The 135,874-nt window shown below is 42.0% G+C and overlaps 3 protein-coding genes across 4 annotated transcripts; 2 read left to right on the top strand and 1 right to left on the bottom strand.

Moving 5' to 3' along the window:
• Positions 1 to 8,989: 8,989 nt before the first annotated feature.
• On the top strand, positions 8,990 to 33,234 carry CCDC22 (CCC complex scaffolding subunit CCDC22). Of its 2 annotated transcripts, none has more exons than XM_034434260.3 (18): positions 8,990 to 10,001; positions 16,464 to 16,543; positions 18,275 to 18,452; positions 18,799 to 18,931; positions 19,028 to 19,134; positions 19,727 to 19,811; positions 20,575 to 20,744; positions 22,258 to 22,467; positions 22,692 to 22,748; positions 23,805 to 23,924; positions 24,287 to 24,406; positions 25,102 to 25,218; positions 25,326 to 25,427; positions 25,917 to 26,024; positions 29,962 to 30,057; positions 30,142 to 30,201; positions 31,235 to 31,309; positions 32,860 to 33,234. In XM_034434260.3, the coding sequence occupies exons 2-18, from the start codon at positions 16,494 to 16,496 to the stop codon at positions 32,971 to 32,973; spliced, it is 1,902 nt and encodes a 633-aa protein (XP_034290151.2). In that variant the 5' UTR covers positions 8,990 to 10,001; positions 16,464 to 16,493; the 3' UTR covers positions 32,974 to 33,234. The 2 variants fall into 2 exon arrangements, with proteins under 2 accessions (XP_034290151.2, XP_034290152.2); XM_034434261.2 differs by lacking the exon at positions 8,990 to 10,001 and adding an exon at positions 11,582 to 11,650.
• FOXP3 (forkhead box P3) lies at positions 32,175 to 49,972 on the bottom strand. Its single transcript, XM_060683486.2, has 9 exons — positions 49,803 to 49,972; positions 43,712 to 43,847; positions 41,461 to 41,569; positions 41,249 to 41,375; positions 37,294 to 37,372; positions 36,511 to 36,685; positions 35,788 to 35,864; positions 35,062 to 35,160; positions 32,175 to 33,668 (listed from the first exon to the last, which is right to left on the bottom strand). The coding sequence occupies exons 2-9, from the start codon at positions 43,829 to 43,831 to the stop codon at positions 33,429 to 33,431; spliced, it is 1,026 nt and encodes a 341-aa protein (XP_060539469.2). The 5' UTR covers positions 43,832 to 43,847; positions 49,803 to 49,972; the 3' UTR covers positions 32,175 to 33,428.
• Positions 49,973 to 67,321: 17,349 nt separating this feature from the next.
• PPP1R3F (protein phosphatase 1 regulatory subunit 3F) lies at positions 67,322 to 132,177 on the top strand. Its single transcript, XM_034434263.3, has 4 exons — positions 67,322 to 68,600; positions 109,794 to 109,849; positions 120,212 to 120,288; positions 126,539 to 132,177. The coding sequence occupies exons 1-4, from the start codon at positions 67,495 to 67,497 to the stop codon at positions 127,640 to 127,642; spliced, it is 2,343 nt and encodes a 780-aa protein (XP_034290154.2). The 5' UTR covers positions 67,322 to 67,494; the 3' UTR covers positions 127,643 to 132,177.
• The last annotated feature ends 3,697 nt before the right edge of the window (positions 132,178 to 135,874 follow it).

The raw sequence follows: 135,874 nt of genomic DNA, 5'->3' as shown, positions 1-135,874 counted from the left end.
TCTGTCCCAGTGTATATCCCCTATTGATTTTACTATCAAATCTATATACTTCTGTTATTCTGGTACGGTTCCAAATTCCAATCTTAAACTATATCACAAATGCCTTACTTTAACTTCTTTTCTAGAGTGACAGGATTTTATTTCAAACAGCCATTTTAACATTAAAGTTCTGTCCAATCTTCTAACAGTAGGACTGCAAATTGCCCCATCCTTTATTAAGTCCAACAAACCTGTTCATTTGAACACCCACTACTAATCAGTTCTCATTTTTGGAACAAGCCCCAGAGGATACAGTCCAATACATGCTTCTAATTCGATATGCGTAGGCTGCCCTATAAAATCTCCATCTGTCCATACTCTTACTCCTATCACCAAACATATTAACGTGGGGTTACTCACGTCCTCCATTGCACTCCGACTTAGACATCTTGCAGGTTGGTTGTGTAAAGGGGAAGGAGAAGATGTGTAAATTTCCAAAAGAAATCTAGCAGTTCAGATCGATTATCTCTCCACTGTGCAAGGAGGGATCTCCATTATTTTAGTATTTCTCTCCAGATGGGGAGGGAGGGCCAAGTTAAAAGCTAATGGCCTCATGAAAAGGGAGTACCAGTCCCCAGATGCACCTCTTGCTTTCACTATGGGGCTTTTCAGAAAGTAACCAGATTTCCCCCTTGTGTCTGCTTCATGCTCATTTGCTCTCTCTCCGTCATTCTCCCTCCTTTCCCTTACTGGGTTGAGGATTAAGGCAGATTGCCTACTTTAAAGGGCAGCACAGGAGGAAGGGAGGAGGGAGCTCACAGCTGGTTAGGTCACAGTTTGTGGAGAGGTGGGGACATCGCAATCAACCAACAGGATGTGGCCCAGAGAGTAGTCATGATCCTCTGTGACATTAGAAAAAGGGATACAGCCTTATCCCAATGCAAGATAGAACAATTGAGTATGTTGAGGACAGAATAGTTGAGCTTTTGCATATAAAATTCTTCCATGACCAAAAATTGAACAGATGGCTTAGCTGTGCTCACACACCATAGTTTATCAATTAATTCACTTTTTTAGGTTTGTACAACACACTGAACTAATCACATAGACTGAATTCACCCCAGTACACACTGGCCTAAAATATAGTTGGCCAATTTGTGGGTCAGCACATGGACAAACACAGCTCAAGTCTATTATATTAGTCCGGTGCACTTACCCTTCCTTTTCCACGTAGCTTTGCATGAACTTATCTGCTTCGCTGATTTTCTAGAACAGTGCATTCTGGAATTCTAACTCAAAGGTTGCATCTGTATGACCTGCTTACCCATAGCTTACTGAATGGATTTGCATAATATCCTAAATTTTCTATAATATGTTAGGTTAAAGGGCATTTAGCTAGTTTATATTTCCATACGTGGTACAAACACCGTCCAAACCTTGTTTATCTATTTCAGGGTTCATTTACCTGGAAGACCATCTTGCCTATATCTAAATCTTGCGATTGGAGGCCTTCTCCAAGTGCCCCTGAAAAAATGAAGGTAGATGAATGCTTGCCAGGAAGATGGCATTTTATAGAGGAAACTGTTACAAAAATACTTACAAAGATTTAGTCAACCAATTTCACCTTTACCCAAATATCTACAAAAGGCTTAGACACAATAAAATAAAAATAAAAATTAACTAGAAGTTAGAATTACATAACATCAATGACGCATTTACAGTCCCAATAAAAGTAACACTAAGCAATTAGAAAATTCTAAATGTATCTACAGTACCTAGTATTTGCAAATTCAAGCTACAACCCTTTTGTTCCTCAAAGCCTTTAAAATTTAAGTTTTTAATTAGTTGTAGTTGGTTCTGTTTACTTTAACAATTATAGTGTAACTATTTTAACTACCAGAGAACATCTCAAAAAGATGGGTGGTTAGGAAATAGTAAATATAAACAAACAAACAAAATACTTCATCAACCTGCCATAAAAATATAGTTAATTTATAGTTAAAATTTAGTTCTTCTTAGGATTCTTCCAGATAAAGTTGCAGCAGCCAGAAATACTGTACTGTGCACCCACTCAGGCAAGAAAATAATCAGGGGTTCTGTGTGCTCCCAGCCAATAAAATGCTGCAAAGGTTTGTATGAAAAACTTTAGGAGAAACCCTCCCGTACTACCACTTCTTACAATACTAGACAACACAGTATCAACAGTAGAGACCTTCAAATTTCTAGGTTCTACCATATCTCAAGACCTAAAATGGACACCTAACATCAAAAATGTCATCAAAAAAGCACAACAAAGAATGTTCTTTCTGCACCAACTCAGAAAGCTCAAACTGTCCAAGGAGCTGCAGATACAGTTCTACAGAGGAATTATTGAGTCTGTTAGATCGGTGCACAACAACAGGCACAACAACAGTCGTTAGTGAATTCAGCACCTTTTTATTTCCAGCAAAATGTGACTGTGCTCTGCCAGCTAGGCTGCCGGAGCTCGCCTTTTTAAGGAGCTCCAGGCAGACCAGCCGGCCAATTACAGCAGGTTAAATCTCCCACGGTCTGGACAGCCAATCAGCGGTGAGCATGAAACCTTATGCAGATTCTAGCCAATCCGGGGTGAGCATGAAACCTTATATAGATTCTAGGCAATCCATACATAACATCCCTCCCCTCCTAGAATGAACAGTGTCCAATCAAATTTCTAGGTTCTACCATATCTCAAGACCTAAAATGGACACCTAACATCAAAAATGTCGTCAAAAAAGCACAACAAAGAGTGTTCTTTCTGCACCAACTCAGAAAGCTCAAACTGCCCAAGGAGCTGCAGATACAGTTCTACAGAGGAATAATTGAGTCTGTTAGATCGGCGCACAACAACAGGCAAGAGTCGTTAGTGAATTCAGCACCTTTTTATTTCCAGCAAAATGTGATTGTGCTCTGCTGGCTAGGCTGCCAGAGCTCGCCTTTTTAAGGAGCTCCAGGCAGACCAGCCGGCCAATTACAGCAGGTTAAATCTCCCACGGTCTGGACAGCCAATCAGCGATGAGCATGAAACCTTATGTAAATTCTAGCCAATCCGTACATAACACCCCTCCCCTCCTAGAATGAACAGTGTCCAATCCCCTGCCTACGTATGTGACGTAGTCCTCTAGGTAGGCGGGGCGCGCTGGCTTCCTACTGGACCTGTGTAGTCCACTTGTCCCCGGGATCGTGGCTGCAGCGGTCGAGTCTGGTGATCCTCCGGCTGCCTGGGAAGGAACCTTCTGGAGCTCCTTGGCCCGCGAGTCGATTTCCGGCCTGGTTCCTTCGGCTTCTGAAACCGTCGCTTCCTGCTGGACACCCTCGATCCCAAAGAACCATGGTTGGCGAGTAGTCCCCCTGTTGGGCCACCGGGTAGGCCTGGTTCCTGCTCGTCTGCTTCCCGGCCGGCGGTTGAGTGTGCTCCTCGGGGCGACCCTTTCTCCCCACAGCAAACAGCCCTTAATGGTTGACAGTTCAGTTTGCTTGCTGTGGTAACTCTTGAACTCCTCCCCCAGGTTCTCCTGTGGCCACCCCCTCAACACACAGTTCAGAACCTTTCTTAACGTTTTGTCTTTTTGGGTGTGTTCAGCGATGTCTCTGGTGGTCACTGGGCTGGCCAGGTCGATGTCGATCAACAGCACTTGGGCGGTGGGTGCGGGGTCTTCCACCAATTCTGGCAGCGGGCAGCGGCTGAGAGCGTTGGCGTGGGTGATGTCTTTGCCAGGGTAGCAAATCAACTTATAGTCGTATGCTGTGAGAAAAATGGCCCATCTGGTCATCCTTGGGGACATGTATGGCGGGGTTTGTTGGTTCCCGGCAAGGAGTCCTAATAGGGGCTTATGGTCAGTTACAATCTCGAAATGCCTACCGTATACATACTCATGGAACCGCTTGACCCCTGCCAGCATGGCCAAGGCCTCCTTATCAATTTGGCTGTAGTTGCGCTCGGCCAATGACAGGGTCTTGGAGTAGTATGCTATCGGTGCTTCCATTCCATCTGGTAGGCAGTGGCTGAGGACTGCCCCAACTCCGAAAGGAGAGGTGTCACAGGTGATCCAAACTGGCAATGTTAGGTTAAATTGGATCAGGATGCTGTCGGACGAGAGGAGGTCTTTCACTGCTGCAAAAGCTTGGTCTTCCCTCCGTCCCCAGGTCCACGGTGTCGTCTTCCCCAGGAGTTTGTGGAGCGGTTCAGCAATGGTGGCCTTCTGTTGTAAAAATGTGCTGTAAAAGTTTATGTTCTGTCCCCATCTCACACACACATACAAACAGTCAGCTAGGAGTTAAAATAAACTTGCAGACAACAATTTCCTTCGATAACAGAATTGGCAGCAACCCAGTAACTGCTTGCCAAAAACTTTACTCACAGAGGGAGGTGTTCCTCCTCCGTCAGATAAACCAAAATAAATTCACAAAGCCAAAGAATTGTCAAGTCCAGTCCATAATAAATCCAAGGAAGGCAGATAACGAAGTTCCAGAGACACAGTATGACTTGCTAGCTGTTCAGTTTTGTCCGTCACAAAGCTTGAATGGCCACCACACCCCCTTTTATCCCCTGTGGGGTGTGGTCCAGTGACTCAGCTTAATCTCTGGCACACCTCCTTCTCTGCTGCGTGCGCTTGTCTTTCCGACGCTGGCGGGGATCCAGCCAAGACTTATCTCTGTCGCTGTCTAACTGCGGCTGCTCGGAGATGCCTGTCTCCTGGCCTATCTCTTCTCCTTCGGGAGACACCTGAGGCATTGCCAGAGGGGAGGGTCCTGGAGAGGGAGGCCTTGCCAACTCCTCTCCTTCACTTTCGGAGTCTTCTCCCTCCGATAAGACAGGCTCGGGGTCAGAGTCACAACAGTTTAACAGTCCCAAGAAGGCTTGCAGTTCTGCCTTATTCTTCGGGGTGGGGGCGCTCTTAATGGCTTTCATCTTGCTGTCAGTCGGATGGATGCTCGACCCATCTATTAGGTAGTCCAGGAACTCTACCTGCCTTATGCCAATTTTGCATTTCTTAGGGTTCACTTTGAGTCCTTTTTTCTGGAACCTCCCCAAGGTTTCACGCACACATTCCATCAACTGGCCTTTTGACTCCCCTAATATAAAAACGTCATCAAAGTATGACACCACTCCTGGGATCCCGTGCAGTAGCCGCTCCATTAGGCACTGGAAAAGTCCTGGGGCTACGCTGACCCCAAACTGCAACCTGGTACATTTAAATGCCCCCGTGAGTCACTATGATTTGTGCTTCAGCAGTGGCTTCGTCTACTGGCAGCTGCTGCTAGGCCTGGGCAAGGTCCAGCTTGGCGAATATCTTCCCGCTTCCTAGGGAATGCAACAGATGTTGCACCACGGGCACTGGGTACGCACTCTGCTGGAGGGCCTTGTTCAGTGTACACTTGTAATCCGTGCAGATGCGGATGGACCCATCTGGCTTCACGGGAGTGACTATGGGTGTCTCCTACACCGCATGGTCGGTTGGCATGAGGATTCCCTGGGCAATGAGCTTGTCTAATTGTTCCTCGACCTTGGACCGCAAAGCAAATGGTACCCTACGGGGTTTGAGCCTGATGGGGGTTACATGGGGGTCTAGGTTATATGAAATGGGTTTCCCCATATATTTACCTAGGCCCTCGTCGAAGACATCCGCGAACTCTGCCAACAGCTGGTCCAGTTCGTGAGTGGTTACGTTGTGCAGTCCGGTGATGTCCAGGCCCAGGGGTTTAAACCATTCTACTCCCAGCAGTGATGGCCGGTGGCTGCCAAAGACTGTGAGCGGCAGCCGGCCCTGGAACTCGTGGAACGTTACTTTGACCTCCATTCTGCCTAGTACCTCTATCCGGTTCCCTTGATAGTCATTCAGGCGGACATTTGGCGGTTTCAGGAACTTCCTGCTTGCGGCTGGGTTCAACTTCTTGATTGTTTGCCAGGATACTATTGTAAAATATGACCCTGTGTCCAGCTCCATTTTGCATGGTTCCCCTTCAATGGTCACAACTGTGTGGTATTTCTCCTGCTCATATGCATCTGTGTGTCCCACGGTTGTGTGATGGATTTCTCTGGGAACTTGATATTGGTCCTCTCTTCGTCTGCTCCGTTGTTGGCCAGCTCTAGGGTTCCCTGGTCTTTCTGATGGTGCTATAGGCTTTGGCTGAAAGGGAATGGGTTGGGGCACTATGCAGGCTTCTGCAATGTAGCCCTTTCTTTGGCATCGGCGGCATGTTGCGTCCTGGAAATGGCAAGCCGCCCTTGTGTGAAACCCGGGCAACGTGGCTGCCTGCTCTCCGCATCGCTGGGGTTCTGCCGCTTTTCTGGGTACATGCGGTGGATGGTGTCATCAGTGTCGTCCCAGTTGTCATCGTACTCAGGGACTTCAGTTGACCAGTCGGGCTCCCGGTATGTGTGGTGCACCCCGCTGGTCTTCCTTACATTTGCTGCCGAGTTGTCTGATGATTCTGCAGCCCTGGCCTCCTCGACAACGTCCTTGAATGAGACCCCTCTTCTTATCAACAGTTTCTTTTGTAGAGCAAGGTCCCTCATTCCCAGGATGATCCGGTCCTTCATCATTTATTCGGGATTTATGAACTCGCATCTGGTAGCGATCTCCCGGAGGCTGGCTACAAAATCATTGACGGTTTCTCCCTCTCATTGGTGCCGGAGGTAAAACTCATTTCAGCTGACCATGGGGGTGGCGGATGGTGCATAGTGGTCCTCCAGGGCACGTTGCAGGGTGGCCTAGGTGACGGTCTCAACATCTGCTGGGGCGATCAGCGTCTGTGCCATTTTGTAGATCTTGGTGCCGCAGTAGGTCAGGAATAATGCTCGCTTCCTGTTGTCCAGCCTGTCCTGGTAATCATTGGCCTCCAGGAACATTCTGAAACGGCCCATGTATGTATGCCAGTCTTCTGCCTGCGGGTCGAAGATCGCTGGGGCCAGTGATACTTGCAATGCCATTCATGCAGGTGGTCGGAGGTCCTTTTTTCAAAACAGCTGTGTGGTTCATGAGCAGGTTCTCAGGTCCCTTTTGTCCTTCGTCACCAGTGTTAGATCGGCACACAACAGGCAAGAGTCGTTAGTGAATTCAGCACCTTTTTATTTCCAACAAAATGTGACTGTGCTCTGCTGGCTAGGCTGCCGGAGCTCACCTTTTTAAGGAGCTCCAGGCAGACCAGCCAGCCAATTACAGCAGGTTAAATCTCCCACGGTCCGGACAGCCAATCAGCGGTGAGCATGAAACCTTATGCAGATTCTAGCCAATCCGTGGTGAGCATGAAACCTTATGTAGATTCTAGCCAATCCATACATAACATCCCTCCCCTCCTAGAATGAACAGTGTCCAATCAAATTTCTAGGTTCTCAAGACCATATCTCAAGACCTAAAATGGACACCTAACATCAAAAATGTCGTCAAAAAAGCACAACAAAGAATGTTCTTTCTGCACCAAGTCAGAAAGCTCAAACTGCCCAAGGAGCTGCAGATATAGTTCTACAGAGGAATTACTGAGTCTGTTAGATTGGCGCACAACAACAGGCAAGAGTCGTTAGTGAATTCAGCACCTTTTTATTTCTAGCAAAATGTGACTGTGCTCTGCTGGCTGGGCTGCCGGAGCTCGCCTTTTTAAGGAGCTCCAGGCAGACCAGTCAGCCAATAACAGCAGGTTAAATCTCCCACAGTCCGGACAGCCAATCAGCGGTGAGCATGAAACCTTATATAGATTCCAGCCAATCCGTACATAACAGAGTCTGTCATCTACACCTCTATAGCTGTCTGGTTTGGCTCTGCAACCCAACAAGACAGACACAGACTTCAGAGGATAATTAGAACTGCAGAAAAAACAATTACTACCAACCTGCCTTCCATTGAGGACCTGTATACTGCACGAGTCAAAAAGAGGGCTGTGAAAATATTTACAGACCCCTCACATCCTGGACATAAACTGTTTCAACTCCTACTCTCAAAACAACGCTATAGACCACTGCACACCAGAACAACTAGCCACAAGAAGTTTTTTCCCGAATGCCATCACTCTGCTAAACAAATAATTCCCACAATACTGTCAAACTAGTTACTAAGTCTGCATTACTATTAATCTTCTCATCGTTCCTATCACCCATCTCCTTCCACTTATGACTGTATGACTGTAATTTTGTTGCTTGTATCCTTACGATTTATATTGATATTGTTTCCTGATTGCTTATTTGTACCCTATGACTATCATTAAGTGTTGTACCTTATGATTCTTGATGAATGTATCTTTTCTTTTATGTACACCGAAAGTGTATGTATGCACCAAGACAAATTCCTTGTGTGTCCAATCACACTTGGCCAATAAAAAATTCTAATCTAATCTAATCCAAAACAAACTTCACCTTGAAATATTCTTATAAGTATTGTATGATTAAAAAAAAATAAAGGAGAGAAATGTCCAATACTTTGCAAGTGAAGAATGAGATTCCTCCAAGAACTTTTCTCTAACAAGAAAAGATTGGTTGGTTGGCTTAATGGAGGCTTGCTATTCCATTAAAGGAGCAAGAGAAACTCCATGTTAAAATGCCTACCTTCAGCAGTTTATTTTCCAGCTTGAGGCATCAACATATTTCAAGAGGGTTGTTTTAAACTGCCTTGGCTTTCATTCTCCATCCCAGTCTGTTATGTATGTGTTTGGCTGCCAGGTTTGATAGCTGGCCAATATTTGCATTTTTAATTAAACTGCAATACTGTCCAATCACATATCTTAACAGGAAGCGATCATGGCCTTTTTAGCAATCAGTTAGGCCGCGTTTAATTTACTTCTCATAAGTGGTGGAAGGTTAACCTGATGCAGTTGAGGGAAAATGTTTCAGCCTAAGGCAGATTTGGCTGACATTACGAGGTTTCAGTTGCTAGGAGACAGCTGCTCCTAATTGCCCGCTTTCTAGTTGCCCGTCCTCCTCCCCTTGCTTGCTAATAGCACAGAAAGACTACAACCCCCGGCATGCCCTGCGGAACGCTTGCTTTGCAAAGGGCGCGGCATAGCAGAACCATAAATATCAGGTAGAGAGACCAATGCTTCTAACTTCTGCGTTCATTGACATATTCCTTTGTTTCCCCCCACAAATGAAAGTGAGGTATTAATAAGAATCATTGCAGAAATTTCAATGCAGCCGCAAACGCGGGTGCTCGCACTGTTTCGTGGGAGTATAACTTGGAAAGAGCGCGTTTTTAACCTTGAGATATCGGGCTGGGACAATAGCACCCAGATGCAAGTCACTATTTGACCATAAAAGCTCAGGCGGTGACCTTAAGAGAGCATCCAAGCTACTTTGTGAGGTTGCCGTGAGGATACATTGAGGATTTCTCTCACGTTTTGTTCCTAGAAGAAAGCCTTCTGAATGAATGAAATGCACCTGAATTGGGAAGTAAATTTAACAGGAAATGCACAGGGATCGTTGTGGGAGTGTCTATCCGAGAGCGTTTATCAGTGGGAGCGTTTGGCTGTGGAAAGCCAAAAAGAACATTTGTTAATTCGTTTAATCCGTAATAATGGATTATATTGCACGTAAATTAATGTCTCCAACACAACAGCCCTCAATCAGAGATAAATAAATTGGTATTTGTAGGACAATTCTTAAAAGCTGCAGGAGCAGCAGCACTACCCGCAAATCACACTTTTCACATGAAATAAAATCAGCATAAAAAAGAGACAGAAAAAAAAATGTCTGCTGGCAAAACTGCTTTGAAAAGAAAGTTACCGCTCGCCCACCATAGGCTCTCTAAAGAGCTTGTATTTCTCCGCGGGCTTTAATGACTCCTTCGGAACAAAGACATTCGTAGCGAGCGCGGAAATTTCCTCTCAGACCGTGTTACTCTATCTATAGTATCTCTGCTCCACGGCTGGGATTACAAAACGCTTTTGCCGCCAGGCCCGCACTACAAGTCCCAACGTGCAAGGCGCAGGAGGAGGCCAGTAGGAGATTTGCACTACAGTTCCCATCGTACTCTGTGGTGGGTCCTGTGACTGAGTGCCTGGCCCACCTCGGAGCGGTGAGTATTCGATCTTTTCCCCCGCAGCCTCTTTCGTTTCCTTTCCTTGCAGAACCTTCTGAAATGCCTGCTAGGTTTTATTTCAGCCCTTCTAAAAACTGTAGCAACCTCTGGGGCTGAATGCCTCCGCTTCCTCTTCCTTTTCGAAGACTTCGGACGCCTTTTAGGAGTGGACTTGGTGCTCTAGGTTGCTTACTGGAGCCTTTGGAGAGCAGTAGGCGAATGCCTTACTGGCTGGCAGCTGAGCCCAAAACGTCTGGGTGTGCACACAGGTTGGAAAAGCTATTCCGCAGCGTAGGATGCTTTCTGATATATTTATTTTAATCGGTTTTCTGCGACCGCCCAACCCACTGAAGTGACTCGAGGATGCTGACAAAAGACTAAAAGATACAATATAAATACAGTATAGAAAATAAATTTCACAACCAGCTGAAACACAAAGCAGCTGCCGTAGTGCATACACCATACACTAAGAGCGTGGGTTCAGTTACTCTCCCAATCCCCATGCCTGGGAAAATAACCTGGTCTTCAGAGCTTTCTGAAAGGTGAGCAGACCGAGGCCCAATGTAACCTCAGTTATATGGTGCTTTAGAGGGCAGGCTTAGTCATAGAGAATGCACATTTCCTGGGTCCTCTTAGATGACAATCCTTGATCAACAGGGTCTAGAGCATGCTCCTTCTGCCCAACCTAATGGGATGAGTAGAAAGAGTGAGAATAAGGCACACCCATAATTGACGAGGCCACTGCATTTTGGACCAACTGAAATCTCTGGATGTTCTTCAAGGGCAGCTCGATGTAGGCAGGGGTGTCAAACTGGTGGCCTGCAGGCTGGATGTGTCACGTGCAGGCCACAACCCCCCCACCCCCCGGCTCCGCAAAAGCAAAAAGCATCGCAATGTATTGTGATAAGACACGTGACACGATCGAGTTTGACACCCGTGATGTGGAGTATATTGCAGTAATCTACTTGGGAGGTAATCAAAACATGAGTGACTGTGCAGTACTTCCTGATCCACAATTGAGGCACAACACAAAACTGCAACTATTCCCCATCCCTGGTCATGACTGCCACCTGCTTGTTGCACAGGAGCTAGGATTCAAAGAGAACTCCTAAATTGCGCACATTGTTCTATCTGAAGCAGTACAACCCCATCCAGAACTAAAAATGAAAAATCACCAGATCCAGGAAGCATAAAACTAAATGTGACTCCATCTTGTTAGGGTCTGTTCTTCCCCATCCATTGCCTCATGGCCTCCAGGCATTGAGACAGAAGCTCCAAAGCATCACTCGGCCAGCCAGGGGTGGAGATATGCAGCTGAGTATTGTTAGTGTATTGATGATATCTTACTCTACACCTTCAAATGACATTACCCAATAGCTTCATGTAGATGTTAAACAAGAATGGAGAGAGCCCTGAGCCAGACTATACTAGAGAGGCCATTAAACAGATTTCTCTCCTCCCCCCAACAGTGACTACAACTGATTTTGGATGGATAACCAACATAACACTATTCCCCCAACTCCTAACTCCTGGAGCCAGTTCAGAAGGATACCATGGTTGATGGTATCCAAAGCCATTGAGAGATCAAAGACAGCAAGGATGGATGCACTATCTCCATCCCACTCTCTCCAGAGATAATCACAAATGTGAGCAATGTTGTTTCAGTCCCATACCTCATCCCTATGCTCCACTGGACAGGATACAGATGTTGGCTTACTGTACTGTGGTATTGGTCTGCAAGGACAAAAAAAAACCTCTCTATGCCAAAATGTATTTTTCCTATCTCTAAAAAAATTTGCTACATATTTTTGGGAGTGGGAATAATGTGGTATCAGAGAGCAACCCAGAAAATTTTTACCAAGCAGCAGAATAGGAGTGTTGCCCACTCCAAGTTTGACTGCTGTTGACCTGATTGCAAAACCATCATCATGTTTGCAAACCAAAGTGGCTGGGTTCCTGCATTGTGATAGCCAAAACTAAATAAGCCACTTTATGGGTATACATACTGTGAGAATTACATTATGTTGTTCCTGGGTCCCATTGCTTGTTTTATAGCTTTTATACCAGTGGTGAAATGCAAAATTTTTTACTATCGGTTCAGTAGGCGTGGCTTGGTGGGCATGGCTTAGGGTGTGAGTCATGTGGCTGGGTGGGCGTGGCCAACTTTTTTTTTTATAAAAAACTTTTTAAAGCATTTTTTTCTCCACTGGTTCACCCAAACGGATAGTTTTTATCACTACCGCTTTATTAGTGATGCCACGGCTGAAAGAAGAGGGGAATTTTTAAAAAAATCATAACCCTTGAGCCAGTTTAGTCTAGTGCAGTGATGGCTAACCTTTTTGCTGTCACGTGCCAAAAGCGGGGGGAGAGCGGAGAGATCGTGCATGTGCGTGCCCACACCCATAATTCAATGCCCACCCGTGCTCCACCCTCCCGCGCACGTGTGCGTGCTCCCCCCGCTTTTGACATGTGATGACACAGTGGGCCTGTTTTTCACTCTCCCCCAGCTCCAGAGGCTTTCTAGGAGCCTGGGGAGGGCAAAAACGGTCTTCCTCAATCCCCCTGGAGGCCCTCTGGAGGCTGGAAATAGCTCATTTCCTGACTTCAGGTGGGTCTGGAAGGCCCGAAAATCAGCTGGTCAGTGGGCACATGTGTGCTGGAGCTGAGCTAGGGCAACGCTCGTGTGTCCTCAGATATGGCTCCGCATGCCATCGCGTGCCACCTGTGGCACCCGTGCCATAGGTTTGCCATCACAGGTCTTAAGGCACAGACTAGAAACTGGCCTTGCCTTATGCATGAAAAATGTCTAGTAACCAGCTCTAATCACAGTAACAATGCAGGAAGGTTTACAAAGCTTTGGCAGCTTTATGCATCAGACTTTCCTTTCTGGTAACTTCTAAGCTATATTGGATTTGCAGCTCTCAAAATTTTCAGCCAGCCTGGCCATCAAGAATATACTAAATCGGGGAAGATCTCTTTCCATCTATATGTCTTGTAATGTAGTTGTGCAATTTGAAATTGCAATTTTTAAAAATTTTAAAATATTTCTTCCCTTTTAAAAAAATGACTTACTCAGAACTCTTACCAAAAATGTAACAAAAAGACCAGCCAAAAGCAGCAATCTTCCCCCGATACATCTCACTATTTGTGAATAAGTTAAGCAAAACTCAAATGTCTAAAAGGAAATTGCTTTACTTCCTGATGGATCATAAATAAAATCAAATGTGGCCACGGGCCTAGGATAGAGAACTCTGTATAATCTGAGAAGGCCATTTTTTACATAGCCGGCCATTGTTTCTCTGGAGGCAGCAACAGATGCATTTGGAACAGGAGTGTCATGTTTCTTGACACGTTAAGGCACGTTTCTACCCTTAACTTAGAAGAGGACTCCTGTCTCAAACTAGATTTTGAACATCGCATGAAAAAAGAGAACAAGGTGGGCTGCCTGTCATGAGCACCTTTTTCTGAGTTTCTCCCCTTTTGCATTCTTCTGGCCCTTTGGGTTGACCAGGATTTCCATCTCTTGAGCACAGTCTATCATGATAGTTGAAGGTTGTGGTATTTACCAGCCTAATTCACAAAATACTCAAATATGGTTTGTTTTTGCTATAACATTAGGTATAAACTCACCCCTATTATGCAAAGACGATTAAACAATGGTTTATTCAATAAATCATATTTATTAACTGTATGTTTGAAAGGTCTTACATTGGTGAAGACTGCCCTAGGGAATCAGACTACCAATAAGGGGAAAGATTATCATATGATATAGCCCAGGCTTTTAGTCTATTTCACCTATAATGTCTTTTATCCTCAGTTGCTAAGGTTTCGGTAGCTTCATCCATTCCACATGCAGTTGAACAATTATCTGAAGATTTTTTCATCCATCCAAACTTACCATTGTCTGCCCCTTTTTCTTTCACATGCAGATATTGGCTGAGTATATGCACTACATTTTGTTTAACCATGATTTGTAGAACAAGCCAGGGATGTGGTTTACACATTGCATGTTAAAGGGTACATATTGTACATTAAGACTGCAGATAGTCTTCGACTTACAAGCATTCATTTAGTGACTGTTCAAAGTTACAACAGCACTGAAAAAAGTGACTTACGACTATTTTCACACTGATAACTCTTGCACTATTCAATCACTCAATCAGAGTACAGCTGGAAGGGACCTTGGAAGTCTTCTAGTCCAACCCCCTACTCAAGCAGGAGACCCTATAGCCGTGATGGCGAACCTATGGCACGCATGCCAGAGGTGGCACACAGAGCCCTCTCTGTGGGCATGCGCACCATTGCCAGCTGCTCTCCTGGTTTCCGGCGCACACATGCACACTGGCCAGCTGGTCTTCACGGGTACCGGAGCTCCGGAAAACAGCCTGAAAAAAGCCCGAAAACTGGCCAAAAAACAGGCATGCGTGCGTCAGTCAGTTGGTCTTTGGATTTCTGGTGCTCCGGCACACGCACCTGTGTTTGGGCACTCAGTGCCGAAAACGTTCGCCATCACTGTCCTATACCATTTCAGATAGGTTGTTGTCCAGTCTTGTCTTAAAAACCTCCAGTGATGAAGCACCTACAACTTCTGAAGACAGGCTGTTCCATTGTCCTCACTGTTAGGAAGTTTCTCCTTAATTCCAAGTTGAAACTTCCTAACAGTGAGGACAATTAACCGGTGGAACAGCTTCCCTTCAGAAGTTGTGGGTGCTTCATCATTTTTAAGAAAAGACTGGACAACCACCTATCTGAAATGGTATATAGGGTTATACCATTATTCCCATGGCAACTGTTATGCATTTATGAGAGTTTTACTGTCCCGGGGTCATGTGATCACCATTGTAAACTTCCCAGCTGGCTTCCAATAAGCAAAGTTAATGTGGGAGTCCAGATTCACTTAATGACTGCATGATTCACTTAACAACTTCAGTGATTTACTGAACTGTGGCAAAAAAATGTTGTAAAATGGGGCAAAACTCACCTAACAACTGACTTACTTAGCAACAAAAAATTTGGGCTCAATTGTCATAAACCAAAGTCTACCTATATGGATTAGTGCAGTGTTTCTCAGCCTTGGAAGCTTGAAGATGGGTGGACTTCAACTCCCAGAATCCCCCAGCCAGCAGCGCTGGCTGGGGGATTCTGGGAGTTGAAGTCCACCCATCTTCAAGCTTCCAAGGTTGAGAAACACTGGATTAGTGTGACATGTGAACTAGACCACTGTTCAGAGCTGGTTGTATTATTATTTTTCTTTCAAGTCAATATGAACCCCTGGCAACTGCTTGGACTATTCTCTGCAATTTTCTTGACACAATTTTTGGAAATGACTTGCCATTGCCTTTGAGGGCTGAGGCAAAAGAATGACTGACCCAAAGTTACCCAGCTGGCTTTCTGGCTTAAACAGGACTAGAAATCATGGTCTCTAATTTTCTAGACTTCTACCTTAGCTACCCTACCAAGCTGGCTTTTTTGGGTTTGTATAGTTTGGCATTTGGGGGGGGGGGAGGAGGAAGACAGCAAAGAAGAGGTGAGAATGAAAGCTCAATAAAATTATAAGTGGTATGGCACTTCTACTAGGTCAGTCAATAAAATGTTACGAATAATAAAATGGGAGAAACAAATATTTCAGGTAACACATACAATATGGAACTCACTGCTACTAGGGTTTGTAGTTGCTATTGTCTTAGATGTTTTAAAAGAGCAAATAGGGGAGGATATTAGCAGGAAAGCTGTATAGACATTCATTAAAAAAAAGCTTAATACTGAATTTAAGACTCTAGCAACAAACCTTGAGAGCCACAATCACCTGTGAATCCTGTTTTTGGTTTTTTGAAAGATCTATTGGACATTATTGTAACAAAGGAGGCTCTTTACATTTCTTGAGCTGATTCAGGGTGGCAGCTCTTATATATTCTTGTGTGTATTAGAGAACCAGAAATCATTGTCCTAAATCACAGGTGTCAAACTCTATCATGTGACTTGATTATTGCGATATTTTTTGCCTTTGCGGAGCTGGGGTGGGTGTAGCCTGTGCGTAATGCATTTGGCCCACGGGCTGCCAGTTTGACACCTCTGTAAATTTGGGCTACAATCTAGGCTGGCTCACCATAGCAAGAATTAACTGAATTAACTGAGCAGTGACGTTTTTTTCAATTAGAAATGCTTTGTTCTTAGTTTTTCTTTTTTTTTTTTAGGTATTTGAGTACCATAAATTATGTAAAAGGTTATGTGTAGAGCACCAGAGAAGTAAACACACTTGGTAGATGAGTAACATTTGAGAATTTACTCATGGGTTCTTAATCTGCTAGCTGAAATGCAGTTGAGAAATAGAGCAGGGAGGAATAAAGAATTCTCCCTATCCCCAAGGACATGAAGTGGTTGCTTGAAAACTCCTTGTTTGAGTTTTGCTGCTGTAAATTGTTGGTTGTCTTGTAACACTGGGTCATCTTATTCTACTAGGCATTCCTTTGTCCTAGATGTCCCGGCATCATGGAAGAAGTGGACAAGATTCTGATACATTCCCTCCGCCTCTCTGGAACGTAAGGCCATCTTAAGTGTTCCGTGTTATGTATGCAGGAGGTTTGTTGGATGGGAATAGCAAGGAAGTGATTTGATATGCAAGGAAGAGCTTTGTTTTTGCTTAAATGCAAAGACGCCTTTAAGCTTTGCTTGATGGATGATGACTTCATGGACACATTAAGCGTTTTCTTGGCCACAATGAAGATATGGTTTGCCATTGCGTCTTACTAATCTACAGTCTTTCTGTCGCCCATCTAAAGACAAACTCCATCTTAACTTTTACGCAATGAGATGACATGCTGCTCCCTATTTCAATTTTACTTTCTGTTACAGAACACAAAAAAATCTGCAGGTGCCTAGAAAATTGAACTAGAGCTTTAATATAGTGAGCTGTAATAAAATCAAGCCCATGGAACAAAGAACTGATTGAAATTATCCAGGAGATCAGATCTACCACTGCCTTTAAGGAAAAGTTTTCTCAGCTCTGGCAAATATAAGCAATCAAGGTTGCATATCCAAGGTGTTTACTCTGTCACTCTGGTTTCTAGCCTTAGCTTGGAGAACTTGGCTGTCTTGCAGATATCCTGGCTATGTACCCAACTAGGTATTTCACTGCTTCTGAATGCTGTGTAGGAGGAAGCAACTGACAGTTGCTTAGCAACTATGAATAGCTTAATCATTGGAGTGCAAACCTTTATTGGCAATCCCATGATTCCCTTTGAATAGCAATAATAATTAGCATTAAAGAGCAGATCCATAAGATTAATAACCCCACTGATTGAAGGTAAACCCCAGTCAGGTATAGTGTTCCACTAAGGGTTTGGACACCATCTTATCTTTGCAGTTCCAAGATTGATGTTCAGTTCTTCATAAATTGTCCTTATGTGCCTACATACAGCATTTGGCTGCTGAGTCATGAGTTGTGCAAGCCTGCTAGAAAGCAATAAATCCAGCAAAATATGAAATGGGCATGCAGACTTTTAAAAGACGCGGAACCACAGTAGTCCTCAAAACAACCAGCATTTTTTGCAGAATCCCAGTGCTGTCATTATATTCTCTTTCAAACGAGAATCCATATTGATCTTTCATTTAGCACTCAGTATTTCTGGAGCTCTAATGAGGGTCCAGGAGCCTGAGAAAAGTAGCAGCTTGGCTCACAGCTGTGGACCCCACTGTTTAATTGGTAAAGGCATGTCTGGGATTGTAACCTGACTCACCACACTGAATAAGCAGTGGCACTCTGAAGAAGTTGTTAGCTATAGAAGGTTACTCCTGTTCAGTTGCAGTGGAGCTCTGGAGATGTGAAAACCAGGAGCTAGGAAAATGCTTAAACATACATAAAAGCATAAAAAGCAATTATTAAATTAAATTATTAACTTAAAAAACATAAAAGCAATTATTCCTAATTTTCCAGTTTTTCTTCCCTTAGTTTTCTCCCTATTACCTTTATCCAGCATCCTCCACAACTGGGCATCTTGGACAGATAACTGACTGAGTGAAATCCTATTGAGATTCAACAGTACTAAAGCATAAGCAGTCCGTTAACTTATGCACATTTCATTTTTTAGCTCGGAGGCCACCTTTGCTTGTGATACTGAACAGACATGTGCTGTCTAGTGTATTTTCTGTTGCAGTTTAATAATTGAGAGTGAGAAAAAGTGCAGGCTTTCCTCTCCCAGGATAGGAGAAGTATAGGTGAGTTCATACAGAGTATAATCCTTGCTCTACCATTCTCTTCCCTTCCCACCTAGGGATATTCCAGAGGAAGTTCAGAGCATCCGTGAGTTCACTACCGAATTGATCGTTGAATCTGTGGTACGCTGCCTGCGGGTCATCAATCCTTCTGTGGGAGCAAATCTGAGCCATGTTCTCCCTCCAGGAATGTCGGCCCGTTTTCGGATAGGCATGAGCCTGGCCCAGGCATGTCAGGTAAGTGGATCCTAATGCATGAAGGATGAAATGTTGTCTCTTGAAGTAGTTTTATTCTGGAAAAATATCCTGGTCTCTAGTACAATAGGTTTCTCTTTTTAAACTTGAGGTCCTTGCTGTGTGGAACTGGTATAAACTAGTCCTTCCTCTAATATTAGTTCCCATCAGATGTGTGAGGTAACAAACAAATATGCTAAAATCAGACCTTACAGATCTGGAACCAACAGTAATTAGTTCTCTTGTTCTTCAAATCCATGTATTTTCAGTGGCTGGTACTTCAAAGCTGTTACACAAAGAACCTTATTTCTCATCCTAGCTCATCCTGCTTCACTTTTCTGCCATCTAGGACTTGGGATATCAAGGGGAAGTGGGCTATCAAACATTCTTGTACAGCAATGAGCCTGAAATCCGACGCCTTCTCCTCTTCCTGGTAGAGAAGTTTCCACGAGATGCCTCAGAAGATGCCAACCAGCCTGTGGGTATGGAGGACTCGGGGGGTTTTAAAGAAAAGTCAGGACACATCAAGGCCGAATCTACAAATTGTAATTGTGTGTTTAAACTGCTGTTCCTTGCAGGCAAGTCTGCCACTCTTCACAGAGCCATTGCTGCTACTATCAAGGGGCAACTGGCCATTCCATGGGTACCCCCTGCCTGCCGTACTCCTGGCTTGCAGCTTTTGCAGGTTTGTTTCCCCCTCAACTTAAGCCGATAGCTTGATAAGCAAAATCTGGCACAGCACTTTTACTCCCAAGAACCAAAATATTTGAAAGAAGTTTCTAATCCTTGTGAATCGTAAAGCTCCTTTGAAGAAATGCAGGAAGATTTTGCAGAAGCCCATGGTGACTCTTGAGTCTTTTCCTTAACTCCCAGATCAGCCATCTTCTTTTCCCAGTATTTTTTCATTAATTTTTGCTTCACAACAATATTTCTTTTCTTGTTTGATAATAGTTCCTCAAAGTCTACAGCCACCCAGCTATAGCATTCTGAACAAAACATGCTGAGAGATATTAAATTAAGCAAACATATATTCATTGATTTGCAAATGCAAGCAAAAAAGACAGGGATACTCTCTCCTGGTGTGCACACTCCACTGGGTAATTTGTTTTCCTCTCTCCCTCTGCTTTGATGCTTTATTTATGCATTTTTGTTTCCAGCCTTAATTCTTACATTTATCCTTACACAACCCTTTTCTCTCTATGGTGTTCTTGGGTTTTTCTCTGTTTAAAGACAATAATTTGTTCTTCAGACCTTTTTTCTCCTTTCATTCTTGCCAGGGTTCATGCTTAATGAAACAATTCCAGGCGCAACGATTAATCCTGCCACAGGAGTCAGACCCATTTATTGGGAAAGTATCACCAGGTGGGTTCTGCTTCTTGACGCAGGAAAAAGGAATACTGTTCTTGAGATTGAATTGTTCTCTTTGGTGTAGCCTGTAGATTTCATATCCTTGAAAACAACAGACAGCCAGGGAGAGGGGTTGTTTACGAAGTTCCCTATATGATGCTATACAAATGAGAGGGAAAGGGTACACCTTAAGGCATTTACAATTTTCAGACATAGGAGACAACAGAAGAAGAGCAGGAAGATGGTTAACAAAGTGAAATATTATGCATTCTCTATAGTTACACAAACTTGGATTTAGTGTGCAGTAAGTGCTGGATTATGGAACTGAGAATTGTGGAAATTCCACGTGTTTAAAAACAAACCCAGAACATAACCTGGATATTGTGTTCCTGCTCAGACAGCTTGTAGTTTTATCTGAGATTTTCAGTTTTCTGGGGTTCTTTGCTTAGCAGGCACTGAATGTGTCTTACATGTATGTAGGTGATATTTTTGTCTTGCTTTTCTCAGTTATTAAAAAAGAGAGAGAGAGAAATTTCTAGAATATTCACACAGGCAATTACTCTTGAGCCTCTCACACTGAAATATGACAAAGGTGTTTTCTTTTTTAAAAAAACCCTCATCTCCCAGGAGGTGGTCATGTATGCAAAACTGCAGGATTTTCACAATGTTGTGGAAACTTCTCATTGATGTACTTAATAGCCATCTGCCCACTTGGGATTTTGGAAGAAATACTAACCAGTTTGAGTAGATGTGACTGGTGTTGTTTTCTTCTCCCTAGAGAGGAGAGAATTCTTTGTCAAATTCCTGCCTCCTGTGTCAGCCCAACTTCCTCAGCCTGCATCCTTGGTGCCATCCCTGTTGGAGCTTAATATGGCTGAGCTGAGTGCAGCACAAGAGTGGGACAGTGAGTGGAAGAGCCAGGGGCTTGGTTCCCGCATGACCCCAGAGGTGGGCAGTAAGGAGTGAATGGAAGCTACCTACCTACCACTTCATGGCCACTGGTGATAGGGTTAAGAGCAACTAGTAGTGATTTTCACATTTTTGCCTCACAAAACCTCAATGTCCTTATGGATAGTCTTATATGGAAGGAGGAACTGAGGCTGGAAGAAGGATTTACCCAATTCAGCTTAATGTATTAAACTTATTTAGTAAACTTGTGTGCTGCCTAACTTTCAATAACTTTGGATTGTTCACAACAATGAAACACAAGGGAGAATCAATAAAATATGACAAGTGGTGCAGGCCCAGATTGAGTGAAGCAAGGGCTGTCCTTCTCCCTTGCCAAAGGCCTGGGTAAAGGACCAGGTCTTCACTGCTCTTCTGAACAGTAGCAGAGTGAGGACCATCCAGCTCTCGGGGAGTACTTCATTCCAGAGTACCCTGTTTCCCTGAAAATAAGACATCCCCTGATAATAAGCCCAATTGGGCTTTTGAGCACCTGCTCAATACCCCCCCCCCGAAAATAAGCCCTCCCCAAAAATATTTAAACGCACAGCCGGTCCCCATCATTTCCTCTGGTTAGGGTTAGGGAGACAGAGCTGGAAATCAGATAAGACGGCAAGAGGAGCCCCGTCTTGCTCAACGCACCCCAAAATAATAAGACCTCCCCAAAAATAAGGCCAAGCGCTTATTTCGGGGTTCAAAAAAATATAAGACGGTCTTATTTTCAGGGAAACACGGTATAATGTAGGGGCTTGTGGAGAGAAGGCACCCTTCCAAGCTCCGAATAGATAAAATTGTTTAATCAAATGTACTAGGAGCATGCCAACCCTGCAAGGTTGAATCGACTGGGCAGATACTATGGGAGACAAGTGGTCCCTCAAGTAACCAGGCCATGTGCTATGTAGGGTTTTAAAGGTAATGACCAATACCTGGAATTGCACCCAGAAGCAAACTGACAAGTAGTGCAGCTTGCAAAGTTTACCTGGGCATACTTAATATCCTTGGCTTACTGCCCTTCCAATGTGCGGAAGTCCAAATTCTCTTTTTCCTACCTGCTTTCAGAGGTTTCCCAAGCAGAAGAGAGGCCAATCTCCTCTCTTTTTTTTTTCTCAGATTGCACCAGAAGTTCTTAATAATGCCTTTTCAGAGTATGCAGAATACCTTGCTAGATGTTGGGTTTTCTATGCAGATAAATCTTAAATGTTTTCTGTCATTTGATTTCCAAAACTCTGAATCTAACCAAAGTTTGAATCTTTGGGCTGGGAACCACCATCCATCAAATATTATTGAAGTGAATACTTCGGCAGCTTTCTTAATTGACTTTGCTGGCAAAGACTGCCAGGTGTTGCAGTTCAGCAATATTTGAAGGACGTAGCTACTCTGCTACTGCAATAAAGGAATAAAATTAACTTGCAGCAAACACAGTGTGGGTGGTTGCTATTTCCAGGATGTTGCTCATAACTTCCCACTCTTATACCTTGGCACACACACCTGTCCCCCCATATTGCCCCTTTCTCAGGAATACCGCCATTGGAAGCATCAACGACTGCACCATCGACTCTTGGACCAGCTACGACAAGCGTCTCCTCGTGCTGGCCCCTCTCAACAAGGGACAGCCAGCCGAGAGCTGGTACAGCTTTTGGAGACATTCGGTGCTGGCCACGAGCAGGCTGGTGCACTAGCCAAGGGCTCTCGCTTCACCCACACTCAACATTTGGCCTACAAGCAGGTATGAGGGAAAATATTTGATTTTAATTTGAGACGGGGAAATTAGGGTTTTAAACAAGGCTACTTGTGACAGAGCTGCTGCTTTGCTCTGGGTAGATCAGTGTGATTAGAATTCTTCAGTAGACATCAGTTGGAGAAGTCTATTGCTCAAAGTAATGTTGGTGGGAAGGACGGAAGAAGTAAAATACCTGAAGTCAACCTTCCATTTCCATTGTCCCTCAACAGGATGCAGAAATCCCAACACAGGTGGAGACTTTGCCAAACTCTCGGACATCGGAACAGGTAAACATTGGCAGTTTAAGATGTAGGAGAGGTGGGTTCAACCCATTTTCTTTAGCTCATTCTATGCATACTTTGGAAAAGGATTGCTTATGTATTGTAGGATGTTTCAGAAGAGCAAGTTGGAGAGCAAATTTTAATTGGGTGGCCTGCTGTGACTTTTTGGCTTCTACCATTCACTGCATAGAATTTTAGTACATATCCTTCACTATTGACCACAATCGTGAGGCATCTTATTTTGCATCTTAATATTCTATTCAAAAGTGCCCCATTTTCAGGTTTGTATACTGCTTGCCTTAAATTGCTGATTTAACACTTAGCTACCAAACTCAGGGAGTGTCCTTCCTCTTCAGAAGCTTTGATTTATGCATACTTCAAATACAAAACAGAAACCCTTCTGCAGAATTTTAAAATGGTGGTGGTAGGGGGGGTGCTTAGTCCTGAAAGCAAATGTATAACATTGTGGCTGCAAGAAAGGCTCCCTAATAACACAAAGAGAGATCCTGCTAAATGCTTTGAAGCGCTGTTCCTAATGCATATGACTTTTAATTTACTCTTGGCTTTCCTTATCCCAAAGGTTTGGAGCACAAATACATGAAATCATGAAGCTTTCAGCAAAAGTGAATAAAAGATCTGACCACATTAAGTTAACAGTACTGCCCTGCTCCTCTGCTGACTGTACCCTATAAGCCAATCTGAACTCTGAACGATAGACTGCAGCTAAAGATAGTTACAAAATCAGGAGAGGGAGAACTAAGAAATGTGTTGGAAGACATTGGTTGCAATCGCGAAAGCTTATTGAGCCCAAGCTGACTTATTTCCTGAGCCTCTAATTGCTTGCTGTCCTATGAAACCTAGTTTCCTTTTGGGTAGTTTATGTCCAAAGGAAAAATAGGGAGCCCAGTTACACAAAATCAATTTCTTACATAAAGAACACAAGAAAGAATAAGAATAGAATGTCTGAACAGAAAATTCCAGCACTTCGAAATCACTGTTTTCAATGAATATCTTTTTGATTTCTCTCCTCTTTTTTTTTTTTTTTTTTGTTCTTGCTCTCAGGAGTTCCGGGAAAACCAGGCAGCAGAACTAGAAAATTTGGAAAGTGAACTGAGCCATCTCATAGCACAGATTGAGGAATTGGAGGGCCAGATGTCCACACTGGGGTTGACCCTTACACAGGTGAGAGTTTAGCAATGTTATTGTCACCTGGGTGGACCATACTAACTCAAAGGAAGAATTGTCAAATGTCCTTTGTACCCCATGGCCTTGTTGCAGGGAAAAGGCTGGTGGATGAGTGCTGGATTTAAGTAAAACCTGTGGTGCAGGACGGCAATGGAATGCTCAATGTCTCTCAATGGAGACTGTGGGGAGATGTGGGAGACAGCAGTGATCCACATCACTAAAAAAAATTTCTATGGAAATCCCTCTGAAATAAATGGAACATAGCGGGATTTTCCAGGGGTTTGTAGTCATATTACTGTGAGAGTGCTATCTGGGCTTCCTTCAGAGTTTGTTTTGAGAGGAATCCATTCCTTCCTCAGGTGGAAGGGGAAGTACGGCAGCAGCAGATGGGAGTGACAGAGCAGGAACAGGTCCTGCGTGTTAAAGGACGTACCGTGGAACTATTGCCTGATGCTGAGAACAACATGGCCAAGCTACAGGTAACAAAAGGAGGTGGGGAAGTGATGGAGGAGCTGGACAGAAAAGGGAAAACAGATGTTTTCTGTTGGAAGTACAGATAATCAGGAATGGAAAATACAATGAAAAGTGGAAATGGTTCTAAAACAGGGGTGAAATGCTCCCGGTTCAGACCGGTTCGGGCGAGTAGGTAGCGATAATGGCTGGTGGTTTGGAGAACCGGTAGCAATGGCAACCCAAGGCTCCGCTCACCCGCCCAGTCATCGTTACTTCCTGCTTTTACTTCCAGAGAGCCGGTAGTAAAAAAATGCTTAAAAAGTTAAAAAAAAAAGTTCTGACGATCACTGAGCGATGCGTGATCGTGGGAACTTTTTTTTTTTTACTTTTTAAGCATTTTTTTCTACCGGTTCTGGAGAAACAAAGCGCTCGGCTGCTCCTCCTTTTCACTCACCCCAAGCTTCCCGCTGTGGATTTTCATGCATTGCTTCACACACCCGAGATTGCCGCTCTCATCTTCTTCTTCCTCCTCGTCCTCTCCAAGTGGAAAAATGCCAGGAGCGCAAAAAGAAGTGCTTGCTTGCTCCTGGCGTTTTTGCAGCCTATCTCTATTTCTTTTCCTGCTCTTCAATGAATGGAAGAGAACATTGTGTAGCAAATATCTGGATGGGAGGAGAGCTGGGTGATACTATGGATCCCAACAACTTGTTTCGTCCTTCAGGTGCTGGTTGAGAGCAGTGCGCAAAGAGTCATCCAGCTGGCGGCCCAATGGGAGAAACACCGGGTGCCACTCATCCAGGAGTTCCGAGAACTGAAGGCTCTCCATGATTCCAAGGAGGTGATGCAAGCAAAGGGGTGTGAGGGAAACCCTTCTTCAGAAGAGAGACTTGGTGGTGGTGATGATGCCGACCTTCTGATGATACTGACCCTCTCCTCCCCTTTCAGCTGGAATCATCACAGCGCTTGTTGGAGATTAGAGAGCTGCATGAGCGGATCCGGTTGGCCGCTGATGAGACTAAGCGCAAGGATGACCTCTACAAACAACTGGTTGGTGATATGTCTGACTGGTTTGCTGCAGTTGGATCCTTGCAAAAACATAGTTTGCCATACATAGGAGAGTGATTGGAACAATAGTGCCTTCCATGACTGATGGTAGCTAGATGATAGCTAGAATCCTTCCACCTAGCTTACTGCTTCCATGTCCTTTCTAATTAGGGCATATTAGCTAATGATTGCTCTAATTTTTCTAATTGGGAAATTACAAAGTATTTGGTATGGGGTGAAAATTTTTTACATAGAGCCTTTCTAGAAGTGTTGTAGGTCCTATAAATGTTATTAACTATAAAAAGAATGATTTCCTGGGATACAATACTATTCCTATCTGATAACTCTGCTTGCCAATATAGCTAAATTTTAAATATTCCAAGGTTCAATTTCTGCTCAGCGAAATTGTGATACTGTGTGAGGAATACTTAATTCCTTCAGAACAACAAACAAACCCTTGTGTTCCTCTGCCCATTTTCTCTCCATGTGCAGCTTGTAGAGGTGGAATCTCTTCCCAAAGATATCTCTCGCTCTGCCTATACCCAGCGCATCCTGGAGATAGTTGGAAATATCTGTAAGCAGAAGGAAGAGATCACGAAGGTAAAGCACTCGAGCGCCTGTACCCGGGAAGTGTTTCCTCCAGTGTCAAATGTGTGTCCTGTAAATCCGCTGTACAGGTAGTTCTTGACTTACAACCAGAATTAGGATCAGAATTTCCATTGCTAACCAAGGGGGTTGTTAAGTGAGTTGTGCCTGATTTTACAACCTTTTTTTGCCATATTGTTCAGTAAATCACTGCAGCTGTTAAATGAACCTGGCTTTCCCCCATTGACTTTCCTGGTTGAAAGCCAGCTGGGAAGGTTGCAGATGACAGTCATGTAACCCCAGGATGCTGCAACCGTTGTAAATACATGCCAATTGCCAAGTGCCTGTATTTTGACCACGTGACCATGGGGATGTTGTGACGCTCGTAAGTGGGAGGATCATTTGTAAGTCACTTCCTTCAGCACTGTTGTAACTTCAGACAGTTGCTAAACCAATAGTCGTAAGTCGAGGACTAACTATAATATGTTCAGGGTTGGTAGCAATTGGGAGTACATATTGGCAACTAAGTGATCTTCCTGTCCTTTGGATCCTTGAGCACTATATTGTAAATCCCACATCTATCTCCCATGCTGCCTGGGGAATTCTGGGAGTTGAAGTCCACTCATCTTAAAAGGTTGAGAAACGCTGGTCTAAGCAGTACTGTTGTGGACTAAGATCAGGAGACAGAGAGAGGAATCAGAAATTCCTGCCAAGAGATTATTACAGTAATCTAAGCATAAAACAATCAAAAGCGTGAACCAAGAAGACCAATCTTGCAGCATGTTTTATTCTGCATTTACTATGCCAACAACTATGTTCTTCTGGTTGGTCACTCACTGTTTGGTTAGTCACCTATTGGCCAGCCCAATCTAGAAACAAGGATGATGTAAAGGTAAAATGAGTCCTTAGTAACTTCCTGCTTCCTGTACACTGCTATAAATTTTACTGCCTAAACTAACGAACATTTTAGGAATGCTATATAGAAGTCTTTCGGGAATAATAGCATTTGGATGCAAGTGGAAATTGTGTTATACCAACAGAGAGGGAAATACTGGATCTTAAAAGGTTTTTATAGGGGTACACTATTTTCTTAGATTTAAGAGCCATGCTGAGGTCTGCTCTTAACAGTGGATGACAATAGGACACCCACTTTATTTTTTTTTTTTGTTTTAAAATTGCCCTCTAAAATTACCCCAGTTTTAAAACAAAACATATTATTGGAAACATTTACTCTTGGGGGCTTTGGAGTCTTCAATGGATGTGCTGATGAATTGCAGACATGGATTGTTGGGGTTTGTTTTTTTTTACCCTCTAGCATGTCTTTATTCAACATATGACTTCAGATGCTGAAGTGCTGAGCTGCCATGAGAACAGCATATTTGACACAGTGAAAGGGCCCAGCAAGGGAGGGTACAGAATCTGTTCAGACTTCCTGCAATGCCATCCCTCTGCATTTTGACACGGGGGTGATTTTAAAAGGCGATCTTTATCCTCTCCACATGCACCGCCCCCAAATCTTAATCATGTCAAATCTACAGATACACTTGACTACAGTGTCAAATTCTTTCTCTGCCAGGTTTGACTTGGCACCAATTTTCTTCAATGATTGAAGACGTACCTATTCACCCAGAGGGTTTTTTTCCCCTGCATTGTCATTTTGTGTGTTGCTGTCATTTGTATTAAGCTGTTTCAACAGTTATGACTTCTTCCATTGAATATGGTTTTATTTGCTCGGTTTACTATATTCACTTTGGCATTACTAAAGTGAGTAACAATACTGTATAAAGCATATCTGCCTCCCTCAGAGGTAACAGGCAAAGAAGCAGGCTTATGCATACAAGGATAATGCCCAGCTATGTACAGGTGGTTTCCAATTCCTTCTGTGCAAAAACTCATTGTGGTCTGACTCTCCTTCACTTTGGCTGAGTCCAGTGTATATGATTTTCTGATTATCTTTCATTTCACCTGGCTGGGTTCCAAGAGGAATGTATGAAAATCTTTGTCAATTTTAATTAATTTAATTTAATTTAATTAATTCAATTTATATGCCGCCCCTCTCCGAAGACTCAGGGCGGCTCACAATACATTTTAAAAAATCATTATAAAAAACATTTAAAAATTAAAAACATTAAAAACTTTAAAACCTCATTCATGCCATTCATGGCCAGATCTCGCCAGATCACAAGAGCAAGATCAACGGCCCCTGGCCTGCCAGAAAAGCCTGGTCTTCACCGCTTTTCGGAAGGCCAATAGGGTGGGGATGGTCCAGACCTCAGGAGGTAACTGGTTCCAGAGAGCTGGGGCAATTTTACAAGTACTCCATCATTTCCATTGGCAAAAAGTATAGAACCTTTTAAAGTGCCAGGCGTAAGTATCCACTCTCGGTGATTTGGATCTGATCACATTCTCACAACCCAAAAGAGCTCACAGGAGTGGTAAAACATCAGGATAAATCAGGCAAGGAATCCAATATCATGTAGACCCATGCTATTTTTTAATTGTAAAGCTGTAGTAATATCAGACTCCAGCCCCCCCCCCCCCCCCAAAAAAAAAAAAAAAAAAACCACACTGAGCTGCTTCTAACCATTTCCTGCCTATGGACAAAAATCTTGCCAAACTCAAGTAAACTACTTGCATCATTAAATATATACTCTGAGAACTTCTAGGGAATTAACTCTCTTCCTTCCAGCCAAACTATCTAAACTTCACTGTCTTTTGCTCCTCTGCAATGCCCACCCTTCCTCCTGGGAATCTGGATTATATTCCATCACAAGCAATAGAATTGTGCAAATCTAAATGCACTTCCACCTCCCTCTCTATCTTTGTGGAAACTAGAGTCTTGCTTGTTTACTAAGGTTACATTCCAGTCCTGGTCTCAGTATTTTATCTGACCGTTATCTTGGTCACAGCTCTTCTTCCTGTCCCTCAAGGCCATCTGCCCACTATGTAAAATGGGGGGAGATTCCCCATAGATGCATTCTCAGAGCAAAAACGGAATTTGAAGTGCAATAAATAAATTAGTTGCCTATCTTCCTGGAAGTCTGGACTCTTCTTGTGCCAGAATCTTTGAACTCTGGTTACCATTTCTGTCTAACCAAACACATGGCATCAATCAAAGATGGTGGCACTGAGCAAGCTTCATAAGTCTCTTTCAATAATGGTCCCTCTCTTCTCTTTTTTTTTTAATGAAAAGTTTTAAAAAGTTTTACAAACATTTCCCCTTCCCCCTCCCTCTTCCCCTTTCAACCCTCCCCTTCCCCTCCCTCCCCCCCTGCTTCCCAGAGCAAAATACAGAGTATAACATTTGACAATCATAAGCTAATTATCTATAGCCTCCTATCCCCCTCTTGAACTTTTAACTCCCCTTTTACTAAACTAAATTTAAGTACTTTATAAAATCTTTGATCATTCGTAAGCTATTTGAAATTTTTTAGTCCGATATTTGCCTTGAATATAATCAATCCATCTTCTCCATTCTAACATATATTTCTCATTTGAATGGTCCTTTAGATATGCTGAAATTTTCGCCATTTCTGCTAAATTTACTACTTTTAATGTCCATTCTTGAATAGTAGGTAAATCTTCCTTCTTCCAGTACTGCACCACCAAGAGTCTTGCTGCAGTTATTAAGTTCAGAATCAAATTAGTCTCTATAGCCGTACAATCTGTAATTATACCTAACAAAAACAACTGTGGAGTAAACTTTATCGGTCCCTCTCTTCTCAACAGGGCCCTCAACTTGCGCCTGTCTATATTCAACAAAGGCTATTCCTCTCACTACTGAGCTTTAATGATTAGGAAGGCTCTTCACTTAACAGTGTTTACAATAATTGCTGCTATTATTTTAGTGTTGTTCAAAAATTTCTTATTGGCAATTACGAAATCTATTAAATTCTCCTTTGCAAAACTTTGCTGCTGTTTTATGTGTGGCTACTTGCTTTTCCTTCCCAAGATCTTACATGACACCAAGGAGCTCCAAAAGGAGATTAATAGCCTTGCTGGGAAGCTGGACCGGACTTTTGCTGTCACTGATGAGCTGGTTTTTAAGGTAATGGCTGGGGATCAGAAGAGGGTAGAGCACTGAAGGGGCACATTGAAGAAGCTAACTTCTTCCCCTTGTCTCTTTCCACAGGATGCCAAGCGGGATGAGGCTGTGAGGAAGGCATATAAGTATTTGGCAGCTTTGCATGAGGTGAGAGGTTTCCTATCACAATAATACGCAGTAGATGTTTGCAAGTGCGCGCGCGAAAGAAATAGATTATTTTTATGCTGCCTTTTAAAGGGAAATAATCAGAAGCCAAAAAACAATACAAGGCTAACTTTAGAATATTAGAACTATAGTGGAAACATTAGAAGGAAAGGAGATGAGTCTCAATGCCTTTTGACATTGACCCTGGAGAAGAGAAATTCCTGCAAGAGAACAGCAGCTTTTTTTTGGTTAAGGGCTACATTTCTTATAGATAGGGCATAATCTGTTGGGAGGCACAAAGGGAGAACAATGTGCATAATGAATAGAGGTATCTTTCCACTCTGATACTCTTCTTTTCCTTTTCCCTGCACTCCTTTTTTCCCTTCCCTGTTATCTTTCAAACTCCCCCTTTAGTTTTCCTCCAGGAGGCTGCTAGGGAAGGGTATGATATCTTTTAGAGATGGCTTGCTTTTAAAAGGCACTTGAAAATAAGCCAAGGGCCACAGGTTGCCATGCCCATGCCATTCCTCCAGGAAAGTCCTGCCACTATTTGAAGACAATGCAGAAGAGGTGTCTTGGCTATGGACTGTACAAGTGAGCCTGAACTGCCCATCTGGAAGGGTTGAACAATGAGGCAGGCAGTCCCTAGCGAAGTCTAGTGACAACCATTAAGGCTTAAAACCAGGATCTTGATTTGAGCCCGGTAAATACTTCGCAACTGAGTATTTCAGGACCGACATATTGGACTTTTTACACTGAGTACTGCTTAGCATCCTAGTGGGGATGGTTTGCATCAGTCATATTTCTGGACAGCTTGAAAGATAGGCCTACGAAACACAACATAATATGGCATGAGGGCAGGTATGTGATGTGGGTATATAATCTTATTTAGGATACTTCATATAAGTGCCCTTGTAAATGTAATCCTACCTTTGTTAAGAGTTAACTTGTTACTGTATATACCCAAGATGGTCCACGCTGCATTATATCTACTTGGGACCTTTCCCAGTAGCTGCCATTTCTGCCTCTCCCTTAGAATTGCAGTCAACTGATCCAGACTATTGAGGACACAGGTACCATTTTGCGAGAAATCCGGGATCTTGAGGAGCAGGTGAGTCTGACTTGAAATACAGGTGGCAGAAGGAAACTATTATGGCTTTCACACAGTTATCACTATTTGTATGTATTTGAAATTTGTTAGTTTCAGTCCATTGGCAGCTGTTCATTTCATTTCTTGAAATAAAATAGCTCTTGAACAGTTGCTCTTCTGTGTAGAGATACCTGCCTCTCTGCTTTTCTGATAGCTTTCTCATGATGCTCTATCCCTCCTTCTTCATTATTTTGTGAGAATATGTGTGAAAGCCCCTCTAAACTCTGTATAAAATATGATGGAGTTCGCTAATAATTTCTGATTCTGCAATCTCCTAATATATTCAGCTGAAATTGGGAATAACGTTTAATATCCTTGGTTATTTTTAATGAAAAGCCCAGTCTCCTGTTATAGAGGCAGCTATTAAAAAGCCAGAATCCCTCTAGACCTGAAGTACGGCCTCAACTGCCTGCTCAGTTTCCCTTTTCTCTCCTATATATATCTTGTAGTGTATATTGTCTGCTTCTTGAGTAATAAAGTTTCCTGTGCAGTGTTATACACCAATGCCTATTAATTCTTTTATGTTTGTTTAGGGCAGACAGTCTCAGGCATTTTTTGGTTCATGGCATCCTTAGCAGTTCCAAATTGGGTGCTGCAGTGCCCCAGGGCATCACAGCAAATTCATTAATAGGTCCTTTATTAAGTAGTAAAACATCTCACAGCGCCCTGTGAGTTTGCTTTGTGGCCTGGTGATGCCATGGGGCACAGTTTGGGAACCTCAAATGTAATGTTTTGGTATGGGTTCTTAACATAACCTGATTTAGCAAAAAAAAAAAAAAAACACACCCAACCCTAGGAATAAAAGGGAAATCAGTTTTTTTAATAATTTTGTTCACCCTTGATTAGAAAAGCAGAAGTGAGGTTTTTTTTTTCCTGATAAGCATTTGCAATTTTAGATACATGATTAGCCTGGCAGTATCAAAGCGGACCTTCCAAGATAGGCGTAAGCAAATCACAGTATCCTTTAACACCCCTCCCCTCAAAAAATTCTGACCACTGAATTTTGATGGCAAACGACCAAAAGGTTTTTGACGCTGGTGTCAAAGTTATATTGAAAAGCTATGGAAATCACCTTTCGGCTATAAGATCACCTAAACCTACAACAACACCCCCCTCAATAGTTTGGAAATGCTGGCGCTGCCATTGGATAGTTAACCATTCTGTTATGGCAGCACTTGATAGCTGAAGATAATCATGCCATAAAAATAAAGTTTAAATGACGTTCCCCCCATCAACTAAAAGGTTTCCCACCTCCTATTGGAAAATGGTTCGAAATCTTTTCCAGATATCCTGTCTCTCTTACAGTTTTACTGTAATAAATAAGGATAAGAGTATAATTTTAAAAAAGGTGTGTGCTGGTGTGAAAGTGATAATTTGGGAACCGAATGCCATTATTTTCAATTTTTTTTAAAAATTTTTGACAGATTAATTCAGCATGATGGATTGCAGAGAGAGCAAGCGTGCCTCCTGTCTAAAATAACAGCCCCCATTTGTTTGTTTCCCCTTTCCAGATTGAGACTGAAACTAGCAAGAAAACCCTGAGCAATTTGGAGAGGATCCTTGGAGATTATCGGGCCATAAAGCAGGAAAATACATCACTGCTCAGCCGTTCCCGAGAGACATGAAGATCCCATTTTGATACACAGTTCTAGATGGTTCAAGGGGAGAGTGAGCAGGGCTCATTCTTCCAGGCTCTGCCTAGATTGCAAAAACTAGTCAAAGTGCAGCACATTTCGGGCACAATGTGAAGCCTTTGTGTCTATACTGGAGAAACAGATATGCAATGGGGACATTCTTTCCTCCATTTATTATTTCAAACAAGGCCCTTGTTCCTTTTCTCCTGAAAACACAATAAAATTCCCCTTTTCCCTTTTCTTTATTCAGAATGCTAGGACTGCTGCTATGAATTAAGAGAATACTGCAGCGTGGCCAGTTTAAGCTGCCTCTGCTTCAAAATGTTTTGCCTCCAAATTCGATGCTTCTGCATCCATAGCTTGGAAACAGGATCTTGAGCACTGCTGTCTTTGTGTATGATGGGGGAAGAGTCAGCTCAACTCACAGGGGTTCCTGGGAAACCCCCTCACAGGGGTTCCTGGGAAACCAGAAAAGTGGGGAGACGTGTTCTTGGCTGGGCAGTGGATTCCAATGGGGCAACAGAACCACCTACTCCTTGGTTGAACAGAACTGGGTATGGATATGTAGCACAACGCTGGCTTCTTTTCTTCTGGTACTCAAGTTCATCCACTGTCCAAACAGCTCCCTTGACGTTCTCCACTCGCACAAAGCATTTGTGCAAGCTCAGGTTGTGTCGAATAGCATTCTGTGGATCGAAGAAAGACAATGATGGTTAAATTTGCATTCTTCATAGCCAGTCTTCGTTCAGGTTGCCTTCCAAAATCTCTCACCTTTCTCATGCTTTCAACAGGCAGATATACCAATGCTCTTTTTATAGTCTGGTCTTAATGCTCCTTTATTTGCTCTTCAACCCCTTAACTTTGGTCTGTTCTGAAGTTAACTTCTAAAGCAAATAATCTATAAATTGTTAGCAAGAATATGTTGAGGGACTATTATAGAACTAGGTAACATTCTATAACAGCTGCTGCCCCTTATCAAATCAGATCACTGGTCTCCCTATCCCAGTATGTTCCATTTGGATTGCTTTCCAGGGATGTTGTCCAAGATTTTGGTATCTAGAACCATCTGCATGCAAATGAGATATTTCACTCTTACACAGGGTGGAATCAATTATCTTCAGTATTTCTGACATTTTTTCTGTATAGTTTTGCCCAATTATTTTGGAGTATTATTCCTTCCTCTCATGTTTTCATAGTCGATTTCCAACTATTTTTTATTTTATTTTATTTTATTTTATTTTATTTTATTTTATTTTATTTTATTTTATTTTATTTTATTTTATTTCATGTATGTATGTATGTATGTATGTATGTATGTATGTATGTATGTATGTATTTATTACTCTTGTATGCCGCCCATCTTGCCTAGGTAACTTACCATATTTTTCGGAGTATAAGACGCACCTTTTCCCCCCCTAAAAGAAGGTGGAAATGCATCTTATACACCGAACACAGTCATCTTTGGCCTCCTGCAGCCCCCCCCCCCCCGCTTGTTCCATTTTTGCGAAAAACAGGCCTGTTTTGTACCCGATTTTCACAAAAATGGGGGTGTTTTTGCTCTCCCTGGCCCTCAGGAGCACTCTGTAGGCCTCCCAAACCCTCTGTACGCCCTGTATTTTGCAAAAATGGTGTTTTTGCCCTCCCCCAGACCCCAGGAGCACTCTGCAGGCCTCCCAAACCCTCTGGGTGCCTCGTTTTTCGCAAAAACGGGGCACGCAGAGGGTTTAGGAGGCCTGTAGAGTGCTCCTGAGGGCCAGGGAGGGCAAAACCTTTTTTTTCCTTACTTACCTCTTCGAAATCTTGGTGCGTCTTATACACCGGTACGTCTTATAGTCCAAAAAATACAGTACTCTGATCGTAACTAGGTATGTTTCTCTGATTTGTTTACATTTTGAACTGAAATACTTAAGAGAGGCCTATTTCCAAATTCACGCACATTTTCTTAACTATAATCCACCTATTTCTTTCTCCATTCTGTTACTTTGGTTTTTCCTGCCAATTTCATATGGAAGCACCTCTTTTCCCACCAACTTCAATTTCATCTTTCCTCTTTTGAATTCAAATCTGAGTTCAGCTCACCTTCCAGGTAGGAGTGTTGTGTCTGAAGTAGCCAAAATTGTTGAACCAACGGTAAATTTCACTCAGGCTGAGTTGTTTCTTGGGAGATTCTAGGATGGCCTGCAAATCATAGCATCAGTACTTCATAGCATGGCTGTTTATTGAAAGGGATATTGGTCTGTTTGTGTATAAAGGAAAACTAGCAGCTGCTTTGCCCCAATATTATTTTTACCATCCCCAAACATTTGAAGTGGCTGCTTACAAAAATAACTATTGGTAAAATGTGACTTTTTTAAATATAGAGAATAAGTATTTGTGGACATGGGATAGTGCTGTAGCTAGGAAGAGAAAATGTATATGGCAAGAGCATGGGAAACATAGCATCATTTGCAAGTGCATTCAGTACTCTAAGAAAGTAGGATTGGAGATGGGTGAAATCTATTTACCTTCCCAACTGGTTTGGAAGTGCACATGCCGCGCACGCGCGCTCATTTCACGTGCACACTTGGACTCTCTGCGCATGCGCAAACCCTTCTGTGCATGCACAGAGGGTAAAAAACAGGTTACTTCCTGGTTAAAACCAGGCGGGTGGGTGGGCGGAGCCTTGTGTCACCATCGCTACCAGTTCTCCGAACCAGGAGCATTTTACCCCTGATTGGAGGAGAATGAGTTTGCAAAAGTATGCATCCTGTTTTAAAATAATCTCTTGCTATTTGTGTGAAGTTGGCATATTTTGCAATAACTTACCCAACAAATCAGGGCAGCATATGTGAAGGGTGGGCGGGTTGTGGTATGCCGGTAATAGTCAATGCTGGGGGTTTTCACTGTGGTGACAAAAGTAATTAGTCAGGCAATTTTCTACTTTCTGGAGTCTTCCGGTCCTATTTCCTTTCTGCTTTCTTGAAGGCATTTGCTTTCTAAATATTAGAAACCTGATACTGCTTCTATAGATGTAAAACCTGACCAACGACTTGTAGCAAGCCTTCAAGTACAGCAAATAAAAATTCCCTACTGTATACATTCAGAAGCTGGTTAGCTCCCTATTGGCTCTAACCATCGTGCAGTCTCATAAAGCACAGAAACTTGTTTATCGATGGACTTAAGCTGTTAAGTGGCACTGCCTCTATATTAAGCAAATAAATTGTTCTTATTTGTATAGAGTAAAAACCTAGAATGCAGATTGCATTCCAGTTTGCCACAGTATTGCTGAAACTAGAATTCTGAAGCAGAACTTAGAATGTAGGTCTAGCTGTTCCCACTCAAAATGGCTCAACATCCACTCACACCATTCTGCTTTTTTTATGCTTACTCTTCAGCCTTACACATCCCAAATGGGTTTTTGCAATTGCCGTCCTGTTCTAGACAAATGGCAGAACTTGATCCTTCATCCGGATGAAAACTCCTGTAATCTTAACATTTGAAATTTAGAAATTGAGTTCTGCCTCCAGTCTCCCACAATGCACTTCTCACCTGAATTGCTGTAGAACCCGTGATGATTGGAAAAACAGATCCCGTTCACAAATTCACTCCTTGGCCCTTTGGTATGCTGTGAGAAGATGAGCCCTGACCCATATGAAAGCGGTGAATGGGAGGTCAATGCTAGCTCTGCCCTCATAACAGCCAGTTTCTGCTTTTCTTGTGCCAGCTGCATCACAGAACAAAGATGGGAAAACTATGGTCAGTTTCTAGATGAACCATTCAACTTTATTGAAAATATGCAGGAAATATCATGCATATTCCTACTTATCATGTTATCTAACCTCATATTAAAGGAAAATTCTTCATATAGTTAATGATGGAGCCCAGAGTTTTGGAATATAAGGGTGTCTTTAAATTGTACCTGTGTCTTTATTTGTATTTGCAGTAACTAGTCTATTCTTCTTTTCAACTTTTTAGAGATTGAACAATAAGTGTAAACACATTTAAACTATATTTGGCTATTTGGGGGGTTCCTGCTTTGAGGTTTTTCCCCATTTGGAAGTGCTAGGTTTGCTAACTTAAGGGTTGCCCTGAAATTGTTCATAATACTTCTTGTTACTATGTTTGGTTATGGAAGTGACATAACTTGGAGAATTCAATTTGATTTAGATCATCTTGGGTACTTTAGTTTTATGGGCTTTATCTTCCAGAATCCCCCAACTAGCATAGCCATAACTAAGAATTGTGGAAGATGGTCTAGGCTAGGTGCAGTTAGATTAGTCAAAGGAATGTGATTTCCTTAAGCATGTTCCCTTCTTTCAAGATTGCACTCACCCGATCTTCTAATTTGCGCACCAAATCCTCTTGACTTTGCCACTCAGTATTATCTGCTCTGCATTCCCTGTATGTGACTCTGCAAACGACAATAGCCACAGGCCATTTTAGTCATATCACCCAGCTACCATTTTGATCAAACCATATTGATCACTGACACTCAGAGGAGTTTTTTTGGGGGGGGAGGGGGAGTCATTCTCTGGTGGTGTTTCACTGTTGAGTCACCAGTGCACATTAGGCAAGATGGAGCACCGTAATAACTACTTTGTGCAGAATATAGACAGCTTGATTGCGTTCATCCAGGCAGATGAAACTGAAACTACTATCCTATGATTGCTTCTAATCAGGACCAACTTCAAGACAGAATCCTAAAGAAGCAATAAGGCAACATTTTGTTTTGCTTGGTGGGTGTAAATGATTGCATTCAACCTAGAACCCTCCTTCCATCCACCGAATACAGAAACAGGAGTTGCCAGAGTCATCAATCATAGGCTTTCCCTTCAAAGTTGATAGTACAAGGCATTTCAAGAAGAAGCTAAGAAATTCAGAAGCAAGTCTGAAAGAGTTGGGCTCTCGTTTTGTGGTGATGGTTCATCTGAACTGGGATTAGAGCTCTGTGTCTTAACCTGTGTCTTAAATTCATAAGATTGCAATTATGATTTAGAGGTGGAATCTAACTAAAAGAACATGATTTGAGGTTGGAAACAGAAGAAAGCTTGCTTTCATCTTTCCCAATTAAATGTATGTGCTCCAAATCTGTGTAGCTATTAAAATAATAGAGCAGAAATGCAGAGGTGTGAAAGTCTAATAGAGGGATGGATAAGATGGTCAGCACCTGCTAAGAACTGCTTTTGGTACTGTACAGATTAGATTGCAAAAAGAAAATGCATTATAAAAATAGCCACTCTGTGCATTTAAAATTGATACTACAGGTAGTCCTCAACTTATGACCACAATTGAGCCCAGAATTTTTGTCGCTAAGCAAGACAACTGTTAATTTTGCTCTATATTTTGACCTTTCTTGCCATAGTTGTTAATAGAATCACTATAGCTGTTAAGTTAGGAACACGATTGTTAAGTGAATCTGGCTTCCCCATTAACTTTGCTTGTCAAAAGGTTGCAAAAGGTGATCACATGACCCTGGGACACTGCAACCATCATAAATATGTCAATTGCCAAGCATCTGAATTTTAATCACGACTATGGAGATGCTGCAATGGTCGTTAACTGTGAAAAATTGTCATAAGTCTCTTTTCAGTGCCATTGTAACTTTGAATGGCCTCTAAATGAAGTCTTGTACATCGAGAACTATCTGTATCAATGTTGCTAGTTCCTAATGTTCTGTCCCTGATCCTGAAATTAGAGGCTAATACTTGGAAGTTCTGGTAATGGAGCTTTGGGTGGGGCACCATGGTAACAATGTTTGCTTGGCTCAAAGAGGGACCTGGCTGAATATGGCAGTTTAGGAATTGAGCCTATTTGGACTCAGAGCAGAGTGAAAAGCCACCCAAGCCAAGGAAAATGCCCTATTCACTGCACAATTATTTTGGTCAATCTGTAAACAGCCCATAATTTGCACCCTAAGGCCAACTTTTTCATTTAAAAGGCTGTCCTTGTTGTCCATGAGCGGAGGAGAGGGGCCACACCAGGCTGGCAGAATCTGATGGGAGAAGAATGGAACTAGGGCAGAATCCAGCAAATAATAACAGCCAAATACCATCCAGATAGTTTTCAGACATCAGTATCTCTTATCTCAGGTTGTCTCAACATAATTTCATTTCTTCAACCATACTGGCTGGTTAGCATCCTAAAAATGTTTGGAATTCATCCACAGCAACTTTTTTAAACAAGCAATGCATGTCTTTGTTGTATTTGTGGTATGGGGCCCACATAGTGCCATGTTACTAATGAATGAGGACACATGAAGCAGTAAACTCAGCTCTCAAATCAGGTTATCTATACAGGAAAAATTTTGCATATTCTTGTTTATGCAGCTGTCTAGCCTACATGTGCAACATTTTCATTTTTTTTAAATTAAATTATAAAGTCCTAACTTGTTCTGACCTAGGCTTCACCAAATCACGAAACAGACTCCTTGTCCTGAAAAAACTCTTTTTATTTGGCTAATGTGAATAATTCCTAGCATTCCAACCAGCAAAGTCCAGGCAAACGGTCTTTCATGGGTGAATTGCAACAGCAGACCTTATCAGTCCTTGGATAGTTGCCAAGCTGATAGCTTCCAGGCATAACGATGTACAATGAAATACTTGGCAAGGAGTCTCTGTGAGGCACGAACTCAGATAAGCAAATCTTCACACTAATAAACAAACTAATTGTCTCCTACAAACACCACTCCCCTTTTCCTCCTATTTATTCCCTATGGGAGGGGCCATTCAGCGTTCCCTTGTGCCTTTACTCCCAAGTCGACCCCTGTTCCTTAATTGTTCCCTTCTCCTGACAGCTCTGCGCATGCACACATTGGGAACAGGCTCCAGCTGTTCTTCTGCCCCACTTATCTCTGACTCTGAAGGTAGCTGATAACTGTCAGACGGCCCTGGCCCCATCTCTGCGTCCTACAGAGAGCACTCCTTCCCCAGATTCCAGGACAGGCCCATATTCCTCCTCAACCTCTTCACTGTCCGAGTCTGCTACCAGCTCCGCTGGCCGCTGGCAGGCCACAACACAACTCTTCAAAAGCTTCAATGATATAAAATACCATTTAAAAATCTTAACACTGAGGGGAAAAAAACACAAATTTTAAAAAACAATGAAGGACAATTGGTACCCAATACACATTCTAATCCAAGTCTTGGGAAAAGCTTGGTTTTCAGAAGCATGGCTGGGGACGGCCAGTCATATCTTGGGGAAAGGGCGGGGATATTGCTCTAGAGGGAGGTGCTATGAGAAAGAAAGCACGCTTCCTATGTCCAATTGGGTGGTACTCCTTAATGGATGGGACCTGGAGCATTCCAACTCTGCCTGATCCTAGAGTCCAAACAGAAGCTCCTGAAGACTGATGGCCCTTTAGTTTTCCATTCAGACAAGGATTGTGCAGATAATGTTTGAGTCACTTGCTCCTTTCTAGCCTCTTTCAAATGTGTTGGATCACATCTCTCAGAATTCCCTCCCTGTATTTTGGATGAGAAATCTGAAAGCTGTAGTGGAACTGCAAATGTGGGCTTGGTAGCAGGGCTAGTTGCCTTAACTAGCTAGTTGTTAGTTGAACCAGTATCCTGCCTCTACAACATGTTATTGTACATTAAGTGATTCTGTGATATGTGAATGAACAGGAAGACCTACTATATGAATACCAGTGTAGAAGTTGCTATTAAGTAAGCTGAATGCAGACATGGTCAAACATTTTTTTTTCCTGCCAGAAGACAAAATAAAATCACCACTTTCCCTGTATAGAAGCAAGTAGACTGACAAATGAATATTGAGTACTGACAATGGGCCTTTCAGTTTTGACTCCTGACAACTGCCTGGACTAATACCTGCAGCTTTCTTAGCAAGGTTTTTTGGAAGTGGTTTGCCATTGTCTATGTCCTAGAACTGAGAGAGAGTGACTTGCCTGAGGCCTACCAACTAATTTTGTGCCTAAGGCAGGACTGGAACTAATGGTCTCCCAGTTTCTAGCTTGATGCCTTAACCACTACCCCAAACTGGCTTTTGCCCAGAACATATGGAGCAACTCAAATGGTACATCCAACCAGCTTGATTCCCCAGGAATCATTTCACCTTGTTGGCAGAGTCAGCCTATAATTCCATCTGTAGCATTCATTTTCTGCTATTCAAAGGATTAGCAAAACTTTCTGAACACTGAGAAGAATTGCAGCAGAGGATCAAATTGTAATGGGAAATAGCAAAACCTGTGCTTTAATATTTGTAGAGATATCTGTGAGGGATGTTTTTGGTGGAAGAAGTAGGCAGAGGTAGTAAAGATGGACTGGCTCACCTTTCCTGGTACTGGTGCAAGCAAGAGGTGGCATCTGTGCGAAGCTGCTTTCCTTGAGCGTTTTCTCTGGTGGGAGATGTAGTAAGAGCAGCCTGGTGAGCCCAGTCCTTTTTTCCCGTGTTAATCCCTGAAACAAAACTGGTTAGAAAGAAGAGGAAGGCAGGGAAGGAGCTCCAGGCTACATGCGTCCTGTTTTCCCAGCTTCTACTTACGAGATGCTAAGTCATGGTTTGAGCTTGTTGGCTGAAGATTTGGTGGCAAGACTGAGCCAGAAAACGGCAGGGGGAGTTGCAACTGCTGACTGCTATCCGCATGGGTGTTCTGAGGAAAGTAAAACATGTGTGGAGTAAAAACTGAATACTGGAACACCAAGCCCCAAATCCTGAAACGCTTCTATTTTCTAATGGCAAACCAGTGCCTACCCAATTGGCAGTCAGAGCCCCAACACATGTGGATTTGTGAAGGATGTCCAATGAGCATAAGGCAGAACTGTCTTGAACCTTTTTCCTTATATCCAGGACACATGCTCAGCATTCATTTTTAAACCATGCCCTTTACTGCTGGATCCAGACAGCTCTATGATTCTCAACATTTCACAAGGCAAATATCTGCCACTTGATGTCCCCAAATGTATAGAATTGGTTCACATGTCACTCTAAAGGCTAAGGAGCATATAGATAATCCACTAGTTTGTATAGCAGTTCAGTGGATTGTGTGGAAAATTTTGTGACTTGCTAATGAGCTAGAAGTGCAAAGATGTAGAAATACAAAGTTATCTTTTGATCCTGTATTATCTTGTAAGCTAACATTCTGCATATATTTATGTTCAGTGTGTTAACAACTGGTGCTTTTACATTCATATCTCAGTTATTTATTAGAAAATGAATATTGCCAGGAAAGGTAGTATTAAAAATATTTTTGATAATTTACATGCATACCCAAGATCAAGCTACTATCTCTGGAGAATCAGAATTCAAATCTAAATATTTAGAGAGCCAGTTTGGTATAGCAATTAAAGCATCAGGCTAAAAATTGGGAGACTGTTCTGCCTTAGGCACAAAACCAGTGGATGTCTCAGTGGTGGGATTCAAATAATTTAACAACCGGTTCTCTGCCCTAATGACCAGTTGGGTAGGCGTAGTTGGGTGGTCATGTGACTGGGTGGGCGTGGGCGGGGTGGGCGTGACACGGATCTCGTGTGATGCTAAGGACTTCCCTGAGACCCTCCCTCACTCTTATTATGCAGGGAATCTTCCAGTTACAAATGTAATAGAGCCTGCAAATTACATTTGTAACCTGGGGATTCATTTGATTGAATCATGTTAAATGAATGTGATCACTCCCTGCTTTCCATAATGCATTTGTTAATCGAATGCGCAGGTCATTAAATGCACATGAGGTATCTCAGGCTGGGGAATAGCATGTGGGGCCTAGTGCTAGAGCAGGCCATCCAAGGCTTCCCCCAATCCACTGAGACACCTCATGCTCCCCTGTGGTCCCCACAATTGCTCCCCTCCCATCCTGCCCCGCTGGGCCTCCACAGACTGGGCCTGCTTTGCTAGCATCACAGGTTCCACTTACTCCTACCCACCCCATTTCCCATGGATAACTTACTTTTTGAAGATCTCCAGAGGTCCAGAACAGGCTGACCCACTGGCAGTGAAGCCAAAGTATTTTATTCAGCTGATGGCAAAGCTGTGACAACGTGAAATCTAAGGAAAACATTTTCACCAGCTTCTGAGTAAAAGACTTTCACTTAGGACCATGTGCTTTAGGACAGCTTCAGGGATTGAGGTAGCAATAGCAGCCAATCAACGAGCAGCTTGCTTCCTTTGTCTCATTGGGCTGAACTGCAAGCCCCTTGTTGATTGACTGCCATACCCCAATCCCTGAAGCTGCTCATTTGAACTAGCCAGTCAGTAGCAAGCAGGAGGCTGCTCCATGCCGGCCAACTGGGCCCAAACTAAGCCTGAAGGCCCTCATGGCAGAGAAACCAGTCTTTTATTCAGATGGGGAAAGCTGTTTTCCTTACATCTCACTTCTTACAGCTTCACCAGCTTCTGAATAAAAGACTTTGGCTTCTCTGCCATGTGGGTCAGCCTCTTCTGCAGTGAAAAGTAAGTACAGTAAAGCCATTGGAAATGGGGTGGGGAGGAAAAAGTAGGCCCACAGAGGCTCTATTTTGGCCTGTAACAGCCAGGCAAGGACTCCAGAGGCCTGAATGGGGCGAGGCTTCAGCTGGTTCGGTGAACTGACCAAGCAGATAACAACCGGTTCTAGTGAACTGGTCTGAACCAGTTGAATCCCACCACTGGATGGTCTCCCTCAGCTCTAGGAGGCAGGCAAGGGAAAACCACTGCCACAAAAACCTTGTCTAAAAGCAAAACAGAAACGGATGATTTCTCAAGAAGCCTCATCAGCTACATGACAGGCCCACCTTCATTGTCACATACAATGACTTACTGGTTGCTTATATGATGCAGTCCGTATCACCACAGATGGCCGATTCTGGTTAGTTATTCTCAGGCTAGGCTGAAATACTATCTTGGAACTTTGCGAACAGGGTGCCTTGGGACCAGGCATTGAGAATTGGTAATATCTGGAATAAAATTTAATCAAATTAACATACACTTCAACCATCTTTTTTCTATATGGTCAAGACCCAAGTCTTAAAAGTCCCTGAAAAAAAAGCAATGTCAGTAACTGCCATGGACTGACATAAAAATACACTTGATGCTATTCTAGCAGAGAAACAAAGAGAAGGGCAAATGTATTTCCATTTTTCTAAAAATAATATACATATACTTTCAACATATGTGGTGCTTCACAACCTCTCAATTCCATTATTGTTATTATTCCCAAGGAAATCTTATGGTATTACCTGAAATATTTGCAAAAACAGAGGGTAGTTCCATTATAGTCTACTATCTACATACAATCTAGTATCTACATACAATCTAAAACTCTCCTCAAACTGGAAAGCAGTGTTTCCCATTGATTTATAAGGAATACTGTACTGTACAACTTAATTGTGTAAGCTCCCCAGAGCCACTTGACAGTGAGAGGGTGGCATATAAAAGTACAGTACAATTTTACTTTTCCAGAAAGGGGGCAGGTCAAAGAAGCTGTGGCTCTTTTCTGCATAGCCTTCTGGGAATTGTAGGCAGTTTCTCGTTTGCTGTGTCTCCTCTTCCACAAAGGAAATGGTAGCTTAGCCTAATATAGAAGACTGTGAGGCTAGAAATTGTAGTTTTATTCTAGTTTCTACATGCATTGTTTTGTTAAGCAGTCTCGATCTTTCGAAAATAACTCATTTTAACTGTAGAATAATTATTTTCCCTATTTTAAACCAACTGTGCAATACCGTATAAATTTCAGCTAAATTTGCAATTTCTTAGGCAACCATGCTACTTCTTTTTGCTATTATCAAACTTCGAAAACTCCGAAATAGATGAAATCTTAATTTATTACAAGAAAAAAAAAATCTTGACGTGGAATTAGATGCTACCTCTTTGAGATTTCCAAATTAAGTCTTGTTAAATTAGCATTTTAAACTGCATCATAAACTATTGTTTTTCAATTTTTTAAAATTATGATTTATTTTTCTTTGCCATCCAAAGTTTTTTCTGATAGATCCATACCCATATAATTTTGTTTAATAAATAAAACAAATTAGTTGTCTTATTTCTTTATATTTTTGTCTACAACATAAAATATTCAAGAGACTCTTAAAACATACCATAGTCCTTACTGATAGCCGAATGTGGCTTAAAAGTCCATCCTACGTGAGTCTTGCTATTGTTATTAATATGATTTTGAGACGTGCTACACTTCCTTTTTTTGAAGAATTCTGCAATCTGCATTTCATTACTAGGATTATAGATCTGTATAAAGAATATACTGTGCCACAACAGAGAAAAACAGACAGTTTCTAGAAAATAACATCAATAAATAGGAAGCTTGGCAAGTAAAATACCCAAGTACACATGCTTTTAAACATCCTTGTGTATTCATTGAGAAGCTTGCTTCGCTTGGATTTTATAAATGGGTGTGCATATTTGCTTATAACATATGTTTGTGTACATTTTCCCCAACCTTGCATATTTGCTACAGAAAAAATATTTTTTTCTCCAAATATACATTAACCACAGGGAATTGATGGTCAGTGGCATATGAATGTGTTTTGCCTTGTCAGGTGATAAAATAGAACTAAAAAGGATCACAGTGCAACCTTCATTTTTAACATAAAGTTAAATTCTTTTGAAATAATAAACATCAATCATTAAAATAAACTCCTCCTATAAATAATACAGTTATTTGAAAATACAAATTGTTCACAGGCATACCCCCTGAATGTGTATACCTGAATTTCTGAATGAAATAGACTTTATAAAAAAAATTATTGCACCTAAATACAGTTTCCCAAAAAATTGGAATTGGTTTATTCGTAGGAAACAAATCCTTTTGAAAAATGAATATATAATGTTCTTGAAAAAGAAATTATCATGGGAAAGACAACTCTCCCTCAATAATCAGATCTACCAAAGTGGGTTTATACAAAGATAAATAGGGAAGGAGGAAAAAATAATTTCAAAATAACGAAGTATTCATGGATAAAATCTATTTATGCATCACTAAGAGTCATCACTGACTTGATGCACATAATCAATCAAATGTAGAAGTATCAGGTCATACTAAATATAATCCTGTCCTATATGTAGTTCCATATGCCTCAAGCAGACATGTAGGCCATAAAATGTATATTCATCTTACTAGGTTTACCATTATTTTATGAATTATGACTTGTTTCTCGATCTCAAAAAAAATAACTGAAATTACAAAAGCCTTTGTTAGGAACCTCACAAACTATAGTACGGAACTATAGTAGATCCTAGAACTGATTCAGTAACAAATGCAATGATTTAAAAAATGTCTATTAAATTCGTTTGTTTCAAGAAGTGTCTCTTTTGAATATTTGCTTGGCAGGTTACGATTTGGAATTTACATAGTCGTGACTTGCATACTTTCTAAGGACTACATGGAAAAAAAGTAGTGCATTAGTTAGCAGTGGAAAGTATTGCACACCGGAAACTAAAGGGAGTCATCTAAATGTAAAATCTATCCCCTCCTATAATCCCAAACTTGAAATATTTCTGTTCCTGGCCCATAACTTCATCCTAAGTAATACTCATTTGCCTCCCAAAATGTTGAAGTCATCTTGTTTCTTACCACCGTGCAAAACACGGTGATAATGTTTATTTTGTAGAAATGAGAAGAAAATGCTTTCACATAATGGGTTGCAAACCGCTGATCCACATTCCCCGAAAATGTATGTCACAAGCGGCTGGTACCGTATGTAAAAACTTTCCTATACGTCAAACCAAGTATCGAACAACTTCTCTGGGGTTAAAAATTCCCCTCTTGGCAAACGGATGAGCCAGAAATGCCTAACTTACACCATGTGTTCTCAAGTTCACCTAACATGGAACAGCGTCTGTAGTTTTACAGATTAGGATTATCTATAAACATTGTTAAATTTATTTACTAGATTGTGTATGCCACTCAGTCAAAGGGATTCTAAGCAACTTACATTCCCCTCTTACAGTAAAAAGGCTAAAACACCAAAATAAACAACAAATCAGTTATAATTGCAATTACAAAAATGTTGATACCTGAAGAACAAAACAAAAACCTGTTATTTATAGGAGTTCCACTTCTTGACTTCTCTTTAAGACACATTAGAATGGCTGTCCTAAAATTAATAGGCTGGAAGTTATCTGCTAAATGTTGAATGTTATTACAAAAAGAGACAAAGAGAAACCTGGATTTTGTGAGAATGACAATCCGTAAATGAACTTTCCCTTCTGATTTTCTTGGATAAGTGGCAGCAGAAAGCCTTGGAAGGTCCATGAAAATCCATTTTAATCATCTGTTTTTCAAACTCTTTAATTCCAAAGGTGTAAAATGTCCCCATTAAAAAGATACTTAAATGCATGATGTCCATATTAATTATTATATAATAGAATAATAAATTGAAATTCTGTGGGGAGCCATTTTGTACATGAGATTTCAATAAAACAACTAATACTTTTTTTTATTTTGGGGAAGTTCTGTTCATGGGAAATTGAACAACTAATTTTGCATTGTTGTGTCATATGCAATGCTGTTTACCTTATAAGTCCAAACATGATCCAGAAATTATAACTCACTGACCATTAAATTTATAGATTAAGCCCAGGGATGGATTACTTTGCATAAATGCATGTATCCAAAACTTTACATAGTGTAAATATTACATACAGTGATTTTAACAGCTTTGGTGGTGTACAACCACTCAAAAAAAACAGAAGTACCATCTATACCTCCTCTGAAATTTTTCCCATCCGTAAAACAGGGAAGTACAGAATCTGAAACTCACTGGGGAAAAAATAAGAGTAGAAACGTATTAAGCAGAAGAGCAAAGGAAAAGACAAAAGTTAAAGTCCTGCCTCTCGCCTTTATTTCTGCTCAAAAATTATCCTAATTTTTATGTAATATGCGATACTGCTTTCAACCTCTCAGTTACAGTTGTAAAACTGCAAAATATATTGTCACAGCATTGATCTCCAAAAGTTTAAGGGACCCTGCAAATATTACTTAATTACAAAATAGATCCTGAACTGATTTAGTATATGAGTTCTGAAAACCCATTTGTGATTTGTGAACCATACGGTTACTAAATTATCTGATATAATTTAAATTAAGTCAAATTTATTTATTGCATAAATTGAAACGTTAACTACCGCCCATCACATAAATTGCTCCAAGTTCATGAAATAGAAGTTTTCTTGTATCCATAACTGACAGATGAACCCAAAGTCAAAACATGAAATTGGAAGATTTATTTTATTTTCTTTCTTGCAAACTGTTTATATATCCTAGTTTTACCTTTTTAGATTGCAATGATTCAGAGAGATAAAGTCTTGGCTAACTGGTCCTTATCTGAGAAACTTTCTATATTTTTAATGCAAATAAATAAGACACTTTTAAAATTTCAAAAACAAAAAAATGTTTTCCATATATTACATATGTAATTTTATCTATATTGGCACATATATTTGAACAAGAATGTTGGCCTACCATTAGAGGTAGGACTTTAAATAATACATAAACAGAAAAGCATGTTTAGATTTTATGGCAAGTAATAATTCAGAATTTAAACATTCATAGAGTGTGAATTGCTTCAGTGATAATTCAGATTCACACATACACCTCAAACTGCTACTTGTATATATTGAGTTTTTCATCACGTGGAACTTTCTCTGGTATTTTCAGTGGAAGGCCAAATACTGCATTCTCTTTCTTTTATAGAAGAGATACCTCCATCTGTTACTGTTATGAAGACTTTTTTTATGAGAATCCACAAAAAGTTCTGGTTTCCAATTTTTTCAACCATTGGTTTTACCACTGTCCAGCCAGAGGCTTTTATGAAACAAACAGGCCCAACATAAAAGTAACAGCCATTATGATATGTGATATCATATGATTTATGTCCAGCATCTAATCTTTAAGCATGCTGTCTCCAAGTACAAAAATTCCACATAGCCAAACTAATAGGTTATAATAACTCTGTCCAATTATTTTAAGTAGCTGTTTGAATTAATCACTGCATTATCACTGTATTGCATTGACAATGGCTTTTCCCAGATTAAACCCATCTTGTTAGAAGAAATTCTTTCTTTCTTGACCCTAAACCTAAATAGATAAGTAATTTAATTGGAGGAGCCCATGCTCCTATGGCACAAACAAAAAAAGAATAGTTATGTCTGCTTTAGAAATCTGGTAGCATCTTTTCTAACTACTTTCTAATTTCATAAACTGCATAAGCTTTTGTGAACTGTAGCTCATTTCACCAGATGCATAGAGTCCTGGAAGTTCTGTATTCTTTAAAACCGCTACAACTTTATAACAAATACAGGAATGCCTGAGACAAAATACAGTCTCTGGATCTAACATTTTTTAACAATTAATTTTAAAATACGACCCAGCATATCTCAGTTAAAATAAATGAATTTAAGAGGGCATATATCATATATCAAGACATTGAGTTTATTCAGAAAATCTGAATATATTTTAAATACATTGAAATCCCTCCCAATACATATTTCCTACTACAGTATCTAAGAAGCCAGGATTTAGATAATTAATACTACAAGTCAATTCCTTTGCAATGTTCATTGTATTCCTGTTGCAAAATACGATTTCAAGTTGGTATTGGTATCAAAAATGTCAGTATTAATACCTTCTCAATTTGCACATCTAATTGGCATGTACATCCTGAATTTTGGACCAAACATTGTATCAAATTTATATTGGTTTATATAAAATCCATGGAATAGGTTGAGTAAAGCATGTTTTGTGAAAATCTAAATGTCCCTTCAAGTATTGTGAGATACTATTTTGAATTGGACAGAATACAGTTGGTGATGTAGATAATCCAATTGTTTTTTTTTAATGGTATAAAATCTTCGATAGTCTGATTTTTCAGAATAATTGGAAAGCCAAATAAACTTACCGCCTGGGGCTTTGCTTTTCAGATCAGATGAGGTCAGTGGATGGATATATAGTGAAGAATCCTCAAAAACAAATCAGTATTTATATTGTGAGGAAGCCACCTGCCAAAGCCACAGGAGTTGTCATAGCCCAATCTGCTTATCAGGGGTATTTTTCTTCTTCTTTTTCTGACTATAAAGTAGTATATGGAAAATGTGAAAATTGTAATCTTTTTTCTTTGTTTTGTCAACCTGCCCTTTTACATGTAATGACTTAATTTTTTCTTTCCTCTTTTGAGACATAAAAACATGTCATAGTATATCAGACTGACTTTTATGTTAAACCACATAAAGTATATTTCATGTATATTCATGCCATCCAAGCACTTATATCTACACGTGTAGAAATTTTCCAAATATATTTCAAATTCTTTCACATTTTCTGATATTTCTTAGATATATATTTCTAAAACTCATCTACGTGCATTAATCAGTAAAAGCTGTCCTCTGTCTCCATTTCTTTTGCAGTTCTGATCAACTGAAAGCAGAGAAAGCATTTTAACAGCACAATCCTACCACTTTTTAATCAAAAATAAGTCCTACTGACTTTAGTGAATTAATTTCCTCCTATGTGAGTTACAACCATGGACTACGCAGAAAAAAATTCCATTAAGTTCTATGAAGTTTACTCCATAATTAATCGGTATAAAGCCCAACTCACCTCACAGGGTTGTTGTGGAGAAGTATTAATAGGTTTGCTGCCTTGAGTTGTAAATGAAAGAAAAGGCAGGATAATTAAAAAAATAAACCAAAACCTGTCCTGCAATATTTGACAAGCTGTTCAAAATGAAATTCTCATATGTAGTGAGTACCAATCAGTCCATACAGGTTTAATGTTCAATTGTTTATATGCAGCACACTATCTCCATGAAACACCCATCTTAGAAACATCTCCGTCTTAGTATTTTATTCTAGAGAATTTTAGTTTTGGTAGCATGTCTAACAAATAAAAATAAAGTCCCTTATTGAAAGTTAAAGTGAAATACGTATTAACTTTGTTTTTGCATTTATTCAGAAGAAAAACAATTAACAATAGAACCATTACACTTATAAAAATAAGAGGAAAATAAATTCCAGGATCTTTTTTCCACATAACTTAATATAGTTATTGGCATCCCCTTTTCTTAAATTAGTACTTGAATGGGAAATCACCTTTTACACAACCTACCTAATTCAAATTACTGAATTAAATATGTTTATTTTTTAAGTATTTATGCAGGTGTTCTCAGGCAGATTTCACAATGAGAAAATCTATTTTTTCCCCCTAATATATTCTTAAATTACTTTTCCTGTTTTTGTTGACATTCTGAGATGGCAATTCAGAAATGGTAAGCACACCCTTGAGTCAAGCTCAGATCCTGAAATCACCATGGGTGCATTCCTGTAGTTTTCTCGTCAGCAGTATGGAATTAATTTATTATTGTGTTATTTGGATTTCCCAGTTTTCCCTGGTGGTTTCCCATTTGAATCTAAATTTAAGAAAAGGAGATGCCAATAAATGCTAGGACACATGGAGTTTTCTTTCATCACAACAAAGTTTGTATCTTTTTGAATGCACTTTTTTTCAGTGTCTTGTTTATTTGTCTTTTGTTTTTGTGAAAAAAATCCCTTTTTAAAGTTTTTGAATAAAAATATAACATTGATTAAAAAAAGAACAAGAGTCTCCAGCCTTCCCTGAACAGCCTAAGCAGTTAGAAATTTATTTATTTAATTAGTTTTATATGGTAGTTAACCTCACAAAGCCAACTCTGAACAGCCAAGAAGGATTTTAAAAAATACAATATAAAGGTCATCTCACAGGAACCATGAGGTTCTTTCAGGAAAAAGGTTTCTTTTACATATTTTACATATTGTTTTCTCTTCCACATTTTATTGCTTGTTAAACTGAATACACAATCCACACAATTTGCACCTGTAGTATAATAATTAGGGGAAAAAATAGAATATATTGCTTGTTGTGAACACATACACAAATATTTTATACAGCTTTATCCACATTTGATCAGAAACCCATACATACATACAATGTCTAGATAAGCTATCAAATTTCTGAAATTAGCTGCATTGAATGGAAAGAAACCTCAAACACCTTGTCCTGGAAAGTAAGTTTCGTTTCATATTCACGGACACCAACTCTTTGCCCCCGTGTTGGACTACCCCGAACGTCAGCTCCAGACAAATGCAAAATATCTCAGAGACCAAAATGACTGACTCATCATCACTCTAGAATTTTCCTTTATCCAACCCAGCATTATACCGTTTCAGTCATAAAGATCCAAATGCAAATATTTCAGATGTTATCAATGTACTGTTTTTCAGTGTAAAGAGCAAGTCACACAATGTAGAGAACCCAGATAAGAAACAAAGAGAAGGAATTCAACTGTTAGTCTAGCCAGCTTGTATACATAAGATGAAGAAGTGGGTCCATCTTACTTTTCGTTTCAGGCTGCAAAATCTCATAACCCATCCTTCTTTAATTATTCTGACTCTATCTTTTTGTTTTCAAGTGCCTCACAAGCAAAGATCAAAGCCCTTCACTGGTCTTCAGCTGTATAGTATATTGGGTGTGGGTGTATTAAGAAGAGGCTGTTGTCATCATGCCATGTCATTTATTTGATTGTTTTTCCCTAGATCATAGGTATTCGCCTTCCACTTATAATCCATACAAGTTTTATATTTGGAGGAGGACCCATTTTTCTCCTCATAGAGTGAGAATTACGAAGCCCCATACAGTGATGAAGAAGATAGAATGCTAGGGAAGTCAGGGAATTAAAGAATCTGAGTTTCAGTCATGTTAATCCTACAAAGTAAGGATTACAGAAAAACTCAAGATGACTTCATAAAATACCAGTTTTCTTAGAAAAACGAATTGTTCTTTCCAACTACCGGTAACTTTGGAAACATAGTCATACAATCATATTGTTTCTTTTCATAGAATCTGGTGAGGTTTCAGACTGTAATCTTCCACTTGTAATTATCCCATATTTTCTTACTGTTTGTTCTATGATTTCTCTTCTTCGGGTTTTTTTTTTTAAATGAATGGGCAATGAACTCATGTGCTGGAAGGCTCCAAAAGTGTCCCTCACAGCTATCTGCCAGCATTGTCTCATACACACACACAGTGAATTCTGGATCATTGTGAATGAGCTGTATGTAGTTCTCCACTGCTTAATCACTCTTTCTTCTGCTTGGGGAATTCTGGGAGGTTGAAGTCTACATATCTTAAAGTTGTCAAATTTTAGAAATACTAATTTAGTGTAACATATAAATTGGAAATTTCTTGCTAGGCAATCAAATATTTTTTAAAAATATCTTGGTTCTTGGTTTCAACTCAGATATCATAGAAGTACAAGCCAGAAGTCTACTTTCATGAATCTCATTGAATCAGGTTTGTGGGAACTAAGTTACCAAGGAAGCATGGACTGTCCTCAGAATGCCCCTTCATTCGATTGTTTGCAGTCCTTCACCTGCCACAATTAACAAAGATTGATGGTAAAATTTCAGGCCAATATGAGACAGAAAATTGACAAAAGCCAAAATCCATACTTTAAGTTCCAAAAAAAGGCCAACATTGTTTGAAAAACAAATAGTGGGATATAATTTCATACTATTTTGTGGCAGAAAACAGACATGATATAAACTGTGGTGAAAGCCATCAATATACCTAAAAATCAGGCATGTATCTGAACTGCAAAATTCCAGAAGACCCTTAAAAAGTAGCAAAGAGGTACACAAAACTGTGTTCTATTGAGTGATCATACAGATTTCTGAATCCCAGATATGGTAGTTCTTCTTACCAGAGTTTTTAAAGAATTGTATTTTTTGAAATTGATGCAGAACCCAGGGAACAAACATACAATTATGCCCTGCTCACATGAGCTACCCATGTCATTTTTCATCTTACCCGCTTGGCCTTGGGCTATCATAAAATGAGTTGCCCAGCCCTAAATAAACTATTAAAATAACTCCTCTGGTTTGTTGAGTTCATTGACACTGAGTGAAATATGCAAACTTAGCTATGCATACTCAAAATGTATTAGCCTAAGACATTTTGCTTCCTGAAATGAAAATATTAAATAGCACCACTCCCTTCCCAGACAACTGACATCGGTAGTTGAATTATTTTGGCACCTGAGGCAGAAAATCCTGCAAGTGTTTTCCCTCCCTTCCAATAATAAAAATATAGAGAAAACAAATTGCCAATCCCTGACATCCAAATCAGCCAGCCATAAATTCATGCTTCAGTCTAATTCAAGGGGTGACCTTTGGAAAAATGAAGTCAAGACCAAAGAATATAAGCTTCCTCAATATGAAATTAAGTACTAGCTCTGATACTAATGATAAAGGGTTATATGAACGGTCTGAATATCATTCTGACTTCAGTGAAACATCTTTCACTGAAGTAATGGTAATTTTTCCACAAAAAAAATCTTCAGTGAACGCAGTTATGATTAGAAAAGTACCAATAAAGGAGAATATTTGTACAGAATATTTACATCATCTGAGCACGGATGTTGTTACCTAATTTGGGTAATGAAATGTCTGCAAGAAAACAACCAAGCTCAGAAAGCACCAAGGATCAGAAAAGTAAAATGAGAAAGAGGAGTTTAACTTTCTCTTCAGACTTAAGGGACTTTCAGTTCAGCCTCTCTGAAAATACCGTGTGCTTTTGTAATTATTATTACACACCAAGAAAGTCAGAAAGTAAATAATGATTTTCAGCAGAAAAAAATGATACACAGAAGAAAAGATCACCTCTTTCACTGTTTGTTCACTCCTCTTCCAAAAAATAGCTTCATTAAAAAAAAAAGTTCATATTTCATTACAATCAATTACCAAACATCTAATTTTCTGTTAATCTGTTATGGATTCTGAAAGATACAAATTCCCAACAAAATTTGAAAAGGAAGTCACTTTAATAATTGAATTCACTTTATCTATCTTCCTGCCTAGCTGTGAAATTTTCTCTTTTATAATGTAATTATTATTTTTGATAATTTTTCCACTAACTACTAGTAGCTCTTTGTTTAATGGCATTGTGGACTCATGTAATTGATATCTGCCAGAAAGGTTGCAACTATTTCAGTTATGAAGTATTTATCTTGGTTTCCTGGCCTAAATATATTTCAAACACATTGCAGGTTCTTCTTAATTTGTACCTGAAGTTGCATGGAAAACAGAATGAGGGAGATGGGCAAATAAAAATACAGCTGTTTTTGTTGTTCTTAATGAATTGAGTCCATTACTTGTTTGTCTATACGGTTTAAATATGTGTCTCATAACAGTCATACACATTGACAATAACTGACACAATTATTGCAGGCATTTTTATTTTCTCTGGGAAATCTGAATTAACACATTAATGCATGACTGATTGTGCGTGCAAATGGATAGGTATAAAAACCATATCATCAAGTTGTGCTCTATTGTACCTAGCGGTTAAGGGTTTGTCCTTCCTAGTTTCTAATCCACTGCTTACATAAACACACAAAAATATATCTCCCAAGGGCATTTTGAATATGTACTACTTTAGGCTGTTTGTGTGTGTCTGTGTGTCTCTGTGTGTGAAAGTTGATTCTTAGGTGTGGCCCTATCCAGTGGTGGGATTCAAGTAATTTAACAACCGGTTCTCTGCCCTAATGATTTCTTCCAACAACTAGTTTGCCAAACTGCTCAGAAAGTTAACAACTGGTTCTCCCGAAGTGGTGTGAACTGGCTGAATCCCACCACTGGCCCTACCACACCTGAGACAACTTAAGAAGTGAACAACTAATAATTTCCTCCCACTACCATTTTTTAAATATCCAATTCATATTTTGAGTGAGAAACACTCCAGTCTTTCCTACCTTCCTCACCTTAGGATATTTTGGTGGCCTCATCCTCTTGGGATCTCCAGCAGATATACTGGTGACTTGATAGATGCTTATAGACATGGAACCTTGCTCTGAACTAGCACACCTATGCCTATTTCTTTTTATTGATGTTGCTTCTTGCGTCATCCTCCAAAGTCCCTCCCCAGACATCTGGGGCACCCCCTCCTTAGAGGAAGGGGGGATGCTGTAAGGAGAGGGAAAGTCCTAGACTCCTCAGTTTTTCTTTTTCTATGGGGCAATTTCCAGTCTGACATTGAAGATAAACAAATACAAATACCTGAGGTAAGCAACCCTCCCTCAATAAGCTTTCACTAATTCTTTTTTTCTTTCTTTTGCCTATAACCCTGTCTGAGAAAGTGAAATTGGCCTGCCACTTGCACTACAGGAACTGACAGAGCAACTGGGCTGGTAGATCCTTTGGTATTTTAATTAAGAGACTGTTCTCTCTACAGAATATGGACTCTAGATAAAGGGCTAAATTACGGTAAGAATGAATTATGGCTTTAAGATCACTTGGGTGGGTAATGGATTAATAGCTATCATACTAATCTCCACAACAAATCCTATGATATCATCAAGATTAACAATGTTCTGCTGGTAATGGTATAATTTTTGTAGACTAGAGATAGTTAATTTAGATGTCTGATTCAATAAAATTGTTAAATTTGTAAGTATTGTTTTCTTGTAACTGATTAACATGAATAGGTATCCCTCTGGAATCTTGAGTTCCACTGAAAACACAACAAAAAAGGAAATTAATAGGAACAACATATTAGCATCCTAAGGCACAGTGAAATAATATTGAAATAAATATAATGGTTGGCACGTTAATGTGTGTCACACATTACTTTCTAACCACTCCAGATGTGTAAATTTTCAATTTCAATAATCTTCAGACAGTGTGCAGATTATAAATAAAGATGGTCAGCATAAGAATAAATGAGACTGAAACTTTAGAGTTATCAACCATGTTTCCATTTCTTAAAAAGGTAAAATTAGTGTATAAGAAATATTCAACCCGAAATGAAGCAAGACTGGCAGCAACCTATGTTAGAGAAAGATAAGAGAAAGTTTTATGCTAGATAAAGCTATGTTGTGGAGAAGATGAGAGAAAGATTTATGCTAAATGAAGCAGGGTATGAGCAAAGCACCAAGAGTCCTAATCACCACTGGACAAACATATTTTGTGAGGCCTGTGACCTTCTAAATCTCATTAATGAATATGATGTTATTAAATATTCTTCTAATGGGCTTTTTGAAATCTGGATGTATGTGGGGTCTTTTTCTATAAATAGGAACTTCTGTACAATTGAGCATTACCCATATTCATTAGACTAAAACCCAATGTTGCTTAGGTATAAATATATACCACCCTTTGTTAAAATATTTCTCCTTTGACAACTCAGTAGTGCTTCTTTAAAAAAAACACATAGTAAGTATCCTCCACCTTACATATTGTGCTTCATGGCCCCAAATGATACAGTGGAGGCATTCCTATTCAAAACAAAGCAATGTTATCTAGTACTTAGACATACAACATGTAGCCATTATAATTTCTCTTACTTTATTTAGAATTTTCTTATTAAAACTTGGTAAGTATGGCATTTGCTTACATTATAAACACAAAGATTACAATACAGTATGCTTAATATATGACCAAAGAAGAGTAATTCTCATTGAAAATGAATATTAGATCAGGGGAAGGGCTCAGTAATTAAATGGATTCCTGTATAAACTTGTGGATATTTTTGACATTCCATCCATCAAAGAAGGACGTTGTTCATTTCCTAAACTCTGCATTTTCAATCTCACAAATATAGTATCAAGGAATATACTTAAGTCAGCAATAAGATTAAAATCTTAGGTAGTGATCATGGGTAAATCCATAAAAAGAAAAAAAACCAGAATTAAAAGGACTTACATCCCAATGAAAATTACAAAATAATATATATGTGACTATATATGCATATATGTCCCTGAAGTTTCCTTGGCATAGTTTTTTAGAAGTGGCATGCCCTTGCCTCATGTCTAGGCCTGAGAGAGAGGGACTGACTCAAGTCACCCAGCTGGCTTTATACCTAAGATTTGGCTAGGACTCATGGTCTCTAGCCTGATGTTTTAATCGCTACACCAAACTGGTGTACTATGAAAAAAAGTTGCTTAAGAAAAATATTTGCAGCAAATTACAGCTTGCAATGCTAAATACACAGAACTGCATCACTGTATTTTTTAAAAAACTTAAGTTTGAGTAATGACATTCCACAAGGTCCAAGCTAAATTTACAACCCCAAACTTGCAAAAGAATCTCCACTTTACATAAATACTGTGTGTATTAAAAAGCACAGTATAACTTATAATGCGGTAGCCCCCACCTGAAGTTCTCTCTCTGTTTATCTAGAAGTTTCATACAATCAAATTCACTGCGTTGGCTATATCTTACTTAACAGTAAACTTGAATCTGCTCTGTTAGAAAGGAAAAAACACTGAATCCCCAAATCTAATAAAATGATCAGAAGTGCTATGTGAGAGTGGGGAGTCAGCAACTTTTATCTGGTATTTTCCAGTCTTGGCCTTTGATTTTCATTAACTAAAAATCAATATGTACCATCAAGTGGTCTCTAAAAGGTAAATGTTCTCAATGTCAAACCTGTTCCTTCAGGTTTCCGAATAAAGCACTCATTACAACTGTAACTGGGTCCCTCCACTTTGCTACTGGCCTTCCTATTCCTCTTTTCTTTAACCTTTCTTGGCATCAAAGCCTCCTTCAGAGAACTAGGTCTTCCCATAATGAGTCCAAAATATGATAATTTGATAGTGGCAATGTGTGCTTTAAATGGGAATTCTGAGTTGATTTGTTCAATGATCCATTTGCTTTCTCAGCTATGTTATTCTGACAGTTCAAAAGTGTCAATACTCTTCTTATTCAGTTTCTTCCAACTTTCACTTCCATAAAGGTCACAGGGAATACTATTGCCTGCATGATTCTGATCTCTGTAAATCTAGATGCATCACAACACCTGAAAATCTCTTCCATGGCTTTCATGGCTAATTTACAAAGTGCTATTCTGCAGCATATTTCTTGATTGCTTGTTCTACAGCTTGTTCTTTATTGTTGATGGTTTATTATTTATTTATTAAATTTATTGGCTGCCCATCTTTCCACAGGTTAACTCTGGGTGGCTTACAATATTACTATTGATGGTTAATGTTGAAGCTACCTACCACTTCAATATCTTCATTGTCAAGTCTAAGAGTGGAACTGAATCAGTTGTCATTAGTTAGTTTCTTTATACATAATCTTAGTCTCATTTTGTCATTGTTTCCCTTGACTGTTTTAACTAGAGTTTACAGATTTTTGCCTTTTTGGCCAACAGCACAGGTTATTAATTAATTAATTTATTATTTATTAGTTTGATTTTATACGCCGCTCTTCTCCGGAGACTCAGGGCAGCTTACAATGCTTTTAAGCAATAGCCTTCATACTTTTGTATATACCTGCTTAGTAGGGCTTTTGCCCCCCCCCCAAGCGGTGTTCTATTTTATACAAAGTCAGCTTATTGCCCACACAAACCGGGTCCTCATTTTATCTACCTCGGAAGGATGGAAGGCTGTGTCAACCTTGAGCCTGGTGAGAATTGAATTCGCAGTAATTGCAGGCAGCTGGCCTTAATGTCCTTCTCTAGTTTTAAATCCCCATTCATCTTCTTCCAATCCAGTTTCCCTTAATATATTCAGCATATAAGTGGGGAAAGTATATAACCGTGTCTCTGCCAACATAGTGTCATCTGTTTTACCAAGTTCTATCTGTACTGTGGCTTCCTGACCTGTTATATGTTTCCCCTGAAGACAAAAGATATATTGGGATTGGATTCCCATTTTTCTAAGCACATTCCACATCAAGATATGATCCATATAATTAAAGGCCTTCCTATAATGACACTGACTTGTTTTGGGTATTGTTTTTTTTTTTAAATTATCCAGCATTTATCAGGAATAATATTTCATGTTCCTCAACTTTTCTTAAACCAGCTTGAACATCTGGCATCTTCTTTTCTATACAGAACATCCTTTGCTGCATTGGATGATCCTATGCATTATTTTGCTGACATATGAAATTAAGGATATTGTATAATAGTTTCCACACTCTGTTGAGTCTCCTTTTATGGTATTGGAATATAGATTGATCTCTTCCAATCTTTCGACCACAGTATTATTTTCCAGATTTGCTGTCATAATTTGGTTAGAACTTTTACTGATTTTTTTCCTGTTGCTTATTTTGTGGGTATTCTATCAGTTCCTGAAGCTTTCTGACTTTGTAACGACTGGAGTACAGATTTAATTTCATCTTCTGGAGTGCTAGAGATAATTGTAAAAAGGGAATTATCTTTTAAATTATCTTGAATGTTGGCACCTCTACTGTACAGTATTTCAATATACTTCTTCCATCTTCATTTGATCTTGTTTGAATCACTAACTATCCATCTATTGGCTTACCAATTTGAGGTTGGAACCTCCTTTTGAATTCAGAGATCATTTTGAAGATTTTCTTTGGTTTTTTTTTATTTGATATATATATGCTGCCCTTCTCCGAAGACTCAGGGCGGCTTACAATGCATTAAGCAATAGCCTTCATAGTTTTGTATATTTATACGAAGTCAGCTTATTGCCCCCACAATCTGGGTCCTCATTTTACCTACCTTAGAAAGGATGGAAGGCTGAGTCAACCTTGAGCCTGGTGAGATTTGAAGTTGCAGTAATTGTAGGCTGCTGATGTTAATAACAGTGCTTTAGTCTGCCGCGCCACCAGGGCTCCTGGTTTTTGCCTCTTCAGTGTCTATATAGATGTTATCATATTGCTTCTTGTGTCTTCTAACAACTCTCTGAAATTCTTTGTTGGTTTCCTTCCTGAGGACTTTGTCTTTCTTGGCTTTGGCTTCACTTCTCTTACCAATTTCCATGGCTTGTACTGACATCCAGTTTGCTTTCTTCAGTTTCATCTTTGGCAGTTTCCTCTCACATTCACCCTTAACAGCTTCTTTAATTTTGTAATTCCTCGTTTGCTTATCAGTGAGTTTCAGGACTTCAAAGCTATTTCTACTATTCTCCTTGAAAATGATGGGTATATGCAGGGGTGAAATGCTCCCGGTTCGGACCAGATCACCCAATCCAGTAGCGATGGAGGCGGGTGGTTCGAGGAACCTGTAGCAAAAATCCCCGCTCCCCCCCATGCCCAGCTGAGCCGCACAATCATCAGAGGCTTTTTTTTTTTTACTTTTAAAAGCATTTTTCTACAACTTCCGCCGAAAAAATGCTTTTAAAAGTAAAAAAAAAAAGCTTTTTAAAAGTAAAAAAAAAAAAGCCTCTGATGATCATGAGGCTCGTCAAAGGCATTTAAAAGAAAAAAACCTTTTTTTTCTTTTAAATGCTCTGACGATCCCAGCTGAGTTGATTGGCAGATCGTCAGAGCATTTAAAAGAAAAAAAGGGTTTTTTTTCTTTTAAATGCTCTGACGATCCAAGCCGAGTTCCTTTTAAAAAAGCCTCTGCCAATCAGGGAACTCGGCTTGGCTCGTCAGAGCCTTTTGAAAGCATTTTTTTACAACCTCTTCGCTGAAGAGGTTGTAGAAAAAATGGTTTTAAAAGTTTTTAAAAATGGCCACGCCCACCCAGTCACATTAACCTCCCCCCACCAAGCTACGCCCACAGAACTGGTAGTAACAAATTTTAGATTTCACCCCTGGCTACATGCTTAAGATGTTGTGGAAACTGAGTCTTCTCCTTCTCTTTCTCCTTCCTCCTCCTCCTCCTCCTTCCTCCTCCTCCTCTTCTTAAATTAATCAGAATAGCTATTTATTCCTGAAAATCATTGGTAGGATTGTTTCAGCATTTCTGTCCTCTGGAGTAAACTCACCCCCCCCCCCCCCCCCCCAAGATCCAGATAGCTTCCACTTCGATGGTATTTCAGAACTTGAAGACCTAGCTCTTCACCCAGATCTTTGGCTAGGGTGACTGAAGCCACCTTCTGGCTATTGCAGGTTTGCTTCGGTTGTTATCTGGTTTATGTCATGTTCTGTTCTTTGGTTCTATTGTTGTATTACTTTATTCCTCTTGTGTTGTTAACTGTGAACTACCCAGAGCCACTAGGAGTCGGGTGGTTTAAAAATGAATTTAAAAATATGACTCATGGGATCAATAGATTAACTTCTATACATTTTTCAGAATCTCCTCATCTTGGACCTTTGGTAAATTTACTAATTTTTCAACTTGTGAATAAGTATAAATTATATACTTATATACTTATATTAAGTATATTTTAAATGTATATTAATCATGTTTTTAAGGCAACTGAATTAGCTTTCTGCCTGTTGTAATTACTAGTTAGTACCTGTGTTTTTTTAAAAATTAAAATTCTTTTAATAAAGTAATTTTATTTGGTTTTCCAAACTGTAATATTTTGTCCTTATTCTCTAAAGCTTCTAATGCTTTATTAGAGGTTAGGAGGAGATAATTTAAGAATACAACTGCAACTGACAAAGAGGCTAGTTTTTGCACAATTGCTCATAATCTTTGGTTTGCTAAAGCAATAGTGATAAAATAATTGACTTTTGTTCATTACTTTGAATTATAACTTTTTGTTAGTGCTATCATACTAGAACCTGAGATATTGGCATTCTTAAGGTATTAGCAGCAAAGTGGAATTTGCTTCAGAAATTCTTAAGTTTCCACAGGCTTTGATCAACCTGACATTTTCATTTCCTGATGATTGTGCCTGCCTAAATCTAGAGTTTTTCATTTGTTTTTTTTTTAATCAAATAAAAAATAATATCCACAAAGAACTCACACATTACTGATCAACTCATTTCGGTATCTCATCTTTTAGTCAACAATTATAGCTTAATTACAATCAAAATAATTAAATAATAATACACGGACAAATACACTAGCAAAAGGAATAATTTTATGGATTAGATGTTGGAAGTCTATCTTTTAGGTTGACTTCACTGACACTGTAAACAAGATGTTAAGAAATTGAAAAAAAAGTTTGGTTAATCATTTCAAAGAGAAATCTCAGAAATCTAGTTCTGTAGCCCCGATCAGATTAAGACATTTTATTAAGGAATAATAAATAAATAGGAAATAGGGAAAATAGGGAAAAAAATTTAAAAAATCTTTATTATTTTTATTTTTTTAACTTTGCTAAAAAAAGTTCAATAAAAGTTATATAAAAAGACATTTTATTAAAAGGCATAAGCTTTTATCAACCCCATCTTATTTTTTCAGATGCATGGAGGGACAAGATTTAAGTACAGTTGAAATAAGGATAGAAGAGTAATGAGATAGAAAGACAGGTAGTTATGCAGTTGCAGGATCATATGTAAGACACATTACAAGCATTTTATTATAAGCATTTTATGATGTGTTAAAAACCAATTGAGACCTAAGTTTCTCCCTCATCTTCGCTGATATTTTTTTTTCCAAACTACTTTGAAATCTGTAATGGAATGTCCTGATATTATTTCGGGGTTTTTTTTAGTCCTGATATTAAATTAATAGATACAATTAATTATTTTGTACAGTCTAGCCCATTTGTCCTACATACAATCCAGAGAGAATTTAAAAACTATGTTGATTTTTCCAAAGTTCAGTCAAATTTTTCCAATTTTTAATTTCAAATTTAATTAAACTATTTCAAATTTAATCAAATCGAATTTGACTCTTTTGGTATGGGACCCATATAGGAATATGGGTCCCATACCAACATATTATCCAAAAACCAAGACTGCTATCAACTCAAAATTATTGTGTATCCTTGGCCAAAAAATAAAACATAAATCCAGGTTTTTATAGGACTCTACGGAAAAGAAATAGGAAATAATATATTTACTGGACATGTAATAGTTTGCAAAGGATTCAGATTCACTTTTTTAAAAAATGTACACTGACATTTGTACATTTGAATTTATGTATATGATAAAATGATTTATAGCAATTCTATAGAAATGCCAAACAGTAGCCAACTTTAGCTGAGCCACAAATTTCTGTGTGAATGTCTCCATGGGGGCATTATTTTGATGATATAATTTTAAGCAAACAATAAATACATTTGTAAAAACCCACCCTTTTTAAGGTTTTGCTTTCTTTCCTGACTTTAGTACAATATTTCAATATTCAGAAATTTGGCAATACTATCTGCAAATTTAATTTCCCATGATTTAAGAAGCATTACTTGCCTAGATTCAGCAGAGGTAAAAAGTGTCAATTTATTTTTTGTTTGTTTGCTTGCTAGCTTGTTTTTCACGTTTCTAAACTACCCATCTCCCTCAAAGAGTGGCTCTGTAAAGAGTACAATATAATATAACCGATAAATAAAAAACATAAAATTATATTGATATCCATATACTTTACTGCATTTGTTATGTGCAAGTGAAGAGGCAAGCTTTGGTAATCAATCCATTTCCAAATAGTTTCATTTCATTTTTTCATTTTATTAAATTTGTATACCGCCCTACTCCCGAAGGACTCAGGGCGGTGAACAGCCATAAAATAAAACATATAGATACAAAATTTAGTTCAGTTTTGAGAGTTGATTTATTGGGCACAAAATTCCAGGATGATCTTCACTCTAGTCTAGAATCTAAAGATTTTGATTCTGCCTAATGAGATTGTGTTTTTACAATGAATACGAACTACAATCACTTATAACAACAGCAGGTGCACTTTCTAGGGCTCCCAATTAGCTACTTCTCACAAATGAATTAAAGGCCTAGAAAGGAGTGATCAAATCATTCATACATATATACATTTAATGTTTTCCTAGATTGCCAGCAAAAGCAGTTCTCTGTTTAAGATTTAAACATGAGCTCTGAAAACAGAACAAGCATGATAAAAATCTTCATTAGCAATATTATTGAGAAGCCTAACAAAAAACATAACAAAAGTAGAAATAAAACAATAGGGGCCTAAAAACACATGATGAAACATTCTATTTTGCACTTGCAAGTGACTTTAAAGAAATTATGTCACTTCTAATCAAATAAGACCAATCTGATGGAATAAGACCATATAATTATAATCTATATAAGGGAAAACAATTCTTCACCTGATACGACACTCTTTTAACATTTTGCTAGTTGGGTAGCAAATTGACTTATGCTGTGTGAAGTGTAGATATTATGCATAACAATCTAGTGTTTTTAGACCTACTTCTTATAGAAACATGACCAAAACAACTTGCCTGCTTTTTCAATTTTTGAGATGCCCTTCATTAATTCTTTTAGTTTATCTCTCATATCTTGCTTGGAAATTCATGCCATTTTCTATAGCTAGAATAGCTCCATCATTCAAAAAATCTTGGCTGCAGCCAACTTGGTTCCTTTGTATGGCATATTCTACCATATTTCTGACAAAAAGTAAGCACCGCATCACATTTATGTTCTTTGCTCTCTAATGGCTTGTTTGTAATGTAGGTAGGGAAATAAACTACGGTGATATCGCTATTGTCTGCATATTGCTGTAATCTTATTTGGATTCTATAATTTTCTAGAGGCCTGGCAGAAGCTTTTATCCTTTATTTCTACATCTTGACTATACTCAGAAATGGCCTCAATGTCTTTTGCTTACTGAAAAATTTGTCTGATTCTTGCCTGCCTTATCTTAACCAATTATGCCAATGCAAATGAAATGGTGCAATTTTATCTCATAAATTAGGATAGCATGGTGGAGACTCATTGCTGAGGCTTCATACATGCCTATGAAAATGTCCTCAGCCATAAGTCTAACATAGTAATGTTTTGCAAGAACCAGGCTTAAAATAAATGGGGATGTTTAATATCCTCCAAAATATTTCAGCTCTCTCCAAAACATCTGGCAGAGCTCTAGTTGCTGCAATATCTCCAAACAGCTCTCCTATTGGATTATTTTACAATATAAGTATATAATTCTGTTTTAAATCCTCTTCCTTTCTGCATCCTTAGTGCCCCTTTGTCTTCTTCTCATTGTCTCCTTAAATTATTATCAAATACAAATACAACTATTCTGATTGATTTGCTAATGTTATGCTTCATTCATTTCACTTACCATATAGAAGTGAATTTAATTATTTATGTACTGTATGAATGTGTATTTCTCTAGGGCAGGCAGTTGAGCATCATATACATTTAATAAATCATTAACATCATTTGTTCCTGACATTTTCGCTGTTCAGTTTAATTGGGAAACCCTAGTTTGAGGGTTTCCCATACTCTAGTAGTATGAGGAAGAAAAAAACTTTCCTTTTCTATTTTATATGTATATGCGGAACCGCATTTGTTATTTTAATACTTATTCTACCATTGAGAGTCTTTTGCAATTATTTGCTGCCTTTTTTGTCTTAACTTTTTAAATAATTTGGTGTTGTCCACAAATGTAACCATTTTATAAACTTCTAGGTTAATTCTTTGGGAAGAATATTTTAATACTAGTATGTTTATTTTAGTTATTTTTTATATATACAGAGCAAAAGTAGCAATTTTAAAAACTAGCAGTGATGAAACCTGATGTATTCTTCTATATGAGTGGAGGGAGGTAGTGGGGTTCCTTACTTATGTCAGCCAAGAAGTGTTGTTTTAACAAATCTATTGGTCTTCAATGATGGGTAAATGGTGAAGGCTTCCCTTCCTTGAGAAAACAACCCCCTTTCTGCTTCCTTGCATAATATACTAACACAAAAAAAAGATAAAAATTATTTGACATATTAGGGCATGTCTATGCATACCTATTCAAAAATTTTGCAACCCACTGCTGTTTTTATACTACCAGTAGTAAATGAATACAAATACATTTAATTAATCATTTTGGATATACTTTATATGTTAAAGTAAACCATATTTAATTCCTATAAACTGCTGTCATCCAATAGATACAAATTTAATTCTGAAATTTATATGCCACATATACAGTTGGGTTAAAGTGTTTGGGATCAATCTGATTGAGAACTCGATCTAGTGAATGTACTTCTCCATATTGGATTTGTAACTCTTTTATTTTGAACAAACAATGTGGTGCAATAAAAAGCATGCATTTATTACAGGTGAGGACATTCTAGTTTCATTTCGCATGGCCTGGGAGATCATTTTTTAAAAAAAAAAACACCCCGAGAGACTGTGCACGGGACCAAGAGTGCCTTTCCTGGGATAGGCTACGCTGCCACTTTACCTCGTCTTAGATCTACGTCCTGGTATAAAAAATGCAGGCGCACGTCACAGCTTATATTATTTTCTTTCTTCACCATTTTCTCTCTGACAGATGTTCGGAGATTATAAAGTAAGCGCCTTCCACAACCAATCAAGCTCAAATTGTGTTCCTGGCTTTCTGTCAGCCACGATGAGTTCATCCGACCGGCGGGGGCTCGGGAGGAGGCAGGTGACGCCGTGCTCAACCTTTCCTCCCTTATCTGCGTGTCGGCCGGCATAGATCTGCTTCGGTCTCGACTGCTTTGCCCGACGCTTTACTTGCCGGCTAGGGTCGCCCGCCTGCGGGTTTTTCTCGGGTAAAGGAGACGGAGAGGGTCTTTTCCCCCCACACTTTACGCTCTGCTTTCCGATTGGCGCAGCCGCTAGCCTGCCTGACACCAGCCTGCGACTCCCGCGTTCCTCGCCTCGCTCTGCTCGCTCCACCTCCCTTCTCCCGGCTCGCTCCACCCCGGCTCGCTGTCGTCGTCGTCCTCCGCCCCCCGCCCGGCAGCTTCGGCAATAGCAGCAGCAGCTGTCTGCGCCGCTAGTCCGCCGTCCTCCCAGCCGCCCGCCATGGCTCGCGCGGGGGCCTCCTCCTCCTCCCCGCCACCGCCGCCACAGCCTCCCTTGCCTCTCACTCGGGAGGCGGCCGAGGAGGAGGAGGAGGAGGAGGAGGAAGACGACGGCGAAGAAGACGGAGAGGAGGAGGAGGAGGAGGAAGAGGAAGATCCCCCAGCCCGGGCTCTCATGCCACGCTCCTCCCCGGTGCCCAGGCCTCAGCACTCCAGCGCCCCAGAGAGCTGCTCTTCGTCAGAGGACGACGGGGAGGATGATGGGCACCACCAGCAGCCTTGCTTGGCCAGGCCACTCTCTGAGCATCCCCCAGGCCTACCTGGGCCACCTTCCCAGCATGCAGTGCAGGACAGCCGAGGGCTCCCCTCCCAGCATGCTCAAGGGCACCCTGGACTGTTTTCCCAACATGCCACTGCAGCTGCCACCCCCATGGAGGAGCCCTCTCAGCACACCGCAGGCCGGCATGTGCTGTTTGCTGATGCCTTGGGCCTGCCCTTGGCACGCTGGCGGCGCTACCAGCCTTGGCCACCGCCTTCTCCAGAGTCTCCCCCTGAGGTGATGCCTTCCTTGGCCTCCCTCCCTCCCTCCACAGGTACCCCCTACCTTTTGCCATCCTTTGTGTTGCAACCAGTGGGGCAAGATGAGGATGAGAAGCTTGAACGGCTCCACCAGGCCAAGGTAGAATTGGAAGAAGTTTTGCCACCAGAGCCTGGAGAGCCACGAGTGCTTCGTGGTACTGTGCGTGTGCTCAACATTTCTTACCACAAGGCTGTGCATGTGCGGGCCAGCAAAGACCGGTGGCAAAGTCACCGGGATTACCCCGCCCTCTATATTCCAGGGGGCTCACCAGATGGGGGCCTGACTGATCGCTTTGCCTTCCGTCTGGAGTTTGGCGATGAGGATGAGGAAGATGAGGAAGAAGGAGCCCGGCTTGATTTTGTGGTGCGCTATCAGACCGAAGAAGGAGTTTACTGGGCCAATAACCAGGGCAAGAATTATAGTGTGGTACTGAAGGGGGCAGCGGCTACCCAAGTTCTACCCACAAGGTCTTATAAAGAAGGTGAATCACGTCGGCTCAAGAGCTGTATGAGGCCAGTCAAAATCAGGTAATACTTTCAGTGCCCTTCATATACCTGAAGAAAGTGCATCTTTTGAGTTATCAGTTCTATTCTTGTAATCTAACTTTCTCCAATGCAGTGCCCTCCAGAACAATTGGCCCCTAACTCCCATCAACCCCAAAGATGAAGTGAGCTGTAGTTGTACTCCAAGACTGAGTATTTTTGTTGTTCTACTCAATTTTCATAGAATTTATATCCAGGGCTTTTTAAAATCTAATATGTTGTTATCACTTAATCTATGTATCTTTTTCAGGTATCTTGAACCTTTCATAGGATAAGAACACAAATGGACAAGAAAAAAATGGGTATTTAGGAACTATAGAGAATTCTTGCCTATTTTCTAGATTCTGTTTTCTTCAGTTAGGCAAATGACACTTATTAGTTGTACTCTCGTGTGATAGAAGCCAGCATTCCAAAGAAATCTAGTTTACTATGAAGGAAGAAGAGTGCTGATGCATGCTGCTTTAGTCCCTTTTGCTTGAGTCCTCCTGCTAGTGGGAGTGCCTGAACAGTGATTTTTTTTTGTGATGTATGAATCAAGATCTTTGGGATATGTCTCTGTAATCAAACTGAAATCAAGAATCAGCAATGATGGAACAGCAATAAATAAAGAGAGATATCTGGATTTAAGGTACTTCTGTTAGTAAAAGGTTAGAAATGGCATAATGAAAAGATACACATATTCACCATAAGGCAGAATTCTTGGAACTTTTTGTTTTACCCTAGTATATGAACATTCTCATAATGTGAGATGGGTATCACTAAAGATAATGCAATCAGCAAAAAAGGTGTGAGATTCATTCTGTCCCATTCCAGTTAATCCTCAAGATATTTTCACACATGATCCAGAAAGCATAATTTTGCTAATTATAGAAAGTGTGAAAGATTTAAAAAGAGAAAGTTAGAGGACTGTTTTAAGGCAAATGCATAGTGTAGTAATTTGTATTCAGATTATTAAAAACATGTTTTATGGGAGGTTCCCTACCTTTATGTATGCAGTAAAACCAACTGCTGCACACGCAGCACTTTTTCCAGCAACAAATGTATCAACATGGATTGCTTAAAAAATATGCACATAAAGGTAATCCTTGACTTATGACCATTTGTTTAATGATGGTTGAAGTTACAATGGTGTTGAAAACAGTGACTTACAACTGGTCCTCGCACTTATGGCTGGCGCAATGTCTACATAGGCACATGATCAAAATTCAGGAGCTTGGCAACCAGCATGTATTTACGTCTTGCAGTCTCCCAAGTCACATGATCACCGTTTGTAACCACCTTAGCTGGTCTCCAACCAGCGAAGTCAATGGGGCAATCGAGGTTTGCTTAAGAGCTGTGTGATTTGCTTAATGAATATAGCAAAAAAGGTTGTCAAATCAGGCATTTATATCACTAAGTTCTTGTCCCAAATGTGACCATACGTCAAGGACTACCTGTGTGCATTTTGGGCCCTGATTGGTTTAGGTTTCTTAGAACTATTTTTCATTTCAGAGGTAAATCTATATAGGGACTGTACCAATTTGCTATCAAGGCAGGGGTTTATATGAACCATGACCACTTTACAGCTTCCTATCCACATGTTGTATGTTTACTGATAGCCCCAGATTTTCTGACTGACACAATCTTGCTCACTTTACCTAATGAACTGTGCAGGAGTTTTTGATGTGTCATTAAGGATACCGAATTGTCAATTTCTGGGTATCTTATTTTGATCAAACAGCCTGATTTTTCACTGTAGTAAAGATTTTTTTTATTATGGTGTAAAAAATATTGACAGCAAGTGAGTTTGTTCCTTTCAGTACCATTTGTGAAAAAAGCCCTCTCTAGGCCAGAACTGAGAACCAACATAAGTACAACTCATTTTCTATGTACTGTAATAAAGAAGATTGTCACCAACAAGTGATTATCACCAGTGGTGTATACTGTATTTTCCGGCATATAAGATGACTTTTTAACACATGAAAATCTTCTCAAAAGTCGGGGGTTCGTCTTATACGCCGGGTGTCATTCTCCTATAACCAGGCAGACCAGCCCGAAAGGCTCTGACGAGCCTTAAATGGCTCTGGCGATCCAAGCTCTGATGATCCCAGTTTTGCCTGCTAATCAGGCAACGCAGCTGGGATCGCCAGAGCCATGTAAAAGGAAAAAACTTTTTTCCTTTGCTCTGGCGATCCAAGCTCTGACGATCCCAGCTGCGTTGCCTGCTAATCACGCAACGCAGCTGGGATCGCCAGAGCCATGTAAAAGGAAAAAAGTTTTCCCCCTCCAGCTTCCTTACCTTAGCTGCTAGTCGCAACGCTTGCCTTGCTTCACTTGCCTGAATCCATTCCATCAGCAAGCCACTCCCTGCCTGCAATCAAGCAGGCAGGGAGTTGTGGACTTCAACTCCCAGAATTCCTCAGCCAGCAAAACAAAGCTGGCTGAGGAATTCTGGGAGTTGAAGTCTACAAGTCTTAAAGTTGCCAAGGTTGGAGACCCCTGTTCTATTGGGTAAGTTTTTTTCCCCTTTGGGAGCTTTAAAAAAAATAGTTAATTGGGGGATTTTTTAGTTGTTCTTTTTTAGACCTAGCCATTTAAAGTTTAGGAAGTTTTAAATTTAGTTTTCGTATAAAAATAAAATAAATAAAATAAAATAAAATAAAATAAAATAAAATAAAATAAAATAAAATAAAATAAAATAAAATAAAATAAAATAAAATAAAATAATAAAATAAAATAAAATAAAATAAAATAAAATATTTGTGCAGCTTTCTGAGATTTAGTGTGTTTCTGTAGTGTTTCACTCTAACTACACAAACACACAAAATCTCACAAAGCTGTATGTGGAATTTTGTGTGTGTAAAGTGTGAAAGTTGTTTTTTTGGGCTTTTTGTGGCTGTGTGAGGTTCCTGCTTGTTGCAGGGGCCATTTTGGGTCTAGCACAGCTGCTTTTACATTGTGGGTGAGCCAGTTGATGTTTTTTAATTTTTATTTGGTGTGCGTTGGAAGAGGGGTAGTCTTATACAGCGAGTATAGCCCAAACCCTATATTTTAACAGGAAAAGTCGGGGGTCGTCTTATATGCCCAGTCGTCTTATACGCCGGAAAATACAGTATTTTATAAGCATAGCATTCCATAGCTTTTTCCATCTAATTTGATTCTGCAGTAGCCTTTTTTCTTGGAATTGGCTCACTTTGTTCATAGACATATATTGGGAAAAATTGGGAAAAATCATTACAATTTGGCAGCCTAGTATTTTTTTTTTTGTTCTAAGGTGTTTTTTTAACACTGTTATAGATAGTTGAATGTACACATAGGAGGAGGAATAAATTGATTTTTTAGCATCAACCTGGCCATGGTAGACAAAAGACTACTGAAGCTTTTAATCCTTCTTTGCATTTCATTAAAGATTTCCTGTTTGCTGGTTTTGTCCATATTTCTGTTTTCTGTTGATTGTGATGGGATTATCTCCTCAACCCATAGTTATCATTGTCAGCCATTCAGTCATGTCTGACCCTTGGCCACTATGGATTAGCACTCTCCATGCCCCTCTGTCTCGCACCACCTCCTTCACAGCCGCGATGGTCATCTCAGTATCATCTTTTATATCCAGCCAGCAGGTGCTAGGGCAGCCCATTTTCCTTTTTCCACTGATTGCTCCCACCATGATTGACTTTTCAAGTGAATCAGCTCTCATGACATGACCAAAGTATGACAGCCTCTGTTTGGTGATCGTGGCTTCAAGTGATATTTTTGGTGAGGTTCGGTCTAGGACTTTATTTTTGCAGCTCATGGGATGTGTAATAGTCATCTCCAGCACCACAGGTCAAATGCATCCACCCTTTTTCTATCTGCCTTTTTTAGAGTTCAAGTTTCACAGCCATAAGAAGTAATTGGAAAAATTATTGTGTTAACTAATCTGCATTTGGTTGCGAGGCTGATGTCTTTACTCTTTCAGATGTTATTCATGCTAAACATTGTAGTTCTTCCAAGTGCTATATGCCTTCTGATCTCAGGGCTGCAGTCACCACTTTGGTTGATTGTAGAGTCCAGGAAGATGAATTTCTTTACTGTTTCAATGGTCTCATTGTCGATCTGCACTCTGACCTATGTGTTCTCTGCAGTTGTCATTATCTTTGTTTTCTTGATGTTTAAGATGCAGTTCAAATTTTTCACTTTCATTTTTGACTCTCAGAATTAACCTCTCCAGATCCTTCTTGCTTTCCATGGGCAATGTTATCTGCATATGAGAGGTTGATATTCCTACCATCGATTTTAACCCCAATGATAGATTCCTCCAAATTTCCACTTCTCATAACTATTTCTGTGTACATTTTAGGTGGTATTATAGGTGACAAGTTTCAACCTTGCTGAGTGCCTTTTTCAATTCTGAACCATTTTGTGTGTCCATATTCCATTCTTACAGTGGCTGCCTGATCAGAGTACAATGACTGAATGAGCTGCATGTGGTGTGATGATATTCCCAGTTCTTTGAGGCAGTTCCAGAGTTTTTCATGGAAAACACACTCAAAAGCTTTTGTATAGACAATGAAGCACACATAGAGGTCTTTTGGGTATTCCTTTGCTTTTTCCACCATCCAACATAGATTGACAATATGATCACACATTCCTCTTCCTTTCTGAAATCCTGCTTGTGTATCAGACAGTTCCCTGTTGGCAGTTGAATTCAAATGATGCTAAATTATCTTCAAGAGAATTTTACTCACACGTGGCATCAAGGCTATGGTTTGGTGGCCGGAACAGCCTTTTGTATCACCTTTCTTTGATATTGGGATAAATATTGACCTTTTCCATTCTTTTGGTCACTGACCACACTTCCATACACTTTAGCAAAGTGCTTGTCAGTGCTTTTGTTGGCACTGGTCTCAGCAACTCTGCAGGAATTCCATCAACTCCTAAGGCTTTGCAGTTAGGCAACTGGTTGAGTGCTCCCACTACTTCCTCCTCTCTGATATTTGGTTCTATTTCCTCATCCCATAGGGATAGGGGTTAAAGTTGCATTACTTTAGAGAGCCTATTTAAAGATCAGTTAAGAGGTTATTAATAATTGATCTCGCCAGACTTTTAACAGGAAGGAACACAAAGGATAGAACCAGGAAAGGCCATTGCTGAACCAGATTTACCTATGACCAAAAGGAAAGAGAAGAAACCCACCATACCTGGGAATTTGTTGAATATTATACTAAATGCTGTATAAAAAGCTGCTTAGTAGCCTTAAGGAGTTCTAGTCTGGAAGCAACATATCTGATTCTTATGATACTGACATAGGACCATATTCCATTTATTTAATGTGTGTACTTAGAAGGATTTCCCTCACCTTATATTCTTAAAATAAAGGCTTATAACTAAGGCATAGAACACGTACTTAGGTAGATAGAGTTTGGTATGGAAAAGTAATAAACATAGCTGCAGATTATTCTCTTAGGTGTTGATCCAGGAGAAAGGAAGGCACTCCCACTAGGGTTGTTAAGAGAAGTTTGACTTAAGGCAAAGTTCCTTATGAGTAACTATGTGCTCATGAATATTGATCAGTCCAAGAAAGAGTTTTCTTTCAAACGTATTAAGGGAACCATGGAATAGGTTTGTCAATGGATATAGAGCCCCATATAAAGAGCAGAACATGGGGAAAATGGGGAAGAATGATCTTGTCTGCCCAAGACTTTGGGTACTTTGCTTTACAAAGAAATAATAAAATCATAACTTACAAAATGGATAAAATGTATTTATTCCACAATTCTGTCTTCTAGATGCAATGTAGCATTTATATATAGCATTTTTCTGTCTGGTGCAGACTAGAGGAGGTTGAACAATCAGTCGTTGTCCATTTATCATGAATATTATTCTGTCTGCATGTGAAGTGCTGGATAGAAATGTAGATTCAGCCTCTTCCCCCTTAGGAAATGTTAAAATTTAAAAAGAACATAACAATCCATTATTTTATTGACCCCAGGAGACTTTGGGGACTGGTATGTGGATTTTCAGACATGTTGCACTGTTGCAAAATGGTGCCATATTTTTCAAGTTAACCTCAGTTCCTAATCAGCATATGGATACCATACAGCTACATTCCATAGTTTCTTGATAACAATGGAAGTGATTTTCCATTGTTTTCTTCCATGGTGTTTTGTTTTGATTTGATTTCTCAGTCTAACTACAATGCTGGAATTCCTGGTGGAATTTTCTAGGAGGCAAACTGATCTCGTTCTCTCAGTTACTCATTCTAGAGTCCCAGAATAATTCCTATATTACATTTATTTTGGTCACTTTTCTTGGTAGGTGGGCAAGTTTATAAATAGATAATTGCATTTTCTGTCCCTTTTTTTTTCTGGAAAGACCCCCAGCGTATGACCAGTGCCCAGAAACATGGCCAGAAATAAGTATGTTTGAGGTTGGGACTTTGCCTTGAAGCATATCAGGTTTCCTTCCCCCCCCCCCCATGTTATCATTTTTTTAAAGGCCAGGTGAGGCATGGAGATCTCTAGGGGAGGTAAAATTGTCCTTGAATATTTTGGTACCTACAGGTGTCATGATGGAGATAGCATGAAAAAATATGGGATATTATTTCTCTTGACACTTTTTATATTATCCAATAAAGGAGGCAATTAAAAATGCAATCTCATTGGGAGGTTTGTCACCATTCTATGTTGCTAGTACTACTATTTTTTGCAATTAGCTCTAGATGGATTTTGCTTATGTTTGCTATGAATTTGGGTTTCCTTGTCAGTTTCCTTAAATGTTTTTAAGGCTTCTACATCCTTTCATGTGACATTGTATTGAAATACTGCTATTATGTCACATTTAGCTTTCTGTCCTTTAGGGAAAACATACCCAGTTTTTTAACCATTCTTCATAGAATTTAGCTTTCAAGCTACCCACTATCATTGATGCTCTTCTGGTTTATTTGGCAAGTCAATGGCAACAATAAAGGAGTCATATGAGTATCATTTAGGCTTGCTACATCTAGATGACTTAATCAGAAAACCAACAACATCCACTAGTATTTTGTACTACGGTATGTAACACATTAGCATTTTGTCTTGATCTATCTTCAATCTTTTTCTCAAGCAGCAGATATCTCTTTATTTCATGACCACAGTCACCATCCCTACATTTTTTGTGCCTAAGAAAATAAACTGTTACTATTTTGCCTATTTTCATTAGGTTATAATTGCATGTTGACATGTTAGGTTTTTTAAAAAATAATTGAATAGCTTTTGCACTCTCTTCTTTCAACTTTTGCACTCTCTTCTTTCAACTGCATTAAGAGATTCCACAAATCTTCCTCACATCCAGTTGTCAAAGTGGTATCATCAGCATATCTGAGGTTGCTGATGTTTTACTCAGAAAGTTTAATTTCCCTTTCTTTTAGTCCAGAAAATTATTTTCTTCCATGTAGCAGTTATTTCAGTTTTGTAGTTACATATGACATAGTTTTAAAAGAACCTTAAGAAGCATGAGAGCTTTTAGTAAAGAAAGAAAATTATGTCCCTGCACCTGCATCTGAGAGACAGCTTCATCCACATTATAGTGTCATCTTGCCCTCTGTAGCCTTTGGGCTGCAATGACATGTGTTGCCTAGCCCTACACTAAACATACTTCGAAAGGAGCTTCTGTGGTTTGTTTAGTATCATCATTAAAACAAATACAGCCACCTGGATTCATTCACAATAAATATAAAGTGCAAACAGCTTCATACAGGGCATGACAGCATAGAACAAGTGGGTAGTGCCAAAATTTTCATGGAACAGATGGATATTAAGGCAGAATTGATATGATTTAAGGAAAGGATCAATATATGGCTGTTCTAGGAAGCAGGTTCACACATTAAGAAAAATATAGAACAGTTTGGCACAAGGATTACAGAAACAGTTTTAAATTAATAGAATACAAACATAATACAATACTACCAAATCTAGGCTGTAAAAAACCAGTAGATTGCAGGAAAGAGTTAAATATTTTAAGTGAACAACTATCACAACTTGACTGGCTTTTCAAGTAGCTATTAATTCCGTATACTTTGTTGATTTTTATGTAGAGTAGTTTAAAGATAAAGAATTTAACACATTTTTCTGCCACTTGTCATGCTTCATATTGTATACTACTGCAACGCTCTCTACATGGGGCTCCCCCTGGGGTGCACCCGGAGGCTCCAGCTGGTCCAGAATGCGGCCGCGCGGGGGATTATGGGGGCGACGAGGCGCTCCCACGTGACACCTCTCCTGCGCGAGCTGCACTGGCTCCCGGTGGTCTTCCGGGTGCGCTTCAAGGTGTTGGTGACCACCTTTAAAGCGCTCCATGGCTTAGGGCCGGGGTACCTACGAGACCGCCTTCTGCCACCAATAGCCTCCCACCGGCCAGTACGCTCACACAGAGTGGGCCTCCTCAGGGTGCCATCCGCCAGACAATGTCGGCTGGCGACCCCCAGGGGGAGAGCCTTCTCTGTGGTGGCGCCCACCCTCTGGAACAACCTCCCCCCAGAATTACGTACAATAACAGACCTCCGGATTTTTCGCCGGGCCCTGAAAACCCATTTATTTCAACAAGCTGGGCTGGCTTGACCAAATTTTAAATTGATTTTTAAATTGAAATGGTTTTAACTTGGCCACAATATTTAATTATTTTAAATAGTTTTTTAGATTTGTAATGTTTTGTATATGTCTTGTTTTTACTTTGGCTGTGCACCGCCCTGAGTCCTATATTGGAGAAGGGCGGTATAAAAATTTAAACAAATAAATAAATAAATAAATATACTAGGGCAGTGGCTCCCAACATTTTGGGCACCCGGGACCAGTTCCCTGGAGAGAGCTTTTTCTGTGGACCAGGCGAGGCATGGTTTTGTGTGCTGCCTGCATTCCGCGGATGGGGCTTTGCTTGTTTGCGCGGCCCGGTTTCTGGCATGCCGCAACATGGTGCCAGTCAGTGGTGGGTTGCCCCCGGTTCGGACCGGTTCAAAGAATTGGTAGGAAAACCGGCGGGAGGGTCCGCCCATTGACCCGGACATCATCATAGGTGATCTGCGCATGTGCAGAAGCTTCTGCGCATGTGCAGAGGAGCGTGGGCGCGATGCGAACCAGTAGTAAAGGTAAGTAGAACCCACCCCTGCTGCTGGTCTACAGACCAGTGGTTGGGGATTCCTGTACTAAGGTATATAACAATTTTTATACAATTTAAAATGGAAGAAAATGTATTATATAGAGAAAGAACCATGGAAATTTACCTATTATTATCTAAAGAGAAAATGCTTTTTAAACAGTAAAAAAAGAGTTGCAAACATGTCTGCAAAAACCTTTAAATGCGGTTTATAAGGTGTCTCTGTAGACGGAAGGATTAAAAATTAAAAAGCAAGAAATGATTTAATTTCCCACCCTCAATGGGAACAACTGTTCATTGTGGTCTCTTGCTATTCTAATGTTAGTATTTAAAATGAGTAGGTTGCATCTTGATTTTTCACTCTCAGCAGAAATCCCCACCCACCATTCATATGCGGATTCAGTGATGACCTTTGTAAGTTTGGCTTTGTCAAAGTTTGGCTTTGTCAGGTGATATTTTACAATTCTGGGAAGAAATTATGGAAAAGTCTCTTCTAACCTTCCCTTCTGGAGCCCTGCAGATATACTGGAATATAATTTCCAGGATTCTCCGCCACCAGAAGGTGATTTTGGTGCATCAAATTTATCCTGAATATGGGTCAGGACAGAAATAATGTTTCAAGTTTTAGTAGTGTTTATGGCAACTATTACACTCATGAACTGACCATAGTTTAGTAGATTTAACACCCAATTCTTGCAGCTGACAAAATATAATCACTGCTTTTTATTTTTTTGCTTAATGTGTATGTATACCGTGTTTCCCCGAAAATAAGACCCTGTCTTATATATATATATATATATATATATATGTATGTATGTATGTATGTATGTATGTATATATATACACGTATATATATATTTTTTTGCAAAATTTTATTTTATTTTTTTTTGCAAACTTAAACATGAAATATAACTTTCAAGAGCAGAGTCTCGATCCGGTCATAGATGGTTACCACGCTTATATTCCTTTAATTCTCAATTTCCATTCTCAATTTCCCATGACATCTTTTACAAATAAAAATTCAAAACAAAAAAGAACAAGTTTTAACATAGATTCTAACATCTTCATCTAAAGAAACATAGTCTCCTCCAGAACACCAACTATTTTTGGCTAATTCCAGTATAATCTCCTCCAAGCCTACCACCATTATTGGCTGATTTCCAGCATATTATATTTGGCTGATTTCCAGCATAGTCTCCTCCAGGGCTCCCACTCTTGTTTGGCTGATCTCCAGCATAGTCTCCTCCAACTCTCCTGTAATTGTTTGGCTGATTTCCAGCATTTTAACTAGTTTCCAACGTATTTCCTCCGAGTCTCAAACTCTTATCTAGTTGGTATCCCTCCCTCTTATTTTAACTTTCCCTTAGCATATAATTATCTATTTTATGTCAATTTCCCAGCATATTCTTTCAAATTAATTCTACTATATTTCATAATAATCATTTCCAGCATATATTAAGTTAAATCACAATTTATCGCTAATATCTGTGTGTCTTATAGTTTGTTCAATAAAACCTTAATCCAGCATAATCATCAATCAAGCATTTGTTTGCAAATTAAAATTAAAACATATTACATCAAACAGTAAGTTTTCTAGAAGTTGTCTCACATTAATATATACTCTTCTTTATTGTTTTTAGCCACCTATGTATACCGTGTTTCCCCGAAAATAAGACCCTGTCTTATATTTTTTTGAACCCTGAAATAAATGCTTGGCCTTATTGCCATATGCTCAAAAGCCCGATTGGGCTTATTATCAGGGGATATCTTTTTTTGGGAAAACAGGGTATTAAACCATAGGGCAGGGATATCAAACTGGCGGCCCGTGGGCAGATGCATCACATGCAGGCCACGCCCACCCCAGTTCCCCAAAGGGGGGAAAATGTGATAGATCACGTGACGACAACTGCGAGTTTGACCCCCGTGCCATATGGTGCAGTATTATTTAACCCCTTTATTATTTTTTACTTCTCCCTTTTTTGGATGTATACATTAGTATCAACATTATTATTATTATACTGTATTATATTGTTTTCCAAGTGCACTGAATGCTTCTGTACATAAATTTCTTGTGTGTTCTAACCACACTTAGCCAAATAAATAAAGTATATAAGTATTTTTTTTTTTTTTTGCACACTTACATATCAATGTGCTGAATTCTGGATCAAGTCCAATTTTACTTTCCAATCAGATTTAGGCAGTTGTCTACTAAAAACAAATGAATCAATTACACATGCATACTTGACATATATTAGAAATGCCAGTAATTTCTAGCAATGTTATACTAATAATGTGTTAAACTTGTATGTTGCTCAATTACCAATGATGTTGGGTGACTCACAACAATCAAACGAATTATGAATGGCAGAAGCCAGTACTGGTGGCATTATGTACTTGTGACCATAAGCAAACAGGCATCTCTCAAAGCAGATCTTTCCCTAGTTCAGAGTGAAGCAGATTGAAAATCATAGAATCGTCTCTTCAGAGCTTTCCCTCAGATAGAAAAAAGTGAAAAAAGTAACTTATGACAATTTTTCACACTTACAATCATTGCAGCATCCCCATGGTCATATGATTGAAATTCAGATGCTTGGCAACTGACTCATATTTATAACGGTTGCAGTATTCCAGGGTCATGTGATCACCTATTGTGACCTTCTGACAAGCAAAGTCAATGGGGAAACCAGATTCACTTAACAACCGTGTTATTAACAACTGCAGTGGTTCACTTAACAAGTGTGGTAAGAAAGGCCATAAAATGAGGCAAAATTCACTTAACAAATGTCTTGCTTAGCAAAAGAAATTTTGGGCTCAATTGTAGTCGTAAGTCGCAGACTACCTATATAGAGTTTGGGAATTTATAGAGATACCGTACCTTACTAGAGATCTGAGACAATCTGCTGTATTCAATGTGATTAGTATATTTTTGTTCATTCTTGAATTATTCCAACAGATGTTATACAAAATATTACTATACTCAAGAGTAGACACACTGTAATATAGTTTAGGTTCTGTTTGGCATAGCATTTATAACAAGTGATTACATAAGAATGTGGACAGAGATACATTTCCATTATATTTAGACATGTTATATTATATATCATATTAATAGGCGGGAAATTCTCCAAATACTTACCTTCGGGTCAAGTTGGTTAAACTGTGAAGAACAAATGGGCAGAAGATATTCAGTACATGACTGCAGATATTCCTGCTGAAAAGTATGAATGCATTTGAAAATTAGCAAATGTGTGGGAGGGTTGTTGAATTCTTTTTAGTAACATGAAAACAGTCTTTTCTCTTTCCCCTCTCTGATCACCTTTGGTCCCTGTATTCCTCTTTTCCTTAGGATGCATGCCCAAATTTATAACAGAATAACAGAGTTGGAAGGGACCTTGGAGGTCTTCTAGTCCAATCCACTGCTAAGGCAGGAAACCCTATACCATTTCAGACAAATGGTTGTCCAATATCTTTTTATGACCATTGCAGCATCCCTCAATCTTATTCTCTTCCCTGTGCAAACTGCCTCTAATTCAGTTCCCCCCAACTGCCTATCTTTACCCTTTTGACCACCCTGCACTCCACCTGACTACCCCCCTTGCTGCCCCTAGGTGACCTTCACCTTCTTCTTCCTCCTACTGCTGGCCTGGGATCCAGGCGCTGGGCAAGATGGACCCAATGATTGTGGCAGAGTAGTGGAGTCTTGTCTGCTGAAGAGAGTGTGCAAGGCATGGCCAGCAGGGGGCAGCAGCACAGAATAGCAGAGTTAGGAGAGACATTGGAACTCTTCTAGAATTCCAGTGGTCCCCAACCTTTCTGGCTTTGCAGGCCAGCGGAGGCAGCAGGACGGGGAGAGGGGATGGTTCCACACTAGCAGCAGGTGAGCACAAATGGAGCTTCACACATGAACATGCCTGCCTGCCGCTTGCATGGCCTTGGTACTAGGCCATGGCCCACAGGTTGGGGACCCTTGTTCTAATTCAACCTCCTGCTGAAGCAAGAACTCCTATACAATTTCAGATGAGTTGTCCAATCTCTTCTTAAAAACCTCCAGTATTGGAGCATCCACAACTTCTGGAGGCAAGTTGTTCCACTGATTAATTGTTCTCACTGTCAGGAAATTTCTCCTTAATTCTAGGTTGTTTCTGTCCTTGATTAGTTTCTATCCATGGCTTCTTGTCCTGCCTTCAGGAGCTTTGGGGAATACGTTGACCCACACTTCTTTGTGGCAGCCTGTGAGATATTGGTACACTGCTATCATGTCACCTATAGTCCTTCTTTTCATTAAACTAGACATACCCAATTTCTGCAACTGTTTTAGCCTCCAATCCCCTAGTCATCTTTGATGGTCTTTTCTGCACTCTTTCTAGAATCTCATCTTTTTTATATTGTGGTGACTAAAACTGGATGCAATACTCCAAATTTTTATCAAGGCATTATAAAGTGGTATTAACACTGTGTGTGAACCAGTGGAGGAGGCAGGACAGCAGTGCAGATGGAGGAGCCCCATCTTCCACCACCAGCATGAAGAGTGATAGGCCCTTTATAGACCATGGAGAGTGCAGCAAAATGAACCAGGGAGGGGCAGTGGTGGTAGTTCCTCGGGTAAATTCCATAGTTGTGGAATTGGGAAGTGCTCCCAATTCCCTTAGCTGGCTGAGATGGATACCATAATTGATGGTTTCAAAGGAGTTGAAAGATCAGGGAGGGCTCGGACACACATGCCACCCCTGTTTGAAGCCTGCCAGTAATTCATAAGTTTGATCAGTGTTGTGTCAGTATTATAACCTGGCCTGTAAGTTTTTTCTTTCTTCAGTGATGGTGTAGATGTCTCTTCATTTCTCAGTCTGGAGATTCTGTGGGATCCACATACATAGAAAATGTCTTGGCTCCAACTAAGGGGGCAAATGTCCATGTAGCAGGCTGGCAAGTGACAGATGCAGTGCATCTAATCATATGTAAGGCTTAAAGAGGTGCTAGGAATGAAGCACAAACTGGGGAGAGGGCTTGGCAAAAAATGCAATAGTGGGGAAGTGAGGGATAGTTGCAGGGAAAGTGCTGGAGTAACAGAGTAGTGAGATTGCAGCAAGTCTTGTGGTGGCATCGAACTGAGCACACACGAGCAAAGTGTTTGGTTGAACAGGTGATGGCAGAGGAAAGACCTGCCATTGATGAATCTGTTGGTGTAGCAATAGCATTTAGACTTACATACTGCTTCATGGTGCTTTATAGCTGTCTCTTAAGCGGTTTACAGAGCAGCATATTGCCCTCAACAATTTGGGTCCTCATTTTACTGACCTTGGAAGGATAGAAGGCTGAATTAACCTTGAGCTCTATCAGGATCAAACTGCTGGCAATTGGCAGAATTAGCCTGCAATACTGCTTACCATGATGTAGCGCTGGCAGGCCCAATTTGTCCACATTTTGGATCTTAGTCATGACAGTATCCATATAGGCATAGTCTGATCCATATAGGCATTGTCTTCTGTTCATTCTAAACAATGACTAAGGCCTCCGTTGAGCTGTGCAACAAAGCTTAAGGGACAACCCTCTGGACCCCCATAGCCCCATCAAGTGCCTGGGTGGACACCCTGAGCAAATAGGTACTTTTTCCCTGCATCAATGGATAACCACAGAAAATTTCAAGGCCAGCAGGGAGTGATCTGTCTATAACGAGGGACTGATGACAACATCCACAGCTCTAGATCATGTTACTACAATTCCAAGAGAAAACTCTAGTATGATCTAGTATGTGATCTAGGCCATCAGTAACCTAGATTTAATCCATGGTATCTATGACATTCCAAGCTACCTCTGATTTTGAGCCCAGAGAAGACAGTTTGAAGTTCCCTAGAATCATAGGTCTAGGGAACTCTGGGAAAAACTTGGCCATAGCATTGAGTAGCTCAGGGAGGCAAGTAAAGTGGTCTTTTAAGATAAATAAGATTAGGAAAGAGACATTGCAAGAACTACTAGAATGCTACTTCAATGATATGGATTATAACAGAATTGTGAAGGCCTGACAAGAGTTTCTTTTCCTCTCCCTCTTATGCCAAAGAGAGTTAAGGTAGGCCAATCATAAATTTCTTCCAGACCTCCTCCTATCTTTCCAGGCTAAGCTGATGTGTTTGTAAACCGTTGTCATATACTTTCTTCTCTGTACTACTCTGCACTAATACATTTGCAGCTACCCATCTCAACCTTTAGGTTCACTTCACAAACAGGATCTCACTTCCATTGTCTCTGGAGCAGTATCCCTGGAAGCCACCAGTCTTTTTGGATGACAATAGCCATTTTCTGCCGCTACACCCTGATGCCAAATCCAGATGGGAATATTTCCAAAACAGGATATCCTTTCTCTACCAAATCAGCTTTAGTGATGCATATCAGATGGGTTTTCTCATCCAATGGTAAGATGATGAGAAGACCAACCTGGTATGCCTTACCAAAACTGGTATGATATCTTGGATAAAATCATGAAAGAGGTAGGCATTATTATATAAAGAAAGAAAATAAATGAACGAGGTAGGCATTATTACAGGCTGGCTTTGTATTATGTAACAGCAGCTGGAGGCCAGAGCCAGTGAAATTCTGATGACTAGGCCTCGGGGCTAAGTATGGGGGGCTAGCACTGCAACCAGGCATTGTGTCTGCTTTAACCTGAGAGCACCCGACCCTCCCTCCTACCCTATTTCATACTCATCACCACTGTAATGTTACTGTCTATTTTCTTCCTCATAATTCCTATCCCCCTCTAACCCTCCGTTTTCCTTGAAAAGGGGATTTGCACTATTCCAAACTAGAGTGGTATTTATCTATTTAACACAATTTACTGGCTGCCAATTCCAGATGATTCTAGATGACTTACATGAAAAAAAAAGATTAAAAAAAACATCATAAACATCCAGAAGGTAAACATCTGACATGGTCTCAATCAGTACTTTGTCCCAGGGCCTGAGAGAACAGCTGAATTTTCAATCACTTTCTGAACATCAGTGGTGGGGAAGCATATTGCTCTCTGGCGGGATGCTGTGACCAATAGGCTTTCGGGGGTGGGAGGAATGCTGTGACCAATGACATACATCCAAAATAGCTGACTGTATCTGGCAGGAGAATGCTTCAGCAAATCATTTAACATCCAAAAATGTGGTTCAGCTGGTCCAGTTTACTACTTACATCCATACATGTAGTATCCCATCTGGAGGAGAGCCAGATACCAAGAAGGGACAAGTGACTCCAGCCTACACCCAACTTTTCTAAACAAAGATCACCAGTTCAATCCCATTTACTGCTCAGCCCTTCAGAGATGATGATATAACAAACCCGCGTTTTCTACTGTATATTTTTTCTATGGAGGGACGTTGTCTTCAGTTTGGATCATCCTAAATTTATCTAACATACTTCAAAGCACTTTCCATTGCTTTGAAGTAACTTGCTTCTCTTCTGTATAGAGGCTCACAGCTTCTGATTCCAGTTTTTATAGGTTAAATCAGAAGCAAGAACTAAAGAGTTACGCAGCTGTGAAATGAGATGAGATCATCTCTGCTTCTGTATTTCTCAGGTGAAGGGAGTTTCTGAAGAGTTGACTTCTCAGCAAAATGTTTGCACAGACACACGAGACCTCTGTCTTTTACCACAAACCACAGTATGAAACTTATGAAGGCTGTGTGACATAATTACAATCTGGGGGAAGTATGCAAATATGCCAGCTTCAGAGCTTTGCTTTGGATTTCTGTCAATCTCTTGGTTTTAGCAGCAGAGTTTCATTTGCAGTTTCTGTAATAAGTAAAACATAGTTTTAAAAATAAAAGAAAAAGAAAAAGCAGAGGTTGCAGGGGAGAGGATTCTATCTCCTGACTTTTAATGTCATTACTGATATATTGTCATGGTGGCCTTTTGGTAAAGCTGTGTTTTTGAATATTGTACAAATCATATTCCCACATGCTGAAAGTAGATCTTTTTTGTATTGACCACAAATCACAATTTCATCGTGACAGTTGTTCTCCTCAGCGTAAGGAACGTCTGTCAGACTGGGTTATGGACTCCACTATGCAGCCTATGACCGAGTCTGCGGATTTAAATAACTCCGCCCTCTACTGGTTTGAACCCCAGTGTTTCGACTCGGTCCTATGCTGGACAGTTGTGTCTTTCTGGATCCAGTCTCCTTGTAGCGTTTTTTCACTATTTTTGGCTATTTTTCTCCTATTTTTCATCAAATTCGGCTAGTTTTCAATTTGGACATTTAAAAGAATTTATTTTATTTTTTTTTGCCTCGTATTTGCGGCGGGAAGGGTCCTTACTCGACACCGCCCGCAGCCGCTTTCTGCGGAAGGGGGCTGCTTGCCGACAGCCCCCTGAGGGATCAGAGCCTAATTTCTCCCTCACCGTCTCCCCTCTCCTTCGGGAGACGGATAGCTGCATCGTAACGGCATTTGCCTAGCAGCTTGATCGGCGCCGTTCTCTTGGCGGGCTTTTTTCAAAAGGCACCAGTTTTTTTCCTGCCGCTTTGACTGCCTTGAGCTAGCGGCTTGAAATCGGCGCGAGGACGGCTCTCCCGGCTCCTATTGACGGCGTAACTTATCGGCTGCACTCAGCTCGGCGGAGCGACGCCATCAGAGAGGTTTGAGAGCTTCATTCGACCAAGGCCTCTCCGGCTAAGCTTAACGGCCCGTTTTTAAGATGGCGGACGCTGTCAATCAACCGCGATCTCGCTCCGCAGCCTCAAGGACCCGTCACTGCCACACTAGCGACCCGGGGGAGGGGTCTAGTAATCAAGGCCGCTCGGGGAAAGCCCCTTCCAAAGGACCAACGTCCTCCTCTGGTCAAGCCAACAAACCTACCAGGGAGGAACTTAGGCGGCACAGGGCATTGGAGAAAGCGGCGCTCAGAGCTCTACAACAGCCGGCCGCCATTTTGCCCCGCACGTCGGCCATTTTACCAACCGTGCCCTCTCCTCCTCCTCCTCAACCAGCCATGGCCAGGCCTGATAGAGAGCTCTCCCCTGACCGTCCTTTGTCTCGGGGCCCGTCTTCTACTGAGGCAGAACAGGTCTTTCAGACCCTCCCTGACCCTTCGGAGGCCTCTGCTCAGAGGAGAGGCACTGAACCGGGGCCCTCAGGACCATCATCTGGACATGGGCCTTCTCAGGCCTACTCAGGGGGCGTTTCTCAACCGGATCCCCATGCTGCCCTGGAGGCCATCATAGCTAGGGCCATCCAACAAGGCCTTTCTCAGGGATTGCAACAGGGTCTCCTCCAAACTCCTCCTATCATGTCGGGAGATCAGTCTCTCCTGGTCCAGTCTGGGACACACCAGGATCGCTCAGCTTTCCCTGAAGGGTCGGACCTCGGCTCTCTCTCTGAAGATGAAGAATCTAGGGAGTTATGTCTTTCTGATGACGAGGGTCTCGCTCCAGACCAGCCTGCCTTTGTGGGCCTTTTCAGGCTCCAATTATTTCGTTCCTTATTATTTAAAGCCTTAGCAGTTACCAGGCTGGGATCTCCTACAGCATCGGGTTCTACTCCTCAGAACGCCTCTGATCCGGCCTCTTCTTTATTTGCTGAACCAACTGTTGAGCCAGAGCTCATTCCAGCCCCCAAGCTTTTCACGGACATTGTCCAGCGACAATGGTCCTTACCGGGATCAGCGCCTGCTCCCAACGGCTTGGATAAACGATTATACCAAACTGCTCCTGCTCTTTCTGACCTTCTGCAGGTCCCTCCAGTGGACGGTCCCATTGCGGCCTTGGCTTCTCCTTCAAGACTCCCAAGCTCCCCTGAGGAATCTCTGCGACCCGAGGACAAGAGGGCTGAGAAGACCCTCATTAAGGCTCATCAATCCGCGGCTTGGGCAGTCAAGACGGCCACCGCGGCTTCCTTTTTTAACCGGGCCTCCCTGCTCTGGCTAAAACAATTGCAAGACAGATTACCTCAGTCTGACTCGCGCACACACCAAGATTTGAACAAGATCGTCGCCGCGTTGGAGTACTCCGCAGACGCCACATTAAACTCTGCACGGTTCTCGGCCAAATCCATCGGCTCCACTGTCACGTCCCGTCGACTTTTATGGCTCCGCCATTGGCAAGCGGATGCCAAGAGCAAGTGGCAACTAGCTTCATCTCCCTATTCCGCTTCTTCTCTCTTCGGTCCTCCCCTGGAGCCACTTCTGGTGGAAACCAGAGACCGCCGCAAGATCCTGCCGTCTGTTTCCCGTCGCTCCAATTTTCGGTTTTCTCCTTACAACCGGCCTCAGTCCTTTCGCTCTCAAGACTCCGGCTCTTACCAACCTCGTTTTCAACGCTCCTTTCAACCCCAGTCTCTCCAGGACTCTCAGGTTAGACAGGGCAATAGGCCCTTCCAGAAGCGTCCCTTTCGAGGAGGCAGGGGAAGGTCCTTCAGACGACCGAAGTAGGGGTAACCCGGAGTCACCCATTGGCGGCCGCTTAAACTTGTTTGCCGCTCAGTGGGCTTCTTCAACTTCGGATTCCTGGGTTTTACGTACGGTTCAGTTTGGTCTTTCCCTTGAGTTTTCCTCCCTTCCCCCCCCTGTTTTTATCTCTTGCCCAGTCTCTAGGGACAGGGTCCGGAGATCCCTTGTTTCTCAGGCTATTTCCCACTTAGTTGCCATCAAGGCCATTCAACCAGTTCCTATCGACCAGCATGGCCTTGGGTTCTATTCCCGATTGTTCATTGTTAGCAAGTCTTCCGGGGGATGGAGGGCTATTTTAGATTTGAAAGCTCTTAACCGTTACATTGTGTATCACAAATTTAAGATGCACACTCTCCATACTATTCTGGAAACCGTTCGCCCTGGGGACTTTCTGTCTTCCATAGACTTAACGGAGGCCTACCTCCATGTCCCCATACACCCGGATTCCCGTAAATATCTCCGTTTTCATTACCGGGGGCGACACTTTCAATATTCTGCACTCCCTTTTGGTCTTTCCTCCGCCCCCCGCGTCTTTACTAAGATCATGGCGGCTCTGGTGGCACACATTCGTTCCCTCCCCATTAGAATTCAGTTTTACCTTGATGATATTCTTCTGCAATCTTCTTCATTCACGGAAGCCCAATCCGATTTGACCACTTGCATCCAAATTCTCCAATCTCACGGGTTCTCCATTAACTGGGCCAAGAGCCATCTGGTCCCAGCCACTTCCATCCAACATTTAGGGGCAGTCATTGATTCAGTAAGATCAACAGTTTCCCTCTCCTCGGAACGACAAGACAGCTTACGTTCCCTTGCCTACCGCTGCATGGCGGACCAATCATCTTCTCTCCTTAGCCTGTCTTGCCTTCTGGGCAAGATGGTCTCTACCTACGATATAGTGCCGTGGGCCCGGCTCCACAGTAGGGAGTTACAATGGTTCCTCCTCCCTTATCAACGGAACCGATCAAGTACATCCCTTCTCAGGGTACCTTTAGCCCCGTCCGTCATCTCCTCTCTCAGGTGGTGGACGTCCTCGGCCTTATCAGGAGCTTGCTGCTTCAGGGAACCAACTCGCATAATAGTAACCACGGATGCAAGCCTCCAGGGCTGGGGGGCTCATCTGGAACATCACCTAGCGCAAGGTCAGTGGTCATCATCCGAGCAGCTTCTTCCCATTAACCTCCTGGAACTGAGAGCCATTCGTCTAGCCTTACTTCACTTTCGAGACCTTATCGTCTCTCGTGACGTGCTTGTCCTTACGGACAACGTTACAGCGAAGGCTCACGTTAATAGACAGGGAGGCACCCATTCTCGGGCTCTCATGGACGAGGCCCTCTTACTCGGCCTCTGGGCTGAATCTCACCTTCACTCCCTTCGCGCAGATCACATCTCAGGGGAGGAGAATTCGCAAGCAGATGCCTTGAGCAGAGGTCGACTGGACAACGCGGAATGGAGCCTCCCCCCGTCTCTCTTCAGGGAGGTCACAAGACGCTTCGGATTGCCAGAAGTGGACCTCTTCGCTTCTCACACCAACCACCAGGTTCCGAGGTACTTCTCCAGATACAGAGATTACGGGGCTGAAGCCACAGATGCCCTCCGCAGTCCTTGGCCTTCCGGTCTCTTATATGCCTTCCCCCCCTTCCCGTTACTTTCCAGGGTGCTCAGGAAGGTCCTGCAGGAACGGGCGGAGATCATCGTCCTCGCGCCCCGTTGGCCCCGGAGACACTGGTACTCGGACTTAATCTCCCTATCTGTAGAACGTCCGTGGACCATTCCGAACGACCAGATCGTCCTCATGCAGAGTCCCCTCCGACATCCGGATCCGACATGGTTCCACTTAACCGCGTGGAGGCTGAGCGGTTCATCCTGCGAGAGGCCAAAGTCCCCTCTTCCATGATAGACGTCATCTTAGCTTCCCGCAAGCCTTCTACAAATAGGATCTATGATTCTACCTGGGCCTCTTTTACCTCCTGGTGTCGGCGTGCTCACATTCATCCACTCTCTGCTTCGATTCTGGACGTTTTACGTTTCCTCCTGGAGGGCTTTGACGCCGGTCTATCTCCAAACACCCTCCGGAGACAAGCCGCCGCCATCTCTACTGTTCTGACTTGCGGTTCGGCATCCTCGATTTCGCGGCACCCCGTCGTCCAACAATTTCTACGAGGAGCTACAAATTTGAGACCCCCTCCGGTTCATCGCTTCCCTACTTGGGACTTGAACAAGGTCCTCTCTGCTCTTACAACCTCCCCATTCGAGCCTCTTCGAGACGTTTCACTCCGCTTCTTGTCATTCAAGGTCTCCTTCTTAGTCGCAATCACCTCGGCCCGCCGCATTTCGGAACTGTCGGCTCTGTCATCCCGAAGGGACCTCTGCATTTTTCACCAGGACAGAGTAGTCCTCCGACTGGACCCGTCCTTCATACCTAAAATCAATTCTCCCTTTCATCGCGCACAGGAGTTGGTCCTACCCAACTTTTGCCCGTCCCCGCAGCACCACTTGGAACGATCGTGGCACACGCTGGACGTACGACGCGCCCTCAAGATATACCTGAGGCGCACTTCCTCCTTTAGGAAGACAGAGGCATTATTTGTCTCTTACCAGCCCTCGTCCATCGGGGCCAAAGCCTCTGCCCCTATGCTGGGACGTTGGATCCGTGCTACAATATCCACGGCCTACCAAAGACAATCATTACCGGTGCCTCACCACATCACGGCCCACTCCACCAGGAGTGCGGCGACCTCAGCTGCATGGGCAACCCAGGCTTCGTTGGAGGAAGTCTGCAGAGCAGCCGCCTGGACGAGCATCTCTCCCTTTATCCGCCACTATCGTGTGGATTCGTTTGCATCCGCTGATGCGGCCTTCGGACGGAGAGTCCTCCAGGCTGTCCACTCAACTTGAGGTAACAGGGCCCTTGCTTTCCCCTCCCAGTGGACATTCAGCTTTGGTATGTCCCCAGTCTGACAGACGTTCCTTACGCTGAGGAGAATGGACGTTGGACTTACCTGATACGTCCGTTCTCTCGTAGTAAGGAACGTCTGTCAGCCCCACCCTTTTTTGGGCCGTGCCCTGTTCCCGGGGGTGGGTGGTGGTCTCTTACCTCTCCGTTTGTATTTTCCAGAAAGACACTCCAGTCTGCGGCAGCGCCCTCGCCGAAACACTGGGGTTCAAACCAGTAGAGGGCGGAGTTATTTAAATCCGCAGACTCGGTCATAGGCTGCATAGTGGAGTCCATAACCCAGTCTGACAGACGTTCCTTACTACGAGAGAACGGACGTATCAGGTAAGTCCAACGTCCAATTTCCATGTTTGTGGTTGAGTGCTGCAGGAACATCCAGAGTTTGAAATTGTTTACATTATTTCTTTGCATTTAAGAGAACTGATGACCAGTAAGGTAAATGGAGACTTGAATGAAAAGTAATTCTTCCACTTCCATGATATTAGTCTTGGTGGCGCAGAGGTTAGAATGCAGTACTGCAGGCTACTTCTGCTGGCTGCCAACCATTCGGCAGTTCGATTCTCACTGGCTCAAGGTCAACTCAGCCTTCCATCCTTCCAAGATCGGTAAAATAAGGATCCAGATTGTTGGGGGCAATATGCTGACTCTGTAAACTGCTTAGACAGGGCTGTAAAGCATTATGAAGTAGTATATAAGTCTAAGTACTGTTGCTATTAGTTTAAATAGGGATATTTTTAATAAATGATACAGGAAAATAATCCTTGAAATGAGCTCTTTTGTACTCTGTATTTCTTTTTCCCCATAATCACCTCCATTTTCTGTATACTTCTATCAACAATGGGCAAACATTTTATAATCATTATGAAAGAACTCCACACTTTGTCTTTTCAGTCAGGTTCTTTCTACATCTTTATTTAAATCAAACAGATGCCCACGAAGGTATTTTTTTTAATTTCAGGAAAAGGTGGCAATTGCATAGTACCAAGTGTGGACCCTATGACATATAGGGTAAGATAAGGATATGCAACTTCACAATTGCCTCTTGGATGGCTTATCAGGTTTGAAGCCTAGTCAGGTTGCAGCAAAATTTCTTCTTGTTTTTAATTTTATTTTAAAGTTTTGAGTGTTATGCTCTGAGTCGCTACTCTGCATCCTAAAAAACCTTTCAGTTTTGAATTTTTGTTTCATGTGCAGATTTGTGAAGGTAAATCATGGACTGACACGGACTTTGGTTTTGATCACAACAATGACCCTATGTTTCATTGGCTGTCACAATGAAGGAAACAACTTCTTCACCTTCATTCTTGTTGTATAGTAACAATTGTTGACAAATTTCAACACTTGAAGCTTTCATCTTTGCATTCAGCATGCAAGGAACCATCTTGCTAAAGCTATCTGTTGTGGAAGAACATCTGTAATATGACCCACAAAATTCTGTGAAATGCCAAACTTGTCAGCAGTTTCCCTTAGAATTATCCATTCATTTTTCCTAGTCAGTTCTTCAAGTATTTCTTCTATGAAATTAGTTGTTTGCTATCACAAATTGTCCACTTCATTCTTGATCATATGCATCAGCTTTTCCCAGTTCATTGCTTTAAATATATATTTTTGTGCAGCAATACACAGTATTTTCCTGACTCGATGCGCCGCCAATCCTACTCCTGGGATCTTGATTGATGGTTGGATATACTGAGTGCCCATCAAAGTTTCTGCAGCCTGGTACCGCCCCTTGTGACGTTAACCCTTCAGTCTTTTTCACTCAGTGGATGGGATTACACCTGAGTGCCTTATTCTCTTCAGAGAATTTTGACTTTTTCGACGGTTACTGTATTTTTTGGTGTTATAGTGGCTAGTGAGGAGGTTGCTGAATGCCCTCAGAAGCGGCAGTTTTTTTCGGCTCTTCTGAGTGATTGCCGATCCGCCATTTTCTGTGCTTTCCCCTGCTGGAAGTGCGAGCGGCGGTTTCGGCCAGGAATTACACGGCCGAGCCGACCCGACTCCTCCGTTAATTGAAAACAGCTGAGAGGCGCTTCTTTAAGCAGCCCCGCTGTCGGAACGCAGCTCGGAGGTTCCTTTTTGAGGCATCGGAGCGCCGGTCGGACGGTTGTGAGTACGGCCGGCGGGATAAACTGCCCCTTGAAAATGGCGCGGTGCCTTTTCAATCCCCGGGGGTGCCATTAGCGGTCTGCCCGATTTCTAAAGGAACGGAGCAGCCTTCCATGGATGTTTTGGCTTGTTTGGGGCTATGAGCGGGCGCTTACAGGGTCACTGCTGATGAGTAGCATACTCTGTTATTGTGGAGTCGTCTGGCTATAAACTGTGTTTCCCGCCATTTTGTGTTTCAAAAATATGCACCTTATTAATTTTTTGATTCCCTGCTATGTTGTGTGGTTGTGGGACACTGGTGGTTGTCCCTTCCTCTTATATTCTGGCTATAGGATTTTTTCTGGGGACTAATCCTGCTTTTCTTTTTTCTTTCTCCTTCTGAGGTGTGGCATAGCTGAATTTTTTTCCTTCCAGCCGTTCTCCTCCGGTCGCCATCTTGTTGAGACCTCCATTTTGTGACCTGGTATACTGCTGCGTGGCCTGTTGATTGAATTTGCAGCCACTGCCTCCTTGACGTTCTTCTGACCACTGGATGGCTCATTGGTGGAAGGGAAGTGTTTGTTTATAATTTATTCTTTTAATTCATATATTTCTATTTTTCTATATTTTTATTATAAAAAAAAAAAGAAATACAATTACAGCAGAAGAAAAACCAATTTAATTAATTCACTGTTGATTGATATATTTTTTATATATATATTAGAAAAAGAAAAAAAAGAAAAAAGGAACTTTACGGCCTAATTGCAAATTATTGGCCATCTTTTTCAACAAATTCTTCCTGTACTTTTTCTGTAAAGGGCCTGTTATTACCTTTATTGGGGGTTATGGCTGATTCCCCCGTATCTTCAGATATTGAAAGGGAGACTTCCCCTCGTAGGGCTCCCTCTCCCAAGCCTCCTGGTAAACGAAAGGCCAAGACCAGGGGTGTAGTTAAAGCTACCTCTAAGACTGTTTCGGCTGCTGCACTTGCTGATAAACAAGCTGCCAGGTTGCACAATGCTCTTGAAAAACAATTTCACAAGGCTCAAACTGCCTTACAGTCTGGTGACTCTTCTGTTCCACTTAACGACGATGTTCTGGGCCAGTCCTCTGCCCAGCCTATGTCTGATATTTCTGAGACTATTTTGCCGGCTTGGCCACAGGGCGACATTATCCTTGTGCCTCATGACCACGAAATGATTTGTACACAGAGTGCTCCGATACTACAACCATCCCCGGCACAGCTGCCATCTGGGTCTCCAGATCCCGTCGCTGGGCCTTCTACATCTCATCCTAGACTGATGTCTAATCCTGTGTCTGGTCAAGTTTTTGATTTTCAGGCTATGCTTTCTCAAGCGTTTAACAATTTCTTGCAATCCACATTTCAACAGTCTGCCATGCAGCCTTCAACTGGGGCTTCAGCTGGACCAGTGCGTTCTACGGCTGCGCCTCAACCTTCTACTTCTAAATCTGTGTCTACTGCCCATGGTTTAGAAGGATCTGATTATGAGGAGGAATTTTTTGATGACTTTGAGTTGTCGGAAGACGATGAACCTTTGCCTGACAGGCCGTCCTTTCCAGGGCTCTTCAAGCCATCGCTTTTTTCGTCATTGTTACATAAGGCCAAAGCGGCCACTAACATGGGCAAGGTTATTGATCCGCCTTCTTCTCAGGAACAACCATCTGTCTCTGATACCTTATTTAAAATGCCTCAACCTGACCACGATTTTATTCCTTTTCCGGATTTGTTTGCTCAGGTGATTCAGCGACCTTGGGAACGTCCTGGTTCCTTAGCCGGTCCGTCGGGCCATGACAAGCGAATGTATTGCGCCGCTCCAGAACTTGAGTCTTTGTTACAGTTGCCGCCCATTGATGAACCTGTGGCGAGTCTGGTGTCTTCTGCGGTTCTAGCTGGGGATGTCGGAGATGGCCTACGACTGGAGGATAAGTGTGCTGAACTATCGTGTAGAAAAACGCATCAAGAGGCGGCATGGGCAATTCGGGCGGCCACTGCGGCTTCCTTTTTTAATAGGTCGTCTCTTATATGGCTTCGACAACTTCGAGACAGACTGCCCCCTGAGGAGGCCAGAATACAACAGGACATCACCAAACTGCTGGCTGCTGCTGAGTTCGCGGCTGACGCTTCTTTGAATGCGGCGAAATTCGCTTCACGGGCCCTCACTTCATCGGTTGTTTCTCGCCGCTTATTGTGGCTCAGACATTGGCGCGCTGACAATAAGTCCAAGTGGTGGCTCACTACTGCCCCTTTCAAAGGCTCTTCGCTTTTTGGGCCGGCTCTGGACTCCATCCTAGTAGAGGGACGTGACAAAAGAAAGGTGCTTCCCACGTCTTTCAGGAGAATGGACAGGAGAACTGCACCGTACGGCCGGCAGTCCTTTCGGGCCGATTCCAGCTCTGGCGGATCCTATTACAACCGTCCCTACAATCAGGGTTCCTTCGCTTCGACGAGCAGGTCTTCCTTTCGTGACCGGGGAAGACGCCAGACTGCCTTCCGCAGACCCTTCCGTGGTTCTGGGTCGAGAGCCTTTCGCCGGGGCAAATGACTTCCTGCCTCTCGTTCCGGTGGGGGGCCGTCTGCAGGCATTTTACCATCAGTGGGAGATCACTTCTACAGATGCTTGGGTCCTCCAAACTGTCACACATGGCCTCAAACTGGAGTTTCTCTCCTCCCCGCCGGATCGCTTCCTTCCATGTCCGTCATCAGAAAATCCCCTGAAACGTCAACTCATGCTACTCGAGATTCAACATCTGTTAGAGATAAACGCCATAGAGCCAGTTCCCATCAACCAACTTCGGACCGGCTACTGTTCAATTTTGTTCCTAGTCCCCAAGAGTTCGGGGGGCTGGAGAGGTATTTTAAACCTGAAGGACCTGAATCCCTTCATTTTATATCGACGTTTCAAAATGCACTCACTTCAAACTATTCTTGCATGCATTCGAAGGGGAGACCTGATGCAATCTGTGGACATCAAGGAAGCGTACCTTCACATACCTATTCACCCGGACCACAGACGATACCTGCGTTTCGCCTTCGAAGGACGCCATTTTCAATACAGGGCCATGCCGTTTGGGCTTTCCTCGGCACCCCGGACATTCACAAAAATACTGGCGGCCCTATCGGCGTCTGTCCACGAACGCTCCATCCGCATGGTCTGTTATCTGGACGATGTGTTGATTCTGTCTTCATCCGAGACTCAAGCAGACAACGACCGGCAGCTGGTCCTTCAGGCTCTACAGTGCCACGGCTTTGTTCTGAACCTTCCAAAGAGCCAGTTAATTCCAGCATCTCGTATTCTTCATCTAGGGTCGGTGATAGACTCCCTTCAAGGAATGGTCTTCCTATCCCCGGATCGTCAAGCGAGTATCAGGGATCTAGTTCGACAAGTGATTGTCCAACCAAAGGTGACTGTTCTGCTGCTTTCCCAATTGTTGGGAAAATTCATCTCTTGCATCCAGATTGTGCCGTGGGCTTGTCGTCATTTCCGGCTTCTTCAATGGTTCCTCCTGCCATTTCAAAGGACGGGGCAGGCAGATTCCTTGCTCAAAGTCACAGTTCCGGGCCCAGTCAGGACATCGCTACTCTGGTGGGAGTCCACAGCTCTACAATGCGGAACTGTCTTTCTGGAGCCTCCTCGGGTCACCGTGACGACAGATGCCAGCCTTCGGGGTTGGGGGGCCCATCTGGACTTGCACATTGCACAAGGCACCTGGGCTCCGTCCGACCTGCAGCACAGCATCAACTTCTTGGAGCTCCGCGCGGTTCGACTCGCTCTTCTGACATTCCAGCCTCATGTATTCAACAGACACGTCCTAATTCTGATGGACAATGTAACCACGAAGGCGCACATCAACAGACAGGGGGGCACGCGCTCCAGGGTTCTAATGACGGAGACGGAACGGCTGATGGCTTGGGCAGAGGTCAATGTCCTTTCTATAAAAGCGGAACACATCTCAGGCACCAGCAACCTGCAAGCCGATTACCTCAGCAGGGAACACCTGGATCCCTCAGAGTGGCATCTACATCCCCGCCTGTTTCACAGACTCACCCTCAAGTTCGGGACTCCAATTGTAGACCTTTTTGCATCCCCTCGAAATGCCCAGCTTCCCAGATACTTCACCAGATTCCCGTCTCCATCCGCAGAAGGCCACGATGCCCTGCGCTGCCCATGGCCAAAAGGTCTGCTGTATGCCTTTCCACCAATTCCAATTCTGCCACGGCTGATCCGGAAGATAATATTGGAAAAGGCCGAGATTCTGCTGGTAGCGCCCTACTGGCCGAGAAGGCCGTGGTTCGCCGATTTGAGGAACCTGTCGATGGGTCCTCCTTGGCGGATCCCCGAGGACTAATTGATACTTCTACAAGGCATCGTTCAACATCCAGATCCAGGCTTGTTAAAGTTGACCGTCTGGCACTTGAACGCATCATCCTGAAAAAGGATGATATACCATCGAATATCATCTCAACGATTCAGGCAGCTAGACGGCCTTCTACTACTCGTATCTATAACGCCTCTTGGTCCTCTTTTGCCAGATGGTGTTCTACCAGGCTTGTAGACCCTACTGCACCTACAATTTCGGAGATTTTACAGTTTCTTCAATCGGGTCTGGACAAGGGTTTGGCCCCTTCTACTCTGAGGCGGCAGGTGGCGGCTTTGGCCACTGTCCTGCCAGGTGACGGTCATCGACCTCTCTCTCAAAATTCTAAGATTAAAGCTTTTTTGAGAGGGGCTGGCAATCTATCACCTCCGGTGATTCACCGTTTCCCGACTTGGAATTTGACGTTAGTCTTGCAAGCACTCACATCTGATCCATTTGAGCCCTTGGCATCAGCCTCACTACGTTATTTGACTCTAAAATTGGCTTTTCTTCTGGCAATAACCTCGGCTAGGAGGGTTTCAGAAATTGCAGCGCTGTCTATTCGCCCTGATCTCTGTATTTTTTTCCCTGATAGTGTAGTCCTCCGTCTAGATCTGGCTTTCATTCCAAAAGTTAATACCAAATTCCATAGAAGTCAAGAAATTACGCTCCCCAATTTTTGCCCTGACCCTAAACATCCTTTAGAGAGACAGTGGCATACCTTAGACGTTCGTAGGGCCCTACGGCGTTATATTAAGCGCACGGCGTCCTTTAGGAGGACAGAGGCCTTGTTTGTGTCCTTTTTACCCGCCTCCATGGGACACAAAGTCTCGTCCCATACGGTAGACAGGTGGCTAAAAGCTTGTATTGCAGCGGCTTACCATTTACAGGGCAGGGCTGTGCCGGGTGGAGTTGTCCCCCATTCCACTCGAAGTGCCGCTACCTCGGCAGCTTGGGTCTCATAGGCGTCTGTTGATGACATTTGTAAGGCGGCGACGTGGGCGTCCTTGTCATCCTTTGTTCGCCACTATCGCTTAGATTCTTTTGCTTCTGCCGATGCTGCCTTCGGCAGGCGAGTTTTACAATCGGTGATAGCCACCCAGGGGCAGCCAGCGGCTCGACCCCTCCCAGATAATGAGTAACCTTGGGTACGTCCCAGGAGTAGGATTGGCGGCGCATCGAGTCAGGAAAATGGACGTTGTCCTACCTGAACGTCCCTTTTATGCTCGATGCGCCGCCAATCCGGCCCACCCGTTTTGTCGACCTTGGCTGCTTGGGGTGGTGTGTGTTTTCTTTTACTTTCTTTTCTGCAGCGGTGATTTTGTGATCCGGCCTTGGATTATTCTGAGCATCTCTTGGTGTCGTCCTCGTTATCTACTTCGTGAAAAAGACTGAAGGGTTAACGTCACAAGGGGCGGTACCAGGCTGCAGAAACTTTGATGGGCACTCAGTATATCCAACCATCAATCAAGATCCCAGGAGTAGGATTGGCGGCGCATCGAGCATAAAAGGGACGTTCAGGTAGGACAACGTCCATTCATGACATCACCATAAATAACCTACATTTGGTGGTGATTTTCAGTTGGAAAGACTTCTTCAGCAGTCAATTCAATCACAGCATGTTGCTAAAAGTGCACCTATGTGTACCCACTGCAGGCTTCCCTTTCATAAAGAATAGCAATGCAACTTTTTTCAGAGCAACTCATCTTTTTTCACAGCAAATTTCCACCAAGAAATGAAAGAACAGATGCTAAAGAACATGTTACAGCTTCTATCACATCAGGACTGCCATCTATTGGTGATGTACAATATTGAAGACAGTACTTTTCATTCAATTCTCATAGATGTAAGGGAAGTGCTTTATGTACTCTCCATATGTCTTTCTCTCATCTAGCCTATTGTTGGTTTCTGTCTTTAAGAGACAAGGGAATTTCTTCTCTTTTTTTTTAACGTGTAGTTTAGATAAAAGTGCAGTTTTCTTATCCTATGTATTGAGAAATCTATCTAATACTTCAAATATTATATCTGTTCATTGATAGGTGAGCTAAATCTATATTCTGAATCCAAGTCAAACATATTATGAGCATTCTTCATTACAAATGAGACCTCCTGCTCACTATTGTTTAGTATTCTGCATATGTTCAGGAGCACATCTTCTAACAAGGGGTAATGCTGACTTCAAACAGGATTATGGGTTGAGACCATCTTCCAAGCTATGAACTGGTAATCTGGAGTTAAGGATTACCAAAATAAACACAAAAATCCCAGGACTAGGGTGGCAAAATGCCCAGGATTTTCAATTGATTTTTTTCAATTTTGACACTTGGCAAGCAGCTGCAAAATGCAGCTGAACGAGATAACATACCTCTTACTTTATTTTAAATTTCAAAAACCAGGATTGGAAAAAATGGTCTCCTGTATGGAATTGTTCTTGGAAACTTTTGAAAAATGGCAAGTTCTAGAAACCCAAAATCTCTCAGAAGATAAGAAGCAAAGATTTTGGGAAGCCAGGAACAGAAAAGCCCGAGTACATATTTCTGTAAATGGAAATAGTGATATTCTTATTCGTATCAAGGAACTAACAACCGTGAGTGAGGTTTGGGACTAATTAAAGAAACTTACCTATAAAAACTCTGTTTGTTCCATCTGCTTAATGAAAAACAATGTGCTATTTAAGATGGCAAGATGACACAAGCATCTCAGACTATGTGAACCAAATGCTTGATCCAAGTAAAATTGTTTTAAAATAATGTGTATTGCAAGGTGAAGTTATATAGAAGTTGCTTCCCTTGTGATGTCTATGTCCCAATGTTTTAATATGCTGAAGCAAACAATAGGAAAACCTATTTTGGATCAAATAATATCCAAAATAGAGTACAGGAATCCCTAATATTTATTTATTTATTTATTTATTTTATTTATGTAATTTATATGCCGCCCTTCTCCCGAAGGACTCAGGGCAGCTTACAAAGAAAACATTCAACAATTTGAAAATGACATAAAAATTAAAATCCAATTAAAATTAATTAAAATTATTTCCAATATAAAAATCCCCCAATGGATCAGCCCATTTGATAAAAGAGCCATGTCTTCAGTTTGTGGCGGAAGGAGAAGAGGTCGGGGGCTGTCCTAAGCCCAGTGGGCAAACCGTTCCAGAGGGCCGGCGCTCCCACAGAGAACGCTCTCCCCCTGGGGGCCGCCAGCCGACATTGTCTGGCTGACGGCACCCTGAGGAGGCCCGATCTGTGGGAGCGCACAGGATGATGGGAGGATGGCAGGAGATGATCTTGCAAGTACCCTGGGCCTAAGCCATGTAGGGCTTTATAGGTGAGCACCAGCACCTTGAAACGGACCCGGAGGACCACCGGCAGCCAGTGCAGCTCGTGCAGGAGAGATGTCACACAGGAGTAACGAGAAGCCCCCGTAACAAACTGCGCGGCCGCATTCTGGACTAGCTGTAGCCTCCGGGTGCATCCCAAGGGCAGCCCCATGTAGAGGGCATTACAGTAGTCCAACCGAGAAGTAACAAGGGCGTGAGTGACCGTGGCGAGGGCATCCCGGTCTAGGAAAGGGCGCAACTGGTGCACCAGGCGTACTTGTGCGAAGGCCCCCCTGGTCACGGCCGTCAGATGATCTTCTAAAGATAGCCGTGAATCCAGGAGGACACCCAGATTGTGAACCCTTTCTGAGGGAGTGAGTACCTCCCCTCCTATCACAAGTGATGGGACCACTAGATCACAAAATGCCGGCATCCACAGCCACTCAGTCTTGGATGGGTTGAGTCTGAGTCTGTTTCTTCCCATCCAGGCCCACACCGCTTCCAGGCAGCGGGACATCACGGAAAGGGCATCCCCAGGGTGGTCCGGGGTGGAGATATAAAGCTGAGTATCATCAGCATATTGATGGTACTTCACCCCAAAATCACGAATGATCTCACCCAGCGGCTTCATATAGATGTTAAAGAGCAAGGAGAGAACCGACCCCTGAGGCACCTTACATGTGAGGGGCCTCAGGGAGAATCTCTGTCCCTCCGTCCATACAAACTGCGAGTGGCCCAAGAGGTAGGAGAACCACCATAAAATGGTGCCTCCTACCCCCAACCCCCTGAGTCGCTGCAGTAGGATACCATGGTCGATGGTATCAAAAGCCGCTGAGAGGTCAAGAAGGACCAGGATGGAGGAGCAACCCCCATCCCGGGCCCGCCAGAGATCATTCACTAGGGCGACCAATGCCGTTTCCGTGCTGTAACCGCACCTGAAACCCGATTGGTATGGGTCCAGGTAGTCCGTTTCCTCCAGGAACTGAGGGAGCTGCTGTGCCACCACGGACTCAACAACCTTCGCTATAAAGCGAAGGTTGGAGACTGGACGATAGTGTTCAGGGAGTCTGAATCCAGGGTGGGCTTCTTAATAGGAGAAATTATTTGAGATAATATGAAAACTGGAGAAAAATCCTGCTTTATTTGCAACAGCAGATTACAGTTGAGGGTATTTTACCTGAAAAGGATCTAAAGCAGGGGTGTCATGTGCTGGCCACACTCCCCCCCGTTTTAACAAAGGGGAAAAAGTCATGATACGTCACATGACGACAATGTGACGCCACGAGTTTGACACTCCCGGTTTAAAGGGTCTACCCAGTGCTTTAAAGATGTGAATGGAGAGAGTTCGAGCCAAAATCAAGGGTTTTTCTCTCAAAGGTAGGAAAAATCATCAGGATGGGAAAAGGGTGAAGAAGAGAACAGAGCTAAACCTAAAGGGCAAAAAAAATAATGCATTCTGTGAAAGAATTGTTCAGAGTAAGAAAAAAAAATTCAGAGTAGTCTGAATTCAGTTTATTTACATAGAGGAGCAACTCATATGTTTTAAAATAAGGATTTTTTTGTGACTCTTGAAACAAGCTGCAAAGGGCAGATACAGGAATAAATAGACAGCAAATAAGCTCACAAGAGATTAGGGAAGCTAATAAAATGTAGACTGATGAAAAGACAATTGCTTTACACATTGCACTGTACTCTCCAGATTTGAGCTCCAAATGATTGAGTGTTAATTATGCAGTCAGAAAGATACATAGTATTTAATTTGCTGATGGAAATTGATCAATAAGAACAAGAGATGGGATCTGTTATTGAAAGGAATATTGTTAGAATCTAAACTTTTCAGAGTAATTCTCTGATAAGAGGCAACCAACTGAGCTTGAAAAGGAAGCGAGAGAAATTGCACTGAATCTTGGCATAGAAAACTAGAACATCAGAATATAGAGCAAATCAGGCAGATACAAAGGGAAGAATTGACCAACAGTTTTGAAATCTTGCACAACAAATGTGCCAATCTATGCTTCTCTGTACATTTATTTAGTAAATGTCTTTGAATCACAAATAAGAAAAAATACTGAAAGCACAGGAAATACTGCACCTCAGCAGTATTCTGAATAAGCAAATCTACACCTCTTTCCTTCCCATTGAGTCAAATGGAGGAAACGGGGACTTTGTAATTTTCTTTGATGAAACACCTTGTTTTTGCTGTTTCTGTCTGATAGGGCATAAAGATGAAGTATCACCAATCCAGACAATTTCTTGTTTATGTAGAAAACACTTTTAAGCTGTGGTGGCACCGTGGTTAGAATGCAATACTCCAGGCTACTTCTGCTGACTGCCAGCTTCCAGAAGTTTGGCAGTTCAGTTCTCACTGGCTCAAGGTTGATTCAGCCTTCCATCCTTCCGAGGTGGGTTAAAATGAGGACCCAAATTGTTGGGGGCAATATGCTGACTCTGTAAACCGCTTAGAGAGGGCTGTAAAGCACTGTGAAGTGGTATATGAGTCTAAGTGCTATTGAAATGCCATTGAAAGAAAGACAATTTATGTTCTGATAACAACTGAATTTTGAGTGAACAGATATCTAATTATTTAAAGAAAATGGGATTATTCATAAGATTTCTGTTCCCTTTGCAATAGAACAAAATGGTCCAGCTTTCGGGACTGGGGCCGTCAACAGCCTCCCTTCAAGAGACCCTTCCGGGGCTCGGGCACCCGCCCCTTCCGAAGGGGAAAAGTGACTCCCACCATTCGGCTCCCATTGGCGGTCGCCTTCACCTTTTCGCGGATCAATGGGAGCGGACCACTACGGACGCGTGGGTCCGCCAGACCATCGGCCTGGGCCTCACGCTAGAGTTCAGCTCTCTCCCTCCAAGATTTATCAGATGCCCCTTTCCATCCAACCTGAAGAAGTGGGATTTATTCGAGACGGAGATTCAACATCTCCTAGATATCCGGGCCATAGAGGCGGTCTCCCCTTGTCATCACGGGACCGGCTTCTACTCCGTCTTTTTCCTGGTGGCCAAAAATTCTGGAGGATGGAGGGGGATCCTGGATTTGAAGGCGCTCAACAAGTTCATCAAGTACCGTCAATTCAAGATGCAGACGCTGTGGTTGATTGTGGACTGTATTCGCCCCGAGGACCTGATGACTTCCATCGACTTGAAGGAAGCCTACCTGCACATTCCAATCCGTGCAGCGCATCGTCGCTTCCTATGGTTCACCTACAACGACCTGCATTTCCAATACCGGGCAATGCCGTTTGGCCTGTCGTCGGCCCCGCGGGTCTTTATGAAGGTGTTGGCCGCCGTAGCCGCTTCTCTCCGGCTGATCCCCGTTCGGCTCTACTGCTACCTTGATGACATCCTCATCCTGTCGTCGTCGGAAAGCGCCATCTCCATCCCACCACTCGGATTCTCCACCTAGGAGTGATCCTAGACTCTCAGATGGGCATGGTTTTTCTGTCAGAGGATCGTCGCCTCAGTATTCGCACCGTGATTCTCCAGATTTTGTCACTTCCCCGGGTACTGTTGCTGCTCCTGTTGACTCTTTTAGGAAAGATGATATCTTGCATCTACATTGTCCCTTGGGCCAGATTCCATTCCAGACCCTGCAATGGTACCTGTTACCTTTTCAAAAGACACATCGCAGCAACTCCAGGTCCCGAGTCCAGTTACCACGGGCAGTTTGCGATTCCCTACTTTGGTGGATCTCGCCATCCGTGCTCTCCAGGTGTTTCTTCCAAAACCCACCGCGAGTGACGGTAACCACGGACGCGAGCCTGATGGGCTGGGGTGCCCACCTTCAGAACCAGGTCACGCAAGGTCGCTGGTCTCCGGCCAAGACAGCCAACGACATCAACTGGCTGGAGCTTCGCGCAATCAGACTCGCACTGTTGCATTTCCAGCCTCTATTGGAAGACCAACACATCTGCATCCTCATGGACAACGTATGACGGCAAAAGCGCACGTAAATCACAAGGGAGGGACACGCTCGGCTCCCTTGATGGCGGAAGCGACTGCGCTCTTGACTTGGGCAGAACTACACACTCAGTCGTTGATGGCGGACCATATATCCGGATCCGACAACCGCCAAGCGGATTGGCTCAGCCGTCAGCAGATCGACTGTGCCGAGGGGCGCCTCCATCCATCCCTCTTCCAGGAGCTGTCCGCCAGGTTCGGCCGTCCCCATCCTCGACCTCTTTGCCCATCCGGCCAATGCACAACTACCGAGATTTTTCTCCCGGTTCCACTGTCCCACGGCAGAAGGCACCGACACCCTTCTATGCCCCTGGCCACAGGGTCTTCTTTATGCCTTCCCCCCCTTCCTCTCCTGCCGAGGGTGATCCGGAAACTTCTTGTGGAACAAGCGGACCTCCTTCTTGTCGCTCCCCACTGGCCGCGCAGATCCTGGTTCGCCGACCTGGTGGACCTATCGGTTGCCCCTCTGTGGCGGATCCCGGACCACAAGATCTCTCTCAGCCAGGGGGTCATACTGCATCCAGAGCCTCAATGGTTGCAGTTGACCATCTGGCACTTGAGAGGATCCTCCTGACTAAGGACAACCTGTCCGGAGGGGTTATCTCCATCATCCAGGCCTCCAGGCGGCCTTCCACGACTAGGATGTACAATGCCACTTGGCGCTCCTTCTCTTCCTGGTGTGCCGCCAGACACTCTGATCCCACTTCTGCTTCGGCCTCCGACGTGTTGGAGTTCCTGCATGCCGGTTTCGACAAGGGCCTCGCGGCGAACACGCTCCGCAGGCATGTGGCTGCCTTGGACACCGTTCTTTCTACTGATTCGGATGTACCACTTTCTCGCAATCGGCGGATTAGATCCTTTTTGAGGGGCGCATCTAATCTCCGTCCTCCATGTATCCATCGATATCCTTCTTGGGATCTCCCGCTGGTCCTCCGGGCTCTCACGGCTCCTCCTTTCGAGCCCTTGGGTTCTATTGGACTGCGTTTCCTGACTCTCAAGGTCGTGTTCCTGATCGCGGTAACATCGGCTCGGCGGATCTCAGAATTGGCAGCCCTGTCAGTTCGGGACAATTTATGTGTATTCCATTCTAATCGAGTCGTCCTCCGGATGGACCTCTCTTTTTTCCCGAAAGTCAACTCGATTTTCCACCGCGCACAGGAGCTGGTCCTTCCTGATTTTTGTCCGGACCCCAGACACCCGTTGGAGGACCAGTGGCATACCCTTGATGTTCAGAGGGCTCTCCGTCGGTACATCAAGCGGACCTCGGCCTTCCGTCGTTCTGAAGCTCTTTTCGTTTCATTTTTTCCGGCTTCTCTGGGCCAAAAAGTTTCGTCTACTACGATTGGATGGTGGCTAAAAGCCTGTATCTGTAAGGCTTACTCCGTGTCAGGCAAGCCTCCTCTGGGCAAAGTCCTTCCTCATTCCACCAGGAGTGCCTCCACATCAGCTGCATGGGCAACTCAAGCCTCGGTTTCGGAAATCTGCAGAGCAGCCACCTGGACTACCTTGTCCCCGTTCATTAGACATTATAAGATTGATTCTTTTGCGGCTGCTGATGCTTCCTTTGGACGCCGTGTTCTACAATCGGTCGCTGCTCCAGTGCTTGCCCCAGACCTGTCTGATGGCCCGCCCTAAATAACTTGCTTGGGTATATCCCACACTTTGGATTCTCCAAGCAGTGCGCTGGAGAACGAACGTTGCTTACCTGAACGTTCCTTCTCGGCACGCTGATGGAGAATCCAAGCCCCCCTACCTTAAGGATTCAGGTCCGGTGCTTTGACTAGGGACTACCGTCTGCTCCTTACCTGTTCTTTGTGAACTAAACTGACATCAATCGAGCAGAAGAGGCGGAACCGAGGCAGAAAATTTAAAGGGATACACTCAGTCTCTGACAAGCTCAACGTGAACATTACCCATGCTTTGGATTCTCCATCAGTGTGCCGAGAAGGAACGTTCAGGTAAGCAACGTTCGTTCCATTGGTTGATTCAGTGGTGAAATCCTCCGCGGGTTGCCACCGGTTCGCTGTGCACCCATGTGCAATGTGCGCCAAATGCACCCTGCATGCATGCGAGGTGCACACAAAATGCGCTCTTCGTGCAGAAAAGAGGCTTAAGAAGGTAAGTAGAACAGCGAGGGAGGGGAACAGCTGTGCCATCCATTTAGATTTGCTAGAAAGTAGGATTTCCTGCTTTCTAGCGAATATAAATCGCGTGGCACAGCTGATCGTCGGAAATACCGGTTCAGACGAACCAGTATGTTTTTTTTACTACTGGTTTGCCCCAACCAGTAGCTTTTATTCCTACCGATTCGCCTGAACCGGTGTAACCCCTGGGTTGATTGTTCTCACTGTCAGAAAATTTCTCCTTATTTCTAGATTGAACCTCTCCTTGATCAGTTTCCATCCATTATTCCTTGTCTGGCCTTCAGGTGCCCTGGAAAATAGCTTGACCCCCTCCTTTCTGTGGTAGCCCCTCAAATATTGGAACACTGCTGTCATGTCTCCCCTGATCCTTCTCTTCACTAGACTAGCCATCCCTAGTTCTTGCAACCGTTCTTCATATGTTTTAGCCTCCAGTTCCTAATCATCTTGGTTGCTCTTCTCTGCACTCTTTCTAGAGTCTCAACATCTTTTTTATAGTGTGGTGACCAAAACTGGATGCAGTATTCTAGGTGTGGTCTTACTAAGGCTTTATAGAGTGGTATTAGTACCTCACGTGATCTTGATTGAATCCCTCTGTTAATGCAATTTAGGATTGCATTGGCGTTTTTGGCTACCGCTGCACACTGTTGGCTCATGTTTAATTGGTTGTCCATTTAGACTCCCAAGATCCCTCTCAAAGTTATTGCTATTGAGCCAGGTTTCTCCCAATCTATATATGTACTTTTGTTTTTTCTTGCCTAAGTATAAGACTTTACTTTTCTCTACATTGAGTTTCATTTTGTTAGTTAGGGCTCAGTGTTCAAGTCTGTCAAGATCCATCTGGATCTGGAGCCTATCATCTAGGCTGGTGTTGGCTATTCCTGCCAGCTTGGTATCATCTGCAGATTTGATAAATTCCCCTTTTATTCCCTCATCTAAATCTAATGTACTAATGTACTAATTACATCTAATGTAATTTGCTGTCTTGAGTTATCAATAAAAATAATAAAGGCAAGATAATAATAAAAATGAAAAATACCTGCCAGGACAAAGCCAATCAATGCAGATGACGCTTCAAGACCAAATGGAGAAGTATACCACTACAAAGCTAGATGGTTGGACTAAGGATAATCCCAAACTAGGGAGAGGGCTATGATGAACTTTCCCTCTGTTATGAAGCATACTTTTTTTGTGTGTGTATTTGTCAAATTTAGATACCTCCCATCTCACTCACAGAGTGACTTTAGTCAGGATGCTCTTAGGCATAGCAGGAGGAGGAGCATGGATGGTGGCCAACTGGGTCTAAAGACTTACAGGGAGAATTAGAGATCCATATGGAACAGCCCCCAGAATTCTTTCAGAACCTGATGAGCAAACTACGGAAAAGCTTTTATGAACTAAAGCAGGCTGTCAGTGCCTGAAATGAGAAACTAAACCAAATGTTGCTTAAGGAAGGATTTGAACAAAGCAAAGCTGATCCTGCCTAAACTTGAGATTTATAAGTAATAAAGAACCTTTATCCTGAATTAACATTGATGGTTTAATAACTTTTAATGAGGATAAACAAGATAAGAAGATTCTGAAAGATTTGGCCAGGGAAGAGCTTGGTAGCATTTCCTGTTATAGCTTGAAAAAGATGAGTAAGAAAAATATCTCTGCAGACAGAAACAGAAAATTATGGTCGTTTTAAAATGTCTATGGCTGAGTAACCAATTCAGCCAACAACTTATGGAGGCTAAATTTCTAAAGGAAGAAGAGCAAACCTTATCTGGTAACGATATGTGCTTATATATGCCAGCAAGAACTTATAGCTTATATGTGTCAACAATAACTAGACCAAATTTGGGTACAGCAGTGTAAGTTACATATAAGAGTGCAGATAGTTCTTGACACTACAAACAGGATATACAAGAGCAAGGATTACAGTACTATCCTGTAGAACAAATTATTGCTAATGTGCCAACCAAGCCACAACCACACAAGTAACACAAACAAGATAGAAATAGTGAATGTGTGTTCCAGATGATGAGAAGGGGTGTTGGAGATTGCATCATCTCTTTCCATCTATGAACCTTTGGACCACTAAAGTTAATGGCAAGAGATACAGTGATGAAGAAATATTAACAATTCAAATGGGTTCACAAACTTTTAAGCACCTTTGTGGGTAAGGGGAAGGTTTCTTTCATACTGTGTCTGTCATCCAGCCTTTAGGTAGTAAAGTAAGACTCTTATGTTTAAGAAACTAGGAAACTATCGGTACTTGTTTTCTCCCTCTTGCCTGTTTCTCTCATGAAGCCATAGTTTAAAAAGAAGAGAGATATAGTATAGATAGAAATGCTATCCTGCATATATATTAATATGATGAATGTATATTACTATTTATTCATAGCTGTTCTTTGAATGGGACCTGCTGCTAATTACTTGGCATTCTTTTAGTACTCAACACATGTTCAGAAGCACATCCTGAACTCCTATTAAAGAGTCTCAACTGAGTTCAAATCTTCCAATGAAATATATAAATAAATATTCTGTGTTTGATCTAATATGTTTAAGCAATAAATTTAAGTACATTTGTCCACGTCTCAGGAACTTGTACATACCAGTCCTATTTTGTATTCCTAAGATGTCCTTTAGCACATGAAATACAAAATTATCAATGCTTTTATAAAGTTGATTAATAAGAAAACTTTAAATTGCAGAGAACAGAAGTGCCTATTGTGCAATACGTATTTGATACCTATTTGTCTTGGGGATCATATCAACAATTCATGTGTCTCCTAACAGCCAGTATTCACGAAGTCTTTTTGTTGCAGGTCAGGTGAAAATGAGCTGCAAGTAGAGGACATAACTCAGTATATTTATTCTGAAGGTAAGTTGCTTGCTGGATCTTCTTTGCCTGGCATTTGAGGGCAAAGAAGAAAATGTCACTGTGATTGATACAGATGAAGTAAATAATTCCATTGAACATTTGAAGCTGCCTGCATTGGGACAGGATGCTGGACTAAATAAAGCCTTTGGGTTAGATCCAGGAGAGCTTTTATTTTGTTATATCTACTAAACTGGGAAAATATCTTCAATTCCCCTTCAAGAGTTTTTTAAAATTAGGAATGTTACAACAGATCGTCCATTCTCAGTTCCATTCAAATTTACATATGTACAGATGGATGCCGGAATGTAATTTTGCCAGCGGCATGGAATGCACTCAGAGTAGATACATATAAACAGAAAGAGGAACAGTTAAAGTTAAACTGGGAGTATTAGTTCAACGACCATTGAGTTTAATATTTAATATAGATATGTACCAGCCACAAAAGAGAAAAACGCTTGGAGACTAGAAAAGCAGCATTTGCCAAACATTCAAAGAATGTGTATTTAAACTGTATATGCCTTTGGATTTCAAACATGATCAATAGAAGCCAAATATTACATGATTAAAAACCTGCTTTAAAATTCATTAAAATATATGAAAAACTTAAAAAGAAACAGGAAGAATCGGGAATATGTAGAGAAGGAAAAGAGAAGAAATGAAATAAATGGTATGTAGTTCAGTGTGTTTTATATATATTCTAGAGTACCGAAAGATAATGACTCAATTTCCATAGTAGTCAAGAAGTTAAGAGTATGTCATTGGCCAGATTACTGTAATCCCTTAGGTTTTAGTTAATTCAAAGCAAGTGAATAGCCAATATCCAGGAAAAGACAATACTTGGGCTCCTTTATTTTCAATAACCCGGTATAAGGAAACCAAAATATGGTTTTGGTGCAGCAGACATGTATGTCGTGACAACTTCACACAAATGTTGTAGTTTCGTATCCTGATGTCTGGTGCAAATATGTAAATCATGTCATTTGTGTGATTAGCACTGTCTTCAAAATTAATCGCTCAGCTGTATCTTCCTCCAAGATATCAAAAGTGGAAGAAGGTTCCACAGTTGACAGTTTGCCCTTTTTCATGTGTGCAACCAGAGTTTGAACTCAACTGGAACTTCATAGGCTTAATGCTTTATCTCTACAAAAGAAATGGGTTGTCTAGTGGTTAAGGCACCAGACTAGAAAGGGGGAGACCATGAGTTCGAGTCCCATCTTAGCCATGAAAGCCTGATGTTGGGCCAACCACTCTCTCTCAGCCCAACCCCACTACACAGAGTGCTGTTCTAAATGGTTCAAGAAAGGAAGTGGGGGAACTCTCATCCTGTAAACATCGGCTAGGACTAGGCAACAGAACAGAGATAGTTCTAGGAAAGGATTGCAAGGAATAGTTACAGAGTTCAAGTACAATTAAGGCAGCATGGAATCCTACAAATGTTTTGGATATAGCACAACATTAGGATAATTTGATTGCTATATTTTTAAAGTTCTCAGTTGTAACAATTTAATGGCAGGCAAGCTAACAGCGTACCATTATAGTAAATTGGAAGTAGTTTGTATGTACAATTGTAGCCAGTTGCTAAGACTTAAAGAGCTGAGAAATCAACTCTGTGCCTCGAAGAGAAACATAGATTTCTCTTTCTTGAAACTTATTTCGCTCCTTCCTCTTTTCTCTGTCCTTGTCTATCAAAGTGAACAACTAGAAACAATGGTATCAGCAGAAAAGTATGCAGCTTTGGGATCAGCAATTCAAAAGATGGTGGTGAGCTTAGAGTTCCCACAATACGTTTCATAGCCCTTGGTGAATGTGAAGCTGTTCTTCAGATTGTTGTAATGAGAAACCTTATTGTAGTTTAATAATTAACACACTTCTGGGGGAACAAATCACACAGCAGTTCCTTTGACTTGCTTCTTCTACGGTTTATTTTATTGTTGAAATCAAACCATTTTCAGTTTATTTTTTTAATTTATTTTTTTAAAAAAAATAAACTGAAAGGTGTATCTTGTCAACAGAAAATGAACAGTAATTTAATATTCAAAATTTTCCTCTATTGTATCTTGATCGCTTGGCAGACTACCCAAAAGTACAATAAACTTGAACAGTCAACTAAGGTATTTCTGGATTCTAGAACTATGTTTAATTTTGTGTTTTCTAAACTTGTATATTTTCATTTTATATCAGTTTATTCAAAGTCCTTTTGGAGTGGTACATATTTTAAAGATCTATATCTTTCCCTATATCTATATTTATTTAAAACATTACATATTTTAAAGATCTATATCTATATTTGATATATAGATATATTTGAACAAAATTATTCGTTGAAAATTAATATAATATTAAAATCCCATTGAAAATCATAAGAAGTGACAGTGGCAGTAGATGCATCAATTTTAATTTTTAATACAGGGTATTCCTTGACTTACAGCCATTTGTTTAGTGACTGTTTGAAGTTGCAACAGCACTGAAAAAAGTTTCTTATGACAGTTTTTCACATTTACAATTGTTACAATATCCCCCTGGCCCCATGATCAAAATTTGGATGCTTGGCAAGTGGTATGCATTTATGACGGTTGCACTGTCCCGGAGTCATGTGACCTTCTGACAAGTAAAATAAGTGGTGAAGCCAGATTCACTTAACAACCATGTCACTAACTTAACAACTATAGTGATTCACTTAATTGGGGCAAGAAAAGTCATAAAGTGCATTAAAACTCACTTAACTGTCTTGTCCTGCAGTTCTGAGAATGTGAGTTGCAAATAAATAGTTCTCCAGCGCGCTGCTTGGAGAATCCAAAGCGAGGGTTATTCAACAGTCTAGCAGTCAGCACTGAGTGTATGTGTCTTTAAATTTTTTTAGGCACACCCCCTTTGCTCATCTGAGCTTCAGTTTTTATTCACTCAGTCAGCAGTTCAGACTTGTTTTTCATTTCTGGTGTCTAGACTACTGAATATCTTCGCTTTGGATTCTCTATTACTCTTTTTGAACTTAATTTTCTGGACTGAATCCGCAAGAGTGGTTCTCCTCTTCTCCCTTCTACAATGTTATTTCAGGGTAAGTCCTTCCTGACTTTCCCTTTGCCTCCCTTTTGCCTGACAGAAGCTCTGCCTTGTCTAGGGCATCTTCTCTCAGAGATCTGCTTATGCTGGAATTGGTGCGGCTATGGAGTCCCTGCCCTGCTCTCAGAGGCACACTCTTTCGTTCCGGAGCCTGTGAGCTGCTTATTGAGTCCCTGCCCTGCTCCCAGTGGCATACTACTTCCCTCCGCTTCTATGATGCGCTGGGGCCACTTTTGAGTGTCCATGCGCCTTCTATAGCCTGTGGGGAGGGCTGAACAGGCATTGCCTTTCTTCGTGCCGTTTTTTTGGTCGCTTGTGATGCCGCCATTACAGCGAGAGGCTGTTTGTCCGACCGGCGTTTTTCTGCCCGGCAACAACTCTGCGCATGCTCAGTGAGTCTCCCTGCCTATAATCTACCCGGCAACAGTTCCGAGCATGCGCAGTTTACTCCCTAGCGCTATTCTGCCCGGCAACAGCGCCGCGGCTGCACAGTGAGCACCCCGGTGCCTTATTTGCCTCTCAACAGCGCTGCGGCTGCGCGCTGCAGATTGTGACGTTGACTGCCAGCACAGGAGCTGTGGCTGGGCAGTAATGTCACTACTATGCATTGAGGGCCTGTTTGCAGCTACACAGACCAAATGAGCCGCTCTAGCACCCTCCAGTGGCTAAGAGGCTGTTAGCTGGGCAATTCCAATCTGTCCCTAACAGACCTTCTGTGGCATTTCACCCATATTGCTACAGCCTCTATTTTCAGTGACTGCCTGGCAGGTCTGTCATTATCTTGGCACAGGATCACAGCAGCTGGTGCTGGAGGGGGTGGGGTTGCTGCCCCAGTGCAGCCCACTCTGTAAAAAAAAAAAAAATCAAAACCATTATATCTGTATCTGTATCTCTATCTATCTATCTATCTATCTATCTATCTATCTATCTATCTATCTAAATACATACATACATATATACATACATACATACATACATACATACATACACCTGCTTACCTGTTTCTCCTCGTGTCTTCAACGCTCCTCAGCATGGCTGACTGCAACCTCTCATCTGACCTGGAGCAGAGCCCTGGGCCTTCTGAGGCTCCAGCTTCTCCAGGCCCTGCTAAGAAAAAGGCAAAGAAGCGGGTCAAGCACAGGACTACAACCGTTAAAGCTCCTTCAACGGGAAGTCGCAAATCCTCATCGGCTGCCACCAAACATGCCGACAGACATCATAGGGCGCTAGAACGCCAATTTGATTTGGCTCAGTGACAGGCACAGACGTCAGCCTCACATGCAATCATTCCAGCTGCCCATTCTATTGTGCCTTCTGTTCCCCATTCGGGGATCCCGCCCTCTGTGTGCCAGGGTCACGTCCCTGTGACCACCTCTTCTCCAATGCCGGAAGTGGTGATTCCTCCCACTGTCCACTCGCATGGCACGGCAGTTCCGGTGGATTTGTCTCATCCCCGACCTTCTGATAAGTGCCCTACTCTGGAGCCAACCTACACCCCCACAGCTGCGGGGCTCCGCCCTGGGGTACCTTCACATGTCATGCTTCCTTATAACATTGAGTCTCTCATCTCTCAGACTATATCTAAAACATTGGCAGCTAATGCTCATCACCCTATGTCGTACAGGCCCGTGACTATGGCTGCTCCACCTCCTCCTCTCCCGCCTCTGCCTCCTCCGCCTCCTCAGGTCTCTCACTATGATGATCCGGCGGACCACTATTTTTCTCAGCTGGACTCTGCACAAGCTGATGATTCCTCTCTGGAGGATGAGGAGGCCCAGAAGGACATGGAATTCTCCGACAATGAGGACCTTCTTCCTGACAGACCAGCCTTTACCGGTCTCTTTAGACCATCTCTATTTAAGTCCTTGTTACACAAGGCAAAATCAACTACTCACATGGCCACCTCAGATGGTCTCTCTGATCAGCCAACAGCGTCTCAACCACACGACGCTCTGTTTAATCTTCCTAAGACCGAACAAGCCTATATTCCGTGCCCTCAACTTTTCACGGAAGTTGTTCAATGTTCCTGGGCCCTGCTGTCCTCCTTGCCGGCACCTACTGGTCTTGACTGCAAATTATATTGTTCGGCTCCGTCTCTCCAGGACGTATTGTCTTTACCTGCTGTGGATACTCCCGTGGCTAACTTGACTTCATCTTCCTTGTTCCTGTCTCACAACATCGCCGACGGCCTCCGGATGGAGGACCGGAAGGCGGAATTTACAGTCTGCAAGATGCATGATGCTGCAGCCTAGGTGGTCAGGGCAGCAACCTCAGCGTCGTTCTTCAATTGGGCGACTCTCATTTGGCTGCACCAACTCCAGGAGCGTTTGCCATCGGAGGACACAAGAGTCCACCAAGACATTAATAAGATCGTGGCGGCAATGGAGTACTCCGCTGACACTTCTCTCAACGCCACCAAGTTCGCGTCTCGTGCCTTGGTCTTGTCGGTGACATCTCGGCGTCTGCTCTGGCTGAGGCACTGGAGAGCGGACATGAAGTCAAAGTGACTGGGAGGATTTTTCATCAGGTTCACCTGATCCGCCAGTTGCGTCCCTTTCTGGATCGGGACTCCCTACACACAGTCACTCATGCCCTCGTCACCTCCCGCCTGGACTATTATAATGCTCTCTACATGGGGCTCCCCTTGAGGAGCACGCGGAGGCTCCAACTGGCGCAGAGTGCGGCCGCGCGGGTGGTTATGGGAGCAACATGGCGCTCCCGTGTAACACCTCTCCTGCGCGAGCTGCACTGGCTCCCGGTGGTCTTCCGGGTGCGCTTCAAGGTTTTGGTTACCACCTTTAAAGCGCTCCATGGCTTAGGACCTGGTTATTTACGGGACCGCCTACTACCACAAATAGCCTCCCACCGGCTGGTACGCTCTCATAGAGAGGGTCTCCTCCGGGTGCCGTCAGCCAAGCAGCCCAGGGGGAGGGCCTTCTCTGTGGGGGCACCCACTATCTGGAACGAGCTCCCCCCAGAGATACGGAGGATCCCGGATCTGCGCACCTTCCGCCGTGCTCTTAAGACCCTCTTATTCCAGCAAGCCGGCTTGGCCTAATTTTTCTCCCCTTTCTTTTAAATTTTAAATTGAAATTTTAATTTGTTTTAAATTTATTGGGATTTTAATTGTCGTGGGCCAATATTATTTAATTTGGTTTTAAATTGTTTTTAACTTTTGTATTCTGTATTTTATCCTGTGCCTGTTCACCGCCCTGAGTCCTTCGAGAGTAGGGCAGTATACAAATTTAATAAAACTAAACTAAAGTGGAGGCTCGCATCGGCCACATACAAAGGGTCACGGCTCTTTGGGGAGGCCTTGGACCCAATCCTCATTGAGGATAAAGACAAATGTAAGGTCATGCCTTCCTCATACAGGCGGGCCGATTGTCAACCTTCCTCATACGGCCAGAGGCAGCCCTTTCGGACTGACCCCAGACCCAGCGGGTCCTTCGCCACGAGACAATACTCGCATGGAGTTGACCGTCCCTATGACAGATCATCCTTCCGAGACCGCGGCAGATGCTCTGTCCCAGCCAAGCGCCCCTTCAGAAGTACGGGGACCCGTGCCTTTAGGAGAGGCAAATGACTCCATCATCTTCCCATTGGCGGTTGCCTCCAACACCTCTCCACCCAATGGGAAGCAACGACAACGGATGCCTGGGTCCTACAGACTATCCGACTGGATTTGACCTTGGAGCTTCGCTCCTGCCCTCATACCAGGTTCATCCAGCGCCCAGTGTCGTCCAACCCGACCAAACGTCGGTTGATGGAGGCGGAAATACAACAACTCACCGACATTTGTGCCATAGAGCCAGTTCCCACAGAACACTGTGGGACCGGTTTCTATTCAATCTTCTTCCTAGTTCCGAAAAATTCCAGAGGCTGCAGAGGAATCCTGTATCTTAAGGAACTGAACAAATTCGTGCTTTACCATCAGTTCAAAATGCAGTCCCTGAAGTCCATCTTGGGATGCATTCGAGAAGGGGGCTGGATGACCTCCATAGACCTCAAGGAGGCCTACCTTCACATCCCGATTCGACCATCAAAACGTTGCTTCCTCCACTTCTCATACAACCATCGTCATTTCCAATATAGGGCCATGCCCTTCGGGCTTTTGTCCGCCCCCAGGACATTTACAAAAATCCTGGCAGCTGTGGCTGCACATCTTCGGCAGATTCCCATCAGAGTCCTGTGTTATTTGGACGATATTCTCATCCTTTCGTCCACACAGGATCAGGCCATGCGAGATCTGGCCACGGTGTGCAACTGCCTACGTCAACACGGCTTCTCCTTGAACCTGCCGAAAAGCCACTTGCGCCCCACTACCTGGATTCTACACTTGAGTACAATTATAGACTCCATCAAAGGGCAGGTCTTTTTGTCTCCGGACCGTTGCCGTCCTTCAAATTCTCTCGCTCCAGGCAATCCCTCTCGTGCTCCTGTCTCGTCTGCTCGGGAAGCTCATCTCATGCATCTCCATTGTTCCATGGGCGAGATTTCATGGTCGACAGCTCCAATGGTTCATGCTCCCATACCAACGCTCCCGCCGCAACTCCACTGCTTGGGCACCGCTTCCAGCAGAGGTTTGCAGGTCTCTTCGCTGGTGGACCTCATCAGCGTTGATGAACGGCTGCATCTTCCTGGAACCGCATCATCTCACGGTGACGACCAATGCCAGTCTGACCGGATGGGGTGCCCATATGCTCTCTCAAGTCGCCCAAGGCAGTTGGTGGCAGGCGGATCGCCAGAACAAAATCAACTGGCTAGAGCTCCGTGCAGTTCGCCTCGCCCTCCTCCACTTCCAATCATCAGTGGAGGGTCGACATGTGCTGGTCCGGACGGACAATGTGGCTACAATGGCACATGTAAACCGCGAAGGGGGCACACGCTCGAGACCACTGATGGACGAGGCATCTCGCTTGATGACCTGGGCGGAGACTCACCTCCTCTTGCTCCGGGTGCAGCACATCTCCGGGACAACGAACGTAACCGCGGACTGGCTGAGCAGAACGCAGTTCGATCAATCGGAGTGGCGTCTTCACTCAGACATCTTCCAGCAGCTGTCCCAACGCTTTGGCCCTCCTGTCCCCGACCTGTTCGCACGACGGGACAATACACAGCTCCCTCGGTTCTTCGCTCGCTACCCTTGCCAGCAAGCGGAAGGGATCGACGCACTTGCCATCCCCTGGCCTCCGGGATTGCTATACGCGTTCCCTCCTATACCGCTTATTTCCTGCCTCATCCGCAAGATCCTGCATGAGAAGGCAGAAGTCCTGCTGGTTGCCCCCCACTGGCCACGGAGGGCCTGGTACATGGACCTTCTGAATCTCTCAATCGCCCCTCCATGGCGCATTCCGGACGACAGAATCTCTCTCAGCCAGGGGGTCATACTGCACCCAGAGCCCCAGTGGCTGCAGTTGACTGCCTGGCATTTGAGAGGATCCTCCTGAGATGGGACAATGTCTCAGTGAAGGCTATCTCTACCAACCAGGCATCCAGGGGCCCATCCACATGCTGCATCTACAATGCCACCTGGTTCTCATTCTGTGCATGGTGCTCCTGGGCCCATGTGGACCCTACCTCTGCATCTGTCTCTGAGGTGCTAGATTTTCTTCAATATGGCAAGGGTCTTGCACCAAACACCCTCCGTCGACAAGTGGCGGCCTTGTCTATGGTCCTGTCGGCTAAGAACAATCTTCCCCTTTCACACAACAATAAAATTCGCGGTTTTCTAAGGGGTGCGGCGAACCTAAGACCCCCGGTCGTCCACCGCTACCCAACTTGGGACCTGTCTCTGGTTCTTCAGGTGCTTACGCAGCCTCCCTTCGAGCCGTTGGGAACCATTAGCCTCTGACTTCTCACGTTAAAGACAGCCTTTCTGGTCGCAATCACCTCGGCCCGCCGTGTTTCTGAGCTGGCTGCCCTGTCTGTCCAGGAGGACCTCTGTGTTTTCTACCCCAACCGGGTGGTCCTTCGGCTAGACCCATCGTTCCTACCTAAAGTCAATTCCCTCTACCAGCGTGAGCAGGAATTGGTTCTCCCGGACTTCTGCCCGGATCCGAGACATCCACAAGAGGCTCAATGGCAGCCTTAGATGTCCGTAGAGCCTTACGCAGGTATATCCGGAGGACTCAACATTTCCGTAAATTGGAAGCACTGTTTGTCTCATTCCTTCCTGGGACGTTAGGTCGGAAGGTGTCGTCGTCCACTATCGGGAGATGGCTGAAGGCTTGCATCTCCAAGGCGTACACGCTTTGGGACAGACCGGTTCCCGGTAGGATCCTTCCTCACTCTACCCGGAGCGCCTCCACCACGGCATCTTGGGCGACTCATGCCATGGTATCTGACATCTGCAAAGCTGCCACGTGGACTTCTTTGAACACCTTCATCAGACACTATAAGGTTGACTCGTTTGGCTCGGCGGAAGCGTCGTTCGGATGACACGTTTTGCAGTCGGTGTGCTCTGCTTCAGTCACGCATGAGCAGCCGTCCACCCCCCCATGTAAAACTTGCTTGGGCATATCCCTCGCTTTGGATTCTCCAAGCAGCGCGCTGGAGAACGGACGTTGCTTGCCTGAACGTCCCTTCTCAGTGCGCTGATGGAGAATCCAACCCACCCGGTCCGGCTGCCAGCCACTACTTGGGTCTTCGCACGTCTCCCTGAACTGTTTCTTCGTGAACAAAAACTGAAGCTCAGATGAGCCAAGGGGGCATGCCTAAAAAAATTTAAAGACTCATACACTCAGTGCTGACTGCTAGACTGTTGAATAATCCTCGCTTTGGATTCTCCATCAGCGCGCCGAGAAGGGACGTTCAGGCAAGCAACGTCCGTCCTCCATATTATCTATGATAAATAGCAATAAATGTAACCCATAGAAACAAAAGCTTTTTGGGGATCCTCCATAAATTTTAAAAGTAGGAAGGGGTCCTGAGAGAAAACTGTTTAAGAAACCCTGATATACATTATGATATAAATAAGAAGAAACAATGAATTTGGGCTATTTCTGCCAACAGAGTCCTGAGAATTGTTAGTTAAATTGGTACTCATTCAATCATTATATAAGTTCAATGCTGACTGTAGAGGCTTCTAAAACTATGTGTAAAACATGTATAAACTAAGATTATAAAGAAACTGGATGTCTAGGATCCCATTCTGAGCTCACAGAAGTACAAAATAGTGATTCTACCCAGCAGTTCTGAGAATGTGAGTTGCAAATAAATAGTCCTCCATATTGAATGCTGATTCTTTACTTTCTCTCCCTGTTACCTCTATACATTTCCTCTGTCTTTCTCTCATCACAGAAACAAGTGTTGACGGAAATCTATCCAAGGAATTTCCAAACTCTTCTGTGATGCAGCCTTCAACTCCAATAAAACAGGTAAAGAACAACAAAGTTAGAGTGACCTGACTTTACCACCACTGATTCTTCACACACACCACAGATATTTATGAAGCACATGGAAAAAAAGGGTTATGATAACACAGTAATTGGGAGCAGAATTTCCATTGCTAAGCAATATAGTTGTAAAGCATGTTGTGTCAAACCCCAGCGGGGTTTGCCATACCTGGGGGGAGGGGATTTAGAGAGGCAGCAGCGGTGACAAGCAGCAGCGGTGAATGGTGGCAGCAGCCCCAACCGCCTAGACCAGCTGATCGGTGGCGTGCCGGGCAGCCGAGAACCGGCCACCGATCAGTTGGTCTAGGCGGAGCAGTTGTCTGCATCGCTTGGCAATGACAGTCCCAGTTGCCATCATAGCCTCCGGATCATGTGGGTTGTTAAGAGGTAAGCGGCAGGAGTCCCAGGCAAGGAGCAGGGTGGGTGGGTAGGTGGATGCTGTGGAGGGGGGGGAGTGCTGTGGGGAGGTGCTACAGGGCATGGGCCAGCTGGAGGACAGTGCAGACAGATTGGCAGGGAGAGAACTTCTGACTGTGGGCAAGCTGCAGGGGATGCAGGCAGTTGGCAAGAGCCACAGGCTAGTGCTTTTGAATGCAGGCAGGTTGGCAGGGGCTATGGGCAGGTAATTCTGAGCACAAGTGGGACAGCAGGGACTGTAGACAGGCACTACAGAGCATGGGCGGGCTGGTGGGGGCCACCACAGAGCAGGTACTACAGAGTAAGATCGTAAATGGTGATCACATGACTGCAACTCATTCTGACATCATAATTGCAAGAATGGCATCCAGGTACCCGGATCACAATCATGTGACCATCAGGATGCTGCAAAGGCCACAATTTCATAAACTGGTCTATTTCATTCAGCACTGGTATATTTTTCAACAGTCACTGAATGAGTAGTGGCCATAACTCGAGGACAACCTGTATACTTTGTGCAATATTTTGGGTAATAATTATGCTAATGTACAAAATGATACATAATACCTAATGACAATATATAGGGAATAATAAATCATACAGACATAAATAACAAGGTGCATTCAGTTATATTTTAAACTATATATATATATATATATTCTCTTTAGCCAGGTTCTACCTACGTAAACCAAAATATTATGCAGCCCTAGTAGTTTCTGGGCTTTTTTTCTTCTGGCAGCCAGAAGAAAAAAAGAATATTTTTCCTGTATTTTTTTTCCCCTCTAAATTTTATTTATTCTTAATATTCCAGTCACCACACCTTTAAATGTATATATCCTTAACATTTACATAAGTAGATCTCATATTGCCCATTACACTGTTATTTTTATTCATAGCTGAAGTACATATATTGTTCTTGGTTTTTTTCAACACTTGGTTAATTTGTTCGTTTTGAGCAAATAATACAACTAATGACAATAATCTCAGCTTGCAAAGGAAACCAGTCCAGTGAAAACTTGGCAGATTACTGACTGGTTCCACCACTTCAGGGAAGTGGCTTCATTCACAGCTCCATTATTAAATATGTCCTGTATAAACAGTTCCTCACCTAGCATTTTTAATATAACTGGTGTCATGACAACAATAATCTGGAGTTGATAGCATTTTCCCTAAAATGTATGAAATTAGTAGTTGATCCTACCACTATTGCTTGCAGATTAATGTTTTGATTAGATTTTTTGTTTCTTTAGCATCTTGAAATCCTTTCCAAATGACAACAGTATCTTTGCAATGCAGTATCCATTTTTCAAAAAAAAATTCTAAGGCTATTATGGTATACAGGTAATCCTTGGGTGTAATTAGGACCAGAATTTCCATTGCTAAGTGATGCAGTTGTAAACTGTGACATCACATGACCACATCATTTGCCATTATTAACCAAATCCCACTGGTTGTTAAAAGAGGACCCACCCGTCCCGGCTTGCTCCCTTCTAGCCCAGAGACAGGATAAAATAAAGTAATTGCCTTCTCTTGACCTCTCCCCACCTGCCTATCCCCCATCTCAATCAAAGAAGAAATGAAAGAAGTTGAAAAAAATACATTTACCAAAATGGAATCAAATTAGCAAGAAAACTTTGGCTAAAACAATGAAGAAGTTGTTAAAATTATTCCAACTGAAACATTGGCCCAAATGAACCAGTTGATGTATGCCACAGTTATGTAACTACTGAGGAATTGGGGCTTCAAGTATGAAGGAATGAAGTTATTAAGAAAGGAAAACCTATATGGTACATGTAAATAGAATTGAAAATAAAGAGAATTTTCATAAACTTGAGCAATTTAAAGAATTTGAAGCAAGGAACTTTGAAAAATCAATCAAAACTGTGTGTGGGTGTGGGTAAATTACAACCTGGACAGTAAAGGAATTTCAGAGTTATAGCAGTTTCCAGGGAAGATCACGTAATATGAGAATCAAATGATTCAATTTCTGCAGATTTTGCAATTTAGAGCAAATCAATATTAAATTCTACAAAACCCTTGAAAAAAGGGAAAGGACTAACTATAAATGAAGCTTGACAAAAAAGAGACCCTAAAATTTTGGAAACATTTGTGGGAAAACAGTAGAAGTACAACATGGTTCAAGCAAGTTGAACATGCATTGGAAATAGTCAGTATGAAAAACATTAGAGCAGGGATATCAAACTGCCGGCCCACGAGCTGGATGCGTCACACACAGGCTACACCCACCCCAGCTCCACAAAGGGAAAATCGTGATACATCATGTGATGGCAATGTGACACCGCAAGTTTGACACCCGTGCATTAGGGTAATTGAGGAAATGGTATGAAAGCAATCAGAGAAGGTAAAAACTGGAATGCTCCTTGAGCCGATGATCTTCATGGATTCAGGTTAATCTACATCTGAGGTTGGCAGACCAGACCATTTTCTGATTTTTGGAAGTCCCAAAAACCAGAAAATGACTAAACAATTAAAAGGACATTCCTAATTCTGTAGGATAAGGAGAAGGGGAAAGAACCTGGAAATTACAGATATAGCCTGTTTGCCAACAGATACAAGCTACTTATGGGCATAATTGCAAATCAAGTCTACAGCTATTTGAAAAGTAATGATTTACTCCTATAGAGCAAAAAGGATGCTGCAGAAGTTTTAGAAAAACAAAGGACCAGTTACTGATGATAAGATGGTTTTAAAGGATTAAAAAAACACAAAATTGTTCATTGCTTGGAATAGAAAATAAAAAGGCATTCAATTGTATTTCACAAAGCTGGATTGAGAAATGTCTCAAAGTTTTTGCAATCAGTAGAAACATTCAGCAATTTATGAATATTTTGATGAAGTTTTGATGAACAAAGCTGACAACTAAAAGTGAAGAATTAGGAAAAGTTGAAATCAAATGAGGAGTTTTCCTGGGTGACTCATTATCCACTTTACTGTAAAGTATCAATGGCCTTACTGACAGCAATTTTGAATAAGACAAATTATGGATATGAATTGGCAAAAAAGGAGTATAAATTTCATATTTACTCTGTATGGATGATTTAAAATTATTTCGAAAAACAAAGGTTGAACTAGATTCTTTATTAAAAAACACAAACGACTTCAGAAAAGAGATTGGAGTGTTATTTGACATTGAGAAGTATGCAACCATAGCCATAAGGGCAGGCAATATTGTTGCAGATGATGGAATACAGTTTAGCAATGAAGATTTGATTAAGGTAGTAGCACCAGAAGAAGGCTACAAATATTTGGGAATTTTGGAAGCTTCCAATTTATTCAGAAACAAGTAAAAGAAAATACTTCTTTCAAATATATCAAATGTGTTTGAAAAATGTTGAAATCAAAGCTAAATGGTGGAAACATTATCAAAGCAAATAATACTGGGGCAGTCCCTGTTATTCAGTATACAGCAGGAATAGTTGATTGGATCTAGATAGAATTTGATATCTTGGATCGGAAGGCAAGAAAACTAATGACAGTGCACCGTGCTTTGGATCAAAAGAGTGATATTGATTGACTGCATTTGCCAAGAGCTGAAGGGGATAGAGGACTCTTACAGGTGAAACAAACTATGAAGGAAGAAAAGCATGGCTTGAATGACTACATTAAGAAAAGCCTAAAACCTTCGCTGAAGAAAGTCAGTTTAAAATAGCACTTGAAACAACAAAGGTGAAAGCTTATTTTCTTATATGAGGCACACCCTTAACATGGTTGTGGGGCTTGCATGTTCTGTGGAGAATTAAGAGCTACAACAGAACTTCAACCATATTGGACCAGTCTCATCAGAGAAGCTACACAAAGAGTGCCTCTCCCATAAACAATATGGTGAAATGTAATTTATAAAAAACCTATACTGGATTGATTGTTGCCAAGGTCAAAAAGGGCATGCTAGGTGTTGGAGATCCTGGATATCTGATAACAATTGGGGACTGGAAACAAATGAAGAATGGTTGCAGGGATTGAGTATATCCAATTTAATGAAAAGAAGGACCAGGAATGACATTATAGAAGTGTTCCAATATCTAAGGGGCTGCCACAAAGAAGAGGGGGTCAATCTATTCTCCAAAGCACCTGAAGGCGGGACAAGAAGCCATGGATGGAAATTAATCGAGAGAAGCAACCTAGAACTAAGGAGAAATTTCCTGAGAACAATTAATCAATGGAATGACTTGCCTCCAAAAGTTGTGGGTACTCCCAACACTGGAGGTTTTAAAGAAAAGATAGACAACCATTTGTCTGAAGTAGTATACTGTTTCCTGCCTGAGTTGTAGTTCTAGTTCTAGTCCTCGTTGGACTAGAACACCTCCAAAATTCCTTCCAACTCTGTTATTCTTTAAATGGTATCCAGCAGGAGTCCCCAACCTGTGGGACATGGCCCACTACTGGACCGTGGCCTATTTGCAACTGGGCCACACTTGTAGCCCCACTTCTGTGTGTGTCGGGCACTGGTGCATGTGCCCACCACTCATACAAATGAAGCTGCATGCGTGCCTGCCCCCCACAAAAAAACATCCGCTGTTTCCACCCCACGCCCCCGTCCCAGGCCACTAACTCAGAAAGGTTGGGGAGTGCTGGTCTACAGGACTCAGAACTGTTGGTTGAGAAGCCAGGGCCAGCACCTGCAGGATTACTGGGAAAAAAATTGTTTTCCCATTGCAAATATAAGAAGACTAAAACAAAGAAATGATAAAATAATTTGTAATCTGTTATTACAAATCAAGTCTGACAAAAAGAGGAAAAATGTACTAGTTCTGGAAAGAACAACATCAAAATGATAACAGAACAGAGGCTGGAAGAATATTTATAATAAAATTGCTGTTCTCATAAGTATATCATACATAGTTTGGCTACTATCTTGTTGCTTAACATAACCATCTTAATCAGCATTGCCTTGCAGAAATATATGATGTCCATTCATTTAAATAAAGCAGTACATTCTGAGGAGAAATAAGTATACTTAAAATGAAAGTAGCATTAATTCTATAAATACTTTTTATTTCCCCATGGTTCTTGCTAAAACATAACCATTTTTATCCTAAAAATTAACACTTTTGATAGAGACTGAGAATAAAATTTTAATAAGATTGGGATCCTGTAACCTGTAGGTTGTATCTAATCCTAAATTTTTATAGCCCCCACTCAACCTTCAAACATGAGCTACCAAATCTTGGCAGCAAACAACTGTTACATAGTGGTTAAAATTGCAGAGTTAGACAGGGATGAACCAGGTTTGATAATTGAAATTTATTGGGTGATTTTGGTCTGTCACTTTCTTTTGATTCATACTACTCACAGGATACCACAGTGATCATACCAATGTATGCTACTTTGAGCACGCAGAAGTAATGGATGTTAAAATATAATAAATAAAACATAATTTTTCTCCTCTTAAAGATGAACAATTAGAAAATAAGTAGTAAAAGAGCTTGAACTTCAGATTTTTATAGGTCTTTTTAGAATAACGATCATTCAATTATGATGTAGACTTTTTCTGACCTACAACATATTTTTCCAAGTAGTGTGCTTGAAAAAGAGATTAAATCAATACCTATTGGTGCAAATGGAGCTGGAAAGTAAAGTGTGCTGTTTGTTTCCTCTATAGGCATGCAATTTTAGGGTTGTTATGCCATAACACCTGGTAGAAAAAGGCACATTCCTTACTCTCCTGATGAAACTTAATGCTCTGTTTCTACCACTCCGTAGGTAGCTATGAGCGTTCATCACACTATAGATAAATATATTATTTTGCTACTCCTTTTCACATTCTATTTTTTCTGCTTTTTCCTTCACTGCCTAGATTCCAGAACTCACAATCACTACTAACTCACCAGAAAAGAAGGACCCTTCTAGAGATCATCTCGTAGATTTTACTGATTCCCCACAGGGACATGCTATCAGGGTCCACACTACATCGCATGAGGAGCTGAAAGTGCCATTGGGTTTCATGCTAGGTGCTGAACCCCATCCCTTGGGACAGTGGGATGCTCCTGAATTCAGCAAGTGTGACCTCACCACAGAGGGCTCCTTCATGGAAGAATGCATGGAGGAACAGTTGAGAAGATACCAAGAGCTGCCCCATCGTTTGGAGGAAGATGCCATAGATCGAGAACTGGAACAGCTTTACTTGTCCCATCTGAGCCGGCTTCGAGCAGAGGAGCTTGGAGGAAGAGGAGAGTGGTCTGAGGAGAGCTCAGGCAACAACACCAGTCCTGTACCATCTCTCATTGCATTGCGTCAGAGTGTCTTGACTGATCGTGACCTGATAGTCAACTGGACAGGCCCAGAGAGAGCACTCAACAGTTCCCTGGCAAAAGAGATCACACTGTACTATGCTAAGCAACGGGGCGATGACTCCAGAGATAGTGAGGAGGAGGGAATTATGGCAGGATATGCAACACAGGGACCACCTGGGGTGGTGGGATCAGGCCGTGATAGCCCACCAGTCTTACTAGAAGGCTGCTTTCTAAATCATCTGGAAGAGGGAAATGTCCAGCAGAGTCCAATGAAGGACTCTGACTCCTTTCCCAGCTTGAGAGTGGTGGCACCTAACACCTTGAGGCCGGTAATTCCAGAGGCTATGGTGATGCCCCTTGTAGTTCCAGCCCGGACACTAGTGCCCCTACCAAAGCGGCCCACAGACCTGCCATCCAGCCCTCTTGATGCCCCTGGACAAGGCAAGAGCCAGGGCTTCTTGATAGGGCATGGCAGCCTCTGGCTGGGTGAGGGCCTTCATGTCCACAAGCCCCCTGAAACCAGTCCCGTTCCTCATAATGAACTTGAAAAGATCTTGACACGCTCCCTGCGGTTCCTCAGCCTCTTTGTCTTCCTTCCCGTGGTTTTCAACAGCTGCATGCCTTTGGTGGCCGTTACACTTTACCTCCTTCTGGATTGGTTCTCATAATTGGTATGACTCTCAGAAGTGCCAAAGGCTCATGAGAAGATCTGTAACTTGGCTCTATTCCCGTTTCACCTGATCAGCTAAAAATTTGGCAGTAGTATCAGATCTTTTTAGAGTTAATAGCACATCCATTCTAAATTTCCCAAGGTTCAGAACTATTTATTTTTATTAGATCATCTGGTATAAGAGATGAATTGCTTGGACAATAAAAATGAGCTATATGTGAAACTTGCCATGAATTGGTTCTGAGGTAGCATTTGTAAGACCCAGAGCGGGTGACAGAGGGCTCAAAGCCCCAATAGCCCTCCCATTCTCCCTTTGCACAGTTTATTCAAGAAGGTTAGAAGCAACAGCATTGTCCATCCTTCATTTTCAAATATAGAGAGGCAACTAAGTATGCCTTAACGGCCTCAAATCCTACTCAAAAAGCCAGAATATTTCTCTTTTCCATCTTTAAAAACAAAATTCCTTGTTAAAATTTAGTAGACTTTATCTCTGTGTCTTTGGCCTTGCTCTTTCAGGTAATTGGCTGAAATCCAGTTAGCTTACTTATAAGAAGCAAGTCAAAATGGCCCATGTAAAACTTAAGATAGAATGTTTTATTTAAATTCTGTATGCCCATTCTCTATATATTAGTGCAAAGTTTGGAAACTAAATTCCTAGTAAGTTTGAGGAGCCTCTGGTTTTATTATATTACAAAGTACCAACCTGTTCTGTGTAAGAGATTTGGAGAAATCAACTAGCTAGCTCAGTTTCTATCTTGCTTTTCTCATGTGCAAGTATAAATGATTACTAATTAAGTGAATTCTGCATTAACAAACAAACAAAAATCCCATTGAGTTAAAAATGACCCCACACCTAGTGCTAATCTATTGTGGAAGTTCCTTTGGCTCTTTGGGAAAGAATGTAGGCTTACACCTGAATATACTACCCTATGACTTAGCAGTCTATCAATGTGAAAAAGACTAATTAACAGATGACCCCTAATCCCCATTTATTTTTACAAGGCTGGGAAATTGTAAATATGTTTTGAAAATATCATGAAGCACTTTCTTTCAGAATGTTCTCCTGTGCCAGCCTCAATGAATTTAACAAGAAAAGTCCAAAGGCAAAATAGCACTTTTGTTGAGCACCTGATTTCAGAAGGATTTGTGCAATCCTGCATTGTGCTCCACGTTTCTGTAATTTCCCATTATTTGAATGAAACAGGGAGACAGACAGAAGTTTTCCATTCCAAAGAAGATGGCAGCATTTTCAGTTTTTTGTCCGTACAGCTTCTGCAAAATACAATCACAACCATTCCAGATGGCCTCTACAATTGCACAGCCAAGTTCCATTCATGCCCCTATCCTGAGCCATACCCAGCTTCTTAGGAAGAAACTTTGGACTGCTGACTGTCTGTGCTTCTAGGACCCCTTTTCACTCCTGGATCCTACACTTCTCTGCCACTGGCAGGGTCCAACGTAGAGGACTACAGGAAAGCTCCTTAAAACAGATGGCCCCATATTTATTTTTGTACCTGGTGGGAAGGCTGATTTTTTCTACCGTAGAATTCATCCCAAGATAGAGATTTTATTTATTAACAACTAGCAGTACAAACCCAGGCTGGTGGGTTTGCAGAAGATTAAAATAATTTATATATACATGTTTGATGTCTGCAGCAAAGGAGTAGATTGGAAACATCCTGTGTCTTTATGTGCAATAGGTTAAAATGGCACTGAACTTGCTGTAAGAAGAAAGCCCACCCGCTTTCATGCTGCTAAATGTTTTTCATTAACTTCCTCTTGAATGTTGTACTGTCAACAGCTGCTGTGATATAGCTTGTGGGGCCTTGTGGAGGAAGTGGAGATATTTGTATGGGTTCTGAAGCCACTTCTGTCTGCTGATCCAGACATGGTCCTGCTTTCCCCATCCATTGGTGAATGCTCTTAATTAAGGAACATAGGAAGGTTTGGAAAGTGGAATACTGTTTGTGCTTCATGAAGAGAGATCTGTCCTGACGTCAGTCATCTTAAGAAAAATCTGTATTTTCCAGATAAAAGCTGAGATCAGAATGTAATTAGCAGTCACGGCTGTGTGTGTGTGTGTGTGAGAGAGAGAGAGAGAATGTACACATTTTTTTCTTAATTGTCCCATGGTTAACATTTTTTGATGTCCTACTATTGTTCCTTCTGCCTTATTCAAACTGTCAGATCCTTCATCAAGCAAATATGTCTTATACATGTTCCACACCACATAAGTTCTGAAAATTATTTGGTACCTCCACTTGGCTACAAAGCAAGCATTGATTATAATTCAGATGTCTATAGGGAACACTGGTCAAAGCCAAAATCTTCATAAATGAACAGGCTGCCTCTGGTGGCAGATTGTTGAATAACATTAAGGACTGCACAGTGGGATATAAACATATTATGGAGTATTATTCTTCAGAGAGTTCTTCTGCACAACTTATATCAAAATGCAAAATATCTGCATAAAACATTGCTGTGCTTTTGAACAGCTCCTGGTCAAATAAGTTAATGTGTAGGAGAATTTATATGCGGAATGTGCTTCATGTTAATAAGAGGTTTCTGTGGATTTGGGGATACCCAATTTCAAAGTATTTTGAATTAGCTCTTGTAAAACCAGGCTTACTTTAGTGCTTTTACTTTATATTGTTGTTAACTTTCAGCATTCAGCTGGCCAGTTTAGAGTACAGTTGTTTCAAGATTCTCCATCTGCACGTAGGAAGCTAGAGTTTGTGCAAGAAAGCTATACTAGATTCTTCCTTATGTGTACTTTATTTTTAAATGAAGTGTGTTCAGTAATATGAACCCCTACCTTCAGTTCAATGTTGTGTACTTTAAACATAGTATCAATAACAGCTAGATTGCAGGTTGTTATAAAAAATCATCTCTATAACCACCATTGTGTATCTGCGCTAATGTATAAATCTTTGCTCCCACTGGATCCTGTATACTAACTCTTCACCAACATTATTATAGAAAAATCAGTGGTTTCTCTTCTCTGAGCAGCAATAATAAAATGTAATTCAGAGGAGGTAGAAAGTTTGGGTAATCTTTATAATTAATATTGAACTAAATAGATGTAAGAGTGCACAAATATAATTGTATGCAACAGTTAGCATGTGTAATAATTACAGCTACTCTTTATAATACATTAACAAGTTACAAATTTTTTCTGGGTCATGAAAAATACAAGCCAGAAACAACTAGGAGAGCCAAGTTCATAACTCCTTCCATTAATGCACAGGGCCTCGTTATATTTCCAATATTATATTTGCAAAAATTCAGGTAATTTTTCAGAACAATATTATACTCTGGTAATATACTAGAGCAAGAACAAAAATGAATCCTATGACATCCTGAAGACCTACATCTAATGTAGCATAGATTTTGTGGGTAATATTGTTAGATATCTGGAATAGAGAGAAGAGTACTATATATGCACAGCCATTTGGAAGAATAGGTTAATGGAAATGGTAGAAAGAAAGATCAGGAACACTGAAAGCTATCTCTAGATACTGGCCAATAATTCAAAAATTATCAGTAATTTAAAAGATCAAGGGTTTTCTTATTACACTGCATGTGTTAAATCAGCTCATCAGTGTAAGAGTAACTGACACATTCAACGGTTTTGTTAATGGTCAAAGCGTGAGTTATTTATATTTTATTTGCAAAGTTAAACTAGCTGAAGGTAGTTATTCAAGCTAAACTATATTGCTTACAATTTTGGAATTATTGAAAAATGGTCAGATAGATGGTTGCGAAAGCCCAGCTGTCTAATTTTTTAGGGATGAGAGAGTGATTTATTTGATCCTTTTTGTGGTTAGCTTTTTAGGTTGTGCTGACCTCTTCTTGTAGTATAGCAGCTGGTTCTGTCCAGTAGTTTTATCTTGATGCAAATTGTCTTACGCATGCAGAATGCATTGTGGAGATTTCACTTCTGCCACTGGTATTTGTGGCTTTGTCCAGAAGAGACTTATTTTCTGTGAACAGACTGAATTCATGCAGTTTGGGAGGGGCTGTGCAGGTTGAACTAGTATCAAGCTATGGATTTATGAATGAGAAATCATGCTTGTTCAGCCCTTGAAACTTAGCTTGCTGGAGAATACTAAAGAAGAGAATTAGCAGTGGTACATTTGTCCATGATTTAAAAGCAACAACTCTGCATCCTTTCTTCAATTTTGCAATCACCCCATGGTGTGGAATTAGATTACAATCCCAGAAGCCTTATTTGTTTGAGCAGCCTTCCCCCAAGATAGAGCCCTTTAGATGTCTTGGACTCCATCTCTTAGACTGAGGCTGCTGTCTTTGATCATGTTCCTCAGCCAGGTCTTTCGCTATGGAAAAAGATCTGTGCATGGCAGACTATAGGGAGCATGGCAGGGAATCTGTTATGTATCTGCTACTGTAGAGCAAGGAATTGGATGGGACTAATGTATGCGTGTGTGGGTGTGGGTGTGTTTATATGTGTATGTGTGTACATCCTTTTGAGCTGTGCCTGCTTCAGAAGCACTAATAAACATCCTGACTATAGCACTTGTGTCCTTGGGAATTTTTTTGGAAACTGCAACAAATGGGTTAGGGTTAGGGTAACTGTTACCTGCCCTCCTGTGATTATTTGGAAGCCTCAGCCTCCCAATCAGGAGTGAAATCCAGCAGGTTCTGGAGAACCTATAGTGGAAATTTTGAGCAGTTGGGAGAACCGGTAGCAGAAATTTTGAGTAGTTCGGAGAACTGGCAAATATCACCTCTGGCTGGCCCCATAGTGGGGTGGGAATGGAAATCTTTCAATATCCTTCCCCCAGGAGTGGGGAGGGAATGGGGACAGTATCCTTCCCCTGCCACACCCACCAAGCCACACCACACCCACCAAGCCACGTGCACAGAACCGGTAGTAAAAAAAAAAATGGATTTCACCACTGCTCCCAACTCTTTGCCTCCATATTCCCCCTTTCCTTCTTTTGATTCAGTTAATGACCCAAGGATATTATTTCAAGAGACTGGTCTTCCCCAATAGATGATATGCACTGAAACCTAAATTATTTAATTTGTCATTATCAGCAAAAAAGGAGCCTAAAAGTTGGTATTCCGCAATCGTTTTATCTCTGCCCCAATTGTGACATTCTAGCTCAAGCAAGGGCAGGAAACTTGGGGTACTCCCAGTGTTGCTGAATATGGTTAACATGGCCAGTAATAAAGGATGCTGGGATTCAGTGACACAAGGAACGCATGAATTTCAGGAGAAAAATAGAGAAATCTGGTAGTCGGTAATATAGTACAATTCAGTATGCCTGAAAACACGTAGTTGCTGGTTTAAGCTGACTTGCAAAAAGCATTGAAGTTGGTTAAGAAAAAAGTGATAATATCTAAGAACTTGACAATCTGTTTAGTAAAGTATCTAAACAGGGTACCCTGTATCACAGGGTACAGACATTAATACCCGGCATTATATTTCAGTGTGAGAAGTCAACCCTGTCAGGTCAAAGGAAAAGGAACTGTTTATGTTGAAGAGCTCGATGCATTCATTCCTGATGTTTATTACATACCAACAGCAACAAGTAACTATTAGTCCAAAAATAATGAAGCTCAGCTGGGAAATAAAAAACGCAGTGACAAACCCAAAATAAGCAAAGCAACAAGAATTTATTTGAACATGTGTAGAATTTTTTCTTCTACAATGTTTGGAAAAATTAGGCTTTGTGTGTATGGACTTCACTCCCTTTGGGATGCTCCATCTAGAAACAATTGGTTAGAAACAAAATATCAGAGCAAATAAATGCTTTACTGAAAGTTATTAAATAAATCACCAATGAAGGCTGGGAAATTTTTGTCAGTAACAGGAGCATAAGACTATTTTAGGACTGCAAAATATCCAAGTTTATGAATGTGCAAGTCATTGAATTTATTTTGCAGAAGACTGCTGCTCTGGTTAGTTTGTAATCAACATCTTTTACTTTACAAAAGGACATTAGCTGTATGCAGCCCCTTAGGCCAGATCTTGTTTTTCCTTTCATGTCTCCCCTAGTTGAGGGGGAGACAATCCAAAGTGGTGCCTTGAACAAATAACTGGAGGACAGCCAATCCAGATGAGGCAAAGCAATCAGAATTGAAACAAAACAAAGGGCTATCCAATATTCTGTTTTTCACAGTGGATAAGGAGAACATTTTGGAAAGCCTATAAGACAGTTATATTTCCAGCAAGTAATATTCTATAATGCATTACTTACGAACTGAGAAATAGCAGACAGACCATACAGTTAGCAGCTATTAATAACCTTACTCTTCATGAATTTGTCTAATCTCTTAAAGTCATGTAAACCAGTAGCTGTCATTCAATTGCATAGCATTTTGGTGACAGCATTCTGACAAAGTTAGACCAGCTGCTTGAAGCTATGGAGATGAGCAGCTGATCCAGAAGAGGACCATTGTCAGTAGTTGAAGAACATGGGGTTGACAAAACAGCACCAGTGCAGAGAACTGGCCAGAAGAATATTATTGGATCCTAGCAGCCTATATTAAGGTGTATAGAATCAATCAATCTCAATCAATCAATCAATCTCAAAATGCTAGTTGCTGAGGCCAACCTTAGCTACCTGGGGAAAATGCTTCAATATTTTCATGGATGGAGTGGTATTTCCAAAAAGAGCAGTGTCACAGTGTGGAAATATTTCTGTGTTGATACACTTACAGTTTGGGTGACATGCCAATGTTCACCAATACCTGACAACAACTGTTCTTGAAAGCACACCCTATTCTCACACAGTTTTGGGGGAATTCCTCTGGACATCATGCTGCCTCCAGAGCCACTGGGAATTGTGAGAATGGGGTATGCTTTCACACTTTTTGGAGATTACAGATCCTGTGGAAGAACATTTTCTGAAGCTGTTTCAAGAATGAAGGCCTTGTGCGACCTGGAACTACCTCAATTTGTCTGCATTTTTAAAAAAATATATAATTGTTTTTCTTCTGTTCAGTTTGTGTGCATGTCACACACACACACACACACACACACACACACACACACACACAGAGCAGAATCAAATTAGACGTTTTCTGAATTTTTGACACACTAAGCCCAAAACGTTTGCCATTCACTGACTTAATCTGAACAAATATAGCTGTCCATACAATTGATTGCAACATATGAACTGGAATGAGACCAAAGTACAGATGCTAGACTTTGAATTGGGACCAGTGATAGTGTGATGTATAAATATTGTCATTGGTTATCAGGGCATTCTTGAGCATGAGTCAGAGTGTTGATGTATACATCCATGTCTGCAGCAGAATGCTCATCTTCCTTCTCCAGATCACACTGACTTTCTAATTCTGGAGACTTTGTTTACACACTATTTCAGTCCATTTGGTACTGGTCAGACCTCATCTGGTATCTTATGCCTAGCTGGAGCACTATACCTAAAAAAGGATTCAGACAAGTTTGGAACGGTTACAGTGAATGTGAACAAAACTCATTTTAAGATTGGAAAATGAATACTAGGGAGAAAGGGAATTGTATATGCTTAATCCCGTAAGGAAAAAACAGAAAAATTACCATCCAGAAAGCTACAATCTGTTCTCCATCCTTCTAGATTGGGGAATACTGGCTATAAATTACAAAGTAGATTTGGATTGAAAAAAAAATGCAATAATAATGTTTGACGGTGGGCCCCGTTTATTTTCTAGGTAGATGGTGGATTCCCCTTACAGCTACTGCCAAGAATGGTTTAATACGGATTTCTGCACCGAACAAAAGCTTGAACAAAATGTTAAACAGCATTTAAACAAAGCTGATAGTTTTATCAATAATATTGCATGCTAGACTTGTCTTTTTGTTGGCTTCCCTAAGCAATTTTTTTTACAGTGAATGGTCTATATATTTATAAAATAACTTCTGGCAAAAAGAGAGCTTTGAATTAGCAGCATTCATAACAAGTTTTTTTTTGTGGGGGTGGGGCTGAAGCCCTTGTGCTCATCCCACCACCACCCTTATCAAAATAGCTTTTTAATCATTGACCACAGCCTTACAGATATCCCAGGGAAAGATTCGTGAAAGTTTTTAAAAATATGCTTTGTGATAAGTATCCTTTGTGGCCCCATATAATGCAGCACTCTGTATTGTGCACTTGTGAGCATGAGACAGGGAGGAGCTTTCTTAAGATTTAATTTGCAGAAGTTTTCCTTCCTATGGTTGACTTGGCAACCGAGTGTTGAAATTGCATTGGAAAGAAGG

The sequence above is a fragment of the Pantherophis guttatus genome, chromosome 2, assembly GCF_059756535.1.
Source record: "Pantherophis guttatus breed Tessera chromosome 2, ASM5975653v1, whole genome shotgun sequence".
NCBI lineage: Eukaryota > Metazoa > Chordata > Lepidosauria > Squamata > Colubridae > Pantherophis > Pantherophis guttatus.
Note: the sequence above shows the minus strand (reverse complement) of the source record. Positions and strands in the feature narration are given on the sequence as shown.

What these genes read in the sequence shown, in the direction of transcription:
- CCDC22 (XM_034434260.3), top strand. Translation starts at nt 16,494, where the DNA reads ATGGAAGAAGTGGACAAGATTCTGATACATTCCCTCCGCCTCTCTGGA. An exon ending in CTGGCTTGCAGCTTTTGCAG is followed by an intron (nt 19,135 to 19,726) that starts GTTTGTTTCCCC and finishes CATTCTTGCCAG; the next exon opens with GGTTCATGCTTAATGAAACA. An exon ending in ACTCTCGGACATCGGAACAG is followed by an intron (nt 22,749 to 23,804) that starts GTAAACATTGGC and finishes TCTTGCTCTCAG; the next exon opens with GAGTTCCGGGAAAACCAGGC.
- FOXP3 (XM_060683486.2), bottom strand. Translation starts at nt 43,831, where the DNA reads ATGCCTGGTCCCAAGGCACCCTGTTCGCAAAGTTCCAAGATAGTATTT. An exon ending in AAACCATGACTTAGCATCTC is followed by an intron (nt 41,376 to 41,460) that starts GTAAGTAGAAGC and finishes GTTTTGTTTCAG; the next exon opens with GGATTAACACGGGAAAAAAG. An exon ending in TGCGCAAATTAGAAGATCGG is followed by an intron (nt 36,686 to 37,293) that starts GTGAGTGCAATC and finishes TCTGTGATGCAG; the next exon opens with CTGGCACAAGAAAAGCAGAA.
- PPP1R3F (XM_034434263.3), top strand. Translation starts at nt 67,495, where the DNA reads ATGGCTCGCGCGGGGGCCTCCTCCTCCTCCCCGCCACCGCCGCCACAG. An exon ending in TCAGTATATTTATTCTGAAG is followed by an intron (nt 109,850 to 120,211) that starts GTAAGTTGCTTG and finishes CTCTCATCACAG; the next exon opens with AAACAAGTGTTGACGGAAAT. An exon ending in CTTCAACTCCAATAAAACAG is followed by an intron (nt 120,289 to 126,538) that starts GTAAAGAACAAC and finishes TTCACTGCCTAG; the next exon opens with ATTCCAGAACTCACAATCAC.